This window comes from Budorcas taxicolor, chromosome 16, assembly GCF_023091745.1.
Source record: "Budorcas taxicolor isolate Tak-1 chromosome 16, Takin1.1, whole genome shotgun sequence".
Lineage (NCBI taxonomy): Eukaryota > Metazoa > Chordata > Mammalia > Artiodactyla > Bovidae > Budorcas > Budorcas taxicolor.
In genome coordinates this window covers 56,123,445-56,245,151 of record NC_068925.1, presented here as the reverse complement: position 1 = coordinate 56,245,151, position 121,707 = coordinate 56,123,445, and the positions used below count along the sequence as shown (strand labels likewise).

The 121,707-nt window shown below is 38.1% G+C and overlaps 2 protein-coding genes across 2 annotated transcripts; both read left to right on the top strand.

Annotated features, from left to right (window-relative positions):
* Positions 1 to 13,296: 13,296 nt before the first annotated feature.
* On the top strand, positions 13,297 to 80,337 carry RC3H1 (ring finger and CCCH-type domains 1). The gene is made up of 20 exons (XM_052653705.1): positions 13,297 to 13,327; positions 45,395 to 45,762; positions 48,074 to 48,194; positions 48,564 to 48,803; positions 49,164 to 49,339; positions 50,442 to 50,642; positions 54,901 to 55,033; positions 59,642 to 59,760; positions 61,104 to 61,216; positions 64,499 to 64,780; positions 65,124 to 65,338; positions 66,902 to 67,272; positions 67,827 to 67,994; positions 72,244 to 72,396; positions 74,441 to 74,654; positions 75,110 to 75,200; positions 75,333 to 75,465; positions 77,217 to 77,390; positions 78,686 to 78,801; positions 80,047 to 80,337. Exons 2-20 carry the CDS (start codon positions 45,532 to 45,534, stop codon positions 80,195 to 80,197), a joined length of 3,402 nt encoding a protein of 1,133 aa, XP_052509665.1. The 5' UTR covers positions 13,297 to 13,327; positions 45,395 to 45,531; the 3' UTR covers positions 80,198 to 80,337.
* Positions 80,338 to 99,056: 18,719 nt separating this feature from the next.
* SERPINC1 (serpin family C member 1) lies at positions 99,057 to 109,748 on the top strand. Its single transcript, XM_052654062.1, has 7 exons — positions 99,057 to 99,097; positions 100,987 to 101,356; positions 102,013 to 102,228; positions 103,141 to 103,278; positions 105,356 to 105,746; positions 106,884 to 106,948; positions 109,572 to 109,748. The coding sequence occupies exons 1-7, from the start codon at positions 99,057 to 99,059 to the stop codon at positions 109,746 to 109,748; spliced, it is 1,398 nt and encodes a 465-aa protein (XP_052510022.1).
* Positions 109,749 to 121,707: the final 11,959 nt, after the last annotated feature.

Sequence of the window (121,707 nt, the reverse complement as noted above, 5' to 3'; positions counted from 1 at the left end):
GGTAGGGAACTGAAGGAAGCTAGATGGCCAGAACCTGGGCTAAAGTCAGGCCAGAAAAGGCCTGGTAAGTGTACTGCTGACCTGACCAGTGGAGGCTGGACCCCATCTCAGGATTGTTGCCACTGTTTCATCAGACTCTGGGTATCACAGGTGTGAGTGGGATGAATTCTACTTACTTCTGTGTAACTCAGTTTAGACTCAAAGTTCCAAGTAACAGCATCCAGCCTACCAAGTTTAGATCACTTTCTCTCACTCTAGGATGCTGTGCAGTAGAGGGGGAGGAGGTGGCTGGTGGAGGGCAGAAGGCAAATATCTGGATTTTCTCCCTGTAGTGGGAAGAAAGATTCTGCCACCCACAAATATTCCCAATTGGAAAATTCCCTAATAGTATAAAAAGAGAAGGGTAGGATGATGAACGGTTAAAAAATTATGAATATCCATTATATACATCTATCTTTCGGGGGTATGAGGCAATATAAGAGAATCTTGCTCTGCCCAACAGCTACTATACATAATTTCTGCAGCTGTAGGCAGTAGGTTAGGGGCTTCCCAGGCAGCTCAGTGGTAAAAAAGAATCTGCCTGCCAATGCAGGAGGTGCAGGAGGTGTGGGTTCTGTCCCTGGGTTGGGAAGATCCCCTGGAGGACGAAACAGTAACCCACTCCAGTATTCTTGCCTGGAGAATCCCATGAACAGAGGAGCCTGGTGGGCCCTAATCCATAGGGTCGCAAAGAGTCGGACACAACTGAGCACACATGAGGTGGTAGTTTACTAAATCACCAATTATTGATATAAATGTATCCATATATATGTACACACAAGCACACAAATTGATCCACTGAAGCTTTTTCTTTTTTTCCTAAGTTTACTGTTCCTATTGAGAAAAGGAAACTTCTTTCTTTTTTCCAGGTCAAACAAAGGGTACAGTCACAAGTGTCATTAAACAACAGCTATATCATAGCACCTAACCTCAGAGAATAAATTTGAAAATAATATATTTTGATGAAATGACATTGTGAGAAGGCAATTCAGCCATGTAGAGTCATGAAGTTCTGTTTAAGGGACTCCTTTTAAAAGATGCTCCCTTATATATCTTACTGATGAGAAGGAGGTTCTAATCAGGGGCATTGTTCTCCTCTTCACATTGGTTCCTGAATGACTCCCTGTGCTCCTCTGATTTTATCTGATATTTACAACTCAAAAGTATTAGGAAAATCTGCCCATCTCTGAACTGAGTTTCCCGTTTAGTCTTGTAGAGTCATCTGTTTACATGACAATTACTCATACAGGATTATTTGCAAATATTATGTCTGCGCTGTTGTTCTGGTTTACTAATTCCTTGAAAAGGCAGGATCTCTGTCTAATTGTGTTAAACAGCAAATATTGGTCATTACATGTAAGGAAGATTTTTAAAGCTGCTGTTGTGCATTATAGTAATAAATAGCTTGTCTGGCTACAGCAAATAAAATCTCTCTTCAAGGAAGACAGGTATGACAAACAACAGTGTGGGGGCCAAATCCAGCCCACCAGCATCCCTTTATGTCTGCTTTTATAAACAAAGTTGTACTGGAATCCAGTCATGTTCATTAGTTTACACATTGTTTAGAGCTGCTTGCATGCTATAATAACAGAGCTGAGTAGTTGTGGCAGAGACCAGATAGCCTGTAAAGCCTAAAATATTTACTATCTGGCCACTTATCAAAAAATTTGGTGACCATTGTTCTATGTCAGTGGCTCTCATCTCAAATCACCGGATGGGATCTTCTGCAAAATCCCCAAAAAGAAAAACTCCTTGGTCCCACACCAATACCCCCGATGGAAATCTCTGGAGAGCTGGAGATACACAGTTTTTAAAAGTTCACACAAAATTGAGAATCACCAGTCTAATATAACACACAATACCTAGTAATTTTGGCTTCCTGGATGGCTCAGTGGTAAAGAATCTGTCTGCCAATGCAGGAGACCAGGAGACATGGGTTCAGTCCTTGGGTCGGGAAGATTCCCTGGAGAAGGAGATGACAACCCACTCCAGTATTCTTGCCTGGAAAATCCCACGGACAGAGGAGCCTGGAAGGCTACAGTCTATGGGGCCACAAAGAGTCAGACATGACTAAGGGAATGAACACACACAAGCACAGTATAATTTTAATAATTTTCATTCACTGAGTGTCTACTACTAATAGATGTCAGGCATTGCACTAGATGCTCAACATGTATTTTCTCACTTACCTACGTAAAAACCATCTTCGATACATTTTAATTTAATATATTTAATACATTAAATACATTTAATCCTTATTTTATAGCAAAGGAAATACAACATTCTAAGGTTAACTTGTACAACACAGCCAGTAAGTAACAGGACAAGGGTTTGCACTAGGTCTTTCTACCTCTCCAAGACTGACAACAGAAGAAAAATACACAGGTGGAAAGAGATACTGATTCTTACCCCCTGAGATGTGCATTTTCTCTGGGGGAGCTGTAGTATTTCCCATTACTAATGCTACATGGACCTCCATAAGAATGGTTGGCCTAAGTATGACTTATTTAACTTATATGCAGAGTACATCATGAGAAATGCTGGGCTAGAAGAAGCACAAGCTGGAATCAAGATTGCCAGGAGAAGTATCAATAACCTCAGATATGCAGATGACACCACCCTTATGGCAGAAAGTGAAGAGGAGCTAAAAAGCCTCATGATGACAGTGAAAGAGGAGAGCGAAAAAGTTGGCTTCAAGCTCAACATTCAGAAAACGAAGATCATGGCATCTGGTCCCATCACTTCATGGGAAATAGATGGGGAAACAGTGGAAACAGCGTCAGACTTTATTGTTTTGGGCTCCAAAATCACTGCAGATGGTGACTGCAGCTACAAAATTAAAAGACACTTACTCCTTGGAAGGAAAGTTATGACCAAACTACATAGCATATTCAAAGGCAGAGACATTACTTTGCCAACAAAGGTCCATCTAGTCAAGGCTATGGTTTTTCCAGTGGTCATGTATGGATATGAGAGTTGGACTGTGAAGAAAGCTGAGTGCCAAAGAATTGATGCTTTTGAACTGTGGTGTTGGAGAAGACTCTTGAGAGTCCCTTGGACTGCAAGTCCCTTGCACTGCAGGGAGATCCAACCAGTCCATTCTAAAGGAGATCAGCCCTGGGGTTTCTTTGGAAGGAATGATGCTAAAGCTGAAACTCCAGTACTTTGGCCACCTCAAGCAAAGAGTTGACTCATTGGAAAAGACTCTGATGCTGGGAGGGATTGGGGGCAGGACGAGAAGGGGATGACAGAGGATGAGATGGCTGGATGGTGTCACCTACTCGATGGACGTTGCGTCTGAGTGAACTCCAGAAGTTGGTGGTGGACAGGGAGGCCTGCTGATGCTGCTAAGTCACTTCAGTTGTGTTCGACTCTGTGTGACCCCACAGACAGCAGCTTACCAGGATCCCTTGTCCCTGGGATTCTCCAGGCAAGAACACTGGAGTGGGTTGCCATTTCCTTCTCCAATGCATGAAAGTGAAAGTTAAAATGAAGTTTTTCAGTCATCCAACTCATAGCGACCCCATGGACTGCAGCCCACCAGGCACCTCTGTCCACGGGACCTTGCAGGCAAGGGTACTGGAGGGAGGCCTGGCATGCTGCAATTCATGGGGTCATGAAGAGTCGGACATGAGTGAGTGACTGAACTGAACTGAACTGAACTGAAGTATGATTTAGGCCTAGGAATAACTGCTGAACTCTCCCGTTAAAAGAAGGTAGCATGCCTGAGATAACACTGGAACATTCAAATAAGATGTTATTCAAATCTAGAGAATAACAAAAGGGAAATAAACTTATGGAGTAACATAAAGGTGAAAACCAGTCTTCAATGAGGAGTACGCCACAGGGACATCTGGTTCATGACCTGTCTCCCATTGGTAGACATCCCTAACCTTTTAGAACATCATAAAGAACTCTAAAGGCTCACCTAAGCCCAGATCTTAGAAATTAAGGCATGGAGCAAAAGGAAGTTTCCTCTCCATCTTGCTTACAGCACAACTTTCAAATGCTGGTTTCCTGGATGATTTACATATCAATGTCAGACTTTCTCTTAACTGGTTACTTATAACAAGGTAAATCTAATAATGCCTAAGAAATATTGAACATACACCTTTTGCTAGATGATATAATTTGGTTACAGAATGTATTTAACCTCAATATATCAAAGCAACTAAAGAGCCTCTTGATGAAGGTGAAAGAGGAAAATGAAAAGCTGGCTTAAAACTCAGCATTCAAAAAGCTAAGATCATGGCATCTAGTCCCATCAGTTCATGGCAAATAGATGTGGAAAAATGGAAAACAGTGACTGGCTTTATTTTCATAGGTTTCAAAATCACTGCGGATGGTGACTCCAGCCATAAAATTAAAAGACACTTGCTCATTGGAAGAAAAGCTATGACAAACCCTGATGGCATATTAAAAAGCAGAGACATCACTTTGCCAACAAAGGCCCATCTAGTCAAAGCGATGGTTTTTCCAGTAGTTAAGTGCGGATGTGAGAGTTGGACCATAAAGAAGGCTGAGCACTGAAGAACTGATGTTTTTCAAATGTGGTGCTGGAGAAGACTCTTGAGAGTCCCTTGGACAGCAAGGAGATCAAACCAATCAATCCTAAAGGAAATCAACCCTGAATATTCATTGGAATGACTGATGCTGAAGCTCCAATACTTTGGCCAACTGATGGGAAGAACCGACTCACTGGAAAAGACCCTGATGCTGGGAAAGATTGAGGCCAGGAGGAGAAGGGGTCAAGGGAGGATGAGATGGTTGGATGGCATTATTGACTCAATGGACATGAGTTGGAGCAAACTCCAGGAGATAGTGAAGGAGAGGGAATCCTGGCACCTTGCACTCCAGGGGTCACAGAGTTGACTGAGTGACTGAACAACAGCAACAATATCTATAATTACTTATTTAGGCAGAGCTCTAAATGTTGTCCAAATCATTAGCTTGATAAAAATGTTTAATCCAGGCATACTAATCTTGGGTCTATTCAATTTCAAGTATCTGTCTTCTGCTAACTCTCATTGTGCTGTGACTTAGATAATTTTGATAATTTGGTTTTTATAATTCTAGTATCCTATTTACTGTTGCTAATTTATGCCTCCCAAAGCATTGATATTTTATAGTGCAAGGAGTAATTAGAAAAAGAAAAGTAGCTTCAGATTTCACTGGGTAGATTTAAAATTGTACTTTCACTAGGGTGCCTTTTACTCATAAGTATGATACTCTAAAAATGAGCACTTATTATTGTTATGGGCTGAACTGTGTCTATCCATCCCTCTTGCTCCCACCAAAGTCACATGTTATAGCCCTAACTTCGAGTACCTCAGAACATGACTGAATTTGGAGATAGGGCCTTTGGAGAGATAATTAAGGTAAAATAAGGTTATAGGGGTAGGCCTTAATCTAACATACCTAGTGGCCCTATAAGAAGAGGAGATAGTACACAGAGAGACATGATGGTGAAGACCACGTGAAGACAGAGGGAGAAGATGGCTTGTCTGCCAGCCAAAGAGTGAGGCCTTGGAAAAAACCAAGCCTGCCTACACCTTGATTTTGGACTTCTAGTCTCCAGAATTTTGAGAAAATATTGTTGTTTAAGCTATCCAATCTGCGGTATTTGTTACCACAGCCCTAGCAAACTAACACAATAATGAAAACCAACAACATTCCAGTGAGTTTTGCCCAATTTAAAAGTGGAGCTACTTTCTCCTATGACACTCTTTAAAGTATTATAGAAACTTGAATGCACCTCTCTGCCTCAAGTTGTCTGATGTCTCTCTCATAAAGGGGTGCTGTTTACTATCACCCTGGAATAGGTCTCAGGAGATCAGTTGATGTTCAGATATTCTTAATTCATAGGTGGTAGGCCAGTTCAAAAGCAATTACAGGCAGGACTCAGAAACATCATTTTATTTAGCTCTTTTGGAATCAAGTCTACAGGAATCTAGTTCCAGAAATCCCAGAACTAACTTGGCTACATCTTCCATGATCATTTTGGATTGTTACCCTGGATCTAAGGCAACCCTTAGGTTTAGTTGGCAGTTACTACCTCAAGCCTCTTTTGAGATTGGAGTGTAAAGATTAAGGGCAGGTCAGAAACAATTGATTTCCTATTTCCTTGGGACATCTTCCTGTATTTCTTACCCCACATATTTATCTTGATGAACACTGGTAAAGAAGTGTAGATTGGGGGAAAATGTAGACTATGGGGAAACTATTTACAAGGAAAGGAGGGTGAGAAAGAGAGGACTAACTTGGTCTCCCATAGTTAATTTATCTAAAGCAATTCAGAAAATCCAAATGACTCAGCTCCAGTACCCTCTGTTTTGTGCATGTGTTCATTTTTGAGGCTGTCATTTCCTCCGCGTACATAAATAATTTACACTGGAGAGGTCTCAGGACCTAGCTATACTTTCAGTTCAGTTCAGTTACTCAGTCATGTCTGACTCTTTGAGACCCCATGGACTGCAGCATGCCAGACTTCCCTGTCCATCACCAACTCCTGCAGCTTACTCAAACTCATGTCCATCATGTCGGTGATGCCATCCAACCACCTCACCCTCTGTTGTCCCCTTCTCCTCCTGCCTTCAATCTTTCCCCAAATCAGGGTCTTTTCCAACAAGTTGGTTCTTCCCATCGGGTGGCCAGTATTGAAGATTCAGCTTGAGCATCAGTCCTTCCAATGAATATTCAGGACTGATATCCTTTAGGATGGACTGATTGGATCTCCTTGCAGTCCTAGGGACTCTGAAGAGTCTTCTCCAACACTACAGTTCAAAGCATCAGTTCTTCGGTGCTCGGCTTTCTTTATAGTCCAAATCTCACATCCATACATGACCACTGGAAAAGCCATAGCTTTGACTAGACGGACCTTTGTTCGCAAAGTAATGTCTCTGCTTTTGAATATGCTGTCTAGGTTGGTCATAGCTTTTCTTCCAAGGAGTAAGCGTCTTTTAATTTCATGGCTGCAGTCACCATCTGCAGTGACTTTGGAGCCCCCCCAAATAAAAGTCTGTCACTGTTTCCATTGTTTCTCCATTGATTTGCCATGAAATGATGGGACCAGATGCCATGATCTTCATTTTCTCAATGTTGAGTTTTAAGCTAGACTTTTCACTCTCCTCTTTCACTTTCTTCAAGAGGCTCTTTAGTTCTTTGCTTTCTGCCATAAGGGTGGTGTCATCTGCATATCTGAGGTTATTGATATTTCTCCTGGCAGTCTTGATTCCAGCTTGTGCTTCATCTAGCCCGGCATTTTGCATGATGTACTCTGCATGTAAGCTAAATAAGCAGGGTGACAATATGCAGCCTTGACATACTCCTTTCCCGATTTGGAACCAGTCTGTTGTTCCATGTCCAGTTCTAACTGTTGCTTCTTGACCTGCATACAGATGTCTCAGGAGGCAGGTCAGGTGGTCTGGTATTCGCATCTCTTTCAGAATTTTCCACAGTTTGTTGTGACCCACATAGTCAAAGGCTTTAGTATAGTCTATAGCAGAAGTAGATGTTTCTCTGGAACTCTCTTGCTTTTTCAATGCTCCAGCAGATGCTGGCAATTTGATCTCTGGTTCCTCTGCCTTTTCTAAATCCAGTTTGAACATCTGGAAGTTCACGGTTCATGTACTTTTGAAGCCTGGCTTGGAGAATTTTGAGCATTACTTTAATAGCGTGTGAGATGAGTTCAATTGTGTGGTGGTTTGAGCACTCTTTGGCATTGCCTTTCTTTGGGATTGGCATGAAAACTGACTTTCCCAGTCCTGCGGCCACTGCTGAGTTTTCCAAATTTGCTGGCATATTCAGTGCAGCACTTTGACAGGATCATCTTTTAGGCTTTGAAATAACTCACCTGAAATTCCATCACCTCCACCAGCTTTGTTTGTAGTGATCCTTCCTAAGACCCACTTGATGTCTCTTGTGGAGGTATGGGTCAGCTATGGCCTGCAGCAGGGGCTCTGGGTGCAGCAGACCTGGGTATGGCATAAACCCTCTGGGAGGAGGTCACCATTAACGCCACCACTGAGCCACCAGAACTTACACAGGACTGAGGAAACAGACTCTTGGAGGGCACAAACAAAACCTTGTGTGAACCAGGACCCAGGAGAAAAGAGCAGTGACCCCACAAGAAACTGACCCAAACATGCCCATGAGTGTCCAGGAGTCTCTAGCAGAGGTGTGGGTCGGCAGTGGCCAGCTGGAGGGTCAGAGGCAATGTGCAGCAGTGCCTGTATGGGACTTTTCAAAGGAAGTTGTCATTATCTTCATTACCTCCACCTGTAGTTTGGCCTCAGGTGAAGTAACTGGGAGGGAACACAGCTCCGCCCATCAACAATATTGGATTAAAGGTTTATTAAACACAGCCCCGCCCATCAGAACAAGACCCAGTTTCCCCCTCAGTCTGTCTCTCCCATCAGGAAGCTTCCATAAGCCTCTTATCCTTATCCATCAGAGGGCAGACACACTGAAAACCACAATCACAGAAAACTAACCAAACTGATCACATGGACCACAGCCTTGAATAGCTCGGTGAAACTATGAGCCATACCATGTAGGGCCACCTAAGACGGATTGGTCATGGCGGAGAGTTCTGACAAAACATGGTCCACTGGAGAAGAGAATTGTAAACCATTTCAATATTCTTGCCTTGAGAACCCCATGAACAGTTCAGTTCAGTTCAGTTCAGTTGCTCAGTCGTGTTGGACTCTTTGTGACCCCACAAATCGCAGCATGCCAGGCCTCCCTGTCCATAACCAACTCTCGGAGTTCACCCAAACTCATGTGCATCAAATAGGTGATGCCATCCAGCCATCTCATCCTCTGTCATCCCCTTCTCCTCCTGCCCCCAATCCCTCCCAGCATCAGAGTCTTTTCCAATGAGTCAACTCTTCACATGAGGTGGCCAAAGTATTGGAGTTTGAGCCTCAGCATCAGTCCTTCCAATGAACACCCAGGACTGATCTCCTTTAGGATGGACTGGTTGGATCTCCTTGCAGTCCAAGGGGCTCGCAAGGGTGTTCTCCAGCACCACAGTTCAAAAGCATCGATTCTTCAGCACTCAGCTTTCTTCACAGTCCAACTCTCATATCCATACACAACCACTGGTAAAGCTATAGCCATGACTAGACAGACCTTTGTTGGCAAAGTAATATCTCTGCTTTTTAATATGCTAGGTTGGTCATAACTTTTCTTCCAAGGAGTAAGCGTCTTTAAATTTCATGGCTGCAGTCACCATCTGCAGTGATTTTAAAGCGATGACACTGAAAGATGAACTCCCCAGGTTGGTAGGTGCCCAGTTTGCTATTGGAGAAGAGTGGAGAAATAACTCCAGAAAGAATGAAGAGACAGTGCCAAAGCAAAAACAACACCCAGTTGTAAATGTGACGGGTGATGGAAGTTTAGTCTGACGCTATAAAGAGCAGTATTGCATAGGAACCTGGAATTTTGGGCCCATGATTCAAGGCAAATTGGAAGTGGTCAAACAGGAGATGGCAAGAGTGAACAGTCGACATTTTAGGAATCAGCGAACTAAAATGGACTGGAATGAGTGAATTTAATTCAGATGACCATTCTATTTACTACTGTGGGCAAGAATACCTTACAAGAAATGCAGTAGCCATCATAGTCAACAAAAGGGTCTGAAATGCAGTACTTGGATGCAATCTCAAAAATGACAGAATGATCTGTTTGTTTCCAAGGCAAACCATTCAATATCACAGTAATCCAAGTATACGCCCCGACCAGTAATACTGAAGGAGCTGAAGTTGAACAGTTGTATGAAGACCTACAGGACTTTCTAGAACTAACACCCAAAAGAGATGTCCTTTTCATTATAGGGGACTGGAATGCAAAAGTAGGAAGTCAAATGATACCTGGAGTAACAGGCAGATTTGGCTTTCGAATACAAAACGAAGCAGGTCAAAGGCTAACAGAGTTTTGCCAGGAGAATGCACTGGTCACAGCAAACACCCTCTTCCAACAACACAAGAGAAGACTACACATGGACATCACCAGATGGTCAATACCGAAATCAGCTGTACTTTAATAGATCTAATTCAAACTCCATTCTCATATCCTCCAATTAGCCATCTATTGAAAGCTGATTGTACTTATATGCCTCTACATACAGATCTAATGCACAGTATTGACATCTGTCAAAAGGTAGGGTCTATGACATTAGAATGACAATTCCCACTAGTTTTTCCTTTTAACTTTCACAGAACTCTATATTTTTATGCAAGAATCATCTATTTTATACTCTAGCTGTTGACAAGTACTTCTCATTGTATTCTTCCCACTAGATTATTACATCTTTAAGGCAGGGACATATGATTCATTTATCTTTGAATTTTTTCCTCCTCTTCCAGTCCGTCCCACTCTCTAGCCTCCCTACTCAATAACATGGCATTTATCTATAACTAAGAGTTGGATGTGTATGTCACCTACCTAACTTATAGTAGTCTCTGTTTCAGCTGTTGCAGTGAGTTGGTTTGTAGTAAGTAAGGTTTTTTTCTAGCCCTAATACAATAAGCAATGCTTTAAGTTGACAATTACACATTCCTGATCAATTTTAAAGCATATGGTAACTTAGAAAATCACTTAGCATAAACTAAAAAGCATAGCCTATTCTAAATAAATAATCAAAAGAAAAACATTATATAGGCATATCAGAAAACACATTTAAAAGATTTATAAGGCCTTATTCTAACTGATTTGTGTGTGACATTAAAAAACAACACTAAAATTTTTTTAGGGTTCATGCTAAGAGCTAAATTATATTTGGTTACTGTCATCCTTATTTGATCAAGAAACTAAAGACTATAATGATATATATATCAAATGGATTTTTAAAGAACATTTGTATAACTGTTGTGTGCCATGTGCTGTTCTAAGCCCTTTACATGAAAATTTACACACAAATTTCACTGGATTAAAACAAATTATATAATTTAAGGGTTTAGAAGCTTAAATATAATTTAAATTTCAACATAGTATTTAATCTTATTTATATTAACTCTAAACACCCTAAAAATGGTTACTATTATTTAACAGTAACATGGCAAAAATTTTAAACAGCAGCATCAGGGGGAAAAAGTGCTGAATTCACTAGCTAGAATTCTTACAGAGTTAACTTGGGAATAAAATCCAGGATATCTTTTTTTTTTTTTTTTCCGCTGAATAACCATATTATCTGCTAAACAGACTCAGTCTCATGGGATAAATTATTCTCTGCATTCTATACATCTACCCTATCTGGGGCATTCAAAGCATATAAACTACTTTTTGTAGATTAGTTTTTATTGCAAACACTTGTTTTCTTCAAAGCTGGTTGGTTTTTTTTTTTTTTTTTTGCCAAATGTTTGTTTAATTATATCATTAAAATGAATTATGGGAAGCCCCTGCATTTAAAACTTATTTTTAACCAAAATAAAAATAAATTTAACTTAAAAATCTTACTTTTCAAGGGAACCTTGAAGTGGATCTACCTGTTGAGGTGTGACTATTAACAGTTCAAATAAATTACATTATCTAGGTTGACTGTAATGAAAGTTGGCTTACTTGCTTCACCTAAACAGGGAAGTTGGCATGTTGGCCTAGCAACAGCCGCTGAAACCTTCTGTTGTGGAAGGTTCCCTAGGAGTGAGAAGGGAGGAGGAGGAAAAACTGGAGGAACAGATTAATCTGTTTTTCCCAGCAGGAGACGGGAGGCCTGGCTGAGAAGGGAAATGCTATCCAAAAGATAGCCTTTAGATTAGCACACACCCACCTAATCCCTCCATGGTAGCTAGAAATTTGCCCTTGGCAGGACTGGGGTTACTATTTACTGGGTTGAAGAGATGGTTACTGATTCAGCCCACTTCAAAGAGACTAAATTCCAATCAGTATAAAGACATCAATAGGTCTTCTAGAAAGAAGCTGAAATCTGAGTAGCAGGAGGGTGTTAGCAACTAAAAAGAACTGTTCTCTGCTCAGAATTTAGGAAGGTGTGTGATATATTATTTACAAATAATATAAAAACACTGGCTGTTACAGTAATTGAATTTATCAGCTTAAAAGCAGAAGCTTCTCTAAATATAGTACTTCTCTTGGTGTTGGGGATGTACGCAGGGAAGAAGGGACAGGACAGCAAAATCTCTCTTCTCCTGGCCAGACCTGAGGAAAAAACAAAGAGATGATAATGCAGAGGAGTATTAATTGCGTGCTTATTTGAGGACCGTCTCTTTCTATTCTAGCGGCTTTATTTTGAAATTAGGACTGTATGGTATAAAAAGAACCCCCATTTCTCTCCTTTCTTAAAAGCAAATGTTTGGTTAAACTGAATTGTCTTGAAGGGGTCTCCTGTGACCCCAGATGAAAATGACTTCTTTTCCATAAAGGAGAAGAAACTATCAATAACCACAAGGTTAGCTTTTAGATCCGAGTTTTTTCTTCTAAGAGCCAGTTCTTTTCCTGTCTTCCCTCAGACAGCTGTTAATTGGTCACATAGGCCTGAAGAGACGTTTTGAGGCAGTCGAGTGTCCAGGCCTTTGGACTGTTCAGCCCTGTTGGGAGGCTGAATTCTTCAGAGACTCTGTAAAAGGAGTGACTAGGGCAAAGCTGGTGTGATCGAGAACCAGGATAAAGCGAGATAAGAACAAATTCTTCTGAGGTGTAAGAGGAGAGACGTGAAAAAGAAACAAGAGGGACGAGTTGAGAAAGCCAAGGGGCTAAAGGTGAGCGCGGGACCGGTTGGAAACGTCAGAAATTTTCCAATTCCCCCTCGCCGTCTGGCCACTTGCCCGCGGGACGCCGAGGCGCACTGGGGGACCAGTTCTTCGGCTCAGGGCGTGGGTGCGCGCCGGGTCCAGGCGGGGAGCGACGCCACCCTCCCTCCACGGCGTTGGTGGCGGGTGACTCAGAGCTTTGCTCCCGCGCCCGCCCCGCCCCCTCCGCATGCCCCGCCCCCGGAAGGAGGAGCCTCGCCCTCGTCTCCGCCCCAGTCTCTGGGGCGGGCCGGAGCCCGAGGAAGAGGAAGGGGACGAGGACAACGAGCGACGGGGCGGAGGAGGAGGAGGAGGAGGAGGAGGAAGAGGAGGCAGACCAACAAGATGGCCCCTGCTGCAGGAGCAGCCTCAGCAGCAGGTGGGGGGCCGGAGGCGGCGCTGGTGGTGGCGGCGGCGGCCGTGGCCCGGCGGCCTGGGACAGAGTCAGAGTCGACGGTGGCAGCGGCGGCAGCGGTGGCTGCCCCGGCGGTGGCGACGGCCGCGGGGACTCGGAGCTGAGAGGAGCTACTGCTCGGACCAGCGCGGTGAGCGAGCGGCAGGCGGCGGCGGCGGCGTGGGGAACCGGGCGGCCGCGGCCTGGCCTCCGTCGGGAACAATAGGCGGCCGCGGCGGGGCAGGGGCTGTCCTCGGCCGCCCTCGGCTCCTCAGCCGTAGCGTCCGGCCGCCCGGTCTCGGGCCCCGCCGGTGGTCCAGGGGCTTGTCAGTGGCCGGCGTCCTTTAGGCCTCAGGCCTCCGCATGCCGCCGGGAGGGCCTGCAGGGGTGGGTAGGCCGTGGGGAGGTACAGACGCCGCCCTGGACGAGGGGAGGGCGAGGGAGGCTTCGGCCATAGGGAGGGGGCCACCAGGCTGCCCAGCCCCTCTCTTAGTCCGAGGACCTCGGCAGGAGCAGAGAGCGCCCGGGGGATGCTTTTTGGACCCTCAGGCTGCGGGGGTGGAGGAGGTGAAGGCGTCTGTAAACAGGCGCCGCCTCTGCCTCCCTCACTTCAAGGCTGCTCCTTCTCCCCTGCCTACCCCTTAAGCGCTCCCCTTCTTTGGCCGAGTGGGTTTTACGAAGTCTGTTTGCCTGGAGCTACTGCATAGCGAGCCCGGTAGTCTTTTTTTCTTCCCGGCGGCGCTAGGGCGGTTATGTTTGCAGGTGTGTTTTTAAAAAAAATTAAGTGCACAACAGCAAGAAATCTACCAGGTAAAATGTGATTATCGACAAAGGATGGAGAGAGAGAGCTAAAGGCTGTTCCTGTTTAAACATCTCTAGGCATCGGTTCTCTGTAAACATCAGTTGTGTTCGCGTCCAGGGTGAGAGTGAAACAAGGGCTCTTTTGGAACGGTAAATAATATAACTCTTGACATCCCAGAATAGTCCCAGAAACTGGAAACAAAGCCGCTTACTGGCAACGCGGAGACAAATTGTAATGTTTGAATAGAACTTTTCTTCAAAGGAACCGTTTTAAATTATTAATGTGCCTCATAAGAAGCAACATTAACTAGATAAAATAGACCGAATGAAGCATTTCTTCAGGAGACAGAAGAGGTTCATCTCCAGGCTAGAACTTGTCTTTTTTTTTTTTTTAAACAATGTTCAAAAAGTAGAAACAACTGTTCTCTGTTGAATGTTTAGGCTTATCAAGACGCATTATAGTTGCCCTGTGTAGTGATTTCTGAAACGTCAACAATTAACTACTATTTCTCCTAAACTTAATTTCTCAAGGAGGAAGTTATCCAAGTTATTTCTACGTCAGTTTCTACGGCGGTATGGAGAAATCTATATTAAAGTTGTTTGAATGCGCCCGAAAGACTGCTTTCCACTATTTAACATTCACTCTCATGGTCCAACTCGTTTGCGTTCTTCACAGAACCTGTTCTGTGCAGAGAATATGCCAGTTAATATCTTTTACACAGTTTTAGGGTGAACTTCTAATTAGAATTGTCCATGTCTGTTGTGATTTAGAGCATTTACAGGTTATATGAAGTTTAATGAAAGGCACTGGTCCTTGGTTCTTCCACAAGAACTCACAGTAAATAGACTTTCAATTGAATAAACGTGGAGGTTGGACTATTTTATTGTTGTTTAGAATTGAAGTATAATAGATGAATATGAATGACTTTGATTTAATGTCTAGTATAAATAATGTTGTGGATGTTTTGACTTTTTAGGTAGTGGGGAAAGAACTTTCACATGGCTCCTGCTGATGTGAATTTTCTGGGAATACATTTCAAAAAGGACATTTTTAAAGTGTTCAAAGTTATAATCAGTCTTTTGTTGTTGTTGTTGAATTTTGTTAGATTGATACAGAGTGCAAGTAATCTCTATATCGTGATACTTAAATTTATCTGTGACTGATACTTAAATTTATCTGTAACTCTAAACCTATTAGAACAATTGTAACTTTTGATTTTGTAAATTTTAAGTGGTCAGTGTGCTTTGTTGTGAAAACGGATCTTGTGTTAAGGACTAATTTGCCTCATCATCTTCCTGAAAACAAAGATTTTTAAGTGTTGATGGTTTTGTGTTTGAAATTAGATGCTGACCCAACAAGCATTGAGGCTAGGTCCCAGTTTCTATTCGATATTGAAAAAGCTCTTGGAGAATTGTGCTTTTGTTTGTGTCAAACTATTTTAAGATGTGATCCCTCAGTTGTCATGTCCTCAATATTAATGTTTATTCCAATTATGTCAGTTCAGATTTTCTCAAGTGATAATTTAAGAATTTCCTCTAAGAAGTTTTGGGACCACAGCTTAAGAATTAGATTTGTATTTTCGAGGTAATATTAAAAGTTACTATATGTTTGATTCATTTGGAGAAATTTGAAAGGCTTTTTTAAATACATTAAAAATCTAAAATTACAGTTTTTCAAAGCACATTTATAAAATGAATAAAAATATTTGCATTTATTCCTCCTAATTCGTCTGTAGTATTGGTGGTATTCTCATTTTATATAGGAAGAGTCTCAGTCTAAGGAGAAGCTACTATAACTGGCAAAAAGACCACTTAATTAATAGATGAAAAAGCTTACTCAAACCCAAGTCTTGTGACACAACTTATTAATAGATGTTTTACTACTGCTACTCCTGCCATATGTCCCAAGATTAAATTTGCGTCTCCTGTATGATGGATTTCTTTTTTTTAAACTATGAACTATGTTTTGTAATATTGTGCTTGCCTTTTGTGCTAATATCCTTTCTATTATCATTATTTGTACCCTGCCAGTATTCACTTACAAGTTTGAGAAAGTATTTACTCATATAAATTACAGAAAAAAACCCTCATTTTTGCTTTATATCTGAATGCCATACATACAGAAACTCATACTGTTTACATTGAACAGATTTGTGGTAATGTTGTAATTGTTTCATGGCTTTAATTTGTTAACTAAATTGTGCCTTTGAAATAAATACGAAGATTTTTAAATGATTTTAGTAACATTTAATGATGCTAAGGTCAGGTCAGCTTACATTTGAAGCTCTTCATTTATAATTTTTTAAAGCCATAGACCATTCAGAATTCTGCAGCATTTTTTATCTCCAGATATTAGAGCTTGAAATGGAGTTTGGTGGGGCCTAATGAGTCTTTTCTTGCGTATATCTTGGATGTGGTTGGTATCCAGTAGAGTGAAGAATAAACTGATAAATGATCCTTGTTTGGTGGACACTTCGGAGCAGGATGTTCCTTGGCAGGGTATGCTGACCTGGTTTAGCTTTGGCCCTGTACGTGCTCAGGAGTTCAGGTATTCTGTGGGGTTGGATTCAACTGGATTTAAATTCTCAGGTTGACCTGCATCAAGACAGTCACAGATTTCAAAATCAGCCTGCTATTAGGATCTACTTTAAGATTACTGTCTCTTTTGTTTAATCCTAAAGTCTAGTCTGTATTTGGACTAGCCTCTGAGGGTATAGCATAATACTAATTTTGTCAATCATTTATATAAAGGAATTTTTCTTATTCCAAAGTTTCTTAATGTTGAGTCTGTACATTTTCATGTGTGAAGTTTACTCAGTCTGAAGTGATGTTGTGCTACATCCACAAGACAGTTAGCTTTAGCATATTTATTTATATCCAGTGTTGGTCAGAGTTGTGCTTGTTTACTTCTTATATTCTTGTTTACTCTTTACATGTAATATGAGACATTTCTCATCAGCTCACAGTATTTCTGATTGTTTGAGGTTTGAGAGAAAAATTTTAGTAATAATTTTCAGTTCACCTTAACATGCACAGTTGAGCTGACTAAAATTGTGTTCTGTCCTAGAGGATTAAATATCACAAGGTTCATTTATGTATTTTTTGAGATTATTTACAAAGTATGTCAGCAATATTTTGATGTTTCTCAGGCACGTTAGCGCTGATATCAATACACACCTATTACTGTACATATATGGTGATAATTTGGCTTGTAATGCTTTTTTTCTGAATATCTCCAAGATCTAAATAGTATTTGAATGTGGTAGCAATGTTTTTGAAGAACTCTAAAATAGTCTATATATTGTAACATAAAATTTTTTTAATGGAGTTTTAAATTGCATAATATAAAATTAACCGTATTTAACAGTTCAGTGGCAATACATTCACAATGTTGTACAACCACCACCTCTGTCTAATTCCAAAACATTTTATCACCCCAAAAGGAAGCTTTTGTACCCATTGAGCAGTTACTCCCCATTCCCCCTCCCCCAGTCCCTGGCAACCCACCATACTACTTTCTGTCTCTGTGAATTTAACATAAAATCATTTTGAGCCAAGATTGAGCACGAGTGCTGTGTATAATTGAAATTGCAAGAAAAGATTTTGTGATATGATTGTCAGGAATCAAAAACCACCTCATTCTTTGTGTTCTTCTCTAAGTACAATAGGCATGCTGCCAGGGATTCTTTATGGGAGAAAAGTTGGAAGTCACAGCATTTGAAGTTTTTGTTTTGAACACTCCAGAGAAGTTGTACTTAAACTCTCAGATTCATTAGGGTTGTGAGAATTAACTAAATTTTAATGTTCTCTACAATTGTGAGCAATGAATACTTAAGTCTGTTGTCTGCAACTTGCTTGCCTTTTGTTTTTTCTTAATATATAGAATAAACTTGGAATATTAATAAACAATAACTTATTTGAAGTTACAGTAGAAAATGTTTGTTAGATTGAAGCTCTTTTATCTTTATGAGTCTAACTTTATGACTTATTCAGCTAACATTTGAGGCTGTCTGGGGTTAGGATTTGCTTGTTGACTAAATCTTCAAAACCTTGGTCTTGACTCTATACCTGCTGCTGCTGCTGCTAAGTCTCTTCAGTCGTGTCCGACTCTGTGCGATCCCATAGACGATAGCCCACCAGGCTCCCCTGTCTCTGGGATTCTCCAGGCAAGAGTACTGGAGTGGGGTGCCATTGCCTTCTCCGGACTCTATACCTAATTCCCTCCAAAAGCATGGACACTTAAACAGAATCAGTTGGTTTGTAAATGTTTGTTGGTCGATTGAGGGAGGAAATAAACAGACTATTTTTTCGTTCTGGAATAAAGTATAATAAAGTTGGACTTTTGTAGATTTAGTATTACTGCTGAATTTGAAGCTTCAATTTGGGGCTTTGAAAATATTCTTTTATTCTTTTCCAAATTTCAAAATTAGGTACTTCCCCTAATTAAATTTAAATTTTAATGTTTATGGTGAGAAGTAAAATACAGATTTTATATTGTATGTTAAAGATTTATAATACTTTACAGATACAAAAGCTCTAAGCAGGGAAGAAGAATTTAAATTTTGATGCTAATTTCCTCTCTTTTAGGGAAAATTTAATTATTAAATGTAGTTTTAAGAGCAACTTTAAAAGTGATAAAAAAAAGAATTATATAGATATATTCAGAATTTAATGCAGTAAAATTTCTGCTTTCTTTTCTTCTCTTTTTTTAAAAAAATATTTATTTATTTGGCTGCACCTGGTCTGAGTTGCAGGTGTGGGATATAGTTCCCTGACCAGGGATCAAACTCAGGTCCCCTGCATTGGGAACATGGAGTCTTAGCCAGTGGACCACCAGCAAAGTCCCCTTCTTTTTTTTAACTAGTGACTTTTTTCAGGAAAATGTCAACTCTCTTTGTAAGTATTTACGTTTACATATACTTCATTTATGTCTGATAACATAATTATTAGAACATTTAATTATTAGAATTATTAGTAACATTTATTAGAAAGCTAGTGTGCTAAATTAATACATTTAATCATAAAAGAACATTTTAAAATGAGGTTATGTTTAGAGATTGTGCTTGAAAATACGGTTTAGTGTAAGATTTGTGAATGAAACAGGATCATTATATTCTTAGCTTTATTATAAAACAGTGTATCATCTGGCCAGATCCCAATTTAGAATAAGAAATAGACAAAAAACCTTCATTAAATATTAATGAACTAAATCATCTATATGAAGTCAACTGGCTTAGAACCTCTCTTCCACTGTGTGTAATTCTAAGAAGTTTGATTATCTGCTTTATAATTTCACAGCTGATTAAAAATGCAAATTAGATGTGGGAGTAAAGGCACTGTAGGTAAGATGGACAGCAGGAAGAGTAGTAAGATAAAAAAAATCACCTTTGTTGTTGTTCAGTCTCTAAGTTGTGTCCGACTGTTTGCAATCCCATGGACTACAGCATGCCAGGCTTCCCTGTACTTCACTGTCTCCCAGAGTTTGCTCAAACTCATGTCCATTGCATCAGTGATGCTATCTAACCATCTCATCCTCTGCCACCCTCTTCTCCTTTTGCCTTCAGTCTTTCCCAGCGTCAAGGTCTTTTCCAGTGAGTCGACTGTTCCCATTGGAGCTTCAGCATCTGTCCTTCCACTGATTTCCTTTAGGACTGACTGGTTTGATCTCCTGCAGTCCAAAAGACACTCAAGAATCTTCTCCAGCATCATGATTTGAAGGCATCAGTTCTTCAGCGCTCAAGCTTCTTGATGGTCCAACTCTCACATCCATACATAGCTACTGGAAGAACCATAGCTTTGACTGTATGGACCTTTATCAGCAAAGTGATGTCTCTGCTTTTTAGTATGCTGTCTAGGTTGGTCATAACTTTCCTTCCAAGGAGCAAGTGTCTCTTAATTTCATGGCTGCAGTCACCGTCTGCAGTAATTTTGGAGCCCACTGTTTCCACTTTTCCCCCTTCTATTTGACATGAAGTGATGGGACTGGGTGCCATAATCTCTGTTTTTTTAATGTTGAGTTTTAAGCCAGCTTTTTCACTCTCCTCTTTCACCCTCATCAAGAGGCTCTTTAGTTCCTCTTCACTTTGCCGTTAGACTAGTATCATCTGCATATCTGAGGGTGTTGATATTTCTCCCAGCAGTATTGATTCCAGCTTGTATTCATCTAGTCCTGCATTATCACATTAGCTTGGGACAATGAAATACAAAGACACTTTAGACTCCTGAGTATATCATTAATTAATTATTGTATTTTGCTGTATGTTCTTCATGATAGATTCATTTTGGGAAAATTCACTTATGTGTGTGATTTGGGGGATCATAAAACTATATACAGAGTATATTAAAACAGACTTTGGAGTCAGATGTATCTTAGTTCCCATCTTTTATCATATAACTGTATAATTCTTTGTCTCTAAAAACAAATGATAATATCTTAAAGGGTTTTTTCGAAATTTGAGTGAGATAACTTATATCTTTAGCATAGTATGCATTCAATAAATGTTGCTTTCTTAAATTTTGTTTAATAAAAATCACTTTAGAAAGATATTCATCTAGAATATTTGAACATTTTCTGCTGTCAAATATTAGTTTTGAACATAAAAATAAACCTTGTGTACTGGTGGAGTTGGTGGTAAAAAATGAAATACCATTCTCATTCTCTTCCCATATCGGTCTTCCATTAATATGAACCTGTGCTGTTTAATACCAGGCACTAGCTACATGTGATTATTTAAATTGAAAATTTTAATGGACTTTCTTATAGAGCAGTTTTACCCTCTATAGAAAAATTGCACTGTAAGTAATGTTTTCATGTATGCATTTCACCACAGTTACCTCTGTTAACATCTTAAATTAGTTTGGTGCATTTGTTATAATTGATAAACCAGTATTGACAAATTATGAACTAAGTCTGTAGTTTACAGTACAGTTTGTATTGTACAGTTCTATGGGTGAGATTGTCTTTCACTTAGCAAGGTATGTTTAAGGTTCTTCCCTGTCCCTTCATGACTTGATAGCTCATTTCTTTTTATTGCTAAATAATGCTCTGTTGTATGGATAAATTTAAATTTTAATTAATAAAATCAGAACTTAAAATTTAGTACCTCAGTTGCACCAGCCACATTTCAAGGGTTCAGTAGCCACATGTGGCTCAGTTCAGTTCAGTTGCTCAGTCATGTCTGACTCTTTGCAACCCCATGGACTGCAGTATGCTAGGCTTCCCTGTCTATCACTACACGTAGCTACATGTGGCTCAGTTCAGTTCAGTTCAGTCGCTCAGTCGTGTCCGACTCTTTGCGACCCATGAATCGCAGCACGCCAGGCCTCCCTGTCCATCACCATCTCCTGGAGTTCACTCAAACTCGTCCATCAAGTCAGTGATGCCATCCAGCCATCTCATCCTCTGTCATCCCCTTCTCCTCCTGCCCCCAATCCCTCCCAGCATCAGTCTTTTCCAATGAGTCAGCTCTTCACATGAGGTGGGCCAAAGTACTGGAGTTTCAGCTTTAGCATCAGTCCTTCCAAAGAACACCCAGGGCTGATCTCCTTTAGAATGGACTGGTTGGATCTCCTTGCAGTCCAAGGGACTCTCAAGAGTCTTCTCCAACACCACAGGTCAAAACCATCAATTCTTCGGCGCTCAGCTTTCTTCACAGTCCAACTCTTACATACATACATGACCACTGGAAAAACCATAGCCTTGACTAGATGGACCTTTGTTGGCAAAGTAATGTCTCTGCTTTTCAATATGCTATGTAGGTTGGTCATAACTTTTCTTCCAAGGAATAAGCATCTTTTAATTTCATGGCTGCAATCACCATCCGCAGTGATTTTGGAGCCCCCCAAAATAAAGTCTGACACTGTTTCCACTGTTTCCCCATCTATTTGCCATGAAGTGATGGGACCAGATGCCATGATCTTCGTTTTCTGAATGTTGAGCTTTAAGCCAAGTTTTTCACTCTCCTCTTTCACTGTCATCAAGAGGCTTTTAGTTCCTTTTCACTATCTGCCATAAGGGTGGTGTCATCTGCTATCTGAGGTTATTGATAGTTATGCTTGCTCAAAAGTTCATTTTTGTGGAGACATTCTGTTAAAAGAGTAGTAGTCTTGCATGTTTAAGTACTGTATTAAAAAAAAAAAGCCTGAATTTTAACCTTCATTTTGAAATGCTTTCCCTGTAATTACTGCTCTTAAAACCCATGTTTTATATGTCAGTTTTTACATTAATTACTGTTTTGATTAAAACTGTCACTCTTTGCTTGAATCTAGCATCTCTTTAAATTTATTAAAAACTCTTTTAAAATGTAAGATTCTTCATATATTTAGAAAAGTTGAGTTATGAGTTACCTGAGTCACGTTTTTCAGAAATGTCATTTTATTATGTTAGTCTGCAGTTGATAAAATCTGCTCATAAGGGCACAAAAGTTCCTTTCAATTTATTCTCTTTCTCCTGCTTTAGAAAGGAGAGGAGGAAAGCGAGAGGGTTTTTTGAATAAGAAAATCCTTAGGATAGAAAATGTAATATTTAAATCTCTTTAAAAGCATTTAAGAGTAGCTTACAACAGATAATCTCATGAAAACACCTTTAAATATTGAAGCTGTAGCACCTATTCCCCTAATGATTGACATGCAGTTAATTCACTGAATACAGTTAATTCACTGTATTCAGAGTATTAAAATAAAACTTTAAGCATCTTCACAGCTATATAATGACAAAATGATAAGTGGCAAAGGAGAAGGAAGGGGCGGGGAGCAAAGTCCTATCAATTGAATCTCCATTTTTGAGAGATTTCAAATTCAGTTATTAATTTTTTAAAATATTCTTTTTAGTTTAGTTTTTTTTTTCTTTTTAGTTTTAAAAGACTTTGTTTTTGTTTGCTTTTAGAGTAGTTTTAGGTTCACAGTAAAATTGAGAAGGTACCAAGTTTTCCCACACACATGCATAGCCACCCTTATTATCAACATTCACCACCAGAGTGGTACATTGATTATAATTGATGAACTTAAAATTGATATTTAAGTCTATAGTTTATATTAAGGTTAGGGTTCATAGTTTATATTAGGGTTAGGGTTCACTCTTGGTGTTATACATTCTATGGATCAGTACAATATGCATTCTCTCATTTAGTAATATGTATTTAAGTTTCTTCCATGTCTCTTCATGGCTTAGTAGTTCGTGTTTTTTTTTTAGAACTGAATAATATTCCATTGTCTGATTGTACCATAGTTATTTATCCATTCACTGGTGGATGTCTTGGTTGGTTGCTTCCAAGTTTTGCAATTATGAATAAAGCTGCTGTAAATATCCTCATGCAGGTTTTAGTGTGGATATAAATTTTCAGCTCCTTTGGGTAAATATCAAGGAGAGTGATTGCTGGATTGTATGGTAAGAATATGTTTAGTTTTGTAAGAAACTGCCAAATTGTCTTCCAAGTTAACTGGCCCATTTTGCCTTCCTGTACACAATGAATTAGAGTTCCTGTTGGCCCCACATCTTTGTCAACATTTGATGTTGGCTGTGTTCCAGATTTTGGCCATTCTGATAGTGTGTAGTGGTGTTTTATTGTTTTAATTTGCATTCTCTGATAACATGATGTGAAGTATCTTTTCATATGTTTCTGTGGACTCTAATATTGTATAGCTGGAGTCACACAATATATAGCCTTTTCAGATTAGCTTCTTTATCCTTAACTTTTTAATCTGTTACTTCAGTTTTAGCTTTACCTCATTTATAGATATTTTTAAGAATGTGGTTAATTTTGGTGTATGAAGTGAAGTGAAGTCGCTCAGTCGTGTCTGACTCTTTGCGACCCCGTGGACTATAGCCCACCAGGCTCCTCCGTCCATGGGATTCTCCAGGCAAGAGTACTGGAGTGGGTTGCCATTCTTCTAAATATTAAGTACAAGCATTAAAAAAAATAGAACCAATGTGATATATTCTGCACTCTATGACTTGTCCAGCACTATCTTTAGAAATATGAAATATGCCGCAATCAGGTAGTGATATTTTTCAATCATTTAAAAATTATTGAGCAGATATGTGCCATATAGCAGCTTCCCCAGTGGCTCAGTGGTAAAGAATCTGCCTGTCATTCAGAAGTCATGGAGATGTGGGTTTAATCCCTGGGTTGGGAAGATCCTCTGGTGGAGGAAATGGCAACCCATTCCAGTATTCTTGCTTGGAAAATTCCGTGGACAGAGAAGTCTGGTGGCCTACAATCCATGGGGTCACAAAGAGACAACAACTGAGCAACTAAACAACAATGAAATGGCATACTCAGTATACAACAATATGGATTTTCTCTTATAGATAAAGTTTAGAATGTATTAGAGCCATCAGAGGGGCAACCTAATATACACTGGGCTTTAAAGAGATTTCTGGAGTTTCCTGAATTGAATGAGACTTAAAGGGTAAATAGGGGTTTAACATCACTGAATTATTTGAGCCAGACAAGACCTAGAGTGAAAAGCATATGTTGTGTGTGGGGAAATCTTCATACTTTTGTTGCTAAAATATAAAACCTGAGACAGATGGTGATGAAAAGTAAAGCTAGAGAGGTAGGTAGGGGCTATAACCCAGAGATCTTGTATGACATGTAACAGCAGTTGGGATCAATTCTGCTAAGGCACCATCAAAGAGTTTTGTTTTTTTGTTGTTTTTGTTTTATGTTTGAGGTACAAAACACACCCACTAAAGGGCAAAAATCATAGGTGTACATCTTGATGACTTTTAATGTATGTACACTTGTGTAACCACCATCCAGATCAAGATACTCAGTGTTTCTGGCACCTAAGAATTCTTTCTACTCTTTCCCCTCCACAGTGTTTCCCAACTTTCCCAAGAGTAACTTCTCGCTTCTAGCACCATAGTCTGTTTTGCTTCAAAATCATACATCATGTTTTGCTCCTTCTATAAACTGAATCCTGCAGAAGGTGCTATTTTGTATCTGGCTTTGTTGATTGTACTATCTCTGAAATTTGGCCAGGTTATATTTAACAGTAGATCAGTTCTATTTTTATTTTTGCTATATAGTATTCCATTGTATGAAATTGTCACAGTTTATCCACTCTACTGTTTATGAACATTTGAATTGTTTACAGTCTGTTTTTGGCATTTTATGAGTAAAGCTGTTACGAACATTATTGCATACGTTTTTTGGTAACCATATGTAGTCATTCCTCTGGCAGTGAAATTTGGGAGTCATTAGTAGGCTTTTATTTAGTCTAAGAGGATACTGCCAGTTTTCCAAATGTACCAGTTCACACTGCTAGCAGCATTATATGAGAATTTTGCATGGTCATATGCTGGGAGGGATTGGGGGCAGGAGGAGAAGGGGACGACAGAGGATGAGATGGCTGGATGGCATCGACTGGACGTGAGTCTGGGTGAACTCCGGGAGTTGGTGATGGACAGGGAGGCGTGCTGCAATTTATGGGGTCGCAAAGAGTCGTACACGACTGAGCGACTGAACTGAACTGATTGTCCGTTAATTTTTTTTTTTTTTGCCATTCTGCTAGGTATAGTTTCTCATTACCATTTTACTTTAAACTCCCCTAGTGATGACTCTTTAATAAGTATCTGATACACTTATTAGCCATTTTGATATCCTCTTGTGAAAGAGGCTCTTTCAAGTTATTGTCCTTTTTTATTGCTTTTTTTTGGGTCATGGAAGAAAACCATTAGTGAATGGCCAGCTGCTGTGAGGAGGGTGAAGGAAGACAAAGCTGGAGACAGATCACTTAGGTTACTGTGTGATCCAGGTGAGAGAGACTATATATATCCTGTGTGAGAGCAGGGACTTTGGTTCACTAGGAACTAAATCTTCAGATCCTAAGACACTATGTGGCACATGGTCAGTGCTCAATAAGTAATTTTTGAATGAATGAATGAATGAATACAGCCTTCAATCATGGAAGGAGAGATAGAAAGGAAGATACAGTGTAAGAGATAATATAAAATTTTTAGTGAAGGTAGAAGAGGATGGAATCTAGGATGCTTACCAGATTACTAGGTGTATACATTGAGTGTCAAGTTGTGTAGTGAAGTAACTAAAGAAACAAAGGCTACAGAAGGAATTACCAGTTAAAAAAAATAGGGACAAGTTAATTACCATGTGACCTTGTGCATATTACCTAACACTTGTGCTGAGTTTCTTCAACTGTAATATTAAGATATAATGATATCTGATATCTAATAGGATCATTGCGAGGACTAGGTGAGATAATGCATGTAAAATTTAGAATATTGCCTGGCACATAAAATATACTCAAAAATGATGAGAGATAGAAACAAAAATTCCTGTCTTCATGGAACTTGAATTTTACTAGTAGCAGTTCCACACTGCAGCAAAATAAGAGAAACAGCATATTGAATGGTGAGAAGTATTTTGGAGAAAAATTAATCAGGAATGAGATGGGAAGCACAGATTGTGGTGGTAGTATGATTAGGTTTGAGGGGTCCATTTTAAATAAGGTAATCAACTGCAGCCCTCCCTAAGGGAATTCACATAGTAATATGTGTAGGGAAATAGGGAGAAAGTTCAGGATTGGGAGAGGGACAAATTGTTCGTAATTTAAGATAAGAAAGGAGGCCCTCTATTTTATGAAAGAACAGAGTGTAAAATTAGATTTGTTTATTGTATAACCCACAGCGGTTTGGCGTATCCCATCCTTTTATCCTCTGTTGCCTGTTGCACACACTACATAGACCTAAGCACGTATTTATTCCCTCAGAGATCATTGTTACCTATTTTGGAGGAAATGTTTTGTGTTTAATTCTAGTACAGTAGTAACAAATCAGTAGGTTCTCAACAGTAGCTACTACTTGGGAACAGCAAAATATCTTTTTACAATTTATATGCCTTTTTCAAACCACTTGATATATGTAAATAAGATACATTGTAGCTGTAGGCTTCTGGGTTTGGACTCCATGTAGCAATTGGTTCATTCTTTTAAACTCTTCAAAATAAAAGTTTGCCTGAGATTAACAGTCTAGAAATAGTTCTAAAGTGGAAAATGAATCTATACTTTTTTTTTTAAGCATTCTTTTTCAAGTATGTGCAGTTCAATATCCTTGTGACTTTGTGTTCTGGAAATAGTTTGAATTCTTTCAGGCATATTTCACTAAAATAAACAGTGATAAAAGTGTCCTTACGCCTTGGCCAGTAGATTATGGGGACATTTTAATAATACTAATGTTATTGTTATTTTGCTATTATTAAATAGGTTATATCTTTAACACAAAGATTCCCTAGGTCAGAGTGTACACTAAGTATCACCCACCCATTGCAAAAGATGGACATTGCATTTGAAGCTTACCTATTCTCAATACATCTGCCTGTTTTTTCTTTGCTGCCCCGTTCTAGACTCAGTCAGAGCCCTATGGTAGCTACGAAGTTCCACAGGGAAGTCTAGGACACAAGCTCCCTCAGGAAAAAAAGTAGAAACAAGTAAAAGTAAAGGCCTAGGGCTGTTAGTGTGACGCGTGTGCTGCTTTGTTTTCTTGAGTAAAGAAGGAGTTCTTTGTTCTCCAGTTTTGTTGTTTGATACCTGGTATTTTCCTTCTAGTTCAGCACTAGAAATTTGCTTCATTCAAAATCCAAAGATCATCAGTACTCCAAAAACAAGTTCATGAAGCTTTGCTTTCTAATTGTAGTTTAACTGGAATGTTTTGTAACAGTTTAGTAATGTAAATGTAGGAAAAACAATCTTAACAAATAGGTTGAATGAAAGAAGCCAAAATAGAAAACACATGCTGATGACTTCATTACACAGACTTTTCAAATCGTTAAAATTCATCTACAGTATTAGAAGTTAGGATAGCAGTGGCCTCTGACAAGAATAAAGAGATAATGATTGAGAAGGATAGTGAGGGGGCTTTCTGGGAAGGGCGGGGTGTACAGGTATGCTTACTTTGATAATTCATTGAGCTGAACACTCTATATATATGTATGTTATATTTCAATATATTATCTTAAAATATTTATAACATTCAAAATCACTTTGTGTTTTAGTCCCCTGATTATTTCTTAGTGAAATATTCTAATAAAATATGCTTTGTGGTTCTCTTCCAAAGAAATAATAGAAGTTGCTGTAACCTGATCAGAAGGTTGTTGGAGGATTAAATGAGATGGTTTGTAAGTGCTTAGCACCCAGATCCCACCCCCGCCACACACAGTTTTGGGATATGGGATAGAGGGGGAAAAGATTCAGGGAGTACATAAAGGTAATTAGAGGTGGCTGAAAGCAAGTATAGCTTGTTGAAGATGACTAAGGTGATGCTGGTAAGGAAGGTTAGGCCTTTAGATTGTACCAGTGAAGACTGGTAACACCTAACTTGGGAGTGTTTAAATCACTTTCAGTAAGAGTTAATAATACTGCTCTGGCACATCAACATGGAGGACTGTTACATAGATGACAGTTTAAGTGTATTAGGTTGGAATAGAACACAAAGGTTCAGATAGATTGAAATTAAGCCTGCTGCTGCTGCTGCTAAGTTGATTCAGTCGTGTCCAACTTTGTGTGACCCCATAGACAGCAGCCCACGAGGCTCCCCTGTCCCTGGGATTCTCCAGGCAAGAAGACTGGAGTGGGTTGCCATTTCCTTGCATGAAAGGGAAAAGTGAAAGTGAAGACGCTCAGTTGTATCCGACTCTTAGTGACCCCATGGACCGCAGCCTACATGGACCACAGCCTACTAGGCTTCTCTGTCCATGGGATTTTCCAGGCAAGAGTACTGGAGTGGGGTGCCATTGCCTTCTCCAAATTAAGCCTAAGTAGTACATATTGTTAAGTCTAAGGATTTGTTGTTCATGTTGTGCTTTGAAAGTATCACCATTTTGGTACACTTGAGTGCTCTTCTCAGTTACTGATAATTTATGCTGCAAGAATAAGAAGCTAAATTTAGGCATGTGGTGTTTGTGAAGGTACTTAAATATATTGGTAATTTTTAGGCCTTATAGAAAGAAGAGATTGACTTTATTAAAAGTCTGTAATTCAGTTGAGGGAAACTTTTAGATTCTAGTATGAATATTATATTCAGTATTACTCTTTTCTCAAAAGGCTGTAGTGAAATTTATAAATGTAAAATTGTGTCTTGACTATATAAACAATCATATAATCTATTGCTGAGTAACAAACCACTCCAAAATTTAGATTGGCTTAAAACAGCAACTATTTGCTTAGAATTGTGAATTAGTGCTTGGAATTAGGTTAGCTGCAGATGGTTCTGCTGCTGGTCTCCGAGGTTAGTCATGCAGCTTCAGTCATCTGGCAGCTAAAACTGGGGCTGATTGTTCTAGGGGGTCTGAGCTGGGACAATTTTTTTCTGTTCTGTTGGTCTCATCTCAAGTCTAGCTCAGATCCCCTCACATAATGGCACCATGTTCCAAGAGAGCAAGAGTGGAAAGTTGCAAAGTTTCTTGAGGCTTTTATGTTCTGTCTGGAGCTCTACAAACATCACTAATGCTATACTCAACTACAGTTTTCAAAGTAAGCCAGGGTCACCCTGATTCAAAGTGGGGGAAGAGATTCTCTTTCTTGATAGAAAGAATAGCAAAGTCAAATTACAAAGGGATGTAGCTAAAGGGATGGGAGGAACTGTGGCCATCTTTGCAGACTGTCACAGTAAATGATTCAAAAACCTAAGGGAATACTTTTTTTAAGAGTAAAGTTAGATAAACCAGGTTAGAATCTCAACCCTTGGTGGCTGTGAGATCTTAAGAACATTGCTTAACTTTTCTGAGCCCTGATTTTCTCAAAGTTGTAATAATATTTTGCAAGGTTACTATGAGAATTAAAAAATAAGGCACTTTAAGTTTTTAGAATATTTTGACTCATCATACATTCTATTATTATTTTAAAACTTGTCATTCCTTTAAATTTCCATTTGCTTATGTTGTTGTTGTTCAGTTGGTAAATCATGTTCAACTCTTTGCAGCCCCATGAACTGCAGCATGCCAGATTTCCCCATCCTTCACTATCTCCTGGAGTTTGCTCTAATTCATGTCCATTGAGTCGGTGATGCCATCTTATCCTCTGCCGCCCTCTTCTTTCACCTCCAGTCTTTCCAAGCATTAGGGTCTTTACCAGTGAATCAGCTCACATGGCCAAAGTATTGGAGCATCAGCTTCAGCATCAGTCCTTCCAATGAATATTTAAGGTTGATTTCCTCTAGTGATCTCCAGTCCATGGGACTCTTTAAAGGGTCCAGCACCATAGTTCAAAAGCATCACTTCTTTGCCTGTCAGTCTTCTTTAGGGTCCACCTCTCACATTTGTACATGACTACTGGAAAAGCTTGTAGCTTTGACTTTATAGATCTTGTCAGCAAAGAGATGTCTTTGCTTTTTAGTATACTGTCTGGGTTTGTCATATTGCTCACTTATTACCTGAACCTGTGATAATCTCCTTCAAAGATAGGAATGCCAGCATAATTTGCTACTAATAAGTGGTGTCCCAGAGGCCCTCTGAAAGATACAGTTGAGAATTTTTTGCTCTATTATTTGCTAGCTTTGATGTTAACACTCAATTGCTTATAAGTTTTCTGATTAAAGTAATCAAACAAAAACCTAGATTTTATATTTGGGTACATCAGCCTTGAAGTATCTCTCTACCTCCCTCTTCCAAGTTGAAATGTGTATATTCATTGTAAAAAGGAACTGTCAAGATTTTTAAAATTGCATTTACACCTCATTAACTAATATTAAACTGTTTGGGATATTAGAATACTTGGGTTTTTAAGTTTTTAATATCTTTTGTTTATGTTTCTCTTTTGTAGTATTTAGGGAAGAAATCATCTAAAATTGGCATTACTTAATAATATTAAATTCTGAACTTACATTTTGGCCACAGAGAATCTGTCATCATATTGCTGGTGTTAGATATCTTTTTTCCCCAATGTCTCAAGGTGGGAAAGTAAGATTATTGATTTGAGACTTTTTCTTTTTTAATATGGACACTTAAAGCTATTAATATCCATCTAAGCCTTACTTTAGATGCATCCCATGAATTTTGGTATGGTGTGTCTTCATTTTCATTCATTTCAAAATATTTTCTAATTTCCCTTCTGATTTCTTCTTTGACTTAGGTTATTTAGTAGTATGTTGTTTAATTTTCCTTTATTTGTGAGTTTAAGTTTCTTTCTGTTGGTAATTTCATTCCATTGTATGCAGAGACTATAATGTTTATGATTTCAGTCCTTTTAAGCTTACTGAGACTTGTCTTATCATCTAGCATATCATCTATCTTGGAGAATGTTTCATAAGCATAAACACTTAAAGAGTTCTGTTGTGTTGAACATTCTGTGGATGTCTTAAGTCTAGTTGATTTATAGTGTTATTCAAGTCTTATCTAACCTTGTTTATCTGTACGAGATACTTTGGATAGCAGAGCCCTAGGTTTCTTCTCTAGCAGCTTTCTATTAATTCAGTTGACTTTCTGTTGGTGAAAGCATAACTATTCCAGCTTGATATGTTTGCTGTTGTATATTAGCTGGCTTCTTCTATATTAAAACCGTAGGGAAGATATCAAGAAAAGGGACGGGGGAAGCCCAAGACATTCTCTGATTTTAAAGAACCTGATCTGTTGAGGATACTTTAACATGGACTTAAGAAATTGTCACAGCAATCCAGGTAAGAGATGTTGGCAGCCTAAAGTAAGGATTTAAGGTTTCAAAAAACACTGAGGAAATAAAATGAATGGGACATAATGATTGTTAGTTGAGGGGAGAGCAGGTTTGAGGAAAAGTGAATAGTGAAGGATGATTTCTCATGCTTCTGTCAATAGGTAAGTCACTTCATCATTAACATAGGGAACAAAAGGTTTCGTATTGTTGAGATAGTTTGAGACCCCAGTTGGACATGAATGACTAGTAGTCAACTGGTTATATGATGCTAGCACTCAGAAGAGTGGCTTGAAATTTTGGAAGTCCTAAGCATCCAGTTGGTAGTCAAAAGCTGAAAGTAGATGAAATCACTCAGGGATATTTGTAGAGAGGAGAATTGAGGAAGGAATTCTGAAGAACTGCATATGTGGGTGGAGGGCAAGGATGGGCAGAGAAGGAGAAGCCCTCAAAAGGGACATGTAAGGAGTGGCCTGCTAATTAGTGGAATACCTGGAAAGTATGCCATTATAGAAGCCCAGAAGGGCAGCATTTGCAGGAGAAACTGGTTAACATTACTAAACACATAGAAAGAAAATAAGGATTGAGATGTGACATTTGAATTTCATAAGAAGATTGTTGATACCCTAATAGTGGTTGGGATAAAGTGATAATTTGAAAACTCAGAGGTGAGGGAGAAGAAAATAGAGACCAGAAGATAGGCACAGGGATTGAGTTACTTTTTTTTTTTTTAACTTATAACATTGTGGAGATAGAAGTAAAAATTTTTTTTTAGCTCCTTTTCACAAAGATTTAAGCTTAAATGCTTCCATATAAGCAAGAAAAGAACTAATAAATTAGGATACATTAAAGAAACAGTATTCGTGTTGTGCCTTAAAATGTCTCAATTTCATTGAACTACTCAGGAGTTTTATAAATTAATATTTAACAATCTGGAATATAAATTTATGAGACACAAGTTAATTTTTTTTTAATAGTGAACATTTTCCTTTACATTCAAGATTATTGAGGACTTGCCAATCAGATTTGTCATTGTGTCTCAAAATAACTTCTAGGGACAGGAGGAGTAAACTTCCTTTATGAAAAGGAGCCATTATTTTAGCAGGAGGACAGATTTCAAAAGATAAGTGAGTTATCTTTTTGGCTTAAAAAGAGTCTTAATTAAGGAGACTTAAGATTTTTTTCTATTTTTAAACTTATTTTCTTATTTTTAAAGGATATTTAATTTGTTTTCTAATTTTTCTTTTTTTAATATAAATTTATTTTAATTGGAGGTTAATTAATTTACAATATTGTATTGGGTTTGCCATAATGAATTAATATACAGAAAGGGCTCAAAACAGTTTCTGTGCATTGTTGTTGGTGTTGGTTTTGTTATTATTTTTTCAGTTCAGTTCAGTCGCTCAGTGTGTCCGACACTTTGCGACCCCATGAACCGCAGCACGCCAGGCCTCCCTGTCCATCACCAACTCCTGGAGTTGACTCAGACTCAACATCCATCGAGTAGGTGATGCCATCCAGCCATCTTCTGTCGTCCCCTTCTCCTCCTGCCCCCAATCCCTCCCAGGATCAAAGTCTTTTCCAATGAGTCAGCTCTTTGCATGAGGTGGCCAAAGTACTGGAGTTTCAGCTTTAGCATCATTCCTTCCAAAGAAACCCCAGGGCTGATCTCCTTTAGAATGGACTGGTTGGATCTCCTTGCAGTCCAAGGGACTCTCAAGAGTCTTCTCCAACACCACAGTTCAAAAGCATCAATTCTTCGGCGCTCAGCTTTCTTCACAGTCCAACTCTCACATCCATACATGACCACTGGAAAAACCATAGCCTTGACTAGGTGGACCTTTGTTGGCAAAGTAATGTCTCTGCTTTTCAATATGCTGTCTAGGTTGGTCATAACTTTTCTTCCAATGAGTAAGCATCTTTTAATTTCATGGCTGCAATCACCATCTGCAGTGATTTTGGAGCCCAAAACAATAAAGTCTGACACCATTTCCACTGTTTCCCCATCTATTTGCCGTGAAGTGATGGGACCAGATGCCATGATCTTCGTTTTCTGAATGTTGAGCTTTAAGCCAAGTTTTTCACTCTCCTCTTTCACTTTCATCAAGAGGCTCTTTAGTTCTTCACTTTCTGCCATAAGGGTGGTGTCATCTGCATATCTGAGATTATTGATATTTCTCCTGGCAATCTTAATTCCATCTTGTGCTTCTCCCAGCCCAGCGTTTCTAATGATGTACTCTGCATAAAAGTTAAATTAGCAGGGTGACAGTACACAGCCTTGACGTACTCCTTTTCCTATTTGGAACCAATCTGTTGTTCCATGTCCAGTTTTAACTGTTGCTTCCTGACCTGCATATAGGTTTCTCAAGAGGGTAGTCAGGTGGTCTGGTATTTCCATCTCTTAACTCTTTGATGTTTTGCTATGACAGATAAGTTTCCCTTCCTACTGCCTCACAGCTCCTTTAAGATGATGCTTTTGACTTTGGCCTTTTTATTTCACCACCTCTTTCATGATTCTAATGACCTCTTGTGGAGCACATTTTACACAGTGTAGAACTTTGCTATATAGAATAGAAATCTGAAGCTTCAGACTTTATACCCAAAGTTAGTAGCTGTCCTTCACTTGCAGTGTTTCAGCTTGATCAGGCAGCTTCTCTGTGAATGGCTTCACCCTTCCTTACTATTTCTTCATCTAAATTTGACTTTACATTGGAAATAGAAGTGTTTGCTTTTGTCCCTCTGAACACTGGGAAAATAAGCCACCTAAATTAGCCCTTTGCAGCTTTCTCAACCCTTTTAATCAAGTTCTGTTTTCCACGCCTGCTCCTCCTCTTAAGTCAGAAGCCCTCCTCTTTATACTGGTCCTAAGAATTTGTCTATATTTGTACTAACATTAGCATATTAAGTTATTTATATCTAGGATGTTGTGTACAATAAAAAGTTACAATTCAGTTTGTTTATTTTGGGAAGAAGTATTTTTACAGTCAGAATTGGGTCTTCACAGGGTGTTACTGCTGGAGAAACCTTGAGCCTTCAGAAATCTCACACTGTTTTATATGTGAATTAATTAATATTTTGAGAATTATAACACTGAGTGGTATTATACTAAACCTTCATTTATTTTTCTTCTTTTTGTTTTTATTTTCTGCTCTTAGTATCACTTTTCAAGATAGTTAAAATTTTTCTCTTCTCTGATGTTGCCCTGTTTATTGGTTGCTATGGAAATGTCCCAGGCAAATGGCAAATTAAGGCCAATAAATAATAATTAAACTCATCTCATGGGGTAGGGTGGGGTGGAAGGAGATCCAGGATTTTCTTCTTACAGACAATAAGATTTTGTTTGTTTGATGTAATATCTTGCTCTAGGTAACTTAACGCTGTGAATTCACGTAAGAACTGAGTTTTAGTCTCAACTTGACAATTTATTAACTTTGGGCAAGTTATTTAATGCTGCTGAAGATCAAGAGTTACCTATAAAATGGATATAATAATGCTTCTGAAGAGTGACTAGGCCAGAATAGATACTTGAGGAATTTTAATTTTCTTATTTCTCTCTCTAAATCAGACACACTTAAAATGGACCTCAATGGAGGAGATGGTAATAATTGTAGCTCAGTTGGTAAAGAATCTGCCTGCAATGCAGGAGACCTGGGTTCGATTCCCAGGTCAGGAAGATCCCCTGGAGAAGGAAATGGCAACCCACTCCAGCATTCTTGCCTGGAGAATCCCTTGGACAGAGGAATCTGGCAGGCTACAGTCCATGGCATCGCAAGAGTCGAACACAACTTAGTGACCAAACTACTGCTATGCTCATAGAACAGTCTGGAAGGTGTCTTTATATTTTTAAATTACTACATTAAAATTAAAAACTATGACTTTATAAAAAGCCTTTAATGGCTATTTAAACAGCTTTATTGAAGTATAATTTACATGCTGTAAAATTTACTTAAGTGTACAATTCAACATTTTTTATTAAATTTGTAGAATTGTGCAACCATCAGCACAATTTTAGAACATTTCCATCATCCCTAAAAGCTCCCTTGCCATAATGACTTAATTGTACCTGTTAAGTGGCAGAAATTAGAGAATTTTAAAGTATCAGCTTATGGGTTAAGCTGGCCTGAGTTTGAATCATAGTCCAGCCACTCACTGGTATTTTGGTTTCTTTTATCTTTAAAATGGAAATAACTGTATCACAGTGTTGCTGTGAACATTTAATTAATTAGATACAGTATATAGAGCACTGAAAGTACTGGCACCTAGTTGGTGCTTAACAAATACTGGTTACTGGTGGTGGTTTATATTGCGGTTTAGAGTTGTGGTAGACATTTAAATAAGAGATGCACCTGAAAACTCCTGGCATAAGACATGGCACATGGTTTACTTTTGGAAAGGCAAGCTCTGTTACACATCATGTTATCATAATTTTGTCTATAGTAGCTCTTTGGGAATTGCTTTAATCACCCTTAAACCTTAAGTCTCACAATATGTAGTTGTTTGTTGTTTTGCAGAGGCATGGATTTGAAATGAGTTACTACAAGGCATTTACATGACTTGGAGTTTGATGTCTGCAAACTAGTCACTTAGCTGGTGGAATGAGTCAGTGGTTTTATTGTTTACTGTTCACTGAAATAATTTTCTTACTCTGATAAGATTTTATTTCTTTTTAAAAGAAAAACTCTGGGAAAAGTCTAATGATAATATTGAAGATTAATTTTATTAATATAGAAGGATAGGGATGAGATGGTTAGATAGCATCATGGACTCAGTGGACATGAATCTAAGCAAACTCCAGGAGATAGTGAAGGACAGGTAAGCCTGGCATGCTGCAGTCTGTGGGATCGCAGAGTCAGACACGACTTAGTGACTGAACAACAGTAGCATAAGAGGTATTTTGAGTGATGGTTTTTAATCAGAATTTAGAAGTTGGGAAGAATTAGTAAAATGTCAATGTCACATTCTGTCTAATAACTCCTATCAGGAATATGGAAGAAGGCACAGAAGACAACCTTCTAAATGCTGTTTAAGCATACTCCTGTGGGTGTAAGAATGTGTATTTTATTGGGGAAGTTATATATGATTTTTTAAAATAAGTTTGGGCTCTCTTCAAGGTCAGACTGAGTGCTGTTTAATTTATATTCTGAATGATCTATTATCAGTTATCAACAGTAAGATGACCAATTGTTGCCATCTACCTAGGAGAGTAGGTCTTATTTAAACTGATGGGAAGGTTAACCATTGCTCTCATCATTGAGCAGCAGAGTGACTCTCGTATTCTTTTAGAAATAAGAGGATCCATCATTTATGTTGTGTTTCTGATTAGGAAGGTTCCAGTAGAATTATTCCTAATGAGCTAGATTTAGTCTGAGCTCTAACACATAATGATGTTACCTGCAGACTTTGAGCACATTTGCATTAATTAATAGAAAATTTTTTTTCTGACATAGCCTTGCTCTGAGGAAGTGTAAAGAATCTAGATGTTGGTAGTTAGTAATTTTATCTTGTGTTTACTCTTTTTAATTGAAGGATAATTGCTTTACAGAATTTTGTTGTTTTCTGTCAAACCTCAACATGAATCAGCCATAGGTATTCATATATCCCCTCCCTTTTGAACCTCCCTTCCATCTCCCTCCCAATCCTACCCCTCTAGGTTGACACAGAGCCCCTGTTTCAGTTTCCTGAGACATAGAGCAAATTTCCATTGGCTATCCGTTTTACATATGGTAATATGAGTTTCCATGTTACTCTCTCCATATGTCTCACCCTCTCCTCCCCTCTCCTCATGTCCACAGATCTGATCTATATGTCTGTTTCTCCATTGCTGCCCTGAAAATAAATTGTTCAGTACCATTTTTCTAGATTCCGTATATATACATTAGTATACGATATTTATCTTTCTCTTTCTGACTTACTTCACTCTGTATAATAGGCTCTGGGTTCGTCCACCTCATTGGAACTGACTCAAATGTGTTCCTTTTTATGGCTGAGTAATATTCCACTGTGTATATGTACCACAACTTCCTTATCCATTCATCTGTCAGTGGACATCTAGGTTGCTTCCATGCTCTAGCTATTGTAAATAGTGCTGCAATGAACAATGGGAAATGTGTCTTTTTCGATTTGGTTTCCTCAGGGTTTATGCCTAGGAGTGGGATTGCTGGGTCATATGGTGGTTTTATTCCTCGTTTTTTAAGGAATCACCATACCATCTTCCATAGTGGCTATATCAATTTACATTCCCACCTACAGTGCATGAGTGTTCCATTTCTCCACATCCTCTCCAGCATTTGTTGTTGTACACTTTTTCAAATGATGACCACTCTGACCCTTGTGAAGTGATATCTCATTGTAGTTTTGATTCCTATTTCTCTAATAATGAGCAGTGTTGAGCATCTTTTCATGTGTTCGTTAGCCATCTGTATGTCTTCTTTGAAGAAATGTCTGTTTAAGTCTCTTTCCCACTTTTGATTGGGTTGTTTGCTTTTCTGGCATTGAGTTGTATGAGCTACTTGTATATTTTGGAAATTAATCCTTTGTCAGTTGTTTCATTTGCTATTATTTTCTCCCATTCTGAGGGTTGTCTTTTCACCTTGCTTAGTTTCCTTTGCTGTGCAAAAGCTTTTGAGTTTAATCAGGTCCCACTTGTTTACTTTTGTTTTTATTTCCATCCCTCTAGGAGGTGGGTCATAGAGGATCTTGCTTTGATTTCTGTCATCAAGTGTTCTGCCTATGTTTTGCTCTAACAGTTTTATAGTTTTTGGTCTTATATTTAGGTCTTTAATCCATTTTGAGTTTATCTTTGTGTGTGGTGTTAGGAAGTGATCTAATTTCATTCCTTTATGTGTAGCTATCCAATTTCCCCAGCACCATTTATTGAAGAGGCTGTCTTTGCCCTATTGTATATTCTTGCCTCCTTTGTCAAAATAAGATACCTGTAGGTATGTGGGTTTATTTCTGGGCTTTCTACCTTGTTCCATTGGTCTATATTTCTGTTTTTGTGCCGTTACCATACTGTCTTGATGACTGTAGCATTGTAGTATAATCTGAAGTCAGGAAGGTTGATTGCTCCAGCACCATTGTTCTTTCTCAAGACTGCTTTGGCTAATCAGGGTCCTTTGTGTTTCCATATGAATTGTGAAATTTTTTCTTATAGTTCTGTGAAAACTGCCATTGGTAATTTGATAGGGATCGCATTGAACCTGTAGATTGCATTTAGTAGTATAGTCGTTTTCCCAATATTGATTCTTCCTACCCAGGAACATGGAATATCTCTCCATCTGTTTATGTCGTCTTTGATTTCTTTCATCAGTGGCTTATAATTTCCTGTGTAGAGTTCTTTTGTCTCCTTAGGTAAGTTTATTCCTAGAGATATTTTTATTTTTTGTTGCAGTGGTGAATGGGATTGCTTCCTTAATTTCTCTTTCTGATATTTCATTGTTAGTATATAGAAATGCAAGTGATTTCTGTGTATTGATTTTGTATCCTGCAACTTTGCTAAATTCACTGATTAGCTCTAGTAATTTTCTGATACTATCTTTGGGATTTTCTATGTACAGTATCATGTCACCTGCAAACAGTGAGAGCTTTACTTCTTCTTTTCTGTCTGGATTCCTTTTTTTTCTTTTTCTTCTTGCTGTAGCTAGGACTTCCAGAACTTTGTTGAATAATAGTGACGAAAGTGGACACCCTTATCTTGTTCCTGATCTTAGGGGGATGCTTTCAGTTTTGCACCATTGATAATAATGTTTGCTGTAGGCTTATCATATATGGCCTTTACTATGTTGAGGTAGGTTTCTTCTATGCCCATTTTTCAAAGAGTTTTGATCATAAATGGCAGTTGAATTTTGTCAAAGGCTTTTTCTTCATCGTTTGAGATTATCATATGCTTTTTATCTTTCAATTTGTTAATATGGTATATTACATTGATTGATTTGCATATGTTGAAGAATTCTTGCATCCCTGGAATAAACCCAACTTGATCATGGTGTATGAGGTTTTTGATGTGTTGTTGAATTCTGTTTGCTAAAATTTTATTGAGAATTTTTGCATCTATGTTCATCAGTGATAATTGGCCTGTAGTTTTCTTTTTTTGTGTTGTCTTTGTCTGGTTTTGGTATCAGGGTGATGGTGACCTTGTAGAATGAGATTGGAAATGTTCCTCCCTTTGCAATGTTTTGAAAGAGTTTTAGAAGGATAGGCATTAGCTCTTCTCTAATTGTTTGATAGAATTCTCCTGTGAAGCCATCTGGTCCTGGGCTTTTGTCTTCTGGGAGATTTTTTATCACAGCTTCAATTTCAGTGCTTGTAATTGGGTTGTTCATAATTTTTGCTTCTTCCTGATTCAGTCTTAGAAGATTAAAGTTTTCTAAGAATCTGTCCATTTCTTCCAGGTTATCCATTTTATTGCTTATAGTTGTTCATAATAGTCTCCTATAATCCTTTGTATTTCTGTATTGTTTGTTGTAATCTCTCCTTTTTCATTTCTAATTTTGTTGATTTGATTCTTCTTTCTTTCTTGATGAGTCTGGCTAAAGGGTTATCAGTTTTGTTTATCTTCTCAAAGAACCAGCTTTTAGTTTTATTAATCTTTACTACTGTTTCTTTGATTTCTTTTTCATTTATTTCTTGTCTGATCTTTATGATTTATTTCATTCTGCTAATTTGTTGTTGTTCTTTTTTTTCTTTTCCAGTTGCTTTAGGTGTAAAGTTAGGTTGTCTATTTGATGTTTTTCTTGTTTCTTGAAGTAGGACTGTGTTGCTATAAACTTCCCTCTTAGAACTGCTTTTGCTGCATCCCATAGGTTTTGAGTTGTGTTTTCATTGTCATTTATTTCTAGAAATTTTTTGATTTCCCTTTTGATTTCTTCAGTAACCTGTTGGTTATTTAGAAATGTATTGTTTATTCTCAATGTGTTTGTGTTTTTTACAGTTTTTTTCTTGTAACTGGTATCTAGTCTTATAGTGTTGTGTCAGAAAGATGCTTGGTAACGATTTCAGTTTTCTTAAATTGACTGTTCCATGTGCACTTGAGAAGAAGGTATATTCTTCTGTATTCGGATGGAATGTCGTGAAGATATCAATGAGATCCATCTCATCTAATATATTACTTAATACTTGTGTTTTCCTCACAAGGAATACTTACTGTTTCCTTTGTGGGATTTCTCACTATTTGATACTCCAGTTCTCTGGTAGTCTAGGGTCTTGGAGTCAGTGCTCCCACTCCAAAAGCTCAGGGCTTGATCTTGGTGATGTTGAGAAGAGCCATTTATTTCACTGGAGTGGTGAGACCAAAACACCAGCATAGTCGCCATAGGTAGGGTGTGGCACTGTCTTCTTGATACTTTCTTATTTTTTTCATTTTTATTCCAGGTGGTCACCTGTTGCAATAATCTCTTTGAACACATCTAGAATTCCAACAAAGTCACTTAATTCCTGTTTCTTTGTCCAGTTACAGCTCCTTTGTCTTCTCAGCCTCCTCATGCTTGTTATGATTAAAGTGTCTCATGTTTACTCTTGATTGAAAGAATGTTTATTATATTCGCAAAGTCATATGTCCTTTGTGGATTAGATGTGTTTTGTAGTTGAAGGTGGTGTAAAGAACTGTCTTTGAGAAGCTTGAACAATGTTTTAAAAGATGACTTTGTAGAATGATGTTTAAAGAATGAGGAAGTGGAAATTCTTCTAGTATCTACTACAACTTAATGACAGTTTGAGTCTTTAAAAAAGCTTTGGTTTATGATTTTGTTGATTGAAATAGAATCATCAAAGAGTGACTTACTATTCTTATTCATTAAATTTTCTATCCAAAGTCAAATTTTTAAAATACTGTTTTCTCCTTGTCTCTCAAACCCATCTTTTTGATCAAAAGAATGCTTTTATTTTTAGTGAAGAGCTGGGTGCTGATTCTGAAAGATAATTCTATCAACTTTGTTATGCCTTTAAGAACTACTTAACTGGAATGTGTGAGAGGTTAGCGATTATATACTTCATTTTACTAGGTTAATACAGATGGAAATGATATATTTTATTATAAAAGTAATAAATTATACTAGTTCTTTGAAATATAAATTAGAGAAGTTCTTAAAGGGTTTTTAATGAATTTAATAAAGATTTATTATTTATTACTAATAAGTAATTTTGATTATTTGACCATCCAAATATGTATAGTAAAAGAAGATCAGTTTATTAAAGAAGATGTTTTTAATAGTTTTATAGTAATTCTTTGTGTTCTAAGTGTGGTCTATCTTCTCTTGTTTTCATTCTTTCAGTTTTTTTGTACTTATATAAGTAAATTGTGATTGTATACATTTTGTAAATTGCCCAACTGTGTAACTGCTGTTAAGTTTGTTAGATATTTTCCGTATCTTTTTCTTCTGTCCATTTATATTCATTGATACCAAGACTGTAGGATTTCCGCCCCCAACACAAATGACATCATATGTTTGGTCTGAAAATTTTGCTTTAACTTAACATTTCTACAGGCTTAATTCTCTTTTTAATTATTCTGCATGTTTTAATAGTATAGGCATACCTTGTTTTAAAAAACAATGAAGTGGATCATTTCCTGGCTCTTCAGTGCCTTAAAATTAGGATCAGATACCACTGTTGTAGTTTAGTTGCAAAGTCATGTTTGTCTCTTTTGTGACTCCATGGACTATAGCCTGCCAAGGCTCCTCTGTACATGGGATTTCCCAGGCAAGAATAGTGGAGTGGGTTCCCATTTCTTTCTCTAGGGGATCTTCCTGAACCGGGAAAATCTCTTGCTTTTTAGGTGGATTCTTTACTATGAGCTACTGGTTATGAGTTAAAAGATCCTATAGTTTTTGGTTCCTTCTAATTCTTTAGTCTCACCTCATATCTTTTTGTCTTGCTCTCTGTTTTATTTTTGGCTTCCCTGTAGCTTTGATTTTTTTTCAAGCTCCCCAATTGTACTATATTGAATTTAGTCTCAGAATGTGATTATGCTTTTCTTTACCTGTTATAAAATCTATGCACAATGCATATTGGGCTTTCCTGGTGGCTCAAACAGCAAAGAATCTGCCTGCAGTACAGGAGACCTGGGTTTGATCCCTGGGTTGGGAAGATCCCCTGGAGAAGGGAATGGCCACCCACTCCAGTATTCTTGCCTGGGGAATCCCATGGACAGAAGAGTCTGGCGGGCTACAATCCATGGGGTTGCAAAAGAGCAGAACACAATTTAGCAACTAAACAATAACATCTGGGTTATTATTCAAGCTCTTTTTGTTTTTAGCTTATTCAGCCTTGCTAAACCTCCATTTCTCATGGAGTTAACAGTTGAACTCCATTGACCCTCTAATCAGTTGAAAATCTATGTTTAATTTACAGTTAGCTCTCCATATGTATGGTTCCTCCTTATTTGTGGTTCCACACCCAAGGATTCAGGCCATTGCAGGTTGTTGTGCTGGGCTGTGCTTAGTCACTCAGTTGTGTCCAACTCTTTGAGACCCCATGGACTGTAGTCTGCCAGGCTCCTCTGTCCATGGGATTCTCCAGGCAAGAATACTGGAGTGGGTTGCCATTTCCTTCTCTAGGGGATCTTCCTGACCTGGAATTACCTTCCTCCAAGGGATTTTCTCAACTCAGGGATTGAACCCAGGTCTCCCACATTGCAGGCAGATTCTTTACCATTTGGGCCACTAGGGAAGCAGGTCCTTGTAATATGCGGTATTCACTATTGAAAAAAAAATTCTATGTACAAGTGGACCCTTGGTATTCAAACCTATGATGTTTAAGGGTCAACTATATCTGTAAAATGGAATAACAATAGTTACCTACTTTTTATCATTTTGTTCTATGTAAAGCATTTAGTATATTTGTAGTATGTGGCACATAACATATAAATAGTAAAAATTATAGTGATTGTGCAATAAAGCATTTCTGTTTTGTGCTCTTTTGGGTTTCTATAGTTTTATAGTGTTAAGGGAAGAAAGTGCCATGTTTTAACTTTGTTTTATGATTAATTAACAAATGTTAAGTTCTCTACACAGCCATCCTAGTAAAAAGGAAGGAACCATTTACTCTGTGAAGGTTTAACTTAAGATCAGATTCTTTTTAGGCATTAATTTAAGCTGCATTCTAATTTATAGAAAAGATTAGATGATACTTAATCAACTTCAGCAAACATTTCTGACTAATAACCAGTTCTTATTCTAAATATTATATCTTTTAAGCACTTTTCTTCTTTATTTTGGAGCATTCTACAACCCCATGCAAATTGTAGCATTTGACTCTACAACTGAGTAATTAGATACTTCATTTTCTTTTTTAGCACTTCGGATGATGGTCTCTTTTTATTAAGTAATAAAGATTTAATGTAAACATGCCTGTAGCTACTCATTCTATTTGCAGGTATATTTTATTTAAAATATTTATAATTAATTATAGAAATAAAAATGTGGGCATTTTCTTTACTCACTCTATCCTGTTATTGCATGGGCCATTTGAACATATACACAGATAACTTGAATTTTAGATCTGCATATGAAATTAACTTGTTAACTGTCTAGGTTCTTACATTTCCCCCCCATTATCCATTTATTTGATAGCACAAAAATCCAGACAAAGCTCAGGTTACTTACAAGGCAGATACTACAGAGTTTTTGTTTCCCTAATAATTTAGAGTCTGGATCACAGTACTAGTAGTGCTTAGTAAAATTTTGTTGAATGACTGGATAGAATTTTTTAGCATACTAATGGAAATTGTTCTCTCAATAGTGGGCTTACATTTAAGGTTGAATTACTTCAGTAAAACCTAAATTAAATGTAATGCTTGGAAAATAAAATGTGTAGATAATTTACCTTTCTAATTAATTACACCTTAGGTGAATTTTTCTTTCCTTCCATAAGCAGTCTCTAGGGAGCATAATCAAATCTTTTAAGAACATGTAATACTGTGTTACTTTATTGTTCTGGTCATCAGTTCTCATTTTTAGAAACTACAGTTACAGTAAGTATAGCAGGTATTGTTTAAGATATGTGCAAGAAATTTCAGATTAGATTTTATATGTAAAGAAAATTTCTGTTAGACACAGGTGAGAAGTTTTGTAATTTGATTTTTACCCCTACCAAAAGGTAGTGGATAGATAGTAAAATTTGACTGTATGTATATATGTTCTGGTTAACTGTATTGTTCTATCATTCTTAAACTTGCTAATTTAAAAACTCTTTTGAAGTAAATAATTTTAACTGTGTTATAACACAGTATACTATAGCAGCAAATATAAGCCATAACAGGCTTAAAGATCTTTACCAATTTAAAAAAAAATTCAAGATAAACATTAAAAACCCCACAGTCACTTTTTAATCTCATTACCCACGCTGAATTTGATGATAAAAATATTTTAGGGTAGTTTTTACTTTAAGCCAGTTTTTAAAAAACTCTTTATTAAGGTATAACATACACTGAAATGTATACATTGTTAAGTGTAGAGCTTCATGAATTTTCACAGATGTACAGATTGTGTGCAGATCAGAGTAGTCTTAGCTATCTTAAGTCTAATTTTAAAATATAAAACAATCATAAACTTAGATAAATTGAGAGACTTAGATCTTGGATCCAGCTTTGTTATTGTCACCTACAGCAAATTACTTCCTTTTTCTGAGGTCTACTCTCCATCTCTAAAATGAAGGGATGAGACTAGTTTTATTATGGCTCTGATTTTGTCAAAATGCAAAAAAGGTGGACTGTGTTGATATAAATGTGGTATAAAATGTTATAGGTAGTGGGGTGAAAATGTACAGTAAAGAAAGACAGTCATTTTCTTTCTTTGTTTTTCAGGTTATATTTCACACTATGTGCTGACTGTATTTACAGAAGATATTTAAAAAAAAAAAACTTTTTTCAAAGATTTTGATTCCAGTGGAATCTTTGCTTTAGATTTTGTGTGTGTGTGAGTAAATTGTAACTCCAGAACAATGCCTGTACAAGCTCCACAGTGGACGGATTTCCTCTCCTGCCCAATTTGCACTCAGACTTTTGACGAAACAATTAGAAAGCCCATCAGTTTGGGTTGTGGCCATACTGTCTGCAAGATGTGCCTGAACAAACTCCACCGCAAGGCTTGCCCATTTGACCAGACCACTATCAATACAGACATTGAACTCCTCCCAGTGAACTCAGCATTGTTGCAGCTAGTGGGTGCTCAGGTTAGTTGGGTAATTTTTGAATGTCTGTATATGTGTATTTTCCTTCTGAGAGAAACTGATTAAGATTGCATAATATTTCCTTCTATTTAAATGGATAAAATTCTGTTCAGTACTGTTTAGATCCTTTATTTCAGCACCTTCGGTTTTGTTGTGGTAGTGCAGTGTTTCTCATTGCACAGTAACATTCATTCTGGTGGTCAGATTTTCTCAACAACCTTAGCTCTCAGATCACTAGAGAAACCTTAGAGGTAAATCACAAGGACTTCTTAATATTAAGGAAGATATTATTTGCTAAACAATTGCATTTTACTTAATAAGGAAAATGAAGCTGCTTCAGACAATTTTACTTAGTAGATACTAACTGAAATAAAAGATACAGAAAGTAAAGAAAACTGTAGAACACTGCCTTTGGAACCTTTTGTCTAGAGTAGGAGCAAATGCTCCTTAAATACATAAAATATAAAAATTAGTGATTCTGAAGGTGATACTCTGAAAGCTTTGTGTCAGTATTCTCAGGTTAGAGATGAGTAGTATCTTCAGAAGGTTTCACAAAGCCAAGGAAAGCAGGCTTTTCAGAGATAGATATGATTCACTTAAACAATCCCTCACTGATTTGCATAGTGTGTCTGAAGTGTCATATGTTTACTGTGAATTATTTTCTGAATAAATATACTAGAACTTGAACATTAATACTTATATTACTATTAGTGCCACTAATATTTGCTGGATCAGTCTTCCTATAAGTGGATAAAAAGTAAGAAAGGTTGATACTATGTATGCTGGAGATAAAGAGAGTAATTCTAGAACAGCTTATTCAAAAGGAAAACTTTTTGGACTTCCCTGGACCTCCAGTGGCTGGGACTCTGCACTTCCATTGCTGAGGGCCCAGGTTCAATTCCTCATCAGGGAACTGAGATCTCAATAGCTGCAGCCAAAAAACAAAAACGAAACCAGGAGTGTAGTACTTCAAACAACACTGTCAAGAGAGTAAGAGAACAGCTCACAGAATGGAAGAAAATAATTGTAAATCATGTATCTGAGAAGAAACATGTATCTAGAACATATAAAGAACTTTCTCAACTCCATTATAAAAAGAACATCATTTTTAAACAGATAGAGATCTGAACACCTCACCAAAGATATGCAGATGGCAAATGAGCAAATAAAAACTTGCTCAGCATTGTTTGTCATTAAAGAATTGCAAATTCAAATGATAGTCAGAGGTATAACTACTATGTATAAAATAAATAAGCTGCAAAGATATATTTTACAATAAGGGAAAGATAGCCAACATTTTATAGCAAGTATAAACAAAATATAACCTTTAGAAATTGTGCAATGAGATACCTTTAGAAACAGCAATGAGATACCACTATACATGAATTAAAATAGCTAAAATTCAAAACACAATGCAAAATACTGGTGAGGATATAAAGCAACAGAGACCCTTCATTTATTACTGATGGGAATGCAAAATCATACAGCTGCTTTGGAAGTTATTATATGATTCTGTTTATATGAAATGTTGTAAATAGGCAAATCCAGAGAGACAGAAAATAGATTAGTTTCTTCATACAACTGGAGGAGGTTTGAGGGGAAATATGGCAGGCGTGACTATGGGATTCTTTTAAGGGGCAATGAAAATGTTCTAAAATTTTGATGTTGTATAACTGTGAATATACTTAAAGTCATTGAATATATACCTTAAATGGGTCAATTATATGTTATGCAAATTATGTCTCAATAAAGCTGTTACAGAAATAAAACAAAAATTTTAAAATGCTATAATTTTGTATATATGTATAGAAAAGATCTTTTGAAATAATTCAGTTAATTTAATGGGAGTTTTGATAGTGACAGTGATAGAGTGCAAATGAAAGTGTTAGTCGCTCACTTGTGTCCAACTCTTTGTGACCCCCTGGACTGTATCTCACCACGCTCCTTTGTCCATTGGGTTCTCCAGGCAAGATATACTGAAGTGGGTTGCCGTTTCTCAGGGGATCTTCCCAACCCAGAGATTGAACGTGGGTCTCCCGCACTACACTACCACTCCTGGGTGAACTGCACTACAGGCCGCTTCTTTACCACCTGAGCCACCAGGGACAGTTCAGTTCAGTCGCTCAGTTGTGTCCGACTCTTTGCGACCCCATGAATCGCAGCACGCCAGGCCTCCCTGTCCGTCACCAACTCCCGGAGTTCACTCAGATTCACATTCATCGAGTCAGTGATAGGAGTGCATAAAATATACTCAACAAAGCATTTGATCATAATTAATTAGTGAGCACTCAAACACCCTTTCTTTGACCTCTAGGTTCCTGAGCAGCAGCCCATTACTTTGTGTAGTGGCGTTGAAGATACAAAGCATTATGAGGAAGCCAAGAAATGTGTAGAAGAATTAGCACTGTACCTGAAACCACTCAGCAGTGCTAGAGGTAAATTGGATGAAATTATCCATGCTAATTAAGCACATGTTCATCAAAAATGCTTTTGTGACCATAAAAATTTCGAAGATTTGAACTTTTAATTATTAATATTGACTAGACTTTTTAAATTATGATTAAAATGAATAATGATATATTTAATGTCATAGTATTGCATTTGCATGTGGTTAACAGCTTTGTATACTTTTAAACTACAAACTAGGCTTCATTTGTGTGATTTGTATTACTTATTTTAAATACCCTGATAGAACCCAGAGCTATTCCATATATCTGTAAGTCCATCAGCCCATTAGAGGAAGTTTTTCTGGTCTCCAAAACTGCATTGGAAACCTAGAAATAACTCTTTCTTCTATTTTAAAGGAGTGGGTCTGAATAGTACTACTCAGAGTGTTCTGAGTCGCCCAATGCAGAGGAAGCTAGTGACGCTGGTCCACTGCCAACTAGTGGAAGAAGAAGGCAGGATTCGTGCCATGAGGGCAGCTCGATCTTTAGGTGAACGAACAGTTACAGAGCTCATTCTCCAACACCAGAATCCTCAGCAACTCTCTTCTAATCTTTGGGCAGCAGTCAGAGCTAGAGGCTGCCAGTTCCTCGGACCAGGTATATAATTAAAATTTGATATTTAAAGTATAGTATAGGTACTATAGGTGATATAAAAAGGCCAGTTGTTTGCAGTATTCTATTGTTATCAAGTAATGTCTCACTTGGTTTCCCATAATCATGGCATGGGTAATTCCAAGTCAGTTTTTCAGTACACTTAAAACTTTTCTCTTAATGCCAAAAGTTTATTCATCTTGATAGAGGTTTTCCTTAACAGTATTAACTTGCTTTCTTAAATAAAATATATGGAATGTAATACAAAATTGCCCCTATATGGTTCAAAAAGTGTAGCTGTGAATATTGGTTGTTGTTGTGTTGCCCATGATAAATTTTGTGGTTTTTTTTTTCAACTTTTCCTAGCCATGCAGGAGGAAGCCCTAAAGCTGGTTCTCCTGGCCTTAGAAGATGGTTCTGCTTTGTCTAGAAAAGTATTGGTTCTCTTTGTGGTGCAAAGATTGGAACCACGGTTTCCTCAAGCCTCTAAAACTAGCATTGGGCATGTTGTCCAGCTCCTTTATAGAGCCTCCTGCTTCAAGGTATGATAAATTTCAACTTAAAAGGAAACTTTCTTTTCCCAAACTTAAGTAGTAAAACTTGAGTTTAATAAAGTTGCCTGTATCTTTTCATAAAATTTTAGCAGATTTTCTTTTAAAGAATGTAGATGATGGTCCAGTGGTTAAGACTTCTTCCAATACAGAGGGTGCGGGATGGATCCCTGGTCAGGAAGATAAGATCCCACAGGCCTCCTGGCCAAAAAACCAAAACATAAAACAGAAGCAATATTGTAACAAATTCTACAAAGACTTTAAAAATAGTCCTCCTCAAGAAAAGAAGAAAAAAAAAATCTGAAAAAAAAAAAAAAGAACAAGAATGTAGTCACTTAGCTATGTCTGACTTTGCAACCCTGTGTACTATAGCCCACCAGGCTCCTCTGCCTATGGGATTCTCCAGGCAAGAATACTGGAGTGCATTGCCATTCCTTTCTCCAGGGAGATGGTGTCCTATTAAAGTTAAATCTTGTTGCATTGAATTTTTTATAGTAGATATTGAACAGCAAAGATCAAATCAAGGCATGTGGATTTTTTTATTTGAAGACACTATAATGCCATGTCAGTTTTCCATCAAGACTACAAACAGAATTGATCTAAAGAGAGAGTTATTAAAGCGGGAGTGCATTTTATGTGGCTATTTGCTCCTGACGTAATTCCACATAAACAGCAGTGGAGCTCCATTTGCATTTTGATTTTAGTATATGCAGTAACGCAGAACATAGTCCTTTGTATGCCAGATTGAATCAGCACACTTCAAACATTGGTATCCAGTATGTGTCTCTTACTGTTCATTTTGTTTTCCTTACTTCTTAAAGTCAAGGTTTCCTGCTTTTGACACAAAATATAACAAGTACTTCATGGGCCAGGGGAGCCTGTCTAAAAAATTGTTAATTGATAACAAGCTGTAAGGAGGCCGTCGCATCCCCTCATCTGACACTCAAACTAAAAAGGCACAGTGTTTTTCAGAATAGTTGTATGAGAATTTTCTTCTTTTCAAAGTATTTTCATGTCTCTATGTGGTCTTATAATATATAAACACAGTTTATTTCTTACTTGACTCATTATGAGATTACATATGTCTTATTAGGTCACCAAACGTGATGAAGACTCTTCTTTGATGCAGCTGAAAGAAGAATTTAGAACCTATGAAGCTCTGCGGCGAGAACATGACTCCCAGATAGTGCAGATTGCTATGGAAGCAGGCTTGCGAATTGCACCAGACCAGTGGTCCTCTTTGCTGTATGGGGACCAATCTCACAAATCTCATATGCAGTCCATTATTGACAAGGTAGACTTTTTTTGTTCTTTACTTCTTGGACTAATCGTGGAATTTGGTAATTCATTTATTTAACAAATATGTATTAAAATGAATACTATATATCAGGCTCTTGTAAATTATATTCTCTATAGCTGAGTGTCATGTCATAACTAGTCACATCATAATGCCAGTTTGTTCATATAAAGGTTTTTAAATTGAGGTGTAGTTGACATTGCTTATATAAGAATTGATTTAATCAATGTTTTACATTTTATACAGTGCTGTTTTCCATCCCATCGAGAGTCTCCTGTCTATTTTCTCATTGCCTCTCTCCCTTTTATTTTTCTCTGAGTTTTAATCAGTATATTCGTTAAACTCATTTTCTAAATGCTTTTATCTTCTTCCTGGAGCACCTATTTAATAGCCTGAAAGATGTGTACACTGAGGTTTCTTGTGCCTCTCAGCCAGGAAAATTTCACATAATAAGTTACCAACCATTCTAAATTTGATCAGATTTTCAGTTTATCTCTACTTTTAATTGTTGTTTGTCATGATGAAAAGATCACTTAAGTACACATGAATTTTAGGTCAGACCCCTAAAATTTCTGACTCTAAAAGCTATATTTAATTCTCTTAAAGCTATAGAGTAAATATTTAAGCTGGTTTTGTTGTAATTCAACATGAAATTTGTGAAAGAGCTGTATAAAGTCTTTAAGTGCCATTTGTATATATTATGTTCAATGATTTTTAAAAAATTTCTACTATTTTCCTTAATTTTTGCTCTTTTATCTTTAATCCTTATAACCATAAAATGAGACTGTATGTGAGAGTCCACCCTATATTTAATTTAAAGAAATGTCGGTATGTAAGAGTAGCCTAAATAAAAAATATTTAACACTTACTGAGCACTTACTGTGTGTCTGGTAGTTTTAATTATTATTTTTTTTTATTTTAATGTGTTAATACTTTGCTTAGAATGTTTTACTTTTTGGCCATACCACATGGCTTATGGGATCTTGGTTCCCTGACCAGGGATTAAACCCTGGCCATGGTAGTGAAAGTGCCAAGTCTCAACCACTGGACCACCAGGGAACTCCCTGTCTGGTAGTTTTAAATAATTCATTTAATCTTCTCAACAGCCCTGTAATATTCCTTTTATACAGAAACAGAGGCAGGTTAAGTACATTTCTCCAGGGTCATACTGGTAATAAGTGACAGAGCTGGATTGGAACTTGGACATTCTGACTCAAGAATCCAGCTCTTAGCCACTCAAACCTCTTCCCAGGCTATTCTCTCCACCCCACCCCACCCTTTTTTTTTGTTGTTGCTATTTCTAAAGATAAGATTCTTAAAATGAGTAGTAGGTTGATGTCAAAGAATTAGGAAATGTGTTTTATAACTATGAGATGCATAATTTTCATTATATATTATTTCTTCTGTCCTGTGGAGAAGGCACTGCCAACCCACTCCAGTACTCTTGCCTGGAAAATCCCAGGGATGGAGGAGCCTGGTGGGCTGCAGTCCATGGGGTCACTAAGAATTGGACACGACTGAGCGACATCACTTTCACTTTTCACTTTCATGCATTGGAGAAGGAAATGGCAATCCACTCCAGTATTCTTGCCTGGAGAATCCCAGGGACGGGGGAGCCTGGTGGGCTGCTGTCTATGGGGTCCCACAGAGTCGGACATGACTGAAGTGACTTAGCAGCAGCAGTAGCAGTAGATGCCTTTACCAAAACTTTACCTGCCACTCCTAGGTGTGAAATTATGTAATGGACTGATTATAACCTTAATCAGGATCTAAAAGGGGAGTTCCTTTCTACTTCTGAAGAGAAACTTGACTGACTTTTGTGAAAACTCTAGTAGGAGGTTATTAACCTTCTTATCTGAACTGGACTATATACCTAAATGTATACTCTGTAATAATTTGCTCACATTGTGAGCGTTAATTTGAATTTAATGTCCTAAACTTTCATGCAACAAACTGGTAAATGAAGTTTGCAGTGTGATATGTTGTTACTATATAGAGCAATAGAACTTCCTGTGATAATGAAAATCTATATACAATGCATTGTCCAATATGGTGATCACGAATCCTAGGGACGGGGGAGCCTGGTGGGCTGCCGTCTATGGGGTCGCACAGAGTCGGACACGACTGAAGCGACTTAGCAGCAGCAGCAGCAGCCATACTTGGCTGTTAAAGACTTGACGTGTATCTTGTGTGACTGATAAACTAAAATTTTTATATTAAAGTTTTTAATAGCCTTACATAGCTAAGGGCTACTGTATTGGATGATGGAAATAGAGAACTTATTAAAAGTGACAAGAAAATCAATAACCATACTAAATTAATAAATATGAATTTAGAGTTCACAAAGAGGAAGTATATCTAATTGATGGGATAGAATGGGCCCCAATAATAAATACACATCTAAAACAGTAACATGACAAATATTGTCTGTTAAACTATATAAAGAAACATATATTGTCATTCATTGCTGATGGTTTGTAAAATGGATTACCGATTTTGGAGGAACTAACTTGTCAGTGAAGCCTCAAATTTTTCCGTTTTTAAATTGAAATATAGTTGATTTACAGTGTTCTATTACTTTCACATGCGGGATCTTAGTTCCCTGTAGCAGAAGAGGAGTCTTAACCACTGGACCACTGGGAAGTCCCTGAACCTCAAAATATTCATGTCCTTTACCAAAGTTACTATTTCCAGGAATTTATTTTAAAGGAATAATCCAAACTTTCAAAAAACTTACAAACTCAAAAGTGTTAATTTGCTAAATTATTTATAAAGGATAAAATAAGGGGATGGTTAAAGAAGTTAATATACATCTACTCAGAACACTGAGTAGTTACATGGCCAATAAAATTGCAGTTATGTCAGGAGAGATAACCTCTTCAGCTATTAAATAGCATTAAATTTCTTTTTAAAAATGTTAGTGAAATATTTTTGTTAAATCTCAGTGATAGATGCATAGGAGTTACATTAGACAATACTTTGAAGTATTTTATAATAAAGTCGGTTAGATATTTTTAAAATATCTTTGTTATAATGTTAATGGTAAACAAATCCAGAAGTTTTTAAATAGCCCATTATAAGTATGTGAAAAACATGCAAAGATGAAAAAATTGAATAAAAGGCATGTCACCATTTTAATGGTTAGTTGTGTTACTCCATGTTTTTTTTAATCTATGCTATTTAAAATATACCTTTTAAAACGACCTGTAGGGGAGAAAAAGTTTCATACATGTATTTTTTTTTAAGTGAAAGTAAGTTTATTTAGAAAGATGCACATGTCATAGGCAGAATGCAGTCAGTTTTATAAGGTGAGAGTAGCCCTCTTCTATATTAATAAACCACAGAGCTAAATGTTTTCAAGTAAGAACCCCTTAGTTGTGAAAAGTGGAAGTTAGTCGCATAGACATATCCGACTGTGCAATCCCATGGACTGTAGCCTGCCCAGTTCCTCTGTCCATGGAATTCTCTAGGCAAGAATACTGGAGTAGGTTGCCATTTCCTTCTCCAGGGAATCTTCCCAACCCAGGAATCAAACCCGGGTCTCCTGCATTGCAGGCAGGTTCTTTACCAACTGAGCCACTAGGGAAGCATCACCTAATCTTTTTCTTTTCTTTAACGGTCAAATATATTGGCCACCTTAGGAGAGTTAGGGAAAGTATGTGTGTCCATTAAGCCTTAGGAAAACACGCAACCTGATAGCTTCCAAGAATCCCAAACCAAACACAGACTTTTTCTGAACGGGAATGAACACAAATTATGTAGTCCGTGCAACAGGTGAGTTCAGATCGAGTCTGTAAATACTGTATATGGTGCCGTAACCTTTGGTCTATAACAGAACTTGAATTCAAACTCAGTTTGACTCCAGTTTCATTGCTTTTGTTGTTGTAGAACATTATCTCTAGACTGTACTTCCAAATTTCAATTATTTGAATGGATCCAGGAGGCAAACTAACATGGTGCTGTAAGAACCTGAGCTCTAAAGAGTATTTCCAAACTGAGGAATTGAGAAAGATCTCACATTTGAGGAATGTAATGGCAGAGAGAAGAGAGTATACAATATACCAACTTGTGGATGCAGAGAAGTGCAAGGCTTCTTCAGGGAGCGAGTGATCCAGTTGGCCAATGCATGGGATGTGGGCGAGGATAAAAATTAAATATAATTAATTGCAAAAAATGATTGTGATCTTGTAAATAATCTTTATTTTTAAAGGATTATCTGGTCTTTGGGGGAAGTTAATATTGATCTTTTTTTAAGTTGCAGACCCCAGCCTCTTTTGCACAAAGTGTTCAGGAACTAACAATTGCTCTCCAGCGGACTGGAGATCCAGCAAACTTGAATCGACTAAGACCCCATTTGGAGCTATTAGCAAACATTGACCCTAGTCCAGGTAAATCCAGGGGGAATTAATGGACTATCCTATATGTACCTTAGTACTATTCAGTGATTCTTTTGTCTTTTGTTACATTTCTCTAGAATTTCCCAGAGTAGTAATTCTGAATCTTTTCTGTAGTAGTTAAGTTTCTAGCCCTAATCTTGTCTCTCTGTTTGTTACTTCAACTAATATTTATTTAATACTTTTTACTGTTCTGTTCACTTCACCAGGAAAATAGATTCTTTCTGTGATCCTTTATGTTTCTTCCTTGTCTCATCACAACAGTGTGCTATATTTTTACCATTTTCATCTCTTTTGACAAAACTCCAGTTGTTGTTTTTTTTTCTGTATAAAGTGTCCTTAATTGCATTTTTTTGGCCCTAACTTTCCCTTCTCCACAATAATCTTGTTCTATCACATATCCTCTTTTGCATGTCTAATTTGTCAAGCCATTTCCTGTTCCTTCTCCTTAGCCTAAAAATCAACCAACCTTCATTTTTCACCTGATACTTACATCTTGGGTGTGTTAGCTTATATGCTACTGTCCTTATGTTTATTCCTACTACTGAACTAAAAAGCTCTTAATATTCACTAGTAATTTCCTAATTTCTAATTCCAAAGGCTTCTTAAATTTCTTGTCTTCAGCATTTGGTAATGTTGTTAACTACTTCCTTGATAAACTGTCTTGATACCTTATCTTTCTGTAGTCTTAGGATTCTCTTCTGGCCTGTCTGAATGCTAGTTTTGTCTTATTTTGTTCACTTTGTCTACTCTTTCCTCTCTTGCCCCCTAAAGAGTAGGCTGCTTGTGTTCTTGGAATTTTGCTTTCTCTACACTCCGGTTGAAGATGTTTGTCATTCATTATCAGCATCAGGTATTATTCCTTCACAGATAATAGACTCCCAAATACCTCTGTCACTATTATCTGTTCATCACTCCAGACCTACTTTCCCAAATGCTTTCTGAGATTCTACATCCTCTCTGCTCAGTGTTTCAAAGCAAACTCATCTTCACTTGATACTTGCTTTTCCTTCTGTGTTCCCTTTCTCAATAAATGACCTGCTTCTCTGAAGTATGCAAGCTTAAAACCTGAGTCTTTTGTCTTACCTCATATCTTTTCTTTTCACTTGCTCTACACACCATGTCAGACAAGATTTGTCTGTTCTTTCACAATATCTCTCTATCCCATAGATTAATACTGCCTCAATGAGTGCCTCATTCCTTTTCCTGAAACTAAATGCCTTCCATTCTCCTCTACTCTTTTGATTCTTCTAATCTAATCTGCTTACTGCTGCAAAATAAATCACATCTCTGATTTTGACACTCACACTTTTAGTGACATGCATTGCCTGTAGAATAAGGCTTGGAACACTTGACTGTGACATTGCAGAGTAGTAAATTTATTACCAAAGTTGCTTAATCAAATCAGTTAAGATCAATTTTTATTTTTTTATTTTTTGGCCATGCTGCACAGCATTCAGGATCTTAGTTTCCTGACTAGAGAGTGAACCTGGGTCCCCTGCAGTGGAGCCCAGAGTCCTAACCACTGGACTGCCAGGGATTCTAAGATCTATTTTTAGAACACAGTGATTTTATTTTTTCCCCACTGCTGTGCTTTGAACATTCTGAGCAATCAAAAGATCACTTCATAAGCTCACTACTTCATCAGTCACCAATCTGTCTACATCAGTCTGAGCCAATATATTCTACTCCTTCCTTGTGTGACAATGGTTAAACCCTTCTAGCTAAGGCCACCCTCTTTCCTTATGTATCAATATCATCTTGTCAAGTGTATCCTTCCAGTAGCCTCTGTTTCTTATGTCATCAGTTTTCCTTCTCTATAGAGTAGCTCTGTCAACATACAAACATTTTATCGTTCTTTTCATCAAAACCCACTTTTGACATCATTTGCCATCTACCTACAATTCCAGTTCTATACTTTTTATAGCACTCTCTTGAACACACTCCAATCAGACATTTATCTCTACCACTCAATCAAAGTTGCTTTTCTCAAGGTCACAAGTGACTTCCATGCAGCTAATTCCAGATATCAATTCTTGATTCTCTTTGTGTTTGACCTGTTAGCATTTAACATAGTTGTTTACTCTCTACTCCTTGTACCACTCTTTTCACTTTTAGGCCACTGTACTCTCCTAGTTTTCTTCTTACTACATTGAAACCTCGTTCTCAGCCTCTTTTGCTGATTTCTTCTTCTCTCCATAACCTTTAAACTTTTTTTTTCCCCCCCATATTTTCTAACCTTTGATGTGCTTCCAGAATTTAATCCTTATGTCTCTTTCCTATTTATACTCATTGCCTAGATAATCTCATCTAGTCTCACAGCTTTAGATTTTATTTGTATGACTCACAAACTTGCTATATTTCATCAGTTCTGAGGCCCACCTTTTTTCAGATTTTAGCATTTCTGAAATTGGGCTGCATTTGTATAATCAGTGACATGTAATAATTAGCAATTTTTTAAATTTTGGTAGCACATAAAATGATGATACATATTACAGTTGATGGTGTTTTAAAATCTGTGTAACTTGGTATTTACAGCCTAGATTTTCTTCTTAGATTCATTTATATATCTGCCTGCCTGTTATCCAGTAGTTCTACTTGAAAATCTAATAATTATAAGATTAGTCTGTCTAAAAGTGAGTTCCAGCCCATATCCTCCACCCATCCACCCACCCATCATTCCCATTAGTGACAACTGCATTCTTCCATTTCCTCAGGCCAAATACCTTGGAGATATCATTAACTCATCTTTCTCTCATAAGGTACATCTAATCTATGAACATACCCCATAGGGTCTACCTTTAAAATCCATTCAGGATCCATCTACTTATCACCTGTCTACTACCTCCCTCTTCTATCTTCATGGATGATGGACTAGCCTCCTGTTTGTCTAGTTTTAACATAGGAGCCAGAGTGATTCTATTACCCCTTTGCTAAAAACTCCAGTGGTTTCCATCACTCAATACAAGCCAGTCTTTTCTGTGACTTACCAGACCTCACATGATCTGGTCTTCCTTTACCTCTCTCCAGCTTCTTGTACTCTTTTCCCACCTCATTCATTCCAGATTTCACCTCCATTAACATGTCAGGCATAATCCCATATTAGGGCTTTTGTACTTATTCTTCCTCTTCTTGGAATGTTTTTCTCCCCATATATCATAATAGATCCACAAGGCACACTCAAACCCTACTTTTGAGTCTCTAATCAAATGTAACCTTCTCAAGGAGCCCTTTACAGGCAACCTTGTCTAAAATTTTGCACATACCTGTTCCACTCCCTTTCTTTGCTCTATTTATTCAACTCATCATTCTCTAGATAATTTGTGTTTTGATTATTTATCTTATTTATTGTCTGGCTTTTCTCCTTTAACAGAATAAGGATTTTTGTTTTGATATCTACTGCTTCTTGAGCAACTTGAATAATACCTGAAACTTTGTAGGTATTCAGTAAAATACTTTGTGTATTACTGTTCTCTTTACTTTCTCTGTGCCTTTATCCTTTTTTCCTGATGAAGTTCCATGTGTCTTTCAAAGCATAGTTCAAATGCCATCGCCCAGAAGTTTTTCAGTGTTCGAACAGGAAGTCATTTATATATATGCATTCTTGCTTCATTTTATATTTCTTTTAGAGAACATTTCATATTTAGCTTTGTAGTTAATTTTTCCTTTAGGAAATCACAGCACTTACTAAATGAAGAGTGTGTATAGCACAACTGCTTTATATAATAGCTCTTCTATTAAACTTTTTAAGCATTCTGTTTACCAGTACTTAAACAAAATTTCAAAATAGACATTACAATTTGGCTTGACTATAGGCAGTTCACAATTACATTTGATCCAAAGTGTGTTGGTCTGTACTATACTCTCACTTTTTTAGGTGCAAACATTTAAAAACTAAAACTTCTTACATAAAAATCTCAAATTTCAGTTTTCCCTGGGAAACAGAAGTGTATCTAGAAGTGTCATGCTTGCATCTTCACATAACAACAGTCAGCTAAAGTTGAGTAGTCACCGTAACCTTAGATGGGAGACATACTCTTTAACACAGTCCCTGTCACCCTTTTTTTAAAAATCACTTTATCTCTTATTTTTCGATTCTAATGTGAGTTATTTTTTTTTAATTGGAGAATAATTGCTTTACAGTGTTGTGTGAGTTTCTGCCATACAACAACGTCAGTCAGCCATAAGTATACATATATCCTCTCTGTCTTGAGCCTCCTTCCTATCTCCCACCCCAGCCCACCCCACCCCACCCCACCCCACCCCACCCCTCTAGGTCATCACGGAGCACCAGGCCTGTCACTGTTTATTGTTATTTCCAACAATAAGGGTCTGATGACAGATGCTGTTTATTATCTGTCATATTTCATTCCTGCATGTTACCTTCACACTCTCTGTAGCTATTTTAGTTATTTGCAACCCCTACTTTAAAAGGATATATTTATTTATTTAAAATGATGTTTAGGTGAATAAGCTATTTCATGAATAGCTATATGAAACTTAGCTTAATTCCACTGAAGTGCTGATACTCCTTTACTAATTTAGTACTGGGCAGAACTTTGAATAACATAGTTTGAAAAAATTTTTTTGTTTGTTGTATAGATGCTCCTCCTCCTACTTGGGAACAGCTAGAAAATGGGTTGGTTGCTGTGCGTACAGTGGTACATGGGCTGGTTGATTATATCCAGAATCACAGCAAAAAAGGAACAGATCAACAGCAGGTAAGGGAGGTGTTTGAAATTTAGAAGTAAGCTACTGTGGTTATCCTTACAGATAAAAATTAACCCAATAAGATGACGAGAATATTTTTAGACTCTAAAGACTAGAAATTAAACTAAAAATTAAAAATCTATTTTTAACTCCCTATTCGATTAGACATCAAGAAAAATGTAACAAAAATAATAAGATATATAGTTTAGAATGGTTAGCAGCCAGTTTACTGGATTAGCCTAGTAATTTTGCCTGACGGCATTGAAGTTAAGTAATCCCTGTTGGCATGATGTCGTGCTGGAGTCACTTTTCACGTTGGATATAGCAGCATTTGATTCCATGTTAAAGGTTATTCCAGTTATATAAACTTAGTCTTTTCCTGGCTACTATTGCTTTTCTGTTTGATTATAAGTATTACTTTTTAGGGCTAATGCTGTATTTCTCCAGTACTGTTCATGTATTCTGTAAATGCTTTTTCTCTATTATTATTTAAATATTTTTCATTCATAATGTGTCTTATGCCAGTGGGCTAAATTTTCCTCAGATATTTTTTAATGGAATATATGGCAGTAAAATATAATAGCCTATGTTATGGCTGGAATTTAAAATATTACTCCCAATGATTTCATTTCACCCTCAGAATTTATGTTAGGTTCACTTTATCTTTTATTTTGCCATAGTAAGCTTGAGAAGTTAAAATTTTGTTATTAATTTATCTGGCTCAGATAAATATTCACAATTTCTTTAAAACTAAGAAATATTAGAAGTGTCCTGCAAAGTCGAATAGTACACATATGCTTTTCCCAATCTAAGATCAGAACTTTATTTTATGACTAAGATATTTAGAAAAATTAATGTTAAAATTTAGTTAAAATTACTTTTTAACTCCCTATTACAAAAATAATATTAACTTTTAAGTTCTTCCCATGTAGATTTGTAGTACGTTATAAAGGAACATAATTGTAAGCATAGTTACATTGAACACTATCCAAATCAAGTATTAAAAGACAGGTTAAGTATTTGAAGGTCCTAAACTCCAGGGGTTTGCTTGTCCACTGTAAAATGTTGGAAGGAAGATCATAGAGCCCTCATGAGATTGAATCAAGAATTTATGTGATGTGACATGTTTGACAGTTAATATCAACATAGAAAAATCAGGGCTACATTTTTTAAGTAATTTATTTTTGGACTCTTCTAAGACCTCAGACAGGATAATGTTCCAGCACTTTTGCTCTGAGTAGTCTAGATAAGTGTATAAGTTAGTCTGAGTTATTCATCTGGATTATTAAGTTCTTTAAATAGCGACACAAAATTTACGTTATTTTAAATAGCTAATGTTTAATTTTGATCTTAGCCTCCACAGCATAGCAAATATAAAACATACATGTGTCGAGACATGAAGCAGAGAGGAGGATGCCCTCGGGGGGCCAGCTGTACATTTGCACACTCACAGGAGGAACTGGAAAAGTAAGTTTGAAAGTCATCAGACTCAACCTTCCAATAATTTGTTAGAGAATAATTTTCTGCCATTGAGAAATAGGAAGAAATGTATTTGCATTCCCTTTGATGAATAGGAAATGTGTAGAAAGTAATACAAAACTTTAAAAAAAGAAAAGCAAATCAGTTTCCTTACCTTTCATTACATTGTGCCTACAAATGGAAAACTACTGATGGTTAACTAGATCTAGAAGTGAGTCATTTTCATTACCTCCTCCCCGAAATTAAAAGTCTCAGAATTTTCATCAGCTTTAACTGATTGAACTTAACTAATTGAAAATTGCATTTCCAGTGGAAAAATTTGCCCTTTGGTCTGTCAAGAAAATATTTACTGCCAGGCTCATTATTATAGATTCTTTCAACTTTCAAGGACCAGATAATTTCAATGATGTTAAACCTCCAGCACAGAGTAAAAAGAAAGGAAAAAACCTCTTAATTGTTTTATAAATATGTGTAACACTGACACTAAATTTGACAAAGATAGCACAATTTAAAAAAGCTACAGATTCACCTCACATGATAGTTTTTAAATCCCAGCTATTATAACTTGGAATTCAGTATATTAAAATAGACACCATTACAAAGGTGCAAAGGTAACACAGTATAATTACTGTAGGTTAGAGAAGAAGTGTTTTGTAACCATGTGATCATAGCCAAAGATACCAAAACGCATTTGAATAATATTTGATGTCCATCAAGTTTCCTTGGTAGAACAAAAATGTCATAGATATTTTCCCAACATGATAATTATATCTCAAATCAAGAGCCAGCATGGTAGCCTGATGCTTACTTGGCATTAGTTTATTAGATACAGTCCTGTTTCAGACAAGAGTCAGGGAAATTTTTCTGCTAGTAAAAAGTGTTATTTAACATTCTGGAAGTTATAGCTAATGTATGTAAGCAATAGAATAAAATATCCAAAATCATTAAATGGGAAAATTCAAGAGAAATGCTAGAATCAAAAGAACCAAGAACTGGGGCTTCCCTGGTGGCTCAGAGGTTAAAGCGTCTGCCTGTGATGTGGGAGACCTGGGTTCGATCCCTGGGTTGGGAAGATCCCCTGGAGAAGGAAATGGCAACCCACTCCAGTATTCTTGCCTGGAGAGTCCCATGGACTGAGGAGCCTGGTGGGCTACACTCCACAGGGTCGCAAAGAGTCGGACACGATTGAGCGACTTCACTCACTCACTCACTTACTCAGCAAATCAAAAAATTATATGAAAGCAAAAAATGAATTGCTTTCATATAAACTAAAAAGGGAAACATAACCAGTTAAAAAATAAGGTGACATTAAAATCCCTTTTGCATTAACAACAAAAAAAGTTAAACACCAAATAATCTAATAAATACCCAGGATCTATATTGAATTGAATTATAAGAGTTGACTAAATGAAGCATACTATGTTCTTGGATGAGACTTAGCATTATAGAGGTTTTATTTTCTCTTAAACAGTAAATTCAGTGAAATCTCAGAATCTTAACAGGATGATTTTTTGGCCCTAACAGATTCATTCATTTGGAAGAAAAAATATGCCAATAACCAGGAAATTCTGGGGAAAAAAGTCTTCAGTGGGGACTAGACTAAAAAGTATTAATATTAACCTGTTTTATGAAGCTAAAGTATAAAAACTGTGGTATTAGCATAGGAATAAATAGACCAATGAAATACAGTCGAAAATCTAGAAAGAATTCCAGATACATATAGGAACTCAGCAATGTGAAAAAAAGTGGCATTTCACATCAATATCAAAAAAATATAATGATGAAACAACTCTATTTGAAAAATAATTATAAATGTCTCAGAGATTTAAATATTTAGGAGAAAACTATAGAGTACTTAGAGATTTTTGTTGTTGTTGTTACGTCATCATATGTAGGAAAGGATTTTTTTAAATATAATTTTATTTATTTATTTTTGATTGCATGGGTCTTGATTGCTGCATGGGCTTTTCTTTAGTTGTGGTGAGTGGAGACTACTCTAGTTGCAGTGCACAGGCTTCTTGTTGCTGTGGCTTCTCTTGTTTGCGGAGCATGGGCTCCAGAGCACTCAGGCTTCAGTAGTTGCAGGACACGGGCTCAGTAGTTGCAGCTCCGAGGCTCTAGAGCACAGGCTCAGTAGCTGTGGCACCCAGGTTTTGTTTCCCCGTGGCATGTGGGATCTTCCTGGACAAGGGATCAAACCTGTCTCCTGCACTGGCAGGTGGTTTCTTTACCACTAAACTGCTAGGGGAGCCCAGGAAAGGATTTTTGAAGAATGACACCTGCATGCATAAAGAAGATGAATAAATTTGATTAAATGAAAGTTAAAAATTAAGATAATGGCTCAAACACCACAGATGTAAAAAAGAAGGAAAAATGGTGGTGAAATGACATGATACCTGTAACACAAAATGATCTCTTACAAATCTATAAGAAAGAGAAGAACCAGTAAATACATGGATCAGACATGTAAACAATTCACCGAAGAAACACAAATGGCCAGCAAACATGTGAAACTATGTTCAGTTTCACTAATTGTTAAAGAAATGCAAATTAAAATAAAACTTGATTTTTTTTTTAACTGTCAGAGACTGAGACTAGCCAATGTTTAATAAGATATTGAAAAAAAGCCCTTTTTTTTTTCTTTTAATCAGTAGGAGTTATAATAGCTTTGGACATTATAACAATTTCTAATGTGCATACATTAAACTTAGTAATTCTGCTTTTGGTTATTTACACAGGTGTGAAGTATATGTATATAATTTTCTATTACCACATTGTTTTAATAGCAAAAATTAGGGGCAACCTAGGTATACTGACATAAAGGAATAGTTAAGATTTTGAAGTAGAGGAAAAAATTTACTAAGCAGCTATCAGTTCAGTTCAGTTCAGTCACTCAGTCGTGTCTGACTCTTTGCCATATATAACACTAGTTCTGTAAATAATAATCTTACAAACGTAAGAATATTAATCTAGTGCATAGAGTGGAAAAATGTGTATTATATACCAAACTGTTAACAGTAGTTACTGTTGATGGGTGGTCCCCCCCAACCCCTACTCCAAAGTTTGTGTATGTGTGTCTGTATATATATGCAGACACACACATATATATACACAAGTTTCCAAGATGATAGCTAGAGCCAGTGTTACAGGAGAATTTCTAGAAAGTGATATGCTCAGTATCTTTTCCTTTTGTATCTTAAATACATTTTATTTCTTGATTTTTGCTTCCACAATTTTGGTTTTTGTTGTGCACCTTTGCTTTTTCTATAGATTTCGTAAAATGAACAAACGCCTGGTTCCCAGAAGACCCCTGAGTGCCTCTTTGGGTCAACTTAATGAGGTGGGCCTGCCTTCAACAGCTATCCTTCCGGAAGAAGGGGCAGTGGATCTGCCTAGCAGAAAAACCCCTGCTCTGCCAAATGGGATTGTATCATCAGGGAATACAGTAACACAACTGATTCCACGAGGGACAGACCCCAGCTACGAGTCCAGTCTGAAACCAGGAAAGATCGATCACCTGAGCAGTAGTGCCCCTGGGTCCCCTCCTGACCTGTACGTTGTTTTTACTAACATTTATTTAAAGTTTCTTTATTGACATAAAGTAGAAGGAAGAAAGAATAATCAGTGTTTTGTTTAGGGGAGGGGAAAACCCTTAACTGGATGGCTCTATTCTGTTGTTCTTTATTTCTATTTCATGTGCCAGTGATATTTTGAGGAACAGTATCGGTGACATAAGATCAAAGTTTGCAAAATTTGTGGAAAACAATGGTTATTGGAAGAAACTGTTTCCCAAATTTTGGCAGTTTGTTTTTTTTTTTTAACATGTAACAGTTTGTATACATTTAGAAATGTTTTCAAGACCTTAAACTTGACATGCAGACTCTTGCTCCTGTAGGCTAGAATCAGTCCCTAAGAGTATTTCTGCCTTGCCTGTTAATCCACATCCTGTACCTCCAAGAGGACCAACAGAGCTGCCCCCTATGCCTGTCACTAAACCTCTTCAGATGGTGGCGCGAGGTTCTCAGCTCTATCCAGCACAGCAGGCTGATGTTTATTACCAGGATCCTCGAGGAGCCGCTCCGCCGTTTGAACCAGCACCTTATCAGCAGGGTAATGATCTTTCATTTATGTCAGTCACTTTTCTTAGGAGTTACAAGAATGATTTCAAGTAAGAGTGACCATATTTTCAGTAACCTCCTCAAAATAAATAAATGCTTTTTTTTAATACTTGGGAAAAAAATGAAGTTATATGGTCAGCTAAATAATATGAAATAAATGAAGTAGCAAAGCTAGGAAAACCAGTTTACCCTAACTGCTAGAAGCAGTTGTATATTAAAAGTGTTTACATATTTATGGAAATAAGTCATTCAGGTAGACAATGGAAATTTGCTGAGGCAGTATATATTCTCCTGACAAAAGTTTTCTTCAAGCATGAGAAAAGAATATAATATTATGGTGAATATAAAACACACATGGTACAATTTTTCCTTTTGGTTGTCACGTAATATTTTTTTCTAGGTCCTATAATATACATGAAAAAATGCAAATATGTACTTCTAAAGAGTTTATAGTACAGAGTCAATATTAGAAAGAATAGAAAACTATATGTGTTAAGAGTATATCTATATACATGTTTGAAATGAGGTGTTCAGTTGTGGTGGTTAATATTAGTGTGGTAGAAATTAACTGCAGGACTCAAGGAAGATCATTGAGAACTTGAGGACTCAAAAGCCTCTGGAAGAATGCCCTAAATAGAGGTTTTGGGAATAGAAAGGAAAATTTACAAATGGATTGTAAATTGAGAGTCTAGAGTCAAGGAGGAGTAAGACTATTGTTAATCCAGGTGTGACTTGAGGTCTGGACTAATGTGGTGAGAAAATAGGAAGAAGGTATTTGAGAAAACAGACATAGCCAGTTTTAATGGTAATACTAGGTATGGAGAATGAGTTTTCACATAATGTAATTCATGTTAAAAAAAATAAACAATGAAGAAAATATATATAGGAAGCTTCTGTCCTAATTGTCAACAGAGGAGCTCATCAGTTGAGGTAAATGTCTTGAAATTGGGAAGCTACTGCCACAACTGTTGGGTCGGGAACTCTAGGAGACTTCCCTGGCAGTCCAGTGGTTAAGATTCCATGTTTCCACTGCAGGGGGCACAGGTTAGTCCCTGGTTGGGGAACTAGAGCCTACGTGCCTTTCAGCATGGCCAAAAAAAAGAACTCTGGAGTTATGCAATTAGCCACTCTATCTATCTATACCAGCAGAATGGATCTTTTGAGGGCCATATCTCTTTCCAGTTAACTCAGTCTCACATTCTAAACTTAAGCAAATGAAAGATTTGTGGAACCTAAGCTTCAGGAAAATAGTTTTTTTGCTTTCCAGTGTTTGCAGTATATTAGGCACACCAGAAAGATGATCAGAGAATTGAGAGAGCCAGTTTACTGTTGTAGACTGTGAGTAGATTGATGTTTTCAATAATTTGGAAGGAGAATTTTTGCTTGATATTTTTCATAAGTCTAGCCTGACTACATACCTACGCAGAGGGGAAAACATCTAAAAAATGAGTGGATTTTTTATTCTTTGCTGTTGAAATATTTTGAAAAGAAAAGTATTACATAGAAAAATAGATTGGCTGATTGTTGCTTTTGGTTGCTCTTTTGTATTGTACAGGTATGTACTATCCACCACCACCACAGTGTGTGTCCCGTTTTGTCCGACCTCCACCATCTGCTCCTGAACCTGGTGCTCCCTACTTGGATCATTATCCGCCATACCTCCAAGATCGTGTAGTAAACTCACAGTATGGCACACAGCCACAACAGTACCCACCTATGTACCCACCACACTATGATGGCCGTCGAGTATACCCTGCTCAGTCTTATGCAAGAGAGGAGATTTTCCGAGAAAGTCCTATACCCATTGAGATTCCACCTGCAGCAGTGCCACCCTATGTACCAGAACCCAGAGAAAGATATCAACAAATGGAAGGTTACTATCCAGTGGCTCCACACCCAACTCAGATCAGACCTTCATACAACAGAGTATGCTGAGTTCTTTTTATTATTATTAATGTAGATTTAATTAGACTGTTGCTTACAGTGATTTTTTGTTTAACCTTTTATCATGGTAATAACGCTTTGATCAGTTAATTCTTTTAAAAGAAAGCATCTTTTGTCACCTTTTCATAATCTTCATAGGTTTAGGTTTTATTTATTTTTTTACTATTAAAAGGGAAATAAATTACCACCCCACTCCCACTAACCCATCTTAGTTTTTGAAAATGTTAGATGATTTTATTAACATTTCTAGATTCATTTAGAAAGTATGGTCTGTGACCAAGAAAAAGAAACTTACATTTAGGTCTTTGGGAAGTCCTGAGAACTTTTAGGGGTTTTGTTTTGTTTTATTAAGTCTTGCTATTTCCAGATGTTAAGATGAGTATCAGTTCAGTTCAGTCGCTCAGTTGTGTCTGACTCTTTGCGACCCCATGAATCACAGCAGATGAGTATACAGGCTAGTTATTCAAAATATGTGCTAAGTGAATCAATGTGTCCTAAAATTCTTTTTCAATTTGTACTCATCTTTTCACTTTCAGGAGCTTCCGTACAGTCGGCTTCCGCCTCCTCCCCAGCCCCATCCTAGTCTAGATGAGCTACATCGAAGACGAAAGGAAATAATGGCACAGCTAGAAGAAAGGAAGGTTATCTCTCCACCTCCCTTTGCACCTTCACCAACATTGCCTCCTACCTTCCATCAGGAGGAGGTAAGCCTGTGGCTTTTTAGTCTTACTTATCAAATTTTCCTTTATCAGCGGTTTAAGTAATCTTCACCCTTCCCAAGATCATGAAGATATTTTTCTGTTTTCTTTTGAAAGGTTTATTATTTCACATTTTGATCTGTAATCCATCTAGAATTGATTTTTGTATATAATATCATAATCTAGTCACAATCAGGTGACTGTTTATGTTTCAGTTTCATTGATCTATTTCTCTGTCCTTCTACCAACACCACATTGTCTTCATGTGGTGATATATGTTTTCCAGTTTTGGTCTTCAGGTTTACCTTTGCTGTTCTTTGTCCTTGGAAGTTCCAAACATACTTTAGAATCAGCATGTGGATGTCCACAGAAACATCTGCTGCAGTTTTTATTAGGAATACATCGAATCTCTGGATCTGCACAACCCAGTATACTAACCACTAGCCACATCTGGATAATGATACCTAAAATAAGCCTAATCTGAGTTCCCTGGTGCTATAAGCATAAAACATATATTGGGTTTGAAGATTTAGTACCCCCTCAAAAATATTTCAGTAATACATTTATATTAATTTATATAGTCTATATAATAATTATGATTATAAATAATATATATTACATGTTAAAATTATACTACTTTGGATTATTAAGTTAAACAAAATGTATTGTTAAAATTATTTAACAATTTAACCTCTTCTCCAGGGAATCTTCCCCTCCCAGCGATTGAACCTGGGTCTCCTGTGTTACAGGCAAATTCTTTACTGTCTGAGCTACCAGAAAAGCTCCCTTTTCATTTTGGATTATTAAATGTATTGTTAAAATTAATTTTATGTTTTTATTTTTTAATGTGCCTATTAAAAAATTTTAGGTTACATATATGGGTCAGTTATATTTTTCACTGGACAGTGTTGCTTTAGATCCATTTGGAGAGAAGTAACATCTTTCCAGTAGTGAGTCTCCAAGAACATGGTATACTCTCCATTTTCTTGAATATTCTTTAATTTCTCTCAATAATGTCCTACCTTGTATGGTTTTCAGTGTCTTTCACATCTTTCATTAAACTTATTCCTAGAAAACTAATGTTTTTGAAGATGTTTTAAATGGAATCCTTTTTGAAGTTTCATGTTCTCTTTGTTCTTATTACAGAGAAATTAAGTAGATTTTTATGAATTTTGATCCTTGTGTTCAGCAGCTTTGGTAGATTTCCCTATTAATTCTAGTATTTGTTAGTGGATTCTTTTGGATTATTGTGTTCTCTATGAATGGTGACCATTTTGCTTTCTCCTTTTCTATTCTTAAGTATTTTCTTTTTCTTATTAGTTATGTACGCTAGATCCTCCAGTGTAATATTAGAAAGAGAAATGATGATAGGTTTTCTTATTTCTGGTCTTTGAGCAAATGAAACTTCTAACAGTTTACCATTATATTTGCTGTCAGCTTTTTCTAGATCATCTTTATCAGGTTAATAAAGTTTCCCTGTATCTTAGTTTTAGACTATTTTTGTAACTGAGACATGTCAAAGTTTTGTTAAACTCAATAGCGAGGAAAACAGTAGGATGATAAGATTGATTCAAGTACAAGAGACAGCTAATATAAGTAGTGAAAGGCAGAAAAACGCTGAAATAGAGTTGCTAGAATAAACTATTGAATAAATTAGAGAGTAATAAACAATAATTTCAAGACTGCTAAAAGTTATTATGAGTATTATCTTACTATCTTTTTAATGTCAGTGGCACCCCACTCCATTACTCTTGCCTGGAAAATCCCATGCATGGAGGAGCCTAGTAGGCTGCACTCCATGGGGTCGCTAAGAGTCGGACACAACTGAGCGACTTCACTTTGACTTTTCACTTTCATGCATTGGAGAAGGAAATGGCAACCCACTCCAGTGTTCTTGCCTAAAGAATCCCAGGGACGGGGGAGCCCGGTGGGCTGCCATCTATGGGGTCACACAGTCGGACACGACTGAAACGACTTAGCAGCAGCAGCAGTAGCATGTTAGTAATAATTTTTTTCCTTGGTTAGTCTTACTAGGGATTTATCATCTTTTCAGAAAGCTATCTTTTTGCTTTGTTGATCTTATGTATTTATTTTGGCTTGTTGTTACACATACTGCCTCAGCTCAGTGTGTATAGCCATTTTAAGTCAAATAGGTTTTTTTCATATGGATACAGTTTATATTATGTAAGGAAAATGTCTTACATGTTTTATGTGTAGAATTATAATTCTAAACAGTATTTCTAAGCAATGAAAGTTGAAAAGTAAAGTATACCATATTGCATATAATAAACAGTAAACTTTGGGATGTATGAAAGTAAAATTACTAAAGATAGTTCACAGTATCTAGCTTTCCTATCTAAACACTGGATGAATTTTCCACAGTAATGTAGGTTAGGTTAATTAGTAAAACTGTAACATCTTCTCTTAATATAATTTTACTTGTAAAGATTAAACATGACATGATATTTTTTCAAAAACTATTAGAGACATCCCTGAGCTTTGTTATGCCATACCATTTTTTGAAAAATATGGAAAGCAATATGACACCATGGAAAGTGAGCCAGTTTTAGAATGAAATACACTTATCTGTCAGGCTCAGTTTTGTGGCTCAGATCTTTTGTAAGTTACTTAGCTTTCCTTAACCTTGAGGCTCAGGTTTCTCTATTTGTAAATCAAGCAAAACAAAACCTACCTCATAGTGCTGTGGTGAAAATTAAATGTGACATAAGGCATCTGGCACATAGTGGGCATTCAGTAAATTATAACTATTTGTATTTTTTTTTATTTCTAAAAAATAATAATGTGTGACTGTTAAGGAACTTTAGAATTTGTCTCATTACTAACATAACAAAGCTATATAATTAAACTTTAGTTCTCATTATTACAACCCAGCATATAGTTATACTAAACTGATATATTATGAAAATAATGTAACATAGAAATTTCTCCAAAATCTCATTTTCTGTATCATTGTCATTTATTATATATTTCAACTTGTTAATATGTATTTCAACTTTTCTATACATGAACTAATGTATCATTATAATTTTTAATAGGATTATTTAGTAATTACATCTTCAGGTTTTGTGTTTTGCATATTTTTGGTTTTTGTTTTTACTTGACCAATTATCCTGCATGTCTTGCTGTTGGAGGCAGAAAATGGTCTTGTTAGTAGGTCATGTCTTTTAAAAAACTAGCTGTTTTATACAAAATTTGTATGTGGAGGAGACATGTAAAAAAGAGATGGAATTTTTAAAATAGAAGTAGGACAAAAAAAAATGGAAAGAGATTATACACAATGGAAACAGGAGTTGTGCTTGAAAAGGTGTGGTATTTATCAACAGCAGATCCTTCTGCCATTGCAGAAGACCAGAATGATGACTCAGAAAATAGAATTTTTTATTTTATTTTTTTTCAGTATAGGGGAAGCATAGAGTCATTTAAATGTACCAGTATCCCCCTGGAGTGTTAGTATGCCAATATGTACATCTGTGATAAAGTGAAGGCAATTTAATAGTGTCCTAGCACTCCTTATACTGGTATAACCTTGTTCAGATCACCCATGTTGTCTCACCTGGACTTGAAGAACATGTGAGATAGTGTAAGCACTTAGAAGGCTGTAAAAGGTTACACAAATGTGAATGTAAGTAAAAATACATCAGACTTAGAATACCTATTTGGTTATTATATAACTTCAGAGCTCATCTTAAGAAAAGAAAATTTGGAATCTTCACTTCATTGAATCAACATAAGGACCAGATTTTATTCAAGATACAGTTGTTGCTATTGAAGAGATTTCAGGGAAAAAGTCATTATGTCATCATGTACTTACATAGAACATTTAAGATTACATTTTAAAGAGTGTTTAGTGCTCTTGCTTACCTGAAATATTATTGAAAGAAACATTAAAAAGAGTCTAGCAAAACCAGGGCCTAGTACTTATTTGCTTAAATGTTAACTTAATCTGTTGAGAAAGAGGATGAGCAAATTGCTTCAAAAATCCTAATTTGATTCTTTGAAAGATTTTGAGATACTTCTTTTTGACCTTGTGTTAACAAAGTGTAATGGCTCTACATCAGTTTTTGTTTGTTTTATATTTTTCATAGTCAACAAAACTCTTCTATTGTGACACAAATCAAATAACCATTATTTTGTTGCTTTAGCATGATGTTCTAGAGAAATTCCTGCTTTCTCTGTGTTGTTACTCATAGACCTGTTTCCTATTTTGTTTCCTTTTTCTTTTTTCTATCCCTAGTTTTTGGATGAAGACTTGAAGGTAGCTGGGAAATACAAAGGAAATGATTATAGCCAGTATTCACCCTGGTCATGTGACACTATTGGCTCCTACATTGGAACCAAAGATGCAAAACCTAAAGATGTTGTGGCAGCAGGGAGTGTGGAAATGATGGTATGTGTAACAGCTAAGCCATAATTCTATACTGTGTGATTGAATTATATTTAAAACTTTTTAAAATTTCTTTTATAATTCTTAACTCTTAAGTTTAAACAATAAAGTTGAATTAGTGAACAACACTAGTTTTTGTGTCACAATTATAGTTACTTAGCTTCAAATAAGCTGTGGTATACTGAAATGTATTACACTAAAATCATTTTATTTTTTAACAAAAACTAGTGTAACACCAGTGGATCTCATACTCAAGCTTAAAATATATGACTATTTTATCTTAATTGCTTCTTTATCCTTTAAAGAAATAAAACTTTACCTAAGTAATTAAATCCAACTTTCTATACGTCCCTAACCTCATTTTCTGCTTCTCTCCTTCCCTGGAGTTAAGGTAAATCCTATCCTGAATTGAGAGTTTATTTCATGGATACTTTTATTCGACTTATAAACAATTTTGTTTTGAATATTTATAGACCTTATACATATTATAAATTTCAGCTTATGTTTTCTTTCAGCATTGTTTTTGAGATGTATCCAAATTTATATCCAGTCCAAATTCATTCATTTTCACTTCTTTTATCAGATACCATTTCTGATAACTGATATACAATAAATAAATATAATTGTTTATTCATTTTTGTGTTGATATTTTTAGGCTGTTTTTGATCTTTTATTATTATCTACAGTGCTACAGTAAACATTCTTGCCTATGTTTCCTTGTTTACATGCATGAAATTTATGTTTAGGAGTAGTGTTGAGTTAAAAGTATGCCTTGACTTTTTTTTTTACTATTATTCTTAAGCCATTTACCTTATTAATTCTAAGAAAGATTCCCTGGGTTGTTAGATGTAGATTTTCAAAGAGAAAGACTTGTCCAGCAGGTTGAGAGAAGACCAGTTCTTGGTAATAGAAAAGCAAGACTTAGATGCCAGTATAACTGTAAATGAGTGAAATAGCATCTATAGCATGAATATGATTAGATGCCAGGCAATAAAAAAAGAAGAAAGAGAAAGAAAGGAATATAGAGGAGAAAAAAGCAGAAAGGAACCTTTTGCTTTTCTGTAGTGGATTTAGGGCAACATTGTTTTTAGGCCATAAAAAACAGCCTCTCTCAGAACAGGAATGAGATAAGGTAAGGAGGCAGAGTAGATAGAAACCTTTGTTTCAGAGAGAGTAATTAAAATGAGTTTTATAAATTACTGAAGAATAAAAATGTCCAACTTAACCTACATGTTGTTGAACATTTCCCAAATGGATAAAAATCTCCCCCATTGTTTCTCAAACATGAATCTCGATGTGAATTCTGATCCTTAGAATTTAACCTAAGGATCTGTTAAAGTTCAAGTTCTAATTCAGTAAGACTGGGATGAGACCTGAAATTCTGCATTTTTAATGAGTTCTACAGTGATGCTGTTGCTTCTGGACTTTGGGCTTTACTTTGGGCTTCCCTGGTGGCTCAGCTGGTAAAGAATCCGCCTGCAATGTGGGAGACCTGGGTTCGATACCTGGGTTTGGAAGATCCCCTGGAGAAGGGAATGGCTACCTACTCCAGTATTCTGGCCTGGAGAATTCCGTGGACTATGAAGTCCTTGGGGCACAAAGAGTCAGACAGGACTAAGTGACTTTCACTTCGCTTTAAGTAGCAAGGATCGGACAATTCAGTTTCCATTTATCTTTCTGACTGAAATCCCTTTTAAAAGCCTATGTTGGCACATATTTTTCAAGAATGTTTATATATATCTATTTGAATGTGTACATATATATATTTGTATTTGTGTATATATATGTGTGTGTTTGTATATATATATATATATGTATACTGGATAATGATGTAAAAAATATTTCTGATGATGTAGAAAAAAATACCATTATAAGGAGTAATCAGAGATTCAAAAGGTAGTGTTTTATATGACAAGTAAAAGCAACCAATGATTTTAGTTTTTACCAGTAAAAACATTATGCTGTATTTTAACCTTATTACAGAGCTAAAGGAAATTATGTTAGAGATCAAAGTGAGGGGTGGATTTCTCATTTCATTTTTTCTCAGAATGTGGAGAGTAAAGGAATGAGAGACCAGCGATTGGACCTTCAGAGAAGAGCAGCAGAAACCAGTGATGATGATCTCATCCCATTTGGAGACCGACCAACAGTATCTCGGTTTGGTGCCATTTCTCGAACTTCCAAAACGATATATCAGGGTGCTGGCCCAATGCAGGCCATGGCACCTCAGGGAGCTCCGACAAAATCTATTAACATTTCAGGTAATCAGAGGTAACCAGATTTTAGAGGGTTCATATTCACAACTGCCAACACTACCTTCTCCCTATTTACCATCAGTGCTCTTCATAATCTTCAGGGCAGTAGTCTTCAAAGTTTTCTGTGGAATTAGCCCTGCAGAAAAGTAATTATAACCTGGGGAATTATAGGGGTACAAACTAAAATGTCTGTATATGAGGATAACCTATGTGTTTTTTAATAGTTTCATTGTTTTTGTTAAAATAACACATCTTACTTTTTTAAAATTCATACCAGAGGAAAAATTACAAAGACTGATATTTTAGTGGGGAAAAAACAAACATCAATATGCTATTACCATTTTGGTAGCCATCTTTGAAGATAACTATACAGAATATAGCTTTGACTTTTAGACTGTGACTACCTGAAAAGAAGAATCAAATCCGTGAATTGCATGTCACTGTAAATTACTCTCTTACAGATTATGGTCCATATGGAACCCATGGTGGCTGGGGAGGTTCTCCATATTCTCCTCATCAAAACATACCTTCTCAGGGACACTTCAGTGAGAGGTATTACGTCATTCTTGTAACTTTTACAAACCTTTAAAATAACTCATCTTGCTTTGTTTTTCTGATCAATAGTGTTTTTTTTTTTTTTTAATAAAATTTAAAATTTATTCCACATTTTCCTTCCCACCAAAGGGAGAGAATATCTATATCAGAAGTGGCTAGTCATGGAAAACCCCTTCCGTCTGCTGAGAGGGAACAGCTACGACTAGAATTACAGCAACTAAACCATCAAATTAGCCAACAGACCCAGCTACGTGGACTAGAGGTACAAGCTTAGAGATATTCCAGTTTTTAAAGCGTTCTCAAAGACATTTTAAAAGGAGGAACTTTTGAGGTTCAATGAACCTCAAACTTTAAAGTCTTTTTCTTAAGAGTTAGTATAGGTGTCCATTTTTCAAAGAATTTTAATACTTTGAAGTTTTCAGACTTCTGGAAATTTAGAATTTCTATTATCTGAGAATAGAAAACCTATTTTATATGTTTTATATGTTATTATATATTATATATAAACTCCTTTTATATTTTTATACTATATAATATTTTAGATAATCTAAATTTCCTAGATTATCTAAAATATAAAATAAAATATATAAAAGGAGCTTATATTCCCTGATAACACATTTAAGTTGAGGGTATACGATATAGTTTTTTAATCAATAGATGGTTTTAACTTAATTTTGTTTTTAATTTCTCACATTTTCTTTAATTGTAAAAATTTCTCTTACTTCTTTTATTCCTCAATATCTTTAGTAAAAGCTCACAACTTTGACCTAAAAAAAAAAATCCTCTACATAATAACAATACCTTTCATTAATATAGTTTTTTCACTTCATAAGTTATTATTACATATCTTATTTGACCCATACGGGTTCCTGACACGTAGATTGGGCGAGTGGTATTTTCCTTCCTTTTTGGTTGAAGGATATGAATTTCACAGAGATTGAACATGAACCCAAGTCTTCATACTCCAAGTTCAGTGTTCTTTCCACCATGCTGTCTAGTACTTAAGAGAAACAGAATGTCAGAAGACAAAAAATTCCTGAAATTCTTTAAGTGCCACATCAGAAGACTAGGTTTTGTTTATATTATCCTTTGGATTGGAACATAGACTTTGAATATGAAAAGCTAAAGACATTCTAGTGATAAATGCATTGCTTTCTCCTGAAGAAAAAGATACTCTTAGAATGTTAGTCTTTATCTTTCTACCAAGATCTTTAAAATATGTAAGGCATTGCTTTGGAAATAAATTTCTAACTGATTCTGTCTTAGACTTTCTTACTAGCAAGACCAGTAGGTAGGATGTTTTGTGTGTTTGCTTGCTTGTTTTTGAGCATGTTTCTGGCTTATACTCTTATGTAAGTGATAAAGTTTAGATATATAAACCTGTATAGTATTCATGTTTGTCTCCTTTTTCCATTGCTTTATTTACATTGGTCCAAAACTGCTTGCTAATTCCTATTGTAAGAAAAAAGAATGCTATGTTTATTATGTTATCTTCAGGTAACTAGTTATTAAAGATTTAGACCTTTAACTTCATAAAATATAATTCTTTACCTTGCTCTTTCATGGCTTTTTATCTTAGTTGAAATTTCCTAGACTGATTTTCTGTTCCAAAAACTTTCATCATTGTTTAACTCACTGTGGTTAAAAGTCCTTGTCATTATTGAAGTTTCATTGAAAGAAATTATAGAATTTATTTCAGAGAAATTCAGTTAAAAAGAAAAAAAAACACATTTATAATTCCCCCCCCCACATTTATAGTTGACTTCTCTCTTAAATAAGAAGAGTGACTTAAACCAAAGATTAAATTACTGTTCACCAAGTTTAAATCCCCCATCTTTTTCCTTTTTATTCAAATGGTATTCAAAGAAACAGTGCCTTATAGTTGGATCATTTTTATTGCAAATATATGTGAGTAATAAGCTACTTAAGGCTGTGGTCTGGAATCGGGCCTAGTCACTCTCTGCTTGGTGTGAAATGTGTTGAGCTGTGTATGTGCTTGGCTTTATGCACTAGGCTGTTAGTAACAGACTGGTGTTGCAGAGGGAGGCGAACACCTTGGCAGGCCAGTCACAGCCCCCACCACCACCACCTCCAAAATGGCCTGGAATGATCTCAAGTGAGCAGTTGAGCTTGGAACTGCACCAGGTGGAAAGGGAAATTGGGAAGAGAACCCGGGAACTGAGTATGGTAAGTGTTACTGTGGAAAGAGAGAGGGAAGGTGAAAGGAAACCTGTGTGTAGTTGTGTCACTGAACTTGTGGCTCTAGAGTTCTAGAATCATCTAGAGCTATAGAATCATCACCCCAAGGCTGAAATGAGTGATTAGTACTTAGAAAGAGTGTCATGAAAATTGACTGCCTTCTTATTTTATCACTTTTCTCCTCATGTATCTATTGGTTTGAGTGTGTTTTTTTTGTCTTACTTTTCTGTATTTATAATAAAGTTTCGAGGAAAACAGGGTGCTTATCTGAAAGTTACTAAATTTCTGTTAAACATGTTGGTTAAGGAAGCAGAGGGGATGGCATTTTTTGCAGTGCTATGTTATCCAAGGGCTTCCTTGAAGCTCATTTGGTAAAGAATCTGCCTGCAATGTCAGGAGACTCCGGTTAGATTCCTGAGTCAGGAAGATCTGCTCGAGAAGGAATAGGCTACCATCCAGTATTCTTGGGCTTCCCTTGTGGCTCAGCTGGTAAAGAATCTACCTGCAATGTGGGAGACCTGGGTTCGATCCCTGGGTTGGGAAGATCCCCTGGAGAAGGGAAAGGCTACCCACTCCAGTATTCTGGCTTGGAGAATTCCATGGCCTGTGTAGCCTATGGGATCGCAAAGATTCAGACACGACTGAGTGACTTTCACATCACATGTTATACAAAGGTATATATTACCAAGTAACATTTCTAGGTTTCACAGCCCTTAAGTTATTGATGACGTGTTTTTTTGTCATGAATGAAATGATGTCAGCATATTCTCTCCTGTGGAATTGAGTCCACAGATATGCTTAGGATTTATGTTATGGTACACGAACACTTATTTCAGTAAATTTTGAATCTTAGGTGATTGAAACATTCCTTCAGATTGCATGGTAATTGATATTTCTTTTTGTTGTTGTTGCATAGTTTTCACATTCTTTTAAAGGAAATACATGGGGCTTGCTTGTTTTTCTGTTTTCAATAAATGTATTATAGATACATTTGACTTGATTTTACTTTGACTTGATTTTTCTGAATCATCAGTTTTCCTGTGAGATTTTCCAGTGTTAACATGAGACATTGCCCCCTTATTGCCCATCTTGGATGATGAGCAAGTGGACCATACTCCACTATATTTTTGTGTTGCTGTTCTTTTAATCTGCCTGTTTCTTTGGTCATTTTACAGAACTACATGTGATTTCTGTTCATCACTTTGTATTACTTATAGCTGGTTTCTCCTCCATCAGCACTATTAAATAGAAGATAATCAAATTTATTTCCTTTTCTTTCAAAGGAGAACCAGTGTTCTCTGGACATGAAAAGCAAATTGAATACAAGTAAGCAAGCAGAAAATGGACAACCAGAACCACAAAATAAGGTTCCAGCTGAGGACCTTACGTTGACATTCAGGTAAGGAAAGGGACACTTCCATATAGTCTCATACAGTCATGATAGAAGCACTCTCATAAATATAATTTGATTTTTACAATATCATTACTTTGTATACCTTGAGAAAAGAATATTTTTAAATTTGAGAGTTAATAAAGGGGCTTCCTTAGTGGCTCAGTGGTAAAGAACCTCCCTGTCAGTGCAGCAGAAACACTGGGTTCAATCCCTGGGTTGGAAGATCCCCTGGAGAAGGAAATGACACACCACTCCAGTATTCTTGCCTGGAAAATTCTATGGATAGAAGGAACCTGGAGCGCTACAATCCATGTGGTCACAAAGAGTTGGACACAACCTAACAACTAAACAACAAAAAGGAGTTAATAAAACTTATTTTAGAATAGAGTCAAGGTTGAATTATCTGTTATATCCTGTATAGATATATCTTGAATTATCTATCCAGGAAATGAAAATTTCTGCTTCGATCTCCTTCTTCCCCTTAAAACCATTGTTAACATTTTGATGTCTATATACCCTTAAGTGTGCAGGCATTTAGCCTCTTTCACCCACATATCCCCTGTTCTATCCCTCCTGGTTTTTAATTTGGTCTATCCATATCACCCATTAGTCTTCTACAGGTACAGAAGAATACATATCAGCTATTACGAACAACCCTGCAAAAAATATATTGTAGTTAATTCTTTGTACATCTTGCACCTTAGGATATTTTGCAGCTAGGGCACTTTGAGGCTTTTAATGCATAGTCCTGAGTTGCCTTCCTGATGATATACAACAATCTCTAATGCTCTGTTGCTTCCAGGCTTAAGTTTTTGTCTGTTTAAATCCATGTGTTATCTTGTCCTAGTAAACCTGCTAAAGCAGGGGTCAGCATTTTTCCTAAAGGCCAAATAGTGAATATTTAAAATTATTAGTCTTACTATCCATGTCAGAACTCTCAGTTCTGCTGTTGTAATGTGAAAGCAGTCATAGACAATATGTAAACAGATGGGCAGGCTGTATTCCAATAAAACTTTTTTACAGAAACAGCTAAACAAAACAAAAACCAGTCACCTAGCTTGTCTTAGTTTGCCAGCCTATATGCTAAAATAAAGCATGGATATAGAGCTGTAAATTAAAGTTTGAAAGCCATTCATGTATTTTCCATAGTGCTATATAGAAAGGCCCTGTTGATTTTATTCTACTAATAATCAGTTTTCTCTCCTCTTTTAAAATTCCAACTCTTTTCTTTTTTTTTTTAAATGTTAACAGTGACGTGCCTAATGGATCAGCATTGACACAAGAGAATATCAGCCTCCTGTCCAACAAGACCAGCTCTCTGAACCTGTCAGAGGACCCTGAGGGAGGAGGGGACAATAATGACTCCCAGAGATCAGGAGTTACATCCAGTTCTACTCCCTAAAATATGAGGAGTCCTACCTTTATCTTCTGCTCCTAACCAGTCTGTGGGGCATTAGGGGTAGGAGAACAGATAACTTCTTAAACTTTCTCTGAGAGTGGTCAGAGAAATCCAGGAAAAGCACCGGAGGCAATGTGCACAAACATCACTACTAAAAACAAACTCTGCACATAGTTCACATTAATGCATTTTTTAATTTAAAGAAAAAGAAAATTAGCAGTATCTGCAAGCAATTCAGATTAAATTTGTTTTTGTTCTGTGAATGAACTTTATTTTAATAACTTTGGACGCCTTGGATCCAGGGCTTTAAAAAAAAAAAGAAGATATTATATATACACTCTGTTTGATTAATTGTATGATCTTAATGAAGTAGATTTTTCTTGTATTTTGGTATTATTACATACCCAGTGTATAATTCCGTACCCCCAGTCCTCTCACAATCCCATAAATTACCACAGACTAAAAGAGCCGGCCATTCTGAGAATTCTGTGGTGCTTGAGAAATAGTAATAGACTAGTTATTAGAAAATGCGCAGCAGAGCAACTTTCCCAAGAGCCATTATTTGGAAGCCATAATTTGCTTTCTGGGTCACAAGCTTCATGTGTAGGGAGGTTTTTCATATGGCATTAAAACTTTCTGTTGTTGCTCAGGAGGACTTTATTTCTTGTTTTTGTGTTTATTTCAGCTTTTCTGAGAAATAATTACCAATTAATTTTTGAAGACCTCATTTTCATATCATGAACCGCTTTCATTCTCTTAATGTAATCAGAAATCCAAGTCAATTTTCGAGTGCTTGATTAGATTTAAATGGAAATTATTTTAAGGATGAACTATAATTTTATTAGCACTGAAAATACATATTTAGTTTATTACCTATATTGAGCTAATGACTGGAAATTCAGAGCAATGCTTTTCCAAGTTCAATTTCTGAAATCATAGAATGTTCAAAAACCACGACAATCCACAATATTTTAAAACTGCTCAACACTTGATTGAACTTAAAATGAGCAGAGCCACATTATTTCAATGAATGTTTTGTTTTACTCTCAAAAACCAAAAGTACAAAATTCCTATATACTGGAGCCCCTGGCTTTCAAGGAGATTTGGCAAATGAGAACTGCCTAAATCTTAAGGATAGTTTACAAATTGATCAGTAGTTGCCTTTTGGAATCATTAGCACTAGTAGGTAGGTAGTAAGTACCTAGAAGTCAATTTTGTAGACTTGGCTTCACTATACTGAAAAGACTCTTCATGAAAATGTTGAAGAGAATAAGGAATAATTTTTCTCATTTAATTCTGCTGCACATATTCTGATCCCACATGTCTATACTGAACTAAAACCATATAAAATGTGTTTAGTGGGGATTATTTGACATAGTCACCCACCGTATATGTTTGCCTGATTTTCTAGAAATTTCCTTTTCTGGATTATACTGCTAAAACAGAAAGCACTGGTTATGTAATAAGTTACTGCATTGCTTTGGTTGGGTAAAAGCAAGAGTTTGTATTTTTCTTGTTTCTTATTTTCTTAACCCGTAACTCCTGCTGAGGTCATAACCACCTCAGTCTAAGCTCTGTGTCTATCATACTATTAAATGAAACAATTGGGGGGTAAGGGAGGGGGGAGGGTAATACAGTCCTGCCATTGCCTACCAGTAGGAGAGTCCAAACAGAACACTCTTTTGAGTAGCAATTATTTAATTTGCCCAGTCAAGGCACCGTGTTTATATACTATTTCACATTGAATTTGATTATGCCCTACAGACCTGGCTGGTCAAGGATTTGATATACACATATTGGCTTGGGATTCGAGCTTTCTTTTTTATTTAAATAAAAATTTATATATATATTATATATATACATATATACATAGCTATATCTGTATATATATTGGGTATGTTTTATGGATTTTTTCGCATGAGCGCAGCTGTTGCGATAAAATGACTGATTGGGAGGTAGAAGCACTGAATGAAGATGAGGCATTTTATCAGTTGATATCCCTATTTTCCTATTTTTTAAAAATACATTTGCTTTTTTGCCTTTTTTCGTTTATTTTGCTTAGAACCCTCTTACATTTACTATTTAAGTACTTATTGTTTTGGGGAGGAGAAGGAGAGAAATTTTATGTCTGACAGAGTCCTGAGATCTTTAATTTCTCTCTCTAACCATAAAAGGCAACATTCTTGGCCTCTAACCTTCTGTTAGGCAGATTTGGGCAGATCTTATGTCTCCTTTGGACATGTTAGATAATTCCTAAATTTTAGGAGCAGTTGGTTCAGTTTGGAATTCAGAATGATTCTGGTATTAAAAAGAAATTTATGGTTGTTGATTTTGTTGAAATATGGAGTAAAAGTAAAATTCCTAATAACTTCAGTTCTGTTGTTCCTGTTTATTTCCTTCAAATACACTCATTCTTTCACCATTTTGATTTTCTAAGCTAGGTAGAAAGAGAGATTAATTTATGTTTTCCTGTTCTGAATAAAACCAGAAAGCCACTGTTTTAAACTGACTTAAAATAGTCTCTCTTTTTAAGGTATTTTCATGGAGTGAGGATGGAGGATCTCTTAAATTAGCCTTAATTCTATCTATACCTCTCTAATACTCCACCCTTGAGAGGAAATCTGGGTGGGTAAAACAGCAAGAGGAAGGTATACTGTCCCACTGTGCCTGTAACTCACCTATTTAAGATTAGTTATTTTGCCTTACCTCATGGCAATTCTTACAACTTTTCCAGTGCTCATAAGCAGTTTTAGAAATTCAATAAAACCTCCAAAAATTTTGTTTTTCTCTTACTTTGTTTTCCTTTGCCCCGTGATATTTTTTGTCATATGATGAACCTATAGTGGTAAATGGCCTGTTTTGGCAAAACCGTTCGACTTTTTAACTGCTTTTTTCTTAAAATCTGTGAAAGATACTGACTTTTCTGGCTTCTTAGATTTATTCCCAGAGACAGTTAAAACGATGAAGCCAGTCAGATAGGAAATTCCATCTTTAGGCTTTTTACTTATTCAAATGTTAATTTCTTCTGAATTAAAAGGCAATACTCAGACATCTGATGGAAGTGAACACTTTTGAAGGGTTAAGGTAGGAGTAATAAGCATTGTTTTCAGTTCTGTTTGGATAACACCATAATTTTATTATAACCAGAGTATAAAAGTACTTTGACCTTTTCTTTATTCAGTGGGTCTTAGGAAAAGGGTAGAAGAACTGAGAATAAGATATCTAGACTCAATTTTCTGACCTATATGTAGTTTTTTCTTCTTACTTACAGATACTGTCATAAGTTCAGTAGCTGCCATGTCTTGGGTAATTTACAGAGGCTGACATGACCAAAGATCCATTCCTTGTTACTTTTCTAATCAAAAGCAAAATTAGTTATAGGTTTCTAGTAATATTCAAATAGTAAGACACTATTTTTAATACCAGCTACAAAATACTTAACTACTCAGAAAGTATAAAAATATATTTCATACAGCATTAATATGGCTAATTTCCTTTTCCCATTTTATTTCCCTTTCCTTCTCCTAGTCTTTCCCTTTTTTTTTTTCGGTCTGAAAGACCTAAAATTGGTATGATTCTCATTTGCTATCTTGAATATGTAACTCCATCAGATTTTCCATAGGTCTTCAAAGTTGGAGCTTAAAGTTTGCTTTTTTCTTTTTTCTCTGGCCCTTCTCTGTCTTGCAAATTCCCCTTGATTTACCCACTGCCCTCCCCAATCTGCAACAGTAACAGTTTGCTGCCTCAAAACAGAGCATTCAAATGAATTCGCTTAGCCAATAACTTCTGTGAAGTTGCCTTTTCTAATGGTGTTATTACTCAGTGATGCACAAATGTGGTATTTGCCCTACTGGTAGGCAAACAAAGGTCTGGTTAGGAATGGTAACCTGCTGTTTTCTTTAAAGGAGAGCCAAAGACTTGTGCTTTACTCTGTTTTGGTTTGGGAGGAAATAGTAGCCATTTTGATTGTGAAACCTCTTAGTATTCGTGAGTTGATTATACTGTGTAGGGAGATATATCTAAAGTTAACTTTTAAAGTTAGCTGGCCTTATAAAATATAAAAGTAATGAAAATCCATTAGTTTTTCTAAAACCATGAATGTCATCTTTTATAGTATTGTGTGTAAGCAGGTCCTCCCCCATGTACTGAGATTGTCTTGTTATGATAGCTTGTTATATTTTTGTTATTTTACTTGTGCCTATAGGACAGTCTACTGTCAGTATGATCAAGTCTTGGGACTGAGTAAAAGAATCCATGAACATGTGATTGGTGAAAAATAATTAACTGTAGTTAGTACCTGTTAGATTATATTCAGATTCAGAGAAAAAGATTCTTTTCACTAAAGATAAAGAGTACTCGGTTGCTATTGCTTATATATAAATGGTGATAGATGGAGATCTAACCATCTCTTTTCTGCTTTCTTTTTGCTCATTTTAAAGAGTTGAGTAAAGGTTTCATGTATATACTGTGTCTGTGAAAAGCACTTGTAATGTTTTATATGTCGTTAAAGGCCCAGTTACTTTTTAGGGGAAATGAAGAACCTGTCTGCAAATTAACTGCAGTGTTTACTTAGGTTTTTACCCTAAAAGTCCAATTGTGTTTTGTTGTTATTGATGATAGATGATTATTGTGTTTGCAAGGTGATATCTTCCCTGAAAAATCTGCCTATCCTTTTAGGTAAAAATTAGGGCATATTTTACGTTCTACATTAGGGATTGAAAAAGTAAGCAGTCTACTGCTGTCGTCATTTTACCTGACTGCGCATTTTGCTGGCCTATATGCACACTTTTCTGCCTTGGACAACTATGGTTTTTATATTTATTTGTGGCTTCAACTCAGCTTTATGAAATTTTCCTGCTGAAATTACTTATTGGGAAGTACAGGTGGATTGCAGTTAATATATTTTTTAAAATTCTTATTTCAACTTTCCTGAACCACTTGGAAAAAGAAAGATGTTTTTGTCAAAAGACACTATTAATTATAGTAAATGTCAGCTACAATTTGATTCTTAAGATTTTCTTTGCTAAAGATGTTTCCACATGTTTTAGATTCTAACTGATAGTAACACTAGCAGCAACCTTACTTAATAAAAAAACTGCCACCACCAAGAAGTAACACCTTTTAATAATAAATATGTTCCCAATGGGTGAGTTTTCAATACTGCACTGAACAAAGTGGGTAAAGATCCCTTTGAAATCCTATTGTGATAAAGGGACTAACCTCACCACTGGAATTACAGAGCTTGTGAGTTTTCAGCCAGACACTGAACTTCCCCTAAACTTTATTCCTGAGCAGAACATCCCGAGATTAATAACTTTTATTTTCAAAAGAAAATAAGGCGCAATAACCCAAGAGAGAGAGAACTTAAAATAAGCCTCACGACAAAATATTGTGTCCAAAATATGTATTTAGAAAAATAAAATCCTGTGGAGTTTGTTATCCTAATGTATGTTATATACTAGATAAGGTGATTTGTTTTCTTGTATTGAGGTCTCATTGTTTCTAGTTGGGGTTTTTTGTGGTTTTTTCTTTTCTTTTCTTTTTTTTTTTTTGGTTTTGTTTTGTTTCTAATTTAAACTCTTAAGTAGACAGAGCTCACAAGTCTTTGGCATCCATTCTAGGTTGTACACTCAAGAGTCATCTTATAACTGGAAACTGTCAGGTGGCCCCCTACTTCAACTCCAGCTGATGTATGAAAGGATCAAGAAAAGAATGGAAGCAAACTATTGGGTGGATAATCAGTAGCCTTTTTTTTTTTCTTTAAGAAATCACCATTTATTAGCATAATCTTTCTCCACTAATTGACTGCCATTCTCACAATAATGTTTGAGCCACCCTGTAATATGTTCCTCTGATTTCAAGGCGTTTTAAGCTTTTGCTTGTCATGTTTACATCCTCTGTTCAACTAAGACACTGTTCTGAGAGCTACTTTTTCCAAGTATATTGTTGCCTAAATTTCCTTTATTTCTTCTTCATCCTTTCTCTTCTTCCTACATTCTGGGAATGAAAGGAACTTAGAGGAGAAAAGTTGATTTTTTTTTTTCCCCTCATTGATACATAGGCTTCATTATTTTACTTTATAATAAATCTATGACTTTTTAGAACAACAGAAATGGAAAAAGTGAATTAAGATAATGAACAAAACCTTTCACCCACTTAAACATTTTCCAGTTGTGAGATTCCTCTTCTTGTGTGTGGTCTCTTCCCCTTGTTACCTCTCTTCCCCTTTTCCCCTGACTATAGTCAGTTTGGTCTTTAGGCTCATACCAGTCTCCCCGAGACATTCTGCAGTCATTATCACCTTTTTGGGTGGATTTTATTTTGGTTTTTTTTTTTAATAACTTTTTAATATTGATGCATATTTGCTTGGGATAGAGCTTGTGTAATTTACCAATCGTATTGATTGTATGTGATTGTGCCCTGCAGAGGTATATTTAACAAGACAAAAATAATGTAGGTTAATAAAGGAGCCCATGATATTTGAGTCAGGTTATAAATGACCATGAAATCATTTACAGTTTGAATAGTGAAAATTTATGTCTCCTATTCTTAAATTAGTGCTAGACAGAATATCATTTTTAAAAGTTTTTGTGCATATCTGTTATTTTCCCCTTACCTTAGCTCCCTGTTCTTTCTCACCTGCCTCACCCACCTGTTAAGAATTAAAAATATTGAGCCTTAAAGGGACAGCTCATTTTTAAATTGCTAAAGTTTGTGAAATTGTACTTTTTCCAAGTGTTTCCAACTTTTCTTTAAAAAGTGAAGACAGATAATGAGTTGGAATTTCACAAGCTGTGAAATTAGCATCTGGCAAGCTGTGAAATCTTATTATTTGAAGACGTTATCTCCTGGAAATTCTTTGGGAATAGGAAAGAAGAACCCTGTTTTTGAAGTAGACCATTTCTCTCTCTTTAAAAATCTGTTTATATGTTCAATTTTTAAATGGCCTTTAAAAAAAGTGAGGTGGGGAAAAGTAGTAATAGATGTTTAGGACAGCTAAATGCTGGGTCTGAGTAAGTATGTAGTCTACTTGTTGCAGGGTTTTGAGAGGATGAGGCCATCTTGTTAAACCTGTGTGCATGCTGTTTATATCAAAGTTGCCACTTTTGTTAAAATGGTGTTATTTTCTTTATTATCTTGGAAACTGACTCAGCCTCATGTTGCTCCAAATTAGTGTTTAAGGCTCCCATAAGTTGCAGATAAAAGGATTATTTTAACAAGTAGAAGGAGGTGATTCGCCTTTTGGTTTGTAAATATATGAAAGTGTCTACAAGGTCTTTATCTGCTTTCTGTCAGCATTTATATTAAATGATAAATTAATGAGGAGAAACGCGTAGTCTTTTTTGTAAATGAGCCTGTGCCATCTTATTCTAACCCCTGGGATTGTGTACTTGTTTGTACCTTTTTTATGGAGTTGTGTTTGTTCTTTAGGTGAAATATAGAGAAGTAGGTAATATACAGAAACATGTACTCATAGTGCCAGTTTTATAGATTTCACAGGAATTAATCCAACATCACAGTCCAGAATCCTTCATTTGTTATACAGTGACTGCACATTAGGAATAAAGGTAATGGTTCTCAGATCCTAGAGTCAGGATTTAGTGAGACTCCATGGTTAACCTGCAAAGTTCTGGTTTTTATGCCTTCTCTTAAAAGCAGGACCTTTTTATGCTTAAGCAACAGGGCCTTACTCCAAATACCTTCCTGATGCAAATATTTTTTGTCTTTCTTACTCACTTTTCCTAATTGTCCTGCAATCCCCACCAATTAATCAGTCCTGACATTTAGAGAGTTTTTAGAGACTACTCTAAAATATACCCTCTTCAAGAACTCAGTGGCTTAAAGAAAAAAGCGGGGGAGGGGAGGGGACTACTTTAGATTAAAAGGAACTTAAGAGATATAAAAGTCACATGCCGTGTGTGAACTTTGGATCCTAATTGCAACAAACCAAACATTCAAAGATTTATATATATATATACATATATATAGAGAGAGAGAGACAGAGAGTTAGGGGAATTTGACTTACACATTGAATATTAGAAAAAACAAAGGAATAACATTTTGTTCAGAGTGATAATAGCACATTGTTATAGAATAAAATGTCCATATTTTTAGAAGACACATAACTGACAGTGGATAGAGTTTCCTTTAAAATAACTAAATATTTTTAAAAGAAAAATGATATATATTACCAGTGAACAAACGTCACGCCTTCTACCATCAGTTAGCATTAGATCCATTGGTACCATTTTGGACCTCAAGAGAAGTGGCCACAGTCAAAAAAAAAAAAGCTCAGGGGTATGAGGGATGGTAACTATTGCCTAAAATAAAATTGAGGTTGGGAATTCCAAAACCAGACCTACCGTCTTAACCACTTACCCAGGCCCACCCTGCTTACAAGCAACAGGTTACTTTCTGATCCTTTACACTGAGAATCATTGATTAATAAGAGTTTGTGTCTTTGTGTATATTAGCATTTCACTCCCAATAACCAGCTAGTCTGAATGATCAGTTTGTATCTGCTTTCCAACATGGTAGCTCAGTTAGAATGACTTGCCACCTTTATTGGGACCAGCCAGCACATCAGAACTTGCAACTACTCACTGAATACTTACTACAGTATTTACTAAAGTAATTTACTGAGTACACCCCATATGGCACAATACTGTAGAGAACAAAGAATATTCTCTACCCTCAAGGAGCTCAAACTGCAGTTATGGAACTTGATGTGTACATTTAAGGATAGGTAACAATCATCTACAAAACACCGCAGACAGAATTACCAAAGGATCATTGTTGTGTTAGTGGCTCAGTCATGCCCGATTCTGCGACTCCATGGACTGTAGCGCATCAGGCGGATTCTCCAGGCAGGAATACTGGGGTGGGTTGCCATTTCCTTCTCCACCCAAAAGATTATTCATCCACGATTATCTTCAGTAGAAAAAGAGCAAGGAGCTGTGAGACTATACTCAAGGAAGATTTTACCTTGCCTGGCTGGGCAGCAAACGCTTTTCTGAGACAGTGGCCTTGAAGGTAAGAAATGGCTTGGGGCAGGGTGGGGAGTTCTGGGTGGGGAGGCGGGGGTAAGGAGACCGCGAGTCAGAGAAAAAAAGACGCGTGAACTCCACAAAAAAAGAAAGACTGTTACGGAAACTGAAAGAAGGTCATTGAAGTGATAAGAGAGAGTGAGACGGCTTCAGATGCAGAGCCAGATCACAAAGCTGGGTTTTATTCTGAAAGTTAAAGCTGTCCAAGGAAGGGTCATAAGTTGGGGAACTAAAGCAACCAGATTTGTGCCTCTTTAGTCATGTTTATTGAATAGGCTCTGTGTCAGCGTGCTTCTCAATCCTAAGGTGAATACAGTTCACCCGGGGCTCTGGTTAAAGTGCAGCTCCTGTTTCAACAGGTCTGTAGTGGGTCTGAGATTGTCCAACAGGCTCCCATATGATGCCGGTGCTGTCTGTCCAAAGACCAAACTTTGGAGTACTGGGGTTTTCTTGATAGGCTATTTTAGAAGCAGAGGGATCCAGTTTCTGCCTATTTTAGTGAAGTGAATAAGATGTGAGGCATAACGAGGACAACTCAGAGACCGCTTAAAGACAAATGTAAGGCTGGAGAAGCATGGTGACTCAGCAAAGTTTTTACAGTTGAAGAGTTGGTCCTGAAAGGCTCAGAAGTGTTTGTATGGTGAACAGAGCAGTAGAAGTTCTAAGCCTGGGAATACATAGTATATGGCCTGAACAGAACTTCAAGGAGTTAGGGATATAGAAAAGTTTGGTTGAGGGCAGGTCTTGGAAAGCTTTATGTACCCCTTCTGAGTTGTGATTTTTTTCCCTTAGCAGTTAAACACTAGTAAAGATTTTCAACCTGACAGTGACGCGATGATTGTGATTTGAAGTGGAACAGGGCCTAAGGCATGGCTTCCTTGGCTCAGTGGTAAAGAATCTTACCTGCAATGCAGGAGACTCAGGTTTGATCCCTGAATCAGGAAGATCCCCTGAGTGGAATGACAGTTCACTCCAGTATTCTTGCCTGGGAAATCCCATGGACAGAAGAGCCTAGTGGGCTACGGTCCCTGTAGTCGCAAAGAGTAGGACACAGCTAAGTGACTAAACAACAAAGGGCCTAAGGCAGAGAGCTCAGTTACAAATCTGTTGAACAGACTTAGAGGAAGTGATGAGGGCTTGCAGCAGGACAAAGAAAATGAAAAGGAGGGGAGGAATTTCTGAGACAGTATTTAGCCCATACTTGAGAATAGCACGAGTATGACTGGCATTTCTTAATAGCCAAGTGGGTGCCACCAAAGTCAGCTTCCCGTAATTCCCTTGACCAAGTGCACACCCTGATCCAATATTATCAGGTCAAAGGGAAAAAAATTACAGTATCAAAGCCCTTAAAAAATTCAGTTCTAAGGAAAACGTACAGTGACCTTAGTTTGTCATCATCTTGTTATCCTCTCAAGTCCAAAAATGTTCAGGTTATTAGGATCTAAAGCATGCCCTCTAATTTTCTTCAGTCCCTATGCTTACCATTATCATCTAACTGGACATTTTGTTAACCTGACAACAAGCTAGACAACCGGATGAACTCCTGGCCTTAGAGCATGATGCAAGCTGTCTCTCCGTAGTGGACTGGCCCATTTCTCTCTGAGCGGCTGGAGGGTTTTGTATCCAGCACCATTCCCTGGTAAGCTGAACCTGTGAAGCCACATGAGATGTGGTTCCTAGAACTTGTTTAGAACTTGTTTCTGTTCAAAGTTCGAAGCCTGCACCTGTACAGTATCTGTTGATTTTTAGCACTGGCTGTTTGGGAAGAACCGGAAACCAACTGTGTCTTGATGAGATAAAAGCTGCCAAGCTACATTCATTTCTACCCCCTCATTTCCTCCTCCACCCTCAAGTGCACTTAAATTTGCTAAAGCAGCCCTTGGCAGAAGTAGGTGAAAGACACCAGTCACACAATTGACCTGTACTTGTCAAAACATACACTCTCGACTTCAGCTCTACTGCGAGTTTCTGCCTGTTGCTTCTTGGTCTGTCTAACCCATCCTCTCTTTCTCCAGGGAACTTTCTCCCACTACCTCCAACCTCTGCCTCTGCTGCCTTCTCAATTTCTCTCTTACCACCTACAAGTTCCTAAACTAAGCAATGAACTTTGACCCTGTGCAGCCCTCTCTTGCTCAACCTTGCAAGAGGTGTTTCTATTCGTACAAGGTCTCAATTCCTCTGGATAAGTAATCTTTTTTTACTTAATAATCTTAACCTTCCATTTGGGAGAAATTTAAAGTACTTCCTTCTTAATAAGTCAGCCAAACTACTTTGAACCTGGGTTTCTTCAAACACAAATATTTATTGAGTACCTGGTACATTCAAGACCCAGTGTCATGTGCACTGGACATGTTCAATAAGTATTTGTTTTTATTTGATTTCCATGAAACTGAAACTCAGCTTTCTCACATTTGTGAGAATTTGGACAAATACTAGTGAGATGCTTTGAGATTAGCTGCCAAATGATAATGCAGGATTTAGTTTGATAAACTTTCTTTCACCTTAATTACTAGATGGTTGTAGCCATCTAGTAAACTAGAAACCCAAGAGAGTTGGAGAAAACTGTTTTTGTGTGTTTGTGTGCTAGATGTTTTGCCGAATTTCTGTGGAAGAGTTAAGCTTTGAGTTACTCAGTAACCACAGCAGGAGCTCAGTTCTACTGTTTGTTCTCTGCCAAGGTCTTACTCTTGGATCCAAAGACAAGAATAAAAAGAAAAGCCCAGGATATGGGGTAATGGTGAGGACCAGCTCCATTTCCTGCTCACAGGAGTTACTACTGAGACCAGAGGCAGGGCGAGGGAAAGAGGAGTTTTATATTTGATTACTGGCCTGGAAGGAAGCATTAAAGAGAGGATGATGGATTGTTACATTCTTTCCTCTCCATGGCTCCTCAAACCTACACACAGCACAAAGCATAGAGAGGCCCTCTGAGCTCCTTCCAACCTTGTTTATTCTCAGCATAGAAGTAGTGCTAATTTTTATCTAATAAAAGTTCCAAAAGTCTGCCTCCACTTCCAGAAATGGTTAGACGTTTCCATGAAGAATTTGATTTTAAGGTACGCAATTGTTAAAATACCTCACAGGGCTTTCCTGGTGGCTCAGTGGTAAATAATTGGCCTGCCAGTGCAGGAGACAAGGGATTGATCTCTGATACGGCAAGATCTCACATGCCACAAAGCAAGTAAGTCCATTTTCCACAACTATTGAGCCAGTGCTCTAGAGCCCACATGCTGTATCCACTGAAGCCGGTATACCTTAAAGCCCAAGCTCCACCGCAATAAAGCCACCACAATGAGAAGCCCACGCATTGCAACTAGAGAGTAGCCCCTGCTCACCACAAGTAGAGAAAGCCTGCATGCAGCAATGAAGACCCAGCACAGCCAAAAATAAGTAAATACAGTTATTTAAAAAACACTTTACAAAATACTAATGACTCTGTGTGTGTGTGTGTAGACAGAGATAGAGACCCAAATTAGTTCACCCAACATACCAGCTGCTTTTTCCTTTGCTCATCAAACCAGTCTAAGATGTACCAAGAGGAAAGGGACTTGGGGTCATCAAAATCTTCACAATGAAAGCCAAGTGGAGTTGTGTACAAGCGAATTAAAGACTGGGCTGGTATTAAAGACCCCAAAGGACTGCCTGGAAAAAATCACATTTGGAATGTACCTCAAAGACAAATGCTCTGTGATAAAATTTGGATAGACAAAGGAAATAGTGGCAGCCCCTGAGTTTGCTTCTGGGCCCTGGATTTTGAGGGACTCCTGGACAAACTTGATAGAGACTACTCAGAGGAGGGGCTTCCTTTGTGGTTCAGACAGTAAAGAATCTGCCTGCAATACAGGTTCCATCCCTGTATTGTATTGTTCATCCCAAGGGTCAGGAAGATCCCCTGAAAAAGGGAATGGCATCCCACTCCAGTATTCTTGCCTGGGAAATTCCACGGACAGAGGAGCCTGAAGGGCTACAGTCCATAGGGTCGCAGAGTCAAGACGCGACTGAGCAACTAGATAGTGACTTAAACCCTGCCTCAAGAAAAACAATTGGACACTGTAAGTTTTAACCTGGGAAAACAGACTTTTTCTTTTTGTGTGTGTGTGAGTTTTTATTTGATTCTAGGTAACTTTGGTTTGTTCAGGGTTTGGTTTTTTTTTTGACACGGACCTTTTAAAATTTTTTTTAATTTATTTATTGGCTTTGCTGGGTCTTCATTGCTGCTCAGGCTTTTCTCTAGTTGTGGAGAGTGGGAGCTACTCTCTAGTTGTGGTGCAGAAGCTTCTCATTGCTGGGGCTTCTTCCGTTGTGAAGCATGGGCTGTAGGCAGTGAGGCTTCAGTAGTTGTGTTTCTCAGGCTCTAGGGCACAGGCTCAGTAGTTGTGGCACACAGGCTCACTTGCTCCAAGGCGGTGTGGGATCCTGCAGGATCAGGGATAGAACCTGTGTCTCCTACATTGGCAGGTGGATTCCTATCCACTGTGCCACCAGGGAAGTCCCTGGACATTTTCTTGATAGCTGTCCTGTAGGAGCCCAAGACCTGTGAGACAGGCAGACAAGGGTTTTGCCCTTGCTGCTTTGCCAGCTTTGTAATTTGGGGCAAGTCTTTAAGCCTTGTAAATAGTAGTTGCTTTGTCTGTAAACTGGGCGTAATATATTCCTGTTAGAGCTGACAAGAGAATTGTAGAAGCAAATGCCTATAATGCACTCAGCATAGATCCTGGTGTGTAGTAAATGGCACATAGTATTATTATCTCATTCAAAGATTTAAAGATTTTGACTTAAGTGACTGTGAAGCAATGGTTAAAATTCTAGACAATGAAATATGATACAGTCATTAGAAATCTTCCCAGGCAGAGCACACCTAAACACCTCAGTTCCACCTGCAGACACTGACCTTGGCTACTCTCATTCTTTCTTTTCTCTGTCACCAGCCAGGGGCTCAAGCTGCTTCTAGTTTCTCTTTGGTGCTGCCACCACTTTCACGTCATGCCCTTATACCCCTGTCTCCCCAAGCTTCTGTGGAATACAATACTGACGCCCTGTTGCTCACAAAGTCCATACTGTCTTGACTAAATGATGCATTGACATGTTCAAAAATAGAAAATTAATTAAGATTCATATTGACAAATCTCACTACCACCCTTGTCTGTTGACACCTACCCCTATCAACCCCAATTTGTGATATGAAATGTAGCATACTCTAAGCACTGCTCTGCAGTACTTGCTTTTTTCTACTTAGTGGTCCTAGAAACCCTTGCATATCAGCACATAGAAAAGAGCTTCATTCTTTTTGACAGTGGCATAGTTTTCCATTGTGGAGATGTATGTTGGTTTAACTAGTTTGCTATAGGTGGAAATTGTTTCTAATCTTTTGCTATTGCAAATCAAGTTATAACTGGTAACCTTACTTATACCCATGCAGATATATCTGTAGGATACACTTCCTGAGGTAGAATTTCCAGCTCAAAGGGTAAACTCATTTGTAATGTTAGTATTGCCAAATTTTCCTTCAAAGGGTTATAGCAGTCTTCATTCCCACCAGCAATGAATGAAAGGGCATTTTCCTCACACCCTAGCAAGACAGTGTGTTGTCTAACTTTAGTTGATGCCTGAATTCTAATGGTTTCAATGATAATTCTTTTTAGGGAATCAGATGGGAATTAGGAAAAGTGCTTTAAAAGTTTTACAGAAGAACCACTGAGGAATGCTAAAATTAGCACGTGACAGTTTGATGAAAAATAATGTCTCATGTTCTCAAGGTATCTTCTTACAGGATACTTACTTAATCAAAAGGGAAATGTTATAATTTTACAGTCCTGATCTTATTTAAGTGATCAAAACTGACATCAATTATCCCAATTAATGGGATAAATTGATACCTCATGCCTCCTGAAATGATGCACTGAGAATAACACAATATTATTTCTTTAGTATTCCTACCAAAAAAAAAAAGTGTGACTTGAATCAAATCCTGAAGAAACCTCAGTTCAGTTCAGTCGCTCAGTCATGTCTGACTCTGCAACCCCATGAATTGCAGCACGCCAGGCCTCCCTGTCCATCACCAACTCCCGGAGTTAACTCAGACTCACGTCCATCGAGTCGGTGATGCCATCCAGCCATCTCATCCTCTGTTGTCCCCTTTGCCTCAGATATACTCAAATTGAATGACATTCTTCAAAAATAACTGGCCTGTACTCTAAAAAATTCCATAGTCATGAAAGAAAGAAAAGAGAGCAACTGTTTCAAACTAGAGGAGCCCAAAGAAGCATGACAATTAAATGCAGTGTGTGACCCTGGACCTGGACGTGGTGGTGGTGGGGCAGGGACTTTCAGCGCCTGAAAAATAACGTTTCCCAAAGTGTGATCCTAGGAGTTTCCCCATGCAGACCTTTCAGTGTATGCATGAAGTTAAAATTATTTTATGTATGTATTATTTAAATAATTATGTTTAAATGTGATTTAGCAAGACTAAAAAGAGATCCTAAGACCCCAAAATTTGAGAACCACTTGCTATACAGAATATAGAATATTAGTGGGACATTTGGCAAATTTAGAATAAGATTTATGGATTTGAAAATGATACTATATTACTGTCAATCTTGTGTCTTTTATACTGTGACCATAAAAGAGATGTTCTTGTTTTTAGGAGCCTCACTCTATAAAAGGGTAAAAGGGCATTTATATCTGCAAATTATTCTAAAACAATATAGAAAATAATAATATTGAGATGGGGAGTCAGAGAGAGTGAGAAGAGAGGGGTATGAAACAACAGAAAGCAAATGTAAGATGAGAACAGTGTGAATATTTGGGGAATCTGGGTAAAGGATGTACAAGAATATTTTGTATTACTTTTGCAACTTTTTTGTTACTTTAGAATTATTTTAAAATAAAAAGACTTCGTATGTTAGTCTTGGAAATTTCTTACACTATTATCACCTCCTGATCTTCCCTCTCCTGCCCCAGCTTTAGTCAGATGACCAGTAGCATTGATGGGCATGTTTATCTTCATGTCTGGGGTCTACTGTGAAGCATGGAGTTCCTGGAGAACAAAGTCATCTTCATATCCCCAGGCCCAGCACCAACAATGCCTGGAACCTATAGCCATTTATTAAACACATGTTAGTTAAATGAGCATATGACTCAATGAATGAATGAACATATTAAACCCAGTTGCTGATGTATAGTTCTTCATTACCTGGTCAAGTGGTATCTGCATCCTCATCTCTTTTCCCATAGATGTTCACTAGACCCCCTTCACCCCTTGTGCTCCATCTCTTCGTCTGCCTTCCTCCAAGGCATAAGTCTCACAACTTCTACAAGCTGGAACAATAGGTCTGAATTGCATATTCCACATCAGGATGTTTGTTATCTCCTGTTTCTTCTATGTGGAAAGCTCTTCCTAAAAGTACTATGTGGTTCCTCCTCCCCCCACCCCAACTTCATTCTGTTTCCTTAATGTTAGTTCATTAGGGAGGACTTTCCTACCACCCATTCTACAATAAGGTCCCTATCTCCTCTCATCACTTTCTACTCCCTTGCCCTGTTGTATTTTCCTCTGTAACCCTTATTATGGACTTCCCTGGTGACTCAGACGGTAAAGCGTCTGCCTACAATGCGGGAGACCCGGGTTCAGTTCCTGGGTCGGGAAGCTCTCCTAGAAAAGGAAATGGCAACCCACTCTAGTATTCTTGCCTGGAGAATCCCATGGACAGAGAAGCCTGGTAGGCTACAGTCCATGGGGTTGAAAAGAGTCGGACACCCTGGTAGCTCAGATGGTAAAGAATCTGCCAGCACTGTGGAAGACCTGCCAGCAGTGTGGGAGACCTGGATTTGATCCCTGGGTTGGGAAGATCCCCTGGAGGAGGGCATGGCAACCCAATCCAGTATTCTTTCCTGGGGAATCCCCATGGACAGAGTAGCCTGGCAGGCTACAGTCAATGGGGTTGCAAAGAGTGGGACATGACTGAGCAATTAAGCACACACAATATGTTACAGACTTTATTTTTTTTTTTTAAGTTTATTTTATTTTATTTGGCAGTGTGGGGTCTTTATTGCAGCATGCTAAATCTTTAGTTGCGGCATGTGAGATCTATTTCCCTGACCAGGGATTGAACCCAGGCCCCCTGCATTGGGAGCACGGAATCTTAGCCACTGGAAGGAAAGTCCCAGGTTTATTTTTTATACACTTGTTCTTTATGTGATTGCTGCATGTCTTCCTGGCTGGAGCTCCCAGCCTCTACAACAGTGCCTGCTGTCTAGGTAGTGCTCCTATGTTTGCTGAGAACAAGTGTTTGAACGGGAGACTTTCCAGTTGCCTTTAATCTGGAGCGGCAAGAGACTCTGACCGTTCTGGGGCTTTTTAGGACTGTTCCTTGTGACCGTTCATACCATACACAGAGGCCCTCATAGTGTCCAGAGTCTAAATCAGCCAAGGCTTAGACATAGGGACTTCCCCAGTGGTCTAGGGAATAGACTCTGCCTTCCAATGAGAGGGGTGCAAGTTCAATCCCGAGTCCTGAACTAAGATCCCACATGCCATACGGTGAGGCCAAAAAAGTTTAAAAATAAATTAGACACAACTGTGGTCTAGGTAGAGGTTTCTCCTGTCTAATGAATAAAGAACTCTTTAGAATGCCTATGACAATACCAACTTAATACCTGTCTTCAATCACACAGAAGGTGGCTTATATCCTGTGAATACAGTTGTAGCAATCCTCGTGATACTGTTTTTGGTTTATTTAGGAAGAGGGAAATAAACATAAACCTTGCCCTTTACCTCCACTAATTTGACTTCATCTCCCCAATTACTAAAATAAGTAAAATTAACAGTATACATAAATATAATTCATTCTGTTTGCTTTTTAAAAGTATTTCAGCAGTTGCAAGCTTGTTTTCCACCTGCCCCACACTGTCTCCCAATCCCCCAATAGAATGTTTCTAAGTATTCCTCACCCAGCTCCTCTACCTTAAGAAATGTCTGTGGCGGCACCCTGAGGCCCCTGCTCTTGTGTCCCTCTCAAAGCACTTCAAGGCTGAATGGGGAATGAGGCCATTTTATGCAAAGGTGTAGCCTGTCTGGGTCACAGGCACATGGTCTCTCAGAGGCCTGAAGGTAGCGCCTGTTTCAAAATATTTCTCTTCTTTCCCCTCTGATTAGATAACATCAGCTCTCTTATATTCTGTCTCCTTAAAAAGCTATGAGAAAGAGGGCATTGCACTGAGAGGTAGAAAGCTAGAAGTTTCTGGACATTCAACTTGGCTAGTTATATACTGGGCTTCCCTGGTGGCTCAGATGGTAAAGAATCTGCCTCCAATGCCAGAGACCTAGGTTCAATCTCTGGGTCAGAAGATCCCCTGGAGAAGGGAATGGCAACCAGTATTCTGGTGGCTTATACAGTAATACTATTTTATTTATATAGAATATGTACTATTTTCTACTTCCCAGTTTGGTTAACCAGGAACAAAAAGATTCCTGCAGACAGAGTTCTCATCTGTCAGGTATTTTCTGATGAAGTTTTGTGAATGTGTCCTTTTCCTTTTCAGTAAAGATGAAAAGAATAAGAAAGGTGGGCCTTTTTCTCTGGACCTGAGTGAACTTTAAAACTTCTCTACTAATTAACCAACACTGGGCTCCACACTTTGCTTAACCCTGGGAGCTGGTCATCAGCCTTTGACCTAGGGCCTCCCCTCCTCACCAGCTCCATCCCCCACCCTAGCCTCTGGAACCCCAGTCAGATGTAGAGGAAAGAACCAGTCCAGAGGGATTGCCTCAGACCACACTATCTCCACTCACTCAGACCTGTGGAAGATTAGTGACCATGATTTCCAATGGGATAGGAACCATCACCACTGGGAAAAGGTAAGAGAGGTGGGCTTTCCCTCCGCATTCCCTCACTGGGTTTCCTGACCTCTGAGGGACTCGCTGGGGTGACCTCGACACCTTCAAGAAGACCGGGCCCTCTCTCCCCGGTAGTTATAATGAGACTCGTTTGGAAGACGTCATCCTGAGTACCCTCCCTCCCGCTTGGTTCTTGGGATAAGGCCTTTCTCTAAGCCACACCTTGGATTCCCAGCCAAGGGGGATGTGTTCCCTCAGAAGAGACGCTGCTCTGCAGCAGCCCTCACAGCAGCCCAGGAGACACTCCGAGGGGAGGCGCTGGGCCTGCTGTATATCTGGAAAGAGGGAGAATGTAATGCCTGAGGACCTCCTAACTCACTTTGTGCTCCTCCTTCCACCCAATTCCGCCCTGCCCCCCCCACTTTCCCGTCACAACCCCCACTCCCTCCCAAGGTCTCAGTGACCTTTGACAAAGGATCCTATCTCTTAACATCATACACATTCCTTCCTTTGTTTTTTTTTTTTAACAGGAAGCTAAAAGTGAGGCTGTGGCTTGATCACCTTGGTTTTTCTTTGTGCTTAACAGAGCTCCCAGGGCCCCCTCAGCCTCCGCTTGTATTTCTAAAGGTAGCTGAGGGACAATATGGGAAACAGGCAAGCCAGCTGGGGAGATGATGAATGGCAAGTTTCTCCCTGCTTCCTCACCCTGTCTTCCACAGCTCCCTCAGCACCTCCGCTCCCCACTCAGTGCCTCTGTTCATAAAAAGACTTCAGGGTTGACTTCAGATCATGCAAGAAACCAAGTACCCCTCAGCTGCCCCCAGATTCCAGCCAGCCCCACGCTTGTCCGGAAGACCACTCTGGCGAGTCCTTTCTACACTACCTACATGTCCTGTCTTTTTCTGCTGCGGGAAGATGTCTGGCCCCTCATGTCTTATCTATAGAAACACTATAATAGAGTTTATCACTTTGTTTACTTAATTGGGTGTCCCGATTTTCCTAGTTTGTCAATTTCATGATCTCTTTTTTTTTTTTTGAAAGACTGGTTTTATTTACTTTAGTGAACACACTTTGGAAGTTACTAAAATTTCCAGGCAACAGAAAATGCTGAAGACCTGCTCTAAGGCAGCGAGAGAACAAGAAAACAGAATGCATAGAATCTAGGGTCTGACTATTGAGAAGGGAGAGAGGGAGAAATCCTTGATGGCTCCCAGGTCCCTAGATTGGATGACAGGGTACCTGAAGGTCCCATTTGCTGAGCTGGGGGACATAGGAGAAGCAGGTGTATGGGTGAGAGAGAGACAAGTTCAGTTTATTTGTATTTCACTAAGGGATCAAGAGAACATCCAGGTGGAATTGTCCAGCAAACAACTGGTCTGGAACTCAGTGGAAAGATTAGGACTGGAGCTAGAGATTTCAGTTTTCAGCACAGACATTGTAGTTTTGCTCCAGGCATTCCTTCTTAGCCCTCTGGTGTTGCTGTAAATCAAAGTCTTCCCAGTCCTTTAACATCCAGGTTAAATCCCTTCCCTAAATAGCTTCTGTTAATGGCTCCTCCAACTGACCTAAGTTTTCACTGGGCACTGAAATTCCCTGCCATTTTTCATGTATGCATGGTCCAGTTCACAGTTCGAAACTTCCCATTCTTTATTTCTTCCAGCATGAGGCCTTGAGCACACAAGATTTCTAATAACATCGTTATTCCAACAGTTGACTCTAATTTCAACAGGACTGTGTCCAGGGTAAGGAGTCCAGGACTGAACTTGTCCTGGGCCCTTGTACTTTTCAAAGGTGTTAGCCCTCCTTCTGGCCACACAGTGTGGGCTAGTGGTCTACTAGGGTAAATCTGTGGTGGACAGTGGGAGGGGATTTCTCCGCCCAGCTTAACTCAGCTTTCTGTCCCCCTATAGGAGCATATGTCTTCTCCCTTTGCTGCTCATTGGCCTCTGGGGCTGTGTGACCTGTCATCGGAGCCCTGTGGAGGACATCTGCACAGCCAAACCTCGGGACATTCCTGTGAATCCCATGTGTATTTACCGTTCCCCAGAGAAGAAGGCAACTGAGGGAGAGGGCTCAGAGCAGAAGATCCCTGGGGCCACCAACCGGCGGGTCTGGGAACTGTCCAAGGCCAATTCCCACTTTGCCACTGCCTTCTATCAGCATTTGGCGGACTCCAAGAATAACAATGACAACATTTTCCTGTCACCCCTGAGTATCTCCACAGCTTTTGCTATGACCAAGCTGGGTGCCTGTAACAACACACTCAAGCAGTTGATGGAGGTACGACTCAAAGCCCTTCTGCCCAGCTCCTTGCTGGAACTCCCAAGAGAACATCCATGTGCTTAAGCACCCTTTAGAGACTTTGGGTAGTATCCCCGGCTCTTTGTGTTTCTTTTTCTCTCTCTCCTTCCTAACCAACCCCCCCTTTTTTTATAACAAATCCTTTATTTATTTATCTATTTATTCATTTATGGCTGTGCTGGGTCTTTGTCGCTGCGTGGGTTTTTCTCTAGTTGCCCAGAGAGGGTGATACTCTTCCGTGTGGGGCTCGGGCTTCTCATTGTGGCGACTTCTCTTGTTGCAGTGTGTGGGCTCTAGCGCTCACCGGCCTCAGTAGCTGCGGCACACAGACTCAGTAGTTGTGGCGCATGGGCTTAGCTAACCCACAGCCTGTGGAATCTTCCTAGACCAGGGATCAGACACATGTCCCCTGCATTGGTGGGCAGATTCTTAACCACTAGACCACCAGGGAAGCCCCCCCTTTCTTCTTCTTTTTTTCCATTTATTCCTTTAGAAAGCATGAGTTGAATGTTTATGCTGTGCCAGGCACTGTGCTTGATGACTGCTGGTCAGGGGCTGACTGGCATGATGCTCACTGACCATGTGAGCCAGGCTGTCCCACCAGACCCACCACTATTTTCTTTTGGCTTCTACAGGTTTTTAAGTTTGATACCATCTCTGAGAAAACTTCTGATCAGATCCACTTTTTCTTTGCCAAACTGAACTGCCGACTCTATCGAAAAGCCAATAAATCCTCTGAGTTGGTATCGGCCAACCGTCTTTTTGGAGACAAATCCATTACCTTCAATGAGACCTACCAGGACATCAGTGAGGTGGTATATGGGGCCAAGCTCCAGCCCCTGGACTTCAAGGTGAGTTCCAGATGTCATCCCAGACCTCAGAGTTCTTCCTCTCCACTCAGAAGTTAAAGAGACAAGGAAGCAGGATCCTAATGAACACTGCTATGCTAATTGAAGGCAGGAAGAGGTGTTTTAAGTCAGAGCTCCTGGGATATGTATTCTTATTTGAAACCTGAGAAATCAGTGCTATCTATGGATTGCAGAGGCTCCTCTGAAAAAGTTATAAAAATCCTGTAACAGTGTGGCGTTCAGAACGTGGTCACTTGTTCACACAACAGAGCAATTGTAGACCAATTTCTCCTAAAGCATGACAGGGAATGACCTAGGAAACTTTGGGTTTTTGAAGTAAATTTTTAATGTGTCATCTTACTACTATCTTGAAAGTTTGTTAAATGTTGAAAGCGTTATTACTATTTTTAGATCCTTTCAATAAACAGACTTACTTAAAAAAAAAAAAAAGTCCTGCAACAAAGAAGTCTACTGATTTTATTCAAAAGGTATTTCTCAAACTTTTTGGATCACATGGGCATCTCTCCTATGCCCCCTGCACCTCCTGCATCACTCCTTGGCTTCCCAGAGAACACATCATCTCATGAATACTCATAAGAGTTCAGGTTTCCAAAGTCATGAAGATAATATTTTGTTTTCTTTTTCCAGACGATTTTTCTCTTCTTCTGTTTCTTTATTTCTTCCTCTTTTTCTTTCCTTTCTTTCTCTTTCTTCTGTTAATATTTATTAACTCTATGGAAGACCCACGACAGTATGCTAGATATGTGTGGTTTCTCCAATCTGGATTAGAGTGATGATTTAACAAAATGGTGGGAAAGAGTGGAGGGATGATGGGCTAAATAAAATTCTGCATGGGGAGATGGAGAAGCCAATTGAATAGCACAGTTGGGTAGGTTTGTTTCCTGTTCTTCTCAGGGAAATGCAGAGCAGTCCAGATTGACTATCAACCAATGGATATCCAATAAGACTGAAGGGCGTATCACTGATGTCATTCCCCCACAAGCCATCGATGAGTTCACTGTCCTGGTGCTAGTCAACACCATTTACTTCAAGGTACTCAAAAATGGCGCTGGAGGGAGGCTCGAGAGGGAGGGGACATATATATACTTATGGCTGATGCGTGTTGATGTATGGCAGAAACTAACACAATATTGTAAAGCAATTATTCTCCAATTAAAAATAAATATATATAAAAAATAAATGCAAAAAAAATAAAAGAAAATGACCCTGGAGAGACCTCAGGGATGACATATTTCCCTCCAGCTCACTCTCCTTCATACCATTGGGCATGTGTAGGCAGATCATTTTGAGAAATAGTACATGCGTGGTCTGGGCATAAATACAAATTTGCTGAGTCTAGAGTCATGTCTAGGGCTGTGGTTGCTGAACTGAGGTTCAAAGGGGGCCTGGTAATGTCTCTGGGCCCAACGCAGAGTGTACACATTCATAGACCAGCATGCTCAACAGCAAGGTGTGCATGGTAATAAATTCTCATGAGTATGTGATGATTTCTTCTGTCGAATTAACTTCATTTTGAAATCTGAAACGAAATGACAGAGTCTATAGATAATCCTCAGTGATGAGGTTTTCTCCATCATCTAGAGCAGCTTCTGTAGCATCTCAAAATTCCTCTTGCCTGAAGCTTCTGAACCTCCTGGTATCAGACTAACCGCAAATTTTGCAGAGGCCTTATGACATGATCATGCAGATGGCTTTGTCTTTCTCAGAGAGTCAAGTTCTGAAGATTGTTCCAACTTGATTACATTTAGGGAAAAGGATGAGGGGAGAGGGTGGTGGGAATACACAGAGCACTGACACTCAGGAGGCCCACCAGCTTAACGCAGGTTGGACTGTGCCCTCATGGGTCAAGCTCTAGATGTGTCCTCTCCGACTGGGCCGGGGGGTTAGCCCGTCACCGCTGTTGCCAATTGCTTTGTTGCTTGGGGGTTCCCTCATGCCAAGAATGCAGTAGGTTGCATTTCTACAATGTGTAGTGACTGCCCTTTGCTGTTTATGAAACACTTTGCCTCCTGATTCTCATGACATCACAAATGAGAACTTGAGCTGCTCAGACAGATTACTTAGTTTAAATTCTGACTCTTCCACTTCTGACTGCAAACTTGAGTTACTTAAGACCTTTCTGTGTCCCAGTTTCTGCATCTATAAAGTGGTAACAATGATACATCTGCCTCACAGGGTTACTGAGGGGATTAAGTCAATGCATACAAAATGCCTGGAGTGGTGACTGGCACACAATAAGCATCCTACAAATATTAGGGATAACCAGCTCCTAATTTTACAAGCAAAGAACCACCACTGAAAGAGTTAAGTGACTTGTCTCCAAATCAAAGAGCCAGAAGATGACAAGGAATGCTAACTACAACTTGGAAAAGTCAAAGCAGTATCTTGTATCCCTTCCTTCTTTGAACAGGAAGTTGGCCAGGCCTCACTCTTTGCCTGGCAGGACTCCCAGATGACCCCCTGGAGTTACTACCTTTGTCTGGCTTTATTTATCAGGGAGAAAGCCCAGCATTTTGGAGGATGGTCTTTGGGAAGGAGGCTGGTGGGAGGCAGAAGGCAGAAGGCAAAAGGCAATTAGATTTAAACTCCAGAAGAGATTTGCCAAGAGGCCAGTAGGTTATTTTTGTTTTTATGTTTTTCTTGTTATAAAAGCAAATAGTCATTGCTGAAAATCTAGAAAATACAGAAAATTCATTGAAAAAAAAACCCACTCATGATTCTGTCACTCTGACACAGTCAGTATTAAAAAGCCTTTTTATGCACATCCCTCCAGGTCTTTGTTCTTAAAAATTGCACTTCCATGGTCATCCCTGGTGGCTCAGATGATAAAGTGTCTGCAGTGAGGGAGACCTGGGTTCAAGCCTTGAATCAGGAAGATAGCCTGGAGAAGGAAATGGCAACCCACTCCAGTACTTTGGCCTGAAAAATTCCATGGATGGAGGAGTCTGGTAGGCTACAGTTCATGGGGTCACAAAGAGTCATTCACGACTGAGCGACTTCACTTTTATAATGTAATAAAACATTGTGACTGTTTTTCATGTCAGCATTCTCCTATGGATGTTTCTGGTCTTCTTGCTTTGTGATTCTCCCACCTGGTGTCTTCCTCCAGGGCCTGTGGAAGTCAAAGTTCAGTCCCGAGAACACAAAGAAGGAGCTGTTCTACAAGGCTGACAGGGAGTCATGTTCAGTACCCATGATGTACCAGGAAGGCAAGTTCCGCTATCGGAGAGTGGCAGAAGGCACCCAGGTGCTCGAGTTGCCCTTCAAGGGTGATGACATCACCATGGTGCTCATCCTGCCCAAGCTGGAGAAGCCCCTGGCCAAGGTGGAACGGGAGCTCACCCCAGACATGCTGCAGGAGTGGCTGGATGAGCTGACAGAGACACTGCTGGTGGTCCACATGCCCCACTTCCGCATCGAGGACAGCTTCAGCGTGAAGGACCAGCTGCAAGACATGGGCCTCGAAGACCTGTTCAGTCCTGAGAAGTCCAGGCTCCCGGGTGAGGGCAGAAAGGGCTTTCCTCTTCTCTCTGCCCTCAGAGTTGTCTGACCAAAGGTGGAAGAGATGGGGACGGAGTAGACGAGAGGGAGTCCAGACACCTGGATTCGAATCCAAGTCCTACTGCCAACTAAGGGGAATCCCTTCCCTCTCAAGGGATCAGTCAGTTCTCCCCTGTGTACCAGGGGAAGCTGGCTCTTGGATCTCCATGGGCCCAGCTGGCACTGGAACCTTTGGAATCTGTAACACATAGAAGAGGTGGGACCAGGTAGAGAGGAACTTGAAAACCACCAGAGTTCAGAGCAAAGAGACAGCTAGGATTAAGAGCCAAGGACATCCGAGTCCCACCAAAGAGGTGTAGCTGACATTTAACAGCCTTTCCTGATATTCTAAAGGGCTTCTGTGTTTTCTAAGGTGACATGGACAGAGGCAGTCAAGCCTTCCCAGTTGTGATTCTCTGATAATATTGTTAAGTTGGTTTGGTTCTTCCAACACACCATCCTTGAAAAATATGCATTAAAATATCTCATTTTTAAAAAGAAGTTTACAACATTAGTTAAGTGGGTTCATGTGTAATGGGCTGTCTTTAAACTAGGTCTCAGTGAAAGTGAAGTTGCTCAGTCGTGTCTGACTCTTTGCAACCCCATGGACTGTAGCCTACCAGGCTCCTCAGTCCATGGAATTTTCCAGGCAAGATTACTGGAGTGGGTTGCCATTTAAATATCTCATTTTTAAAAAGAAGTTTACAACATTAGTTAAGTGGATTCATGTGTAATGGGCTGTCTTTAAACTAGGTCTCAGAACCACACCCTTTCTTCAAGGTGTTGTCACCCTGGAAGGAAAGACAATCCTACGAGATAGAGTGAGCATTTCTTTAAGAACAGAGTCCTCAGCCTCAACCGCCAACCCCCCATAAGCTAAAGCACCAGATTAACTTCACAGGAACCAGGCTGAATAAACCCAAAGTATTTTATTATTTTTAACGTGTATTTATTTTGAGGGTATCATTAGGTGAGGGTCCAGGATTTCTGTTTTTCTAAAAGTCCCAAAGGACCTCTTAATCCAAACTGAATTTCTCTCTGTGGATTGAAGCCAACGTTCTCCCATTTCACAGATGTTTCTCTGGTCTTCCTTCTAGGTATTGTTGCAGAAGGTCGAAACGACCTCTATGTCTCAGATGCATTCCACAAGGCATTTCTTGAGGTAAGTACACCTCTCTCCGCTCTCTCTTCTTATGCTTGCTTTTTTGTTACCATGCTGCTTTATTATTCGATACATCAGTATCTCATATGATGAGTAACTCTGGAGTCATTCCTTCATTGGCTCTTATGTGTAGACAGCAGATGTTTGAACAGCAGGTGACAACTGTGATAAAAGGCATGTTTCCAGGTCCCTCAAACCCCCAGTCTATAGTGCCCTCCTCTACAACATAACTCTAACTTGAAGCCCTCGTGGTCTAACTGTTCCACCCTCCATCTGCTCCCTCTCCTGGGAACACAGACATTAAGGTGAAGGTGATACTGGAAAAGCAGCCAGCAAAGGCATTCAAAGGAGAAACAAGAGAGGATGAGCTCATGGAAACCCAGGAAGGAGTTTTAAGAAAATGGAAAGCATCTAGTCAGAAGACTGAAAAGTGATCGTAGGTGACCCTGAGGCATCTGGACAGTGTAGAGGGGGCACATCCTAATTGTAATGATTGAAGAGCAAATGGAAAGTAAGAAAGGAGTCCTACAATGTGTTCCAGAAGACTAGAACTCTAGACTACACTGCAGATAATAAGAAGTTAGGTGGTCAAATAAATGTATATCCTCTTCTAGGGAAATTAACAGAAAATCAATGCACATTGGAGTGTTGATGTCTGAGCAGTTCCACAGTGAAGAAAATGGTTCAATATTGTTTAACCCAGTGTTGCCCCAACTAAGATGCCCATGGAAACCTTTACTGGAGTAAGAGCTGTGTAAAGCCTATAGAACTTCTGGCTCTCAAACAAATACTGAACTATGGATCAATAGCATTAGTTATCTAGAGAGCTTGACTCAAGGTCTGAGCATCTGTATATTTACAAAGCTCCTCAAGGAAACCATCCAGGTTTTCGAACCACTTATGTAGACCATTCTCTGGGGGACCCAGGCTATGAGGGAAATGTGATAGGCCAATGTTACAGGTCATAAAATTTAGGAATCTCAAAGAGGAGATTGTGGTTGAAGAGAAAGATTTCAGAGCATGGTGCTAGTAAATATAGTTGCAAAGTCCAAGCTCAGTGGGAAATATGTCATTAGGAGGAAAGTGGAAGGATCAAGGGACAGGAAAAAGCCAGGCTAATTGTAATGGGAGTGAGGAAATGTGATAGTTTGAAAAAAACAGGTTATAGACTGAGAGGATAATGTAATTATAATTTCAGAGGTCAAAATGTTCTAAGAGATGGCACGTTCAAAGTGCAGCCATGCACTGGTTTGCTGAAGTGAAGGCAATGCTCACTGGGTTCAATGAGATGAAAGAAATGGAAGTTTAGAGTATTGAATGAGTCTCCTACCAAGATATTTTAATTGTCTAGGTCACACAATAGCAGGAGTTAGGTTAGAAAGGCAATGGGCTAGGCAATAAAATCCTCAATGCGGGACTATATTCTGTACAGCAATAGAGACCTGTAGGACCAAAGCAAGAGTAGAAAGATATAGATCTTAAAAGATACTGATGTCAGAACAGGGGATTTTACATGAATACTGGATTAATGATTTGGGAAGTGAAAACAACACTAAAGCCGTACTGATTATGGAAGAAATAACATTTAGACTGCAAGAGAAGATGAGTCCTCAGGATTTTAACTATGACTGAGAATCTTCTTCCACGGACCCCATAATGGGAGTGGTCAACTCAGACCTCCACGAGGGTCTTGAGTTACTATCAAGAAGCAAAAGTTCAGTTTCATTTCGTCCACCTGAGCCCACTAAACAATGATGCAAGGTTCCTCCATGGCTCTTGGGAACCCTATACACAAGGACCCTAATTGACTGTCTCCTGAGAAGCGACTGAAAACCAGAATCTGATTTGAGTAAAAGGGCCCTGGGCTTACAAAAGCTCGTCTGCTCTTAGTGCTAAAATGATCATGAATTAGATAGCATGTGTAGAAGGGAGAGGTGGTAAGGAATGAAGAAGGGGAAATCATCAACCAGGTTCTCTCGAAGCTCAGGGGTCTGAAGTGGTTTCCTTAGAGGCAGGGACAGAGTTTTAGTGACATTCTAGGTGCCCAAGCAAAATTTCTAAAGGTATCTCCCATCTCCCTCCAGATCTGCGGCAGTTCTACTTACCAGTAAGTTCCAACACCATCCTTTCAATCTATTACTCCAAGAAATATTCATCTCATCCAGCCAGAGGACCCTCCTCTTTTCACAGGCCCTAGCTCCTGAGTGGCTGTTTACAGTAGTTCTATCTAGGATCTTGATGATCCAGAGTGGAGCTGTCTCAACTATCGTGCTCTAATTTTGAGTCAATAGTCTTTTAGTATAGAGTTCAGTATCATGTACAACATTGCCAGCCAGAAATGTGACAACTTTGTGTACATCCAGATTTCTGGTTCAGAGAGTATCTGAATGGACCCTGGCACTTACTCTCAGCACAAGGCTTGGATGAACACAAGTCTTACATCAGTATTCAGTGGATGAAACAAAGACTAAAATTAAGGTTACAGAGGGGATCCGACCTAACTCGTATCAACTGAAAAATAAATGGCATTTTTGAGGAATTGCTGCGTCCATGGATGATGTACCTGCTTGTAATGAGCTGCAGAGTAGCTAATGTGGCAGTTTGTTTCCCATTTGACCTGCAGGTAAATGAGGAAGGCAGTGAAGCTGCAGCAAGTACCGTCATTAGCATCGCTGGTCGTTCGCTGAACCTGAACAGGGTGACCTTCCAGGCCAACAGGCCCTTCCTGGTTCTCATCAGGGAAGTTGCTCTGAACACTATTATATTCATGGGCAGAGTTGCCAACCCTTGTGTTAATTAAAATGTTATCCTTTGTATTTCTTCCTATTTTGGTTTGTGAATACAAGTAAAAATAAATACAACTATTCCCATATCTGACAATTATGAATGGACTTTGCCATCTGAAATGAAGGCAAGGAAAGGAGAAATGGATAGAGATGCTGCTGGGCATTTGGTATAATGAGGCTTTCAACTTTTCTCTACTGGTGAACACATCTGGGTCAAGAAAGTGAAGGAGGGAGTTATGTTACTACTTCATCTTGAAAGATAAGTAGGCATCTTGAGAGGGCAGGGTGAGCTTGAAATCTAGATAATCCCTTAATACTAAAAAAAAAAAATCCAAAAATTTAAAAAGAATTAATCTCTACACAGAAGAGACAAGAGATGCAAATATGAATATTAAATCATTTAATTCTCAAACCACTCACATGCATAATGTTCTTTTACACAGTGTTAAAATAAAGAGGAAAATGTATTTTTATACAAACAGAATTTCAAGTATACATTAATAGACTTTTCAAATTACTAACCAAGTTGCTAAATTTCATTCACATTGTTCTTAAAGCTGTTCAACGAGAAAGCTTTTGCTAAACTGCTTTAAATATGTTTATATAAACCCATATATCTTCACTCTTTCTCTGAATCTCCCTCCCCCAACCCCAGTCTCTGCCCACCCTCCTGCCCTCCCCCCTCCCCCGACACAACAGGGCTCCTGGGGCTCTAGGAGACATGCAACCCCACCAAGAACTATTGGCTTGTCATCAGGGGAAGGACAGAATCTACAGGAGGAGAGACTTGAGAACACCTGTCAAATTAAGGGAGAGAACGAATCTGATACTTAGAAATGACACAAATCAGGATCATATTTTATAGCCTGTGTGATTCACTTGGCCTTTTCATTTAAACAAAAAAGTCTCAGCCTCCCACAAAATCACCTTCAAGTTTCTGATTATTTGGTAGCTGAGAAAATACTGGGTATATCCCCTAGTGAAACATCTCAAATTAAGGTAGGCATTTTGAACTTTTCCATTTGGTTGTTTCTTTTGTCCTTTGGCTGGGGGTGGGGGCAGCTTAAAAATGGTTGACTTCTGTGTTTACATTAAGGAATTTGGTTAATTTCACAGGGTTTGCCTAGGGTTCTCCCTCTTCAACTCTCCTCCTGAAGTAATCTGGCTTCGGGGCCAGGAATAGCCACTCTCTTTAGGAATTAAAGTGCATTTTTTTCAGTAAAAGTTGGGGTAGGGGGAGGTGTGGTTTACACTTAAGTGATAATGATTACAAGAGGCTGGGGTGAAAATCCTATTCCTATATATAGGTATTTATAGTTAAGGGCATAATAAAAACAGATATTCTCTAAGGAAGTAAGATGTACAAACCCAGTCCAGCACCCTCAGGGGCGTGAGAGTGCTCGCCTTGGCTCACTGACTGTTCTGAGACATCTTTATGGAGTAATCATTGCAGACGAAAGACACAAACCTCAAGTGTTAGTTTTTTCAAAGGGAAAAAAAACCAGGTTCTTCTAGTTAAAAACTCTATCTCATTCCCTTTCAGGGATAACAATATTTTAGAAACTGATTGTCGGTTTTAATATGAATCCTTGATTAACAAGTTGTGAAAAAAATGTTAGATAACTTTGTTGCTTAGAAATATTATGCTATCCTTAGAAACTGAGGATAAGGAGGCATAGTTGGTCCTTGCTATCAATAAATATCCTCCAAGGGGAAGCTAAAATGTTCCTGTCATCTCTTTGATAGCTACCACCAGAATCTTACTTTACCTTTAAATGCTTTACTATTTCCTGGGGGGTCAAACCCAAGAATTTTCCAAAGAGAAGTATATGCTACATTATTAGCTGTATGAAGAAGTGATGAGAAGGGGGAAATCGTCCTGGATTCTGGCCTCTGAGTCCAGTGTGATCTGCTTTTCACAGTGACCAGTGGGAAGGCACAGTGCCAGGGACGGGAAGATGGGAGACAGCTGTCACCCATCATGTAAGCACCATTGAGAACAGCTGGACAGATTCTTTGAGACTATGTCCATCTGAAGGGAACCACATTTTGACTACCTTGACTTTTCTATCTTTGAACCCTCTGTCTTTTCTTCTCAGACACAGAGCGTAAGTGGATCCCACCTGAAATTATAAGAAGCCAGGAAGTCTAAGTGGCTTGCAGGATCCTATCAGTTTCTCAACCAGGGACTGAACCCCGGCCCTCAGTGGTGAAAGCATGAAGTTCTGACCACGGGTCGACCAGGGAATTCCCCAAGTGTTCTTTCAGCCCACTTCTCCCTTTACTCGCTTGTGCCGACAAGCCAAAAATTGAGAGTTCTGATGTTAAGATTTCTTAAAGGAGAAGCCAATGGTTCCTGACTTATGTGGCAGATCTGTTTAAGTTCTGCCATTATATTGCAAAACAATGCAATAGGCTACAACAGTGAACACAGACCGTAAAGGATGAAAAGTGAACGTACTGAGACTTTTTTTTTTGGCCTACAGTTTGGGTATGTTTTCTTTTGTTGTGAGTAAGGGAATGGGGCAGGGTGGTGAAACTGCAGTCAGACCAGTTTCTGTTTAGCTCTTTCAGAAAGGATTTCTTAGAGGTTTAAGAGGAATCAGCAAGCCAATCAGTAGGACAGAAGAATTTGGCTGCTTAGTCCTGACAGAGAATTCCTGATAGGGAATTTGTTTCATTACTTGTGTAAAATATAGTATAAGTTCATATATATACACTTTACAGTTAATCACTTCCCCTTCCCCTCCTCTACTCTCCTTCCTCTAAATCTTAAAATCCAGTGCGATGTGATCTGCATAAAGTTCAACAACATTTCACAGTACTCTACAAGGTTTCTCAGTATGAGAACCCTAATGGGCTTCTCTCTGGATGCAGACAAGTCTCAAAGGCTACTACTGCTTTACTATTCCACCCAACGAAAGGAAGCCTTCTCAGATCTTCTAAGGCATAGGAGGCATTTCTGACATTGCAGCATATACATGCTAAGCAAATAAGTCAGGCCTAAATGTTATTTTAATGAAATGTCAGAGTCTGATGCTAATTCAGTCCTCTGCACTTACAATCTTTCCTTCCACCCACTTGTTTCTTCTCAAACACACCACCTATTTGAAATTTAAATCATCGATTATTTGCAGGCAGTATAGAAATGAAAGTTTCCACAGTGCCAGCAGTCTCTCAGATGAGACTGTCACATTTGACCTTGCTCTTGAACACAAATCTCTTTCATGAATTAGAAATCACTTGGTAGTTTATTAGTTTGAATGGTGGCTCTCACTTTTTAAAGGATAATCAAACAGTCCTCCTCTCCTCATTACCACACTGAGGTTGCCATGGGCAGGTATTTTACACCTGGGTGGGTGAATGAATTGACAATATGAAAACTTGTTTGGGAATTACTAGGTTAAGTCTTTGACATCCTGGAACAAAGCTGCTAAAAGGATTCATTTCACATTTCATGTAAAACTCAGAAATATTTACGCCTTAGCTAGTGCATTTAATTCACAAAGGAACATGGAAAAGTGAAAGTCACCATACATTGAAATCCCACTTAGAAGATAGGCTAAGGGACAAATAATCAACTACATCACCATCACACCAGGAAGAACCCTTCTATTTCTTCATTAACAATGCTACCTGATTATTTTACAAATAAAAATCACCCTAGGTGGCTTGGGCCTGGCTCTTTTAATAAGTTCAAGTGCTCTATTTTAGCTAGCAGAGTTTTAAAAATCTCCACTTAAATCACATATGAAAGGGAAAGAGGATTTTAGGGAGCAGACTCAGAAAATGTCTTTTGCTGACTTGTGCAGGCTTTGGTACAGAGAGAAAACTGGGTGCATGGCAACAGCTCTCTGCCGAACGACTCTGAGGACAAATGGATGGTCTATTTTACCACCTGAGCCATGGCCCGTGCCAAGTTTTAACCGCCAAGCCATGCCTGTGATACTGATAAAGAAAGGTACCTATGACAAAAGACAACTGGGTAGAGGTTATCCTGACACAGACCATTCAGGACTACCTAGAAAATGATTCTCAACCTTGGCTGCCCATTAAAATCACCTGAGGAGCTTTTAAAGCCCAGGCTGCACAGCCAGCCAATTAAACGTGCATGTCCGGAGGGGGCCCTAGGTGGCAGTCATTTTGTAAAAGCCCCAGGTGATTCTAATGTGCAGCCAAAATTGAGAACTACTTGCCGAAGTCAACTAGCTTTGTAGTATTTTAATAGAAAGCATTAAAGTCACTGTTCACCCAAGCCATATAGAAGATAAGACTCTATGCTTCCTCCCAGATTCATAGGTTGATTTCAACATGCTTCCAAGAAATGATCTAGGCATCTCTCACTTTTTTTGTTTGTTTTGTATTTCAATAAATCACTTTGGCTATAAAACAGACTGCATGGCTGACAGTGTATTATTGACTTAGGTAAGACTGCACCTTAAGTATGTGTTTGTAGCAAAACAGCTGGGGACAGGTCTAGGCCAAGACTCTGGGCACAAACAAAAGATAAGCCAGAAGGAAGAATCTTCCTAAGCAGGAGTTAATTCCTGAGTCTAAGCTTTCAGTAGCATGGCTTATAGGCTGACAATTATTCTATAGTTAGAAAAAAAATAGCTGTGGTGAATAGATTCACATGATTTTAGTATCTCATCTCCTGACAGAATTCATACTGTTACACGGATGAAGGTTACTACTGGGCTGGCCAACCCAATACATCAGTCGTCACCAATGAGTAGTGCTTACTGAATTTGGAATTTCACACTGTCAGTACTGTCACTTGCCCTATACCGTCAACAGGAAAAGTAAACACTTACCAGTTAGTACCTAAAACATAGATGTGAAACTCTCAAAGTCTGCAAATGGATCACTCTCGTTTTCACTCCTAACTAGCGAGTCCCTGTTTGGACATTACAACCAGCTATTCTAACCAGTGGATTTGAATGAAAAGGTGGAAAGCATTCTGGGATATTTCTGAAAGGCCCAAAGTCCCTTCTCAGCTGTAACAAAGGTTCAAAAGGTAGGTAACCTGATTTGGGTCAGTGGACTAGTGTGCCCCCAACAGCAAATCAGCTGAGTGCTCCAACTGCATTTAAAGATTAGGTGGTCTGCCTAGCGGCATTTACTACCGAAACTGATATTTCCTGACACCCACAATAGGCCATCCTGACTATTATAACATTCTTGGCATTATAAAGAGAAGAATTTCAGAGTGTCTAAAAGCAAAATAGGTCATCCAAAAATCCAGGTCATGCAAAACTGCATGTCAAGATACTGGCAGAAGGCTCAACATCAGGAAAATATGGTTGATATTCCAGTCCCCAAAATGGGCTGCAAATGGCAATTAAAAAATAAAGCTCAGGATTCAAACAAAATTTTCACATCATTAAAAGGAATTGAGTGCATCATTAAAAACAGCAGAAAGACTCCACTTCCAAGGGCTACTCTTGCCAAACAGAGGCCAGTGGATAAAAGCACTAAACCCAAGTGTTCTGACACTGATTTGGGCAACAAAACCAAACATTAACATGTGAAGATGACAAGGAGACGTGAGATACTGCAACCTCTATATTCAGGTCTGGCTTTCCTTTGCTTGCTACAGAAAGCTATACTTTCTTCAGCCAAGTGCTCAGAGGTAGAGGAGCTAAAGCGAGTACAAAAGAGAATGAGGTGGACAGTGGCTGAGGAATCCAGCCTCCTGCATAAGGGGCTACAGGGCAAACTTGGAATATTCTGTCTTTAATGGGAGGTAGAATTTTCTACACTGACTTATCTGCCTTCATCAGACATTTTTTTCTCACACACATACATACAATCACATACATATAGCGGGCAATTCATAATGATATTGCAACTTGCAGTGACTGCACACCTATTCCAATAGATATTTTCAACCTAAATTTTATATTAACCCCCAGCTTTTCTCTGGTAGATGCAAGCCAAATTTGTTCTTTTGAGAGCCCTCCTTTTGCCGGGCTTCTAAACATACATTTCACTTTAACGCCTACATCTTTTGTCACTAAAGAACAGCTGCACTAAGTGGGTGCAAAGTGTTATAACATCTTTATAAATACAAAGTGCAAGAAATAATTTTCTTAGCCAAAATACAAAGCAACTAAAAGCTCTCATAGCCTACTATGCCAAGAAATTGATTTTTATAATCAATGATACAGCTAACAAAATGCTTCTAAAGCTACCAAGGTTATAGTGGATGAGTAAATATATTTATAAACATACATTTATGAAAAAAAAGATATTAAGAAAATAGCCAAACTTCCCACAAAAGTTATTTGCATGAACTATCTTTAGTATACCACTCTGTGTTCAATGCACATGCATATACAATTGAATTATATTAGTGTTATTTTTATTGGCCCACTTTTCCAAAAAGAAAACAGGCTCACTTTTCAAGTTACATGATTTAAAATCATTTTTGTAAAAATAGCAAATACCATATAAACTTTACATATCTTTGCTATCTGACTGATAGCCATTCTTGAAGTGGATTTCAGCCACACTCTTAGTGACCCCTGCTTTAGCATCTTGGCTTCCAGAGGAAACACATTTTAAGCTTTGTTCCCTGTGTTGTAATTTGGTTTTTGTAATAGCTCTTTTAAGAACCACCAGAGTTAGGATTCTGTTAATTTACAGGAAACTCAGTAGAGCATCTTCAAATGTGTCAAGAACATCTGCTTTAAGATGTGCTAAATGCAGAAATCTAAACCATAGTAAGTTCTCAGGTAGTTGTTATTAGCTTTAATGGTTTAGACTTATGATGCTGAAAAGAAAAAATAAGTACTCTGTCAATCTACAGGTTCCCTTTCTTCTTTGTCCTCTTTTTCAATTTGAGACCATAGTACAGTTGACCCTTGACCAATATAGGTTTGAACTGCATGAGTCCACTTATGCCCATGTTTTTTTCAATAGTAAATGCTACATTGCTACACCTCCAGCTGTTGGCTGAATCCCTAGATACAGAGGAACCTCAGAAACGGAGGCCCAACTATTAAGATATAGGTGGATTTTCCACTTGCAGAGGGTTGCACCCTAACTCTCACATTGTTCAAGAGTCAACTGTACTTAAGCTTCTGTGCAACCACCAGATGATTTCAAATTTAAGAGTCAGAGAATCTAGAGGAGGGCCCAAAGGGCTATAAGATACTGAACGAGAGGCATCTTCATAGATTATCAAAGATTTTTCAAGTAACCAGTATTTTTGCTATGAGCTTCTTTGCTGCAAACATTTTTGCACCATGACTAACTGGCCATAAGACAATTTTGCCACAAAAGATAAAATAACTGGGTGACAGGTTTTGCTTTGATAGTTTGGTTTTGACAGGCATGTCTCCCAGTTAGTGACATTACTGATGGTTTTATTGAGCTGACAGATGACGACGATTGGCCCCATGAGTTGGTGTCTTATTTTGAAACACACTACACTGGAGGATAAACAGGCCAAAAGTCTCAAAGGTGCAGAGCTGAACCCACATTTCCTACACAACTATGGAAAGTATGAACAGACGTATGACAAGATGCCAAGAACAATAGTGCAGAGGCTTTCATGATGCAATACAAAGCATGGTTACGAATACGCATCCTGGTTATTTGGAAACTGACACCTCTCTCTAATGAAAGAAGAAGTTTAAGAAAAAAGAAAATGCACAATGCTGATGAGGAGATGATCAAAATACTCAATACTAAGAATGAAAGACCTGGAAGACAAGCACTTAGGTCCAACACACAAAATACGAACATCAAGTTATTTGTGCAGGACTGCCATGAACCACACACATTTTAGATGTATTCAAATGTTTTGTAATTTGCTTTCAAGTTTTTTAAAAACACTGTCATTCATTCATCATGTTTCATTTTGTCCCCTTTAATATCCCTCTTTTATTTTTTACTATTTTATCTTTTACGGGAAAATTGCCTTGCAGTGAATTAGTAATTACGGTGAAAATGCCTGCAGCAGAGATGTCTATGGCGAAGATGCTTAGAGCAAAAGTACCTAGAACCAATTTTTCATTCCCTGGGAATATATTTTCAAAGGTTTTCTCTGTCACAATGGGCAGACTTTGAGGTACAGCAGAGTACAAAATGTTAAGGCTCACTGATTCTTATTCATCAAAATTTGCCCCAATCATTATATGATAAAATCTAATTAATCCGGATGCCTAAATGACTCAAACATACCATACCTGGTTATTCAACCCCAAATGCCAAAGTCCTGTTTTCCCGTCCCAGGATTTCTAGAGTCCTAAATTAAGTTTTCAGCCCTGAGTACCCTTCTTATTTCCTGTATTTGTGATTCCTGAGGCCTGACCCGAGAACAGAGATCCCTTCAACTATATGATCTAACTGGGATTGACCAACAAGAAGCCCTCACAACTAAATCTCTAAGAAACGACTGCAGATGGAATGGATAGATAACATCAAACCTTTCTTCTCTTAGAAAGTTGATCTGGGGATGATCATTTTTCCAACAGAATTTATTCTTTGCCCTTATTTTTTTCTGAAAGCAATAAAGTCCTTTTATAAGCCAGCAGGAGTTAAAGCATCCTAAACTTGACAAATCTAACCCCAAATCATAACACTTCAATGATCTATCATTTCAGACAACAAAAGCCAGTAGCAACTGATAATTTTTAAAGGATTAACAACTATAAAATGGAGCAACAGTGTCCAAAATGGAAGGTAATATAAATGGAATGAACCTCTTCTCCAGCACAAATTTGTGCCAGAGGTGGCAGTAAAGATAGGTAGGGGGCTTCTCCAGCAGCTCAGTGGTAAAGAATCTGCCTCCCAATGCAGGAGACACAGGAGATGAGGGTTCAGTCCCTGGGTCGGGAAGATCCCCAGGAGGAGGAAATGGTAACCCACTCCAGTATTCTTGCCATGGACAGAGGAGCCTAGTGGGCTACAGTCCAAAGGCTTGTTGTGAAAAGTTGGACATGACTGAGAGACTGAGCACAGAACAAAGATATGTAGTATATGTAGGCAAAATTTTCAATTATGTCAAAAATATAATCCATCTAGCCACTTAATAGAAACTCCTGTTGAAACAGATTTAGCAGCCGTATGAATTTTCCATACCACAGGAGTTTTTGCCTATTTGGAAACGAACTACAGCTGACATCTCTAATAAATCAAAGTCTGTAACAGCAAGGTTTTTACTTCCTCTATAGATTATTTCTGGTTTAGCATGGATAATTACTGTTGCTTCACAGGAGAAAAAAAAAAAGAGCAAATGCAATAATTTGGAACTTGTACAAAAGAAAACATAGAAATTTTGCTGTAAGTGAAACTTGGGGGTGGGAAGCTAATGAAATTTGTTCCAGGTATTTGTTTCATTCTCCTTCTAGCTTCTAACCCATGGTAAGTAGAAGAAACGGTTTCTTACGGCACAAACTGACCTAAATGAACACACAAGAGTTAAGACAAATCCAAAACACCTACTGCTGCCTGTAACAGATTAAAGATGGTCTCAATCCTTGACACATCTTCCATCAAGTGGTAAGGTATCTCCTCTCCCTTCGAATCTGGGCTGACCAGTGACTTCTTTGACCAATAATAGTGTGTGGTGATGACTCTTATGAAAGCTCTGGGCCTGGCCTTGAAGAGGCCTTGGAGGCCTGAGCTGCCATCTCCTAAATTTGACTACTCTTGACAGATCAGATGGAGGGTCCCCAAGGCTCCAGAGATGGGGAGGAGGCCTGCTGGGCCAAGTTTTCTGGTCAACCAAGGCCTCAGCACCGTGAGCTCACCTTGGACACCCTGACCAGTCCAACCACCTGCTGAATACTATCAGATGACCTGAATCATCACCACAGGGAACATGAAACTGCCTAGACAAGCCTTTCCTGAATTTCTGATTTGCAACATCATGAAATACATGAAGTAGTTGCTGTTTTAAGTCACTGAGGTTTAGAGAGTTCGTCACACAGCAACAGGTAACTGGAGTGCGATCTTTCAATTTCCGCCTTGGTAGCAGTAACTCAAGCAGTTGTTCACAATTAGAACCACCAAATGGGTGACTCCTCTAAATTGGTGGGCAATATCCACAGAAAATGTTCACCATGCGATATCTGCTCGAAATCAACTGCATTATCTCTTGGAGAAACCTTCCGATCACTTATTCCTGAATTTAAAGTTCACTAAAAGCAGTGCTGTTACTGGCTATGGTATAGTCTAGTTCACTCCAACTCTGTTAAGTAAACAGAGTTAACATGATGTACTGGAGATAGTCTGGGCTGTGGAATCAGATTGGTAAATACTGGCTCTGCAATTTATCGATCATGTCATCTTGGGCTCAACAGTTTCCTCATCTATAAAATATGGTATAATTATACCTGTTAAAGGCAACATAGTCATTAAGAGTGTCGAGTCTAGTGAAAGACTGCCTAGGTCAACCTCTCTGAGTCTGTTTCTTTTTAAAGTGAGGACAGTAACAGCATCTACTCTAATGGGTTTGTCCTAAAGAGTAGCAGAGTTAATTAATGTGAGGAACATTAAACTGTGCTTAACACATAGTTAACACATAGTTAAAGTCAGTGATTTTTAGCTACTTCTGTTAACTACCTCAGAGAGTTATTTTGAGAATATACTGCAGTTATGTCTCTGAAGCACTTAGTATGGTTAATTCCGTCCCCTTCTTTTTGACCCTCATGGCTTTTAAATGCGTATACCAGCCTCTAACCAAGTGGGTTTAGGACTCTCAAGTACAGGAAGCCACATCTAAACTATGTATAAAATCAGTTTTGCTATATAAATTCCAAGCACACTGTCTGGTACTAAAAATTACTTAATGGAACAAAAATGTCCTTAATAGAACAGATTCTCCTCTTGCTACCTACTATATAAGTGATTTCACAGGGTAGGAAACATTTCCCCATAAGATACATACTTTGACTTCCGGCATTATGGATTAATTCAGATTCTAAGATTCACAGTATATTAAATTGTGCTGTTGGTCATATGAGATGCTGAACAAATACCTTGAGTGGGTGGTGAATTCTAGTTTCCTTAACAGGACTTACTGAGTTGACATAAAAAAAGCAAGCATTAGAAAAGTGGTTTTTCCCCCCTTAACTGCTCTGCCTTTGTACCTAAGCTTTGTGTTTAAAGCTTCCACTATTTGAGCTAATGGACCTTTCTTAATGAGAGGTATTATTATACAGATAATGGGGAAGGTGTAAGATAAGACATTTATTTATATGTGTACCCTCTGTGAATGTAATGCATATTTCAGGCAATGCTTGGCTTCTAAGCCACTGCTGTTCTTCACAACTGAGGGAAAAGATAGTCTGCCTACACAAAACCAAATAGTCTGTACAGATATCTTGCAGGTTTGGAATGTACTTAAGTCAGGTTTAAAAGTATGAAACTATCCAACTTTGGCTTGTCCTGAGCAAGAAAAGTTACTTAATGCAAAGTAAAAAGACTGGTCCTGGGAAAAGCACCACTTAATAAGAAGAGTGAAAAACAGAAAGACACTAGAAAGCAAAGGAGGCAAAACCACATTAAGACTGATAGTTATCAAAGAAGTCATAATGCTTGGCAAACTCCATTATTTTCAACAGATTCTTATTTAAATGACATCTGTTACCAAGACCTCAAATGGAGGTGTATGCAAATTATTCACTGGACTACCTAAATACAGTTTCTTTCAAAGTCCTATACCCTAAATTAACTGGAATCCCAAATTAACCAGGAAAACAGCACTCTTAAAATCTCAATAACTCATTACTAATATAACTGCTCCAAGACAAAGCAGATCTGACCTATGCAAATATACTGGAAGCTTCTAGATGAAGATTATCTATTACTCTGAGGGTGTAACATATAAAACCTAATTTCCAACTTAGAAAAAGGCAACTTTAAAAATAAAATGTATAGTGAAGAGGTGCCATATATGCGGCTAGGCAACTCATCCAAACTTTGCATGTGTTGGTAGAACTCACAACAAAGTAAGAATCA

Excerpts from the sequence above, each read along its gene's own strand:
- SERPINC1 (XM_052654062.1), top strand. The coding sequence starts at position 99,057 with ATGATTTCCAATGGGATAGGAACCATCACCACTGGGAAAAG. Across the intron at positions 101,357-102,012 it reads CACTCAAGCAGTTGATGGAG|GTTTTTAAGTTTGATACCAT; the intron begins GTACGACTCAAA and ends TGGCTTCTACAG. Across the intron at positions 103,279-105,355 it reads TCAACACCATTTACTTCAAG|GGCCTGTGGAAGTCAAAGTT; the intron begins GTACTCAAAAAT and ends GTCTTCCTCCAG.
- RC3H1 (XM_052653705.1), top strand. The coding sequence starts at position 45,532 with ATGCCTGTACAAGCTCCACAGTGGACGGATTTCCTCTCCTGCCCAATT. Across the intron at positions 65,339-66,901 it reads ACCAGCACCTTATCAGCAGG|GTATGTACTATCCACCACCA; the intron begins GTAATGATCTTT and ends TGTATTGTACAG. Across the intron at positions 74,655-75,109 it reads AAAATCTATTAACATTTCAG|ATTATGGTCCATATGGAACC; the intron begins GTAATCAGAGGT and ends ACTCTCTTACAG.